We start from the raw sequence: 143,556 nt of genomic DNA on the forward strand, positions 1-143,556 counted from the left end.
GGGGTGAAAGATGGCAGATGGAGTTTAATGCTGATAAGTGTGAGATGCTACATCTTGGCAGGACAAATCAAAATAGGACGTACATGGTAAATGGTAGCGAATTGAGGAATGCAGTTGAACAGAGGGATCGAGGAATAACTTTGCATAGTTCCCTGAAGGTGGAATCTCATGTAGATAGGGTGGTAAATAAAGCTTTTGGTGTGCTGGCTTTTATAAATCTGAGCATTGATTATAGAAGTTGGGATGTAATGTTAAAGTAGTACAAGGCATTAGTGAGGCCATTTCTGGAGTTTGGTGTCCAATTTTGGTTGCCAAATTATAGGAAGGATGTCAACAAAATAAAGAGAGTACAGAGGAGATTTACTAGAATGTTGCCTGGGTTTCAGCAACTAAGTTACAGAGAAAGGTTGAACAAGTTAGGTCTTTATTCTTTGGAGCGCAGAAGGTTAAAGGGGAACTTGATAGAGGTCTTTAAAATGATGAGAGGGATAGACAGAGTTGACGTGGATAAGTTTTTTCCATTGAGAGTAGGGAAGCTTCAAACAAGGGGACATGATGTGAGAATTAAGAGACAGAAGTTTAGGGGTAACATGAGGGGGAACTTCTTTACTCAGAGAGTGGTAGCTGTGTGGAATGAGCTTCCAGTGGAAGTGGTGGAGGCAGGTTCGATTTTATAATTTAAAAATAAATTGGATAGGTATATGGATGGGAAAGGAATGGAGGGTTATGGTCTGAGTGCAGGTAGATGGGACATGGGGAGAATAAGTGTTCGGCACGGACTAGAAGGGCCGAATGGCCTGTTTCCGCGCTGTAATTATTATATGGCTAATGGGCTTGGTAAATGTAAAAATTGTCCCTAGTGTGTGTGGGATAGTGTTAGTGTGCGGGGATCGCTGGTCGGCGCGGACCCGGTGGGCCGAAGGGCCTGTTTCCACGCTGTATCTCTAAACTAAGCTGAACTAAACAACACAGATTACAATCAAGCCGTCCACAATGTACAGATACAGGATAAAACGAATAACATTTTTTAGTGCAAGATAAAGTCTAGTTAAGTGCAATTAAAGATGGACCCAGGTCTCTAAAGAAGTAGATGGGAGGTCAGGACCGCTCTCTAGTTGGTGAGAGGACGGTTCAGTTGCCTGATAACAGCCGGGAAGAAACTGTCCCTGAATCTGGAGGTGTGCGTTTTCACACTTCTGTACCTCTTGCCTGAGGGGAGAGGGGAGAAGAGGGAGTGACCGGGGGTGAGACTGGTCCTTGATGTTGCTGCTGTCCTTGCCGAGGCAGCGTGAGGTGTAGATGGAGTCGATGGAAGGGAGGTTGGTTCGTGTGTGTGATGGTCTGGGCTGCTGGCCTTGCCGAGGCAGCGTGACGTGTAGATGGAGTCGATGGAAGGGAGGTTGGTTCATGTGCGTGACGGTCTGGGCTGCCTCCACTATTCTGCAATTTCTTGCGATCGTGGAAAGAGCTGTTCCCAAAACCGTGCTGTGATGAATCCCGGATAAAATGCTTTCCACGGGGCATGCGTAGAAGTTGGGGAGAGTTGTTGGGGACATGCTGAAACTCCTAAGCCTTCTCAGGAAGTAGAGGCGTTGGTTTGCTTTCTTGGTCGTTGCTTCGATGTGGCTGATCTGGGACAAGTTGCTGGTGATATTAACTTGTAAGAGGACACTCGATGCCAGGGCAACTAGGACTCATGCAGCCTGGACAACTGGACAATGAACTCGGACTCATGCAACATGGACAACTGGACAATGAACTCGGACTCATGCAACATGGACAACTGGACAAATCGTCAGTGCGTTCCCTGAAGCAGATACGTTGAAGAAGGGGAGGAGCCCCCCCTTGAACGTCCAATCGCTGAAGGAGTGGAGGTGAGATCCAGTGCTGTCATCACAGAACAGGACCTTGCCCTCGCCGTAGTCAAGGTATACGCCGATCATCTGGATCTTCTCCTGGGTGGCTGGGTGGATGGAGATCCGCTTGGAATTGGCGTCGTTGACCCTGATCACCTTCTGGTGGCACCCGATGGACCAGACCCCTCCCTCGGGTCTCAGCGTGGTCCTGGCCCTCTTCTCCGCATCGTTGGAGGCAACTCCCAGGTCCCATTCAGAGTTGCTGCCCACCTCCACCACCCAGTAGCACCGGCCAGAGGTGATCACTTCCTCATCTCTGAGAGGTGGCTTCCCCATCACTGAGAGGACGGGCTCCGAAACCCCTCTGTCTACAGAAGTGATCGTCCGCCCCTTAACACAGCGCACTGTGACCAGGTCAGGTGATACCTGGAGCATCGGGTGGGCAGTGTTGGGGTCCAGGGTCACAGCAACTGAAAGAGTCAACAGAGGTGGCGTTCAGGTTAAGGACATAGAAACAGAGACAGTAGGTGCAGGAGGAGGCTGGGACTATCACAACATTTCCAAGTCATTAGACAGGTACATGGATAGGACATGTTTAGATGGATCTGGGCCAAACACGGGCAGGTACTACTCAGTGTATGTGGGGCATGTGAGCAGGTGGGACTAGTGTAGAGGGAGTGCAGCGTAGGTTCACCAGGTTAATTCCCGGGATGGCGGGACTGTCATATGCTGATAGAATGGAGCGGCTGGGCTTGTACACTCTGGAGTTTAAAAGAATGAGAGGCAATCTTATTGAAACATACAAGATTATTCAGGGTTTGGACATGCGAGAGGCAGGAAACATATTCCCGATATTGGGGGAGTCCAGAACCAGGGGCCACAGTTTAAGAATAAGGAGTAAGCCATTTAGAACGGAGACCAGGAAACACTTTTTCACCCAGAGAGTTGTGAGTCTGTGGAATTCTCTGCCTCAGAGGGTGGCGGAGGCCGGTTCTCTGGATACTTTCAAGAGAGAGCTAGATAGGGCTCTTAAAGATAGTGGAGTCATGGGATATGGGGAGAAGGCAGGAACGGGGTACTGATTGTGGATGATCAGCCGTGATCACACTGAATGGCGGTGCTGGTTTGAAGGGCTGAATGGCCTACTCCTGCACCTATTGTCTATTGACATGTGGGACAGTGTGGGCAGGTAGCACTTAGTGGATGTGGGGCATGTGGGTCAGTGTGGACAGGTGGGACTAGTGTAGAATGGACATGTGGGTCAGCATGGGCGTTGGACCGAAGGGCCTGTTTCTGTGCTGTCTGACTATGAAAGTCACTAAAACAGTTGAGCAGAAACTCGGTGAGCAGAAGATCTTACCAGCCGCGTTTCTGATTCTGTCCATGACTGAAAATGCAAGGAAGAAGGGTTCATGTTAATGAATTCAATGTGATTACAATCTGTAAACACCTGTAGGCAGGTATGCCGTGTCTTTGACCATGAGGTCTAACAGCACGAATCCTGAAACTTACCAGCTGTGGGGAGAATCCGAATCCTTCCTGAAACACAAGAGACTAATTATTAGAGGATTGTCACAAAAAGCTGGAGTAACTCAGCGGGTCAGACAGCATCTGTGGAGAACGTGGATAGATGACGTTTCACAGAGTGCTGGAGTAACTCAGCGGGTCAGGCAGCATCTGTGGAGAACATGGATAGGTGATGTTTCACAGAGTGCTGGAGTATCTCAGCGGGTCAGGCAGCATCTGTGGAGAACATGGATAGGTGACGTTTCACATAGTGCTGGAGTAACTCAGTGGGTCAGGCAGCATCTGTGGAGAACGTGGATAGGTGACGTTTCACAGAGTGCTGGAGTATCTCAGCGGGTCAGCCCTTGATGGTAAGTCCGCAGTGGGAGCGATCCCAGGCAAGGGATCCGCTCCGATGTTAAGTCCGCGCCCCGCGGTGGGGCTCACGACAGCCCGAGGAGGCTTCCAGTTCCAGCGACGGTAGGCCGCAGAGCTCGGAGAATGTGATCCGAACATTGATCACATCTCGGGGAAATAGAAAATGGTTGTGTAAAGTCAAAACATAATTCCCCCAAGTTTGTATAGTTTGGAATGTATTTGTAGTTTGGAGAGTTTAATAGCCTGATGGATGTATGGTCGATGCAGTGTTCAGGCTCCTGTACCTTCTTCCCGAGGTTAGCAGCGAGATGAGAGCGTGGCCAGGGTGGTGTGGGTCTCTGATGATGCCGGCTGCCTTTATGAGACAGCGCCTCCTGTAGATCCCTCAGATTCCCATTGAATCTTTCCCCCTTCACCTTGAAGCTATGTCCTCTGGTCCTCGATTCCCCAACTCTGGGCAAGAGACTCTGCGCGTCTACCTGATCTATTCCTCTCATGCTTTTATACACCTCTATAAGATCAATACACCTCTAGAAGATCAGATGCCCACACAGATTTTGTCGGGGGAGGGAAAGGGGAAAGAGAGATGACTGGAAATTTGAGCACACATTTCTGTCATCATCTCCCACCCCTCCCCAGTCACCCTGCTCCTTTCCCCTCTTCAACCCGCTCACCTCCCATCTCCAAGACCCCCATTTCCCTGTTATCCACCCCCCCCCCATCAAGCCCCACCCCCCACCCATCTCTCCCTCCCTCCGGCTTTACATTTCACTCCTCCTCTTCTCTCCTCATCTGACATCATTTTGTCTCATTTTCACCTCTAGTCATTGTCACTTATTCCACCTACTGATCACCCCCTCACCTGTATCCACCCATCACTTAAGATCGACACAAATTGCTGGAGTAACTCAGCGGTCGAGACCCTTCCTTCTCTCCACGGATGCTGTCTGTCCCGCTGAGTTACTCCAGCTTTTTGTGTCTATCTTCGGTTTAAACCAGCATCTGCAGTTCCTTCTTCCACCAATCATTTGACAGACATTTGACAGCTGGGCTGGGGCAGAGAGGGCCGAGCGGCCCCTCTCTCTGTCCCTGTCAGCAGCCGCAGCTGTCCCGCTGCCTTGCAGTCAGAGGGCCACATCCTTCACCGTGTCCCGGTCACGTCTCCACTACGGGTGCCGGCTCCAGGCTTGTGGGGAAACCTCACCGAATCAAACGGCCCGCTGGGCTGGGGCAGAGAGAGGGAAGCGTCGGTGCAGGCGAGGGGTGGGTGGGGAGTGGGAAGTGTAAGGGAGGAAGGAAGACGGGAAGCCGGAGCCCTGGGAAAGTGAGAGGGGAGAGGGGCGGAGAGAGGGGCGGGGGAAGCGGGGAGAGGGGACGGGGCGGAGCGGATGAGTCAGGGGTGGAGGAGAGGTGAGAGGGGCGGGAGAAGCGAGGAGTGGGGAGAGGAGCGGGAGAAGCGGGGAGAGGGGCGGGAGAAGCGGGGAGAGGGGCGGGAGAAGCGGGGAGAGGGGACGGGGCGGAGCGGATGAGTCAGGGGTGGAGGAGATGTGTCAGTGGGGGAAGGGGAGAGAGAGAGGGATAGGAGGTGAGAAAGAGAGGAGATGGCACAAAGCTGGGTGGCAGTGTGAACTGTGAGGAGGATGCTACGAGGATGAAGGGTGACTTGGACAGGTTGGGGGAGTGGACAGACACATGGCAGAAGCAGTTTTATGTCTTACTGGCCCCTCCCTCATGTGAGATTAGTTGGGAGCGGCCAGGACACTGAACACTCAACACTTGCAGCCAAATAACATTCAATCCCCGAGACGGCAGCGCGCGCAGTGGAAAACACTTTGAACCAGGAAGTGGAGGACTCAACAGAGAGGGGCGGACTTAACATGGCTGCGAAAGACAGGTTTGAGAGTTTAACCGAGGAGGCAGTTTGTCCCATCTGCCTGGATTTCTTCACCGATCCGGTGTCACTGGAGTGTGGGCACAACTTCTGCCGCTCCTGTATCACACAGAGTTGGGACAGGGAAGGGAGAAACTGCTGCCCGGAATGTAGAGAGGAATTTACAGACCGCACCCTCAGAGTTAGTTGGGCCTTGGTTAGACTGTCTGAGAAAGCTCGAACACTGAGCCTGAATCAGACAGAGAAGGAAAGTAAACTTCAGTGCGAGAAACATCAGGAAGAACTGAAGCTGTTTTGTGAAACGGACAAGAAGCTGATCTGTTTCGTTTGTGCAGCTGGGCGGGAACACAAGTCTCACAGCTTCATGCCGATAGATGAAGCTGTTGAAATCTACAAGGTAAAAGCAAACCGATTCTGATCACATCATTGTGTCATGTCGTGTTCATTTTCTGACATTTTTAATCTCTGATCTGAATCCCAACCCCAGGTTCAGGTGAAATCTATTTTCGAATCTCTCACAGAAAAGGAATCAGACATCCAGGAAAAGGAGCAGCAACAGAAACGGAGCATTTCTGGAGTTCAGGTTTGTATTGCCGATGTAATGTTCTTGTGTGGATTTCATCCCTGTGATGTGTGCAACAATTTGGCACCACTACATAGGAATGTTACAACATTTTGAAATTTAAAAAATCAAGCCTTTAATTTTATACCATCAGATAAAGCATAAAAAGAACTTTCATTTGACACCTAATTCACTTTCATAGCTTCAGTATTAAAAAAGGTTATGGTCATTTTCATACTCGGAAATTAGTATCTTGTTCCCTATTGCTTTTCCATTGATTTAACACAAAAGCTGTGATCGAGGACAGTCAGTTAACATAAAAGCCCATAACTTTCTTAAAAATTAAGATAACTGAATGAAATTTTCAGTTATTATAGATTGAAGTATTTTGAAACAAATGATACATCTTACTTGGATGGCCTGATATTAAAGTATATAATTAGTTAATTACCTAATTAAGTAGCTAAATACAAAATTAACCGTTGTGACGGAAATAGTAATAAACACCCAGACTGCCTTGAAAATTCAGAAATGTGATATTCTCAAGCTCAGAACTTTAATATTATTGTAACATTAAAACAAATAGTCAATACCCCCCCCCAATAATTCATATTCATCAGTATCATCAAATCAATTACATTCATCTAAATTCAATTACTAGATCTAAACATCTATCTATAAATAATTGTTTAAATAGCCAAAGTATCCAAATAACAAACTGATCCCATTCACACATGAATTCACAATATAACATGATTTTTAAATCTCACTTTGTCATGAAATTCTATGCCAAACGGAAGGAATTGAATCTTTAATTCCCATAAATTTTCCTATGTTGGATATAACACTGCAGCAGACGTTTTGCACAGACATTTGTTCCAAATCCAGAAACATCCACTCTCAAAATAATCAAAATCATTATTTTTTGCTCAATTGTGTCATAAGAACATCTACATTTTCTATATTTAGTGTTATTGTCTATCCACGATCAATATTTTCATACTAAATATCTCACTAAAACTTTACTGTGGAAGTTTTCAGTTATTTAGTATGAACATATTGATCATGGATAGATTATAACACTAAATATAGATGATTTAGACATGACTCTTATGACATGATTGTGAAAAAAAATAATGAATTTGATTATCTTGAGAGTAGCAGTTTCTGGATTGTGACCGATTGGCATGTGGTCGCTGCCGTGATTTAAGCCCCGATTGGCATGTGGTCGCTGCTGTGATTTAAGCCATGATTGGCAGGCAAGGCACGGCCAATATTGCATCGGGGCCTAAATGAAAATCAGATATTTCGCATCATCTGATTACAATGAAACCACACCAAAAAGCAAGTTAAGATGGGAAATAGACGACATACCTTTTGTTTTGTACCGCACTTGCGATCCGTGATGTTGAAGGTGTTGAAGGCGAAGTCACATTAATTTCAATCCAATGATGCATTCGCCAAGCAACCTTTTTTTAAATAAAGGGAGCGGGATTGTAGATCGATATTTCTTCATCAGCTTGAAGACCAAGCAAATTCCTCTCCGATAACCAAAAAAAACTGGATTATCATCTCGCCCCCCCCCCCCCCACCCCCCCCCCCCCCCCCCCCAAACAGCCTCCGGAATCGCACGCCCAGGCAGTGGGCAGATCTACTGCGCCACTGATGGTAGGGTTTTGTAACAACACTACACTATTGAGCTCAGTGGTCGAGGATCAGAACACTTGGGAGAGGTTGAGCAGCCAAGGACTTTACTCCCTGGAGCGCAGCAGTCTGAAGAATGATCTGTGGCAGGTGTATAATATCATGAAACGGAATGATATGTTGGATGGTCAGTCTCTTACCCTTAGTAGGGGGGTCGAGAATGTGAGTGTATAGGTTTTAGATGAGGGAAAAGATTTACAACGAACATGAAGGACAACTTTGGTAGTTCATGGAACGAGCTGCCAGATGAGGTAGTTGAGTCAGAAACCGTAACAACATTTAAAAGATATTCAAATAAAGTCGTGGAGAGAAAAGTTTTAGAACTATCTGGGCCAAATGCGAACAAGTGGAAATAGCGCAGATGGGGCATCTTGGTGGGTATCTAACACCCCTTGCTGTATGACTCTATGAAGTCTGTCATTCTAAGTGGTGCTGCTGTCTGCTAGTTCTGGGGACCTTGTTCTGTCCACTGAGGGTTAATGGACACATGAAATGGAATAGGTTGCAGAGAATTGTACCGGGGAAATGGGAATGATGTGAGTGTACGTTACATTCACCAAATATTTCAGAAATATGAAGACGAGCCCTTGAATTGCCACGGTGATGAAAGGAGTGGATTATATACAAGTAAATTGAATTAATGTAGATACGTACAGAGCCCAGAATGGACATGTTGGGCCGAATGGCATATTTCTACACTCCAGAACTCGACATTGATTAGCCAAATGTCACCTTCCATGTCATGAGGAAACACAGCAGAGTGACATAATATATTGATTCTCATCTTTCATCTGACAGGAAAAGTCACACAACCTTCAGTCACATGTCACATCCCAGTTTGCTGAACTGCACCAGATTCTCACTGAGAAAGAGCAGCGCTTACTCGGAGATATCCGGGAAGAAACGGCGAAGATTGTAAAAACAATGGAGAAAAATCTTCAAGAAATTCAAGAGAATTTAAATTCAATTCAGGAGGAACTCTCAAAGTTACAGGAACAGATAGACCACAAGGAAGGCGTGATGTTTCTGAAGGTGAGGGGTTACACTACAGTTTGGAGAAGTGAACGTGCACAGTCACAAAGTGGTGGGTTAAATTTCGGAAATAAATGCATAATTTACCAGTAATTCAGAACGGTGTCAAAGTTCCATCTGTTCCATCTACTCACATATCCAACAACAATTCCCCAAATTCCAGGAATCCTCATGTATTTGTCCCACTTCAACTTAAATTTATCTGCAATATTGTCTACAGGCTGTCTGCTGAGTTCCACGTTCTCTTTCCTGCAGCATTTGTGGAATTTATTAAAGGCCATCATACATTTCAGGTTTTAATTTTCTTCTCCCCAGAGGTAGTGATAATATTTCCAACCCCCACCCATTCAAATCCGCCGCTGATCCTAAAATATTCCATCCTATAATCTCTGACATCTTCTCCAGATAACACCCCACGACCTGCCCGGTCTTACTCATAAGTTGCATACTCGCAGTTATTTTCATCGACATTCCTAATGCTTACCCCGTTTTTGATGTCTCTACGACAATATCCACTTTCTGTCTGTTTGACAGCGGCAAAGAGTTGGGAAATGGGAATTATCAGAGGGTTTTTCTGTAGCAATTTGGTGAAATGCCCGCCGTCGGGATCATGACGATCCATCTCAGTCTATTGAGATTTGTGTTTTATTTATTTCAGGAGGAAGCTGGTCGCAAGAGCAGGTAGGACATGTTTTTGACTGAAACAATGTTTGTTTTTATAGTACAGCTCAAAAAAACAGCTCATGCTCAGTTACTAACCAGCTGTTAAATATTTGCAGGGTTAGTGATGAAACCAAAACAATGTTGGTGGTAGATGGCGCGTTGCCCATTGAAAAGTTTGATCGCACCTTTTTCTACAACATGGCATTGAGAGAAACATCTGATATCATCAACCGAGGTAAAACTAATATCTTTTCCATTGTTCTTTTTAAGACATCTTTCTGCAATACTCTTCACCTCTGCCTATCCTCAGCTCCACGTCCCCGTCCCTGTCCCTTTTCATCTGTGCATTAATTGCCTCATACTGTGTTTTGTATTGAATTCTGGCTTTACTTTGTGTACTAGTCATGTCTCTACTATTTATTGCATTCCCCTTACATGTTTTTCCTCTACATGCTCAATTTTTGTAAGGTGTCCTTGAGACTCTTGAAAGGCGCCCATAAATAAAATTTATTATTATTATTATTATTATATGTGATTAATGTTAAAGACTAACTCGCTATAATTTAGAAGATTGAGGCGGGATCTTATAGAAACATAAAATTCTTAAGGGGTTGGACAGGCTAGATGCAGGAAGATTGTTCCCGATGTTGGGGAAGTCCAGAACAAGGGGTCACAGTTTAAGGATAATGGGGGAATCTTTTAGGACCGAGATGAGGAAAACATTTTTCACACAGAGAGTGGTGAATCTCTGGAATTCTATGCCACAGAAGGTAGTTGAGGCCAGTTCATTGGCTATATTTAAGAGGGAGTTCGATGTGGCCCTTGTGGCTAAAGGGATCAGGGAGTATGGAGAGAAGGCAGGTACAGGATAAAGAGTTGGATGATCAGCCATGATCATATTGAATGGCAGTGCAGGCTCGAAAGGCCGAATGGCCTATTCCTGCACCTATTTTCTATGTTTTTAATGGACTCTGGGGGAAGCACCACAGAGACAGAGCGAAGTTTGTTTGCACTTGAACAAATCCTTGTTCCTGGGTGGGAGACTAAAATGCTGGAGAAACTCAGCCAGTGAGGATGAAGAAGGGTCTCAACCCGAAACGTTGCCTATTCCTTCGCTCCATAGATGCTGCCTCACCCGCTGAGTTTCTCCAGCATTTTTGTCTACCTTCGATTTTCAGCATCTGCAGTTCCTTCTTAAACACTTGTTCCTGGGTGAATGAGTTTGCTGTGCTGGGTGAAATTGCGTAGACTAGGCCTGTGTACTCGAGAGTTCAGGTGTATTAGAGGATATCTCAGTGAAACACAAAGTCCTTACAGGGCTCCATGGGCTGGATGCAGGGAGGTTGTTTCCCCTGCACTGGTGGCTGTGGATAATCAGTCATTCAGTGCTCTTGGAGCCAGAGAGCCATGGTTGTACATTATACAGTCAGGCCCTTCGGCCCATCACATGCTTGTCCACCTTTTTTCCCAGCCGCACAAATCCCATTTGCCCACATTAGAACCGTATTATTCCACACGTCGTTTGCTAATGCCTCTTAGAAGTAATGATTCCATTCCACTCCTATTCCGTGTAATCACCGCAACTCCGCCCCATATCACCACATCATCTTTAACCACCTCTAATCACCACTCGCTTCCGTCTCCTAATCTTCCAATCTGTCCCGCCCTCGTCGTCTACTGGCAGGATATTTGAATACCCGCCATATTTCTCCATCCCCACTCGCAATCTCTCGTTCATCCTCACTTTCTGCATTCGTTTTCCCCGTCCGCACACACCGCCCCCTCCCGTTCCCGATAACCCGTGGAATTCCCCCTCTCCTGCCCGGTTGACAAACTCCCGGAAAGATGTCTGTTGTCCATCTGATGTTGTTGTGGATTAATCCTCGGACAAGGTTTCAGTTGTCCGCCCGCCTGTGCCCGAGTCTCCCCCCGACCCCCGGGGACTCTCTGATTCTCTGCTTCTCCCCCCAGTCTCGGTCACCCTGGATGTGGAAACAGCGCATGCGGAGCTCGAGGTGTCTGAGGATCGGAAGAGGGTGAGATGGACCGGGATCGACAGGTGTCTCCCTGACACCGGGAAGAGGTTTACAGTCTGGGAGTGTGTGCTGGGATCGGAGGGATTCACATCAGGGAGACATTACTGGGAGGTGGAGGTGGCGGGTGGTCGGGACTGGAGTCTGGGAGTCGCCGCAGAGTCTGTGGAGAGGAACGGAGATGACGACCTGACCCCGGAGTTTGGAGTCTGGAGCATCGGGCGGTGGGGGGGTGACGCGTTTGATGCAGATACAGACCCTCCATCCCGTCTCCCCGCCCGTCCCATCCCCGGGAGGGTGGGAGTTTATCTCAGTTACGAGTCCGGGACAGTTTCATTTTACCACGCGGACACCAAGTCCCATCTCCACACCTTCACTGGGAATAAATTCACGGAGAAACTTTATCCTTTCTTTGGGCCTTGGGATGAAGACCAGTGGCTGAGAATCTGCTCCAGTTCCGCTCCGGGTGTGTAAAAGGGTCGGGTCCCGGGACCGGCGTCAGGAGCGGGGCTCAGGGGCTGTGGGGCAGAAACCCGGTAGACAACAGGTCGGCGCTGAACGAACGGCTCCCATTTAATCCCCAAATTCCGCGTCGTGAAAACCCCAGTGAGCGCGGAAATAAAACCAGAGGGAATGTACAGTAAATGTGGGAAGAGTGAAATAAACAGCAACTGAAATCAGAGTCTGTCTCTCGATCCGTTCATTTTAACGCGTTAACCGCGTCCGGCAACGGAACAGAAATTACTTTTGTGAAAATATAAAGCTTGAAACAATCTCCCTTCCCGCGGGTTCAGCAGCAGCCGCGGGCGGCGGGTCCTGAGCTCCGGGCTCCCCGGGTCCTAAAGTCCGGCGACTTCGTGTTTTGGACCCTAATGATTGCCGAATCTAGCCCCTTCCCACCCCACCGGGTACCCTCGCCCTCTCCCGCCCCCACCTCTCCCTCCCCCCCTCCCTCTTCCCCCCCTCCTCTTCCCCCCCCCAATCCAGGACGCTCGCCCCTCTCCTCCCCCCCCCCCCCCTCCGACGCAGGGCGGCGATGGCCTGGCCCGGGAGGACAAAAAGGGAAATTTACTCGTGGAGCTGTTGGATCCCTGAGGGGAAAAACGCCAGTCAAGTAAAGACGGGAGGGGTCGGGGAAAGTGGGGGCTCTGTTTTATCCGCTACCACAGTACCCGCTAAATAGCCCGGCTGCATGGAACGTGTTAAGATAAATTCTCGCGGCGGGCCATAGTTTGGTGACCACTGGTTCAGTCCAAAGAGCTAGATCTAACTCTCCTTCAGAACCTTCTGAATTTGTAGTCGGCAGGGCAGTACTCTGCATATCGCCAACTTGGATGTGTTGTGCATACTAACGTGCTATTAGTGCCCCCTTAAAACTGTCTAGTGAAGTTGATTTGACTATATTGTTGTTTAGTTTATTCCATTCCCTTAAGGTTCTTACAAAGAATGAGTTTTTATAAATATCTGTCCTGGCGAATGGGGTTTCTATTTACAGATCATTTATTTTTCTTGTTCCCCTTTATGTTGAGTATGTTATGTATCTATCTGCAGTTATTCCCACCATCCCCTGTTGAATCTTGTACAACATGGCTAGTCTGTTCCTTGCCCTTCTTGTTTCCAGCGTTTCCTGCTCCAGGTCAGACAGCACCTGGTGACACTGCTACCTCTATTGTAGTTTCCAATGCAAGAGCGTGCTGCTTTCCTCTGTACCCCTTCTAGTTTGTTGATATGACCAGTTTTGTGTGGGTCCCACCAGGTGTGTGAAGCATATTCCAGTAACGGTCTAACCAATGTTGTAGATGCTGTGGTTTTCACTTCCTTTGGGCAGAACCAGAGGTTTTGTTTAAGGAATCCTAGTGTCCGGTTGGCTTTAGTGGCCGTGTTGTCCATGTGTTCCCCCCACGAAAGCTTGCCATCAAGTTGAACTCCAAGGTACGGTTGTGAACTTGTACAATGAAGTATTTGTCGACTGAAGATGTAGTCTCAAGTAAGTGGTTTCTTCTTGTTTGAAATGACCATAATTGAGCATTTGGTTGGATTGAAGCTCATCTTCCATGTGTGTTGCCATAATTCCAAGGACTTAAGGTCTTCATGTAAGGAGTTGATATCCTCTACATCAGTGACAGGTGTATATACAAGACAATCATCTGTGAAGAGTCTTGTTTTACAATGTATATGTTCAGGTAGATCATTAATGTACATCAGGAACAACAGTGGCCCGCGGACCGTGCCTTGCGGTAGTCCTGACAGTACTTGTTCTTCTAAAGAAATGTTTCCTTCACAGGCCCCCCTCTGCGTCCGGTTTGTGGGAAATTCCCTAATCCTGTTATGTAGACTATTTCTGATGCCATAGTAATCCAGTTTTGCTGGGAGGTTTTCATGAGGAACTATATCGAACTCTTTCGAAAAATCCAGGATTGCCAAATGTATAGATTTCCCCTTATCTAATGCTCTTGTGATGACATCAATAGTGACAATAGGTTGTGTTTCTGTTGAACCTTTTGCTCTGAAGCCATATTGTGAGTCCACCAATATCCCATTCTTTTTTAAATGGTCCATGATGTGAGAGTGTATGATGTGTTCCATGACCTTACATGTAACACTGGTCAGTGAAACTGGTCTGTAATTCTCAGGCGCAGCCTTATTGCCCTTAAATATTGCACAGGTGTTTGCTTCCTTCCACTGTTGTGGTAGTGTCCCACAATCTATTGAGGACTGGAATAAATCAGTGAGTATGGGAGCTATTTTTGATGCGAACGTCTTTAGAAACCAACTGATCTGGGCCCGCTGCTTTGTTTGGCATTAGGTTCTGTAGTTGTGTTAGTACTCCTGCTTCATGGATCACTAGTTCAGGGATATCCTCTATGTTACTGGTTCCCATCGATGGAATGTATGATGTGTTTTCCCTCGTAAATACACTGGTGAATTGAGCATGAAGTGCTTCGGCCTTCCCTTTCCCGTCACTTACAACTGTGTTGTTCACCATGAGGTCTGCAACTCCCTTCTCTCCGTTACCCAAACGTTTCATATAAGACCAAATTGCTTGACGTTTTCTTTCATTGCTGTGGTAAGGTTGTTTGACACAAAGTCTTGTTCAGCTTTATTCAGAGCTTTCCTTAATTCCCTCCGGCAATTCACAAAGGAATCCCAATCTTCTCTGTCTTGTGTCCTCTTTGCTTCATAGTTTGTATGCCCTGTTTCTTACATCTGAGTCTGTGGTGATTGTCTGGTGAACCAGGGGAGGGTATTTGGTTTGGCTGCTGGTTTTTTGGAATATGTCTCTCCATTATCTGCCTTATTTCGGTTTCAACCGTGTCCCACTTCTCCTGAATAGAAGCATTCCCCATTGGGAGATAATGGTCCCGTAAAGCATCCAGGTCTGCATTGATCAGTTGTTTAAGAAGGAACTGCAGATGCCGAAAAATCAAAGGTAGACAAAAATGCTGGAGAAACTCAGCGGGTGAGGCTGCATCTATGGAGCGAAGGAAATAGGCAACGTTTCGAGCTGAAACCTGTCCTCCTTCGCTCCATAGATGCTGCCTCACCCACTGAGTATCTCCAGCATTTTTGTGTACCTTTGATCAGTTCCTCGTTTGCTTTCCTTCTAGGTTGTCGTTTCCACTACATGGGGGGCACCGTAATATTTTCTGTGTTCAGGGCCGAGAGGCCTTAAGCCGGCCCTGGCAGTTCATTCATCTCCCCCCCCCCCACCCCCCCCCCCCCCCCCCCCCCCCCCGGGGAATAAAGCGAAGCGGGGACGCAGCGCTGTTGGCGCTAGCAACGTGGTGCGGACCCAATAGGGCGGACCGTGTACAGGAAACTACAGGGCGGACCGTGTAGGGAGAACCAAGAGCGATGGGGGCAGCGTATCTCCCCCAGGTCCGCACTCGATCTCCACTCTGCCGGGTCCGCGTTTGAGCTCCACTCTGCCGGGTCCGCGCTAGGGAGGAAAGGACAGCGATCTTCTTCACCCAGAGAGTTGTGAATCTGTGCAATTCTCTGCCACAGAAGGCAGTGGAGGCCAATTCACTGGATGCTTTCAAGAAAGAGTTAGATAGAGTTAAAGATAGCGGAGTCAGGGGAAATGGGGAGAAGGCAGGAATGGGGTACTGATTGGGGATGATCAGCCATGATCACATTGAATTACGGTGCTGGTTCGAAGGGCCGAATGGCCTCCTCCTGCAGCTATGTTTCTATGTCTCCTTGCCAGTCCACCTTTGTTCCCCGTCGTTTTATTTTATATTATACAATTACTTTTATTCAAAAAATAAAATTAAACATACAGAGTATTAACACAAACAAAGTCTGCCTATGTACAAACAAATGATCAACTAATTAATATAACGCCAACTTTATCAACAATACACTCAACCTCCCGCGGTGACCAGCGTTCACGTACGGTCTCCAGAGTCCCCGTGGACACCGCGTGTGTGTTCTCTCTCCAGGGACACGCAGGCACGGACGTAGGCCCAGACAAGGGGCAGGCAGCCGACCCCGGTGTGGCCAAAGACTGCCCGCTGCCTGGACCCGCGAATGACCATCTTGACCAGGCCCAGGAGCAGACGGACAGAGATATCCACCCCCCTCCCGCGACCCTCCCCCCTCTGTACCGAATGCCAAATATCAGGAGTATGGGGCTAAAATGTAGCCAATACTTAGCAGCCCCTTCAGATAGTCGAACAGGGGCTGCAACCTCTCACACTGCACGTAGACGTGGAACACGGTCTCTTGCTAGCCGCAGAAGTGGGAGCCTCCCACAGCCGACCTCGAGGGTGCGGTGGGCCAGACCCCCGTTCCCTCACCTCCTCTCCTGGTCCCCCTCCTGTTTTTGTTCAGTTTACAAATTGAACACGAACGCAGTTGTCGGAATCTCATTGGCACTTTTATTGTCACAGGTGTGAAATGCTACACATTGAAATTATATTTTTGATTACAAACAGTCCAGTAGAGTATTACCGTACCCCAGGTCAGCAAGTGTACATAAACAGTCTACTGATCCTGTAAACAAGAGGGGCCATTGTACAAAATCCACCCTCTAGTCATAGAGTGATAGATACAGTGTGGAAACAGGCCCTTCGGCCCAACTTGCCCACACCGGCCAACAATGTCCCATCTACACTAGTCCCACCTGCCTGCATTTGGTCCATATCCCTCTAAACCTGTCCTAGCCACGTACCTGTCCAACAGTTTCCTAAACGTTGCAATAGTATCGGCCTCATCTACCTCCTCTGGCAACTCGTTCCATACACCCACCACCCTTTGCATGAAGACGTTACCTGCTCCGATTCCTATTAAATCTTTCCCCCCTAACCTTATTAGACAATAGACAATATGTGCAGGAGGAGGCCATTCGGCCCTTGCAGCCAGCATCGCCATTCACTGTGATCATGGCTGATCATCCTCAATCAGTACCCCGTTCCTCCCTTCTCCCCATATCCCCTGACTCCAGTATATTTAAGAGCCCTATCTAGCTCTCTCTTGATTCCACAGATACACAACTCTCAATGTGAAAAAAGGGTTTCCTCATCTCTGTTCTAAATGGCCTATCCCTTATTCTTAAACCGTGGCCCCCTGGCTTCTGGACTCCCCCAACATCGGGAACATGTTTCCTGCCTCTAGCAGGTCCAAACCCTTAATAATCTCATATGTTTCAATAAGAATCCCTCTCATCCTTCTAAACTCCAGAGTGTACAAGCCCAGCCACTCCGTTCTCTCAGCATATGACAGTCCCGCCATCCTGGGAATTAACCGTGTAAACCTACGCTGCACTCCCTCAATAGCAAGAATGTCCTTCGTCAAATTTGGAGACCAGAACTGCATACAATACTTCAGGTGTGGTCTCACTAGGGCCCTGTACAACTGCAGGAGGACCTCTTTGCTCCTGTCCTCAACTCCTCTTGTTGTGAAGGCCAACATGCCATTCGATTTCTTCACTACCTGCTGTACCTGCATGCTTACTTTCAGAGGCTAGTCTTATGAGCCGAGCCTGTCCAGGATTTTTGCATTCCTAACTGGTGCCCAGGATTCATTGATCCCACCCAGTCTCTTCCCACCCAGATCTTCCGTTTCCTCCCACTCCAAAGACGTGCAGGTTTGTAGGTTAATTAGGAACAGTCAACATGGATTTGTGCCTGGAATGTCATGTTTGACTAATCTTCTTGAATTTTTTGAAGCGGTTACTCGGGAAATTGATGAGGGTAAAGCGGTGGATGTTGTCTATATAGACTTCAGTAAGGCCTTTAACAAGGTTCCACATGGAAGGTTGGTTAAGAAGGTTCAATTGTTGGGTATTAATGGTGGAGTAGCAAGATGGATTCAACAGTGGCTGAATGGGAGATGCCAGAGAGTAATGGTGGATAACTGTTTGTCAGGTTGGGGCCGGTGACTAGTGGAGTGCCACAGGGATCTGTGTTGGGTCCACTGTTTGTCATATCCATCAATGATCTGGATGATGGTGTGGTAAATTGGATTAGTAAGTATGCAGATGATACTAAGATAGGTGGTGTTGTGGATAATTAAGTAGATTTCCAAAGTCTACAGAGAGATTTAGGCCATTTGGAAGAGTGGGCTGAAAGATGGCAGATGGAGTATAATGTTGATAAGTGTGAGGTGCTACATCTTGGCAGGCCAAATCAAAATAGGACGTACATGGTAAATGGTACCGAATTGAGGAATGCAGTTGAACAGAGGGATCGAGGAATAACTGTGCATAGTTCCCTGAAGGTGGAATCGCATGTAAATAGGGTGGTAAAGAAAGCTTCTGGTGTGCTGGCCTTTATAAATCAGAGCATTAAGTATGGAAGTTGGGATGTAATGTTTGTTACGTCAGAATCACGGCCTACGTGAGTCGTACCGATGTACCGTAAATCCTAGTTATCCACTTGACTCCGTGGTTAAGTTAAACAAACACTGCTTTATTTTCAAACATGTCCAAAACTTACATACACGGTCAGGGATGTTCAATCACGGTAAAACAAAGTCCAACACTCTTACTCTGACCGTGGCACCATTTTGTTAAAATTGTACAAGGCATTAGTGAGGCCAATTCTGGAGTATGGTGTACAATTTTGGTCGCCAAATTATAGGCAAGACGTCAACAAAATAGAGAGAGTACAGAGGCGATTTACTAGAATGTTGCCTGGGTTTCAGCACCTAAGTTATAGAGAAAGGTTGAACAAGATAGGTCTTTATTCTTTGGAGCGCAGAAGGTTAAGGGGGGACTTGATAGAGGTCTTTAAAATGATGAGAGGGATAAACAGAGTTGATGTGGATAAGTTTTTCCATTGAGAGTAGGGAAGTTTCAAACAAGAGGACATGATTTGAGAATTAAGGGACAGAAGTTTAGGGGTAACATGAGGGGGAACTTCTTTACTCAGAGAGTGGTAGCTGTGTGGAATGAGCTTCCAGTGGGAGTGGTGGAGGCAGGTTCGATTTTATCATTTAAAAATAAATTGGATAGTTATATGGACGGGAAAGGAATGGAGGGTTATGGTCTGAGCGCAGGTAGATGGGACTAGGTGAGAATAAGTGTTCGGCACGGACTAGAAGGGCCGAATGGCCTGTTTCCGTGCTGTAATTGTTAGATGGTTAATTGGCTTGGTAAATGTAAAAATTGTCCCTAGTGTGTGTGGGATAGTGTTAGTGTGCGGGGATCGCTGGTCGGCGCGGACCCGGTGGGCCGAAGGGCCTGTTTCCACGCTGTATCTCTAAACTAAGCTGAACTAAACAACACAGATTACAATCAAGCCGTCCACAATGTACAGATACAGGATAAAAGGAATAACATTTTTTAGTGCAAGATAAAGTCTAGTTAAGTGCAATTAAAGATGGACCCAGGTCTCTAAAGAAGTAGATGGGAGGTCAGGACCGCTCTCTAGTTGGTGAGAGGACGGTTCAGGTGTCTGATAACAGCCGGGAAGAAACTGTCCCTGAATCTGGAGGTGTGCGTTTCCACACTTCTGTACCTCTTGCCTGATGGGAGAGGGGAGAAGAGGGAGTGACCGGGGGTGAGACTGGTCCTTGATGATGCTGCTGGCCTTGCCGAGGCAGCGTGAGGTGTAGATGGAGTCGATGGAAGGGAGGTTGGTTCGTGTGCGTGACGGTCTGGGCTGCCTCCACAACTCAGCAATTTCTTGCGATCGTGGACAGAGCTGTTCCCAAAACCGTGCTGTGATGAATCCCGGGTAAAATGCTTTCCACGGGTCATGCGTAGAAGTTGGGGAGTGTTGTTGGGGACATGCTGAACCTCCTAAGCCTTCTCGGGAAGTAGGGAGGGTAGACATAAATGCTGGAGAAACTCAGCGGGTGAGGCAGCATCTATGGAGCGAAGGAAATATGCAACGTTTCGGGTCAAAACCCTTCTTCAGGAAGTAGAGGCGTTGGTTTGCTTTCTTGGTCGTTGCTTCGATGTAGCTGGTCTGGGACAAGTTGCTGGTGATATTAACTTGTAAGAGGACCCTCTTTGCCAGGGCAACTAGGACTCATGCAACATGGACAACTGGACAATGAACTCGGACTCATGCCACATGGACAACTGGACAATGAACTCGGATTCATGCAACATGGACAACTGGACAAATCGTCAGTGCGTTCCCTGAAGCAGATACGTTGAAGAAGGGGAGGAGCCCACCCTTGAACGTCCAATCGCTGAAGGAGTGGAGGTGAGAGCCAGTGCTGTCATCACAGAACAGGACCTTGCCCTCGTCATAGTCAACATATACGCCGATCATCTGGATCTTCTCCTGGGTGGCTGGGTGGATGGAGATCCGCTTGGAATTGGCGTCGTTGACCCTGAACACCTTCTGGTGGCACCTGATGGACCAGACCCCTCCCTCGGGTCTCAGCGTGGTCCTGGACCTCTTCTCTGCATCGTTGGAGGCAACTCCCAGGTCCCATTCAGAGTTGCTTCCCACCTCCACCACCCAGTAGCACCGGCCAGAGGTGATCCCTTCCTCATCTCTGAGAGGTGGCTTCCCCATCACTGAGAGGACGGGCTCCGAAACCGCTCTGTCTACAAAAGTGATCGCCCGCCCCTTAACACAGCGCACCGTGACCAGGTCAGGTGATACCTGGAGCATCGGGTGGGCAGTGTTGGGGTCCAGGGTCACAGCAACTGAAAGAGTCAACAGAGGTGGCGTTCAGGTTAAGGACATAGAAACAGTGACAGTAGGTGCAGGAGGAGGCTGGGACTATCACAACATTTCCAAGTCATTAGACAGGTACATGATTAGGACAAGTTTAGATGGATCTGGGCCAAACACGGGCAGGTACTACTCAGTGTATGTGGGGCATGTGGGCAGGTGGGACTAGTGTAGAGGGAGTGCAGCGTAGGTTCACCAGGTTAATTCCCGTGATGGCGGGACTGTCATATGCTGATAGAATCGAGCGGCTGGGCTTGTACACTCTGGAGTTTAAAAGGATGAGAGGCAATCTTATTGAAACATACCAGATTATTCAGGGTTTGGACATGCGAGAGGCAGGAAACATATTCCCGATGTTGGGGGAGTCCAGAACCAGGGGCCACAGTTTAAGAATAAGGAGTAAGCCATTTAGAACGGAGACTAGGAAACAATTTTTCACCCAGAGAGTTGTGAGTCTGTGGAATTCTCTGCCTCAGAGGGTGGTGGTGGCCGGTTCTCTGGATACTTTCAACAGAGAGCTAGATAGGGCTCTTAAAGATAGTGGAGTCATGGGATATGGGGAGAAGGCAGCAACGGGGTACTAATTGTGGATGATCAGCCGTGATCACATTGAATGGCGGTGCTGGTTTGAAGGTCTGAATGGCCTACTCCTGCACCTATTGTCTATTGACATGTGGGACAGTGTGGGCAGGTAGTACTTAGTGGAGGTGGGGCATGTGGATCAGTGTGGGCAGGTGGGACTAGCGTAGAATGGACATGTGGGTCAGCATGGGCAAGTTGGACCGAAGGGCCTGTTTCTGTGCAGTCTGAGTCTATAAAAGTCACTAAAACAGTTGAGCAGAAACTCGGTGAGCAGAAGATCTTACCAGCCGCGTTTCTGATTCTGTCCATGCCTGAAAATGCAAGGAAGAAGGGTTCATGTTAATGAATTCAATGTGATTACAATCTGTAAACACCTGTAGGCAGGTATGCCGTGTCTTTGACCATGAGGTCTAACAGCACGAATCCTGAAATTTACCAGCTGTGGGGAGAATCCGAATCCTTCCTGAAACACAAGAGACCAATTATTAGAGGATTTACACAAAAAGCTGGGTCAGTCAGCATCTGTGGAGAACATGGATAGGTGATGTTTTACAGAGTGCTGGAGTAACTCAGCGGGTCAGGCAGCATCTGTGGAGAACATGGATAGGTGATGTTTTACAGAGTGCTGGAGTAACTCAGCGGGTCAGGCAGCATCTGTGGAAAACATGGATAGGTAATGTTTTACAAAGTGCTGGAGTAACTCAACGGGTCAGGCAGCATCTCTGGAGAGAAGGAATGGGTAAAGTTTCGGGTCGAGACCATTCTTCAGACCGGTTAGGGATAAGGGAAACGAGAGATATAGACGGTGATGTGGAGAGATAAAGAACAATGGATGAAAGATATGCAAAATGTGACGATGATAAAGGAAACAGGCCATTGTTAGCTGGTTGCTGGGTGATAACAAGAAGCTGATGCGACTTGGGTGGGGGAGGGGATGGAGAGAGAGGGAATGCCGGGTCTATCTGAAGTGAGAGAAATCAATGTTCATACCACTGGGCTGTAAACTACCCAAGTGAATTATGAGCTGGGTTAGAGGGTCACACACACACACTCGCGCCCACACACACACACACACACACACAGACACACACACACACACACACACACACACACACACACACACAGACACACACACACACACACACACGCACACACACACACACACACACAGACACACACACACACACACACACACACACAGACACACACACACACACACACACACACAGACACACACACACACACACAGACACACACACACACACAGACACACACACACACATACACACAGACACACACAGACACACACACACACACACACACGGGAGGAGAGAGGGAGAGGGACAGAGAGAGACAAACCATTGATCAGCATCTTACCCAGATCATCATGCAATGTATCTGTAGCAAAACATAGAGACAGAGGTTACTCAGCACCCCTCCCACCCCTCCCTTCCCTCTCTCCCCTCCCCTCCCTCCCCTCCCCCCCTCACCTCGCCCATCCCCCCCTCACCCCTCCCCCCCTCCCCCCTCCCCTCCAACCCGGGACCAGGGACGGGGTACGGACTCACGGAGCGGGAGAGCCGGCTGCGACAAGGCTCCCCGGCAGCTCGGTACGGTTGGACATCGAGCGGATACGGCGAGGCCAATCCTATCTCGACTGACCGAATGGTCACCTCCTGCACCTGTTGTCTATAAGTGTGAACCCTCAGCGAGGGGGGGGGGGGGGGGGTGGGGTGCTTCTCAGGAAACACAATGTTCCCGATGTTGGGGGAGTCCAGAGCCAGGGGCCACACAGTTTAAGAATAAGGGGTAAGTCATTTAGAACAGAGACGAGGCAACACTTATTCTCACAGAGAGTTGTGAGTCTGTGGAATTCTCTGCCTCAGAGGGCGGTGGAGGCCGGTTCTCTGGATGCTTTCAAGAGAGAGCTAGATAGGGCTCTTAAAGATAGCGGGGTCAGGGGATATGGGGAGAAGGCAGGAACGGGGTACTGATTGGGGATGATCACATTGAATGGCGGTGCTGGCTGGAAGGGCCCGAATGGCCTACTCCTGCGCCTATTGTCTATAACCTAGTAACCTGGGACGGAGAAATCATGGGGAGCCCTGGTTAGCATGGAGGAGTTGGGCCGAAGGGCCTGTTTCCGTGGAAGGGAAGGATCACGTCTCGAGAGCTTCAGGGATAAACTCTGCGCTCTCTTCACAACAGAAAACAGAGGCCCCTTTACCCCCAAATTCGTGGAATCATTCAGTGCCCCCCCTCCACCCCACACCCACTCCCCCACAAGCCTTACCCAGTTCCTTCTTCAGAGCCTCTGAAAAAGATAGAAAGTAAAATTAATCGTGGCGCAGCGGTAGAGTTGCTGCCTCACAGCGCCGGAGACCCGGGTTCGATCCCGACTACGGGCACTGCCTGTACGGAGTTTACACGCTCTCCCCGTGATCTGCGTTGGTTTTCTCCGAGATCTTTGGTTTCCTCCCACACTCCAAAGACGTGCAGGTTTGTAGGTTAATTGGCTTGGTGTAAATGTAAATTGTCCCTAGTGTGTGTAGGATAGTGTTACTGTACGGGGATCGCTGGTCGGCGCGGACTCGATGGGCCGAAGGGCCTGTTTCCGTGCTGTATCTCTAAATGAAAACATGATTACAATCGAGCCATTTACAATGTACAGAAGCTTGACAATGGAATAATGTTTAGTGCAATAGACAATAGGTGCAGGAGTAGGCCATTCGGCCCCTCGAGAACTATATTCTGCACTCTGTATCTTCCCCTTTGCTCTACTTTGCTTCCCCTTTGCTCTACTACTCGAGTTTGACTTAATTATACTCATGGAGACACAAGGAACTGCAGATGCCAGTCTACGAAGGAAATACACAGAGTGCTGGAGTAACTCAAGGAGTCAGGCAGCACCTGTGGAGAACATGGATAGGTGACGTTTCACAGAGTGCTGGAGTAACTCAGCGGGTCAGGCAGCATCTGTGGAGAACATGGATAGGTGACGTTTCACAGAGTGCTGGAGTAACTTAGCGGGTCAGGCAGCATCTGTGGAGAACGTGGATAGGTGACGTTTCACAGAGTGCTGGAGTAACTCAGCGGGTCAGGCAGCATCTGTGGAGAACATGGATAGGTGACGTTTCAGGTCAGGACCATTCTTCAGCATTAAATGTTGGTCTGATACCACACACAGGGTCCCGAAGAACAAATTAAAATCAACCCAAAGTTACTCACCTTGCTTCATCTGCAGACGCTGGTATTCTATATCATGGGGGGAGGAGAGGAGAGAGACAGAGAGAGAGTCACCATCACTGAGATCCCCAAACACCGACATTCCCAGATTCCCAGAGCTCCTGCGATCCACCCTTCCCGTTCCAGCATTCCGATTCTCTGGAACACTGGGGCGGCACGGTGGCGCAGCGGTAGAGTTGCTGCCTTACAGCGCCAGAGACCCGGGTTCCATCCAGACTACGGGTGCTGTCTGTACGGAGTTTGCACGTTCTCCCCGTGACCTGCGTGGGTTTTCTCCGAAAGCTTCGGTTTCCTCCCACACTCCAGAGACGTGCAGGTTTGTAGGTTAATTGGCCTTGGTGAATGTAAACATTGTCCCTAATGTGTGTAGGATAGTGTTAGTGTGCGGGGATCGCTGGTCGGCGCGGACCCGGTGGGCTGAAGGGCCTGATTCCGCGCTGTATCTCTAAATTTAGCTAAACTGGCAGAAGCCTTTCACTGTACCTCGGTACACGTGACAATAATCTATACTAAGCCAAGCCAAGCTGAACTTGGCTGCGGGTCAGGCAGCAGCCGAGGAGGTCGACTGACCGACCCAGTTTAGGGTCGGGACCTTGCCTAGCTTTGGGGGGTCGTGGCCAGGATGGGACCCTCCGCACTACAGGGGAGTGTGTGGGGGCAGAGGGTGGATGGGGCAAGGAGAGAGAGAGACGAGGGAGGGGGCGGGGGAGGTGGGTGAGAGAGGGGGGAGTTGGAAGGGGCGAGTGAGGGGGGGAAGCAGGGGGACGGACTCGGGCCCTTCCCCTGACCCACCAGGAGGAGGCGATGATGAGAGGAGGCGTTGCCAAACTTACCGCTGCTTGTCGGCCGCTTCTCCAGAACTGCCGGAGGAAAGGGATAGCATCGCCGTCAGCGGGGCCGAGTGGCCATGCACATCAAACGCCCGAACCCTCACCCCCCCCCCCCCCCCCCCCCCCTCTCCCCCAGAACAATGACCCACCATCTTCTCCCCCATTCCCCCTTCCACACAGGGCCGGTGCTAGGAATTGCGGGGCCCAATTAGAAAACTGATGGCGGGGCCCCTACTCTCAGGGCCGGCCTTAGGATGTGCGGGGCCCAATTGGGAACAACTTTGGTGGGCCCCAGGTTCCCAGCCAAGGTGTGTCAGCCCAGTTATTTAGTATATATTATGAAATTGTACACTAGGTGCTATGGATTATACACTGTGTGAATCTCTCCTGCTCCCACCCGTTTGACTGTCAGTAGCTCCGCTGGCTTCCAACATTTACCGTAGCTGCTAATTACCTTTAAACTCCATTATGTGATTGGACACAATGCCCTTAGAGACAGCGGCTGATTGGACGGGAAGAGACCTATTGGTTGATTGGACGGGAATTTTAAAGCAAGCTGGTTGGTGATTGGATGCAACCCCCTTAGAGACAGCGATTGGTTGGCTGCCAAATAAAATACAATACAATTCAATTTATTGTCAAATATGTAACAAAAATCGCTGGTCGGTGCGAACTCAGTAGACTATCTGGTTGTATCTCCAAACTAAACAGTATAACATGCAGGTACATTCATTTAAAATTCAGTGATTATTTCACATGATTTCTTACTGTGTAAAGCTCAATATCTGACCAATTTCTGTTTAACACGTTTGGTCTGCCGTGAGCATTTTTCTCTCCCAAAATAGTTCACATCTAGCAAACCGATCAACGAACCAGACAGCAGTTGGACGCAGTCATAGAAACATAGACAATAAGTGCAGGAGTATGCCATTCGGCCCTTTGAGCTTGCACAGCCATTCAATATGATCATGGCTGATCATCCAACTCAGTGTCCTGAACCTGCTTTCTCTCCATACCCCCTGATTCCTTTAGCCACAAGGGCCACATCTAACTCCCTCTTAAATATAGCCAACGAACTGGCCTCAACTACATTCTGTGCCAGAGAATTCCAGAGATTCACCACTCTCTGTGTAAAAAATGTTTTTCTCATCTCAGTCCTGAAAGATTTCCCCTTTATCCTTAAACTGTGACCCCTTGTTCTGGACTTCCCCAACATCGGGAACAATCTTCCTGCATCTAGCCTGTCCAACTCCTTAAGAATTTTGTGCGTTTCTATAAGATCCCTCCTCAATCTTCTAAATTTTAGCGAGTGCAAGCCGAGACTATCCAGTCTTTCTTCATATGAAAGTCCTGACATCCCAGGAATCAGTCTGGTGAACCTTCTCTGTACTCCCTCTATGGCAAGAATGTCTTTCCTCAGATTAGGAGCCCAAAACTGTACGCAATGCTCCTGGTGTGGTCTCACCAAGACCCTGTACAACTGCAGTAGAACCTCCCTGCTCCTATACTCAAATCATTTTGCTATGCCTGCTGCACCTGCGTGCCTACTTTCAATGACTGGTGTACCATGACACCCAGGTCTCGTTGCATCTCCCCTTTTCCTAATCGGCCACCACTCAGATAAAAGTCTACTTTCCTGTTTTTGCCACCAAAGTGGGTAACCTCACATTTATCCACATTATACTGCATCTGCCATGCATTTGCCCACTCACCCAGCCTATACAAGTCACCTTGTAGCCTCCTAGTTTAAACAGTTTAGAGATGTTTAGAGGGCTTCAGATGGGTTTAGAAGTGTTGTAGAGGGAAATAGGGGGGAATAGAGGGGGGTTAGAGGTGTTCAGAGGGTCCCAGAGGGGTTTAGAGACGTTATAAGCCCCCGTGAGAAATTGTATTTCTCTGAAATTGAAGATAGACATAAAGCTGGAGTAACTCAGCAGGACAGGCAGCGCAGCGACTCTGGAGAGAAGACCCTTCTTCAGACTGAATTGAACTCGCGTCGGTGAGAGTACTTGTGATTGTCTGAAGAAGGGTCTAGACCAGAAACGCAACCCTGTCCCCAGAGCCGCTGCCCGTCCCGCTGAGCCACCTTCAACTTCAGAGCCAAACAAAAAACACAGAGTGCTGGAGGAACTCAGCGGGCAAGGCGGCTGCCTCACCCGCTAGGTTTCTCCAGCATTTTTGTCTACCGCAAAACGTCAATGATTCCGGGAATGCCGAGGCGACAGTGTGATAGAGAGGGAGTGGGAGAGCTAGAGAGAGACGAGATGGGGAGCGGGAGAGAGCGCGAGAGAGAAGGAGGGAGGGAGCAAAACACAGAGAGACACAACGTGGGTCGGTAGGTGAATGACTAACCTGTACACCAGGAAGAAGCCACTTCTCGCGGTCCGGGGCCCTCACTCATGATGGTGAGTTTAATGAAATTCTCAATGTGTCATCGATCTATATTCCTCAGTAAATGTAATTGTTTTTAAACAAGTATTATTGACGCCGCGTGAATTTTATTCAAAGGAACACGGCGTCATTAATATTCATTCAAAACACAATAACATTTACTGAGGAATGTGGATGGATGCAGATTGATATAACAACTTGTTAACAACTTCATGTTAAGACGTGCTAACAGTACTAGTTAACAAATCGTTTGTGTCTGATGGCCGTGCAGCGGTTGTTATATATGGTCGTTTAAAAAAATAATCCGGATGGTGAATTAAAAAAAACATCTTTATTTAGCAAAGAGAATTCGTATTTCCGTACGAAATACGGAACATTAGTGCGGGGCCCCCATTAGGCGCGGGGCCCAATTGGGGGCAATCGGTCAAATCGTCTTAAGGCCGGCCCTGGAGCTGGATCTGGAGCAGCGGCAGCGGCGGCTGGCCTCGGAGCAGGGACAGCGGCGACCAGAACTCGGAGCTGGGGCACGTTCCGGCGGCAGCGGCCACTCGACCCGACCACGGCCTCGGCGCAGAGATCGCTGGTTGGTTAAAATTGTTGGATACATTTTTAGGGGCGCAAAAAAATTGTTAGATAAAAAAAATTATAAAATGGCAAACAAATTTACATTTTATTACAATAATTCAGGGGAAGGCTGCTAAAGAGGTGCAGCGTGCCTTTAGAACAATTTGTTTTGCCATTTTATAAAAAATCTTTATCCAACTATTTTTTTGCACCCCTAAAAATTTAGCGCCCGGGGCAACCGCCCCTCTGCCCCCCCCCCCCCCCCCCCCCCCCCCCACCCACCACGCTACGCCACTGGCAGCATCTATGTGGAGCGAAGGAAATAGGCAACGTTTCGGGTCGAGACACTTCTTCAGACCCGAAACGTCGCCTATTTCCTTCGCTCCACATACACGATGCTGCTGCACCCGCTGAGTTTCTCCAGCACTTTTGTCTTTACCTTCGATTTTCCAGCATCTGCAGTTCTTCTTAAACCTTTATCTTGCAAAGCAGCAGTTATACAGTGCAAAATGAGAAGGCGTTTCCCAGGGAATCACACATAAAACTTAAACATTTCATACATACATAAAAACAATCCAGTCGCTGATTAAAACAGTAGGAATAGTTTTTTAAAAAGTGCAGGTAAAAAACACTCCGTGTCCGGGGCTCGGGGCTGGGGTCTGTGCTCGGGGCTGGGGTTTGTGCTCGGGTCTAGGCTGGGCTGGGGACTGTGCTCGGGGCTGGGGTCTCTGCTCGGGTCTAGGCTGGGCTGGGGTCTGTGCTCGGGGTTGGGGTCTGTGCTCTGGGCTGGGCTGGGATCTGTGCTCGGGGCTGGGGCCTGTGCTCGGGGGCTGGGGTCTGCGCTCGGGGCTGAGGTCTGTGCTCGGGGCTGGGGTCTGTGCTCGGGGCTGGGCTGGGGTCTGTGCTCGGGGCTGGGGTCTGTGCTCGGGGCTGGGGTCTGCGCTCGGGGCTGGGGTCTGCGCTCGGGGCTGGGGTCTGTGCTCGGGGCTGGGGTCTGTGCTCGGGGCTGGGGTCTGTGCTCGGGGCTGGGGTCTGCGCTCGGGGCTGGGGTCTGTGCTCGGGGCTGGGGTCTGTGCTCGGGGCTGAGGTCTGTGCTGGGGCAGCGGTCTGCGTTCGGGGCTGGGGTCTGTGCTCGGGGCTGGGTGCGCTCGGGGCTGGGGTCTGGGCTCGGGTCTGCGCTCGGGGCTCCAGAGAGATGATGCCTGTCCCACCTGCGCGATTTTTCGGTGTTCGGTGTAAACCAGCATCTGCAGTCTGAAGAAGGGTTTCGGCCTGAAACGTCACCTATTTCCTTCGCTCCACAGCGATGATGCTGCTGCACCCGCTGAGTTTCTCCAGCATTTTTACCCACCTTCGATTTTCCAGCACCTGCAGTGCTTCCCGGGGCTCGGCTCGGCTCGGCTCGGCGCTCGGGGCTCGGGGCTCCACTCGGGTCCCGGGTCTGCGCCTGCGCTCGGGGCTCGGCTCGGCCGGCCGCCTTACACATGCGCACTGCCACGGCAGCCGGTTGGCGCTGGGCCACTTTCTCCCTCCCTTTGCACTGTGGGAGATCTGGCCGCCATTGCTGTCCGATTCAAATTCAGATTCAGATTCAACTTTAATTGTCATTGTGTCAGTGTACAGTACAGAGACAACGAAATGCAGTTAGCATCTCCCTGGAAGAGCGACATAGAATATGATTTCAATAAATAAATTTCTCCAGCACTTTTGTCTTTACCTTCGATTTTCCAGCATCTGCAGTTCTTCTTAAACCTTTATCTTGCAAAGCAGCAGTTGTACAGTGCAAAATGAGAAGGCGTTTCCCAGGGAATCACACATAAAACTTAAACATTTCATACATACATAAAAACAATCCAGTCGCTGATAAAAACAGTAGGAATAGTTTTTTAAAAAGTGCAGGTAAAAAACACTCCGTGTCCGGGGCTCGGGGCTGGGGTCTGTGCTCGGGGCTGGGGTCTGCGCTCGGGTCTGGGGTCTGTGCTCGGGTCTAGGCTGGGCTGGGGTCTGTGCTCGGGGGCTCGGGGCTGGGGTCTGTGCTCGGGTCTAGGCTGGGCTGGGGTCTGTGCTCGGGGCTGGGGTCTGTGCTCGGGTCTAGGCTGGGCTGGGGTCTGTGCTCGGGGTTGGGGTCTGTGCTCTTGGCTGGGCTGGGGTCTGTGCTCGGGGCTGGGCTGGGGTCTGTGCTCGGGGGCTCGGGGCTGGGGTCTGTGCTCGGGGGCTCGGGGCTGGGGTCTGTGCTCGGGGCTGGGGTCTGCATCGGGGCTGGGGTCTGTGCTCGGGGCTGGGCTGGGGTCTGCGCTCGGGGCTGGGGTCTGGGCTCGGGGCTGGGGTCTGCTCGGGGCTGGGGTCTGCGCTCGGGGCTGGGGTCTGTGCTCGGGGCTGGGGTCTGTGCTCGGGGCTGGGGTCTGTCCTCGGGGCTGGGGTCTGTGCTCGGGGCAGGGATCTGTGCTCGGGGCTGGGGTCTGTGCTCGGGGCTGGGGTCTGCGCTCGGGGCTGGGGTCTGTGCTCGGGGCTGGGGTCTGTGCTCGGGGCTGGGGTCTGTGCTCGGGGCTGGGGTCTGTGCTCGGGGCTGGGGTCTGCGCTCGGGGCTGGGGTCTGTGCTCGGGGCTGGGGTCTGTGCTCGGGGCTGGGGTCTGCGCTCGGGGCTGGGGTCTGTGCTCGGGGCTGGGGTCTGTGCTCGGGGCTGGGATCTGGGCTCGGGGCTGGGGTCTGGGCTCGGGTCTGCGCTCGGGGCTCCAGAGAGATGATGCCTGTCCCACCTGCGCGATTTTTCGGTGTTCGGTGTAAACCAGCATCTGCAGTCTGAAGAAGGGTTTCGGCCTGAAACGTCACCTATTTCCTTCGCTCCACAGCGATGATGCTGCTGCACCCGCTGAGTTTCTCCAGCATTTTTACCCACCTTCGATTTTCCAGCACCTGCAGTGCTTCCCGGGGCTCGGCTCGGCTCGGCGCTCGGGGCTCGGGGCTCCACTCGGGTCCCGGGTCTGCGCCTGCGCTCGGGGCTCGGCCGGCCGCCTTACACATGCGCACTGCCACGGCAGCCGGTTGGCGCTGGGCCACTTTCTCCCTCCCTTTGCACTGTGGGAGATCTGGCCGCCATTGCTGTCCGATTCAAATTCAGATTCAGATTCAACTTTAATTGTCATTGTGTCAGTGTACAGTACAGAGACAACGAAATGCAGTTAGCATCTCCCTGGAAGAGCGACATAGAATATAATTTCAATAAATAAATTTATTTACATGCATACAGTCAGTGCTTTTCCTGTGGGAGGAGTGTCCTGGGAGGGGGAGGGTGGGTGATCGGCAGTCACCGAGGTACATTGTTGAGTAGTCTGTCCGGTGGCTGCCTCACCATGACCGCTGAAAACCAACGCTGAGTCACTCTCTGGAGTAACTCTTGCTTCTTGGTTTCCTGGTCCTCCAAAAATATTCAAAATGGAATTTAAACTGGTGGACCCACCACCACCAAACTCTGAAAAATAACAGCCTATTGCATTGTATCTGTTTATTTATTGTGTATATATATATGGTCGATGGTATATAGACACACTGAACTTTTAAGTCCTGGTCTGCATAACTCAGCGGACAGGCAGCATCCCTGGAGAGAAGTAAATGGAGCACCTTTCAGTCGAGATCTTAATCAGTCTGAAATGTCACCCGTAATGTCACCCATTCATTCTCACCAGAGATGCTGTCTGTCCCGCTGAGTTACTTCAGCATTTTTGTGTATCTTCGGTTTAAACCAGCATCTGTAGTTCCTTCCTACACAGCGCGGCATTAATGTTGCTTGAATGTTGCGTGGCAGTGCGCATGTGCACGGCTGCACTTGCACGCAATGTTGTGCTGAATTTTCCACTCATCTTTTGCATCTCTCTTTTTTTTAACACAGGCAGAGAAAACTTCAGTGTGATAAAGATCTGATCGACATAATTGAAACCTGGGACATGGTAAAGCAAAACTTGTTTTGGCTAATTTTAAACAAACATGCTCTTAAAATTGCAAAGTGATCCGAGACGTTGTACGGTGTACGCCAGGAATGGAACAAGAAAATATACCTTATGGATAGGTTACTAAACCCATATTTGTTATTTTATTTGGAAAAAAAGATTTGTAAATGACTTTAAATCTCATGCAGAAATAAAAGTTATAATCAAACATCCAGGCTTTAATTCTTAACTAAAGCAGAAATGCATTTTTAAGATTCTAATTAAAAATGAGCCAAAGTTCAATTTAAACATTGCTGTTCTGTTCCACGACTCTTCCGTGCTGGTTCCATGTAGTTCTCAATTCTCTGATCTTTGTCCTTGTCTATTGTAACGGTTCAAATCAATAGATATGAGCTCCTTATTAAGTAGCTTCTAAGTTATTAGTGATATGAAACTGATTTCTAGTATGTGTGTATCCTTAGCAAGCATACCTTTAATTTTCCATCTTTGATGAGCCTCAAAGGTGACCTGAGCAGGTATTCTTGCAGTGCTTTTAGGGTTTTTTTTGACCCAGAGTTAATAAATATATTTCCACGACAGACCAATGCTGGTGCCAATCCCGTGCCGGAAAATATCAAAACTCTCCGCGGAACATGCTGATAACAATGGTAATGTGTTTTTTTTAATTGCATGTACCATCTCAGCAGTGTTAAATATCTCAGCACTTGCTATTTAAGACTTATTAACGACAAGTTGGGTTCCCATATCGTTCCCTTTTGGGCATCTTGAAAAGGGAAATGAGCTGTTGGACCTGCCTTTACTTGTGACAGTAATTTCAGCGGAGAGGGTAGACTGGAGGGGGAGGATATTCAGCTGCAGCAGATTGTGGAATAAACTATTATAGATACTAGGGCTCTTAAGTGATTTCTGTCTGCAGAATTTATCCATAAAACACTTCTGTTAAAAGAGTAAAAGCTTGAAAGATTATGTTGCACTGTGCCATTTAACTTTTGTTGTTGTTGCCTTCTAAAGCCCCTTACCAGTTCAGCGCCAAGCGGGGAGCAAAATTTGATCTCCAAGCCAGCTTGCGTCGACCTCTCCCTATAAGCCACATACAGGTTGGTATGCATTGCTTCAGGTGATCCTTTGGATAGATTATCTTGAGGTCAGAGAGTATGCGTATTGCTAAAGTGGGTCTTTATTTAGGATTCTAGAATCCCGCATAGGGCACCACATACTCAAAATCAATTCAATGTCATTACCAAATTATTCACTTAATTTAGTTAAAGCTATAATGGAATCTGCATTGAAACAACATTTCTAAGGTATTTGAATCTATTTACCTTTTTCCAGTAATCATCGTTACTTTTGGTGGGGGGGTGGATGGGTTTGATTTTGTGGGTTGGCATCATCCCGGAGGGGACCGAGGGCCAGCAGAGCCTTTTGAAGAGCAGTGACGGTTGCCTTTGTAAGGGTCGTCTGCAGACTTCCTGTAGTAATGGGAGTACCTTCTTGTGATTCCTTAAGTGGAGAAGGATTTTGGTGCCACCTCTCTCCAAACATCTCCTCCCTGTTCTTAATTTGATTCATTTCTCGTCTAATGAATGTAGAACCACTTTTTGTGGGATTTGGCACTTTTGAAATTTGTGAGAGAACCTGTTTAAACCATCAGGGTTATGAATGGGACCCCATCTAGGTCGGTTTACCTGAAATTTATTTTATGGGAGGTTGTACAGTTCTGCTTACAACTTGCAGGAAAAGTGCATCTGGCCGTTAATGTTCAATTGGAACCTTTGGCATTTGGAAAGGATTGAATAGCACTGATCACTGAGGTCAATGTGGTCATGGTCGTACAGTATGGAAACTCCCTTTGGCCCAACATGCCCGCACTAAATAAAATGTGCTACCTGCCTGCGTATGCCATGTGCCTGTCTAAATGTTTCTTGAACGTCGCGATAGTATCTGCAAATGATTTGGAAACGTGTTGGGTATTGCTTTACCATGGTTATTTGGGCAGGTTGGCCTCAAATTGAGGTTGCCTCAAATTGTTTGGCAACGTTCCTGAATTCCACTTGTTAGTAGATTCATTTAAATTTATAGGCTCGTGTTGACACATTTACCAATGATAAGTTTATCTTGATCTGAACACTTATAATTATGAGCATCAAGTCTCCTTAAAACCTTTTTGTTTCTGTTAAGGACGTATTAAAAATCATATGACAGTAATCTGTTAGTACCTGGTATTCATAATTAATGTGTTTAATTTTGACTATAGCTGCATTTGAAAACCTTCACATTGACTAATTATGCCTCCTTATTAAAGTACTCATTTTGCTTTATAGGAAAGTTAAAACCTTGGGGAGAGGTAAAGGAGGTAGTGGTGGCTCGCAAGCTGGCCAGTGGGAGGCTCCCCGTGCAGGGCTTTAAGCTGCCGAAAATCCAAACCAGGTAAGATTTCCAAATCAGTAGCATTTGACTTGAGGGCATGAATGAACCTTCTGCCCTTGTACTTTACGGTGATGCTATTGAAGCTTCAGTGAGTTGCTGTTGTCAATCTTGGGATGGACGTCTGGCTGTGACTCTGATACTTTGTGGCTGAGCCCTGCTCCACTTGACGTTTGTCAGCCTGTGTAGGTCGTCACAAGACCAACACACACACCACCACCAAGGCCACATTGTATCACAGGTGATCGTCAAAAGCCTTTGATGTTTCTTCTGGCTTCATACCATCCCAACTACGAAATGTCACTGGTCTCTCAAATTCACAAAGTTTAAAACAAAAATTTCAGTAGGAATCAAAAATCTGGGTGGTGCTGGAGCACTGAACAGTGGAGTGCAGGGACTCTGCAGAAGGACTGGGACAGGTGGGAGAGTTGGCAGAGAAGTGGCAGATGGATTATAGTGTAGCAAAGTGTGGAGTCATGCATTTTGGTAGGCAGAATAAAGGCGTAGACTATTTTCATAATGGGGAGAGAATCCAGAAATTGGAGGTGCAAAGGAACTCTGGAATGCTGGTGCAGGATTCCCAAAGAGTTAACTTGCAAGTTGAATCAGGAGAAATGAAGGCGAATGCATTGCTAGCATTTATTTCATGAGGGCTAGGATACAAAAACATGGTTTAATGACACTTCCTTGTTCACTTTCTTCTAACCCAGAGGTTCTGAAACAAATCTTTTCTGTTTTATGGCTGAACTGAATTATTACTTTTGCTAGAGTATAGATATGTTGTGAATTGTGCTTATTCTTGCATTAGTGTCAGCTGATGTGGAAAAGCCTGGCTGATGTATTCAGACATCTTTATTGCTGCGTGGTTTTACACTCTGTTCTGTTGCAGGGAAGATCGGCGGCTAAAGTTTACACTGAGAAGAAACATAAAGAAGAATCTAGTTTTGGGAGCAAGGCGGGGCCTGTCCTATTAAATTTTAAAATATTTATTGTTTCAAGATGTGTCGTTTTAAAATAGATTTGTTGTTTTTTTAGAGTTTATGTATTTCATTTTTTATTTATATATGTTGCCATTTTGTATATTTATTTGTAACTTAATAATATCAAAATACGTGCTTTTAATTAATCTTTGTCTTCGTATTAATGTGAACAATTTAAATTGATTTTATTAAAATAAAACGTGCCTTTTATGTATTTGTATCTATTCAATAAAGAAAGATTTAATTTAAAAATATGTTCCTATAATTTAAAAGGATATTGGGATGAGGATAGGTGATTGTGATATTTGTTATACTGATTGTATTGGGAAGGGTGATTATCGGGTGATGGGTTGTATATATGACTAAGATACTGTATAGTATTTGCGGGGTTTTTCTTTTCTTTTTCTTTTTTTCTTTTTTGTATGGCTTTGTAAATATTTGATTAGTGTTCAAATGTAAATAATTTGGTGTACATATAGTGGCTGGTGTATGTATGGTGTACATATAGCTGCTAAATGTGTATAAGATAATTACAAGCAGTTGAATAAGGGATGGGAATTAATAAGCTTTGGCTGCTTCCTGCTCCTTTTCGGGGACATATGATTTCATTTATTTATAGATATTGTTTGTGACACTTTATATGTGTTTTTTGTTTTGTTTTTTGTATGCTGTTTCATACTTGCTTTTTGTTCTTTTATTCTGTCTGAAATAAATAATTAAATAAATAAATGAATGCTCAATAATCTTTAGCTGTTACTGTAGCACTTTATTTACTGTAGTCAGCAAAATAGAGAGAGTACAGAGGAGATTTACTAGAATGTTGCCTGGGTTTCAGCAACTAAGTTACAGAGAAAGGTTGAACAAGTTAGGGCTTTATTCTTTGGAGCGCAGAAGGTTAAGGGGGGACTTGATAGAGGTCTTTAAAATGATGAGAGGGATAGACAGAGTTGACGTGGATAGGCTTTTCCCACTGAGAGTAGGGAAGATTCAAACAAGGGGACATGACTTGAGAATTAAGGGACAGAAGTTTAGGGGTAACATGAGGGGGAACTTCTTTACTCAGAGAGTGGTGGCTGTGTGGAATGAGCTTCCAGTGAAGGTGGTGGAGGCAGGTTCGTTTTTATCATTTAAAAATAGATTGGATAGTTATATGGACGGGAAAGGAATGGAGGGTTATGGTCTGAGCGCAGGTATATGGGACTAGGGGAAAATACATGTTCGGCACGGACTAGAAGGGTCGAGATGGCCTGTTTCCGTGCTGTAATTGTTATATTATATGGTTATATGGTTATGTGCTGGCGCCCCCCCCCCCCCTGTTACTGTAGCACCTTATGTCCTGGGGTCCCCCCCCCCCCCGTTACTGTAGCACTTTATGTCCTGGAGTCCCCCGCCCCACCCTGCAGGTGATCCCGACCCTACTGTTACTGTAGCATTTGGCGCCAGCGACCCTATAAAGATGATGGGCTGGCGGGAGCTGGGCTCGGGTCTGGGGTCTGGGTTCGGGTCTGGGCTCAGGGCTGGGCTCTGGGGGTTCGGGTCTGGGGTCTCGGCTCTGGGGGTTCGGGTCTGGGGTCTGTGCTCGGGTCTGGGGTCTGTGCTCGGGTCGGGTCTGCGCTCGGGGCTCCAGAGAGATGCCGCCTGTCCCACATGCGCGATTTTTCGGTGTTCGCTGTAAACCAGCATCTGCAGTCTGAAGAAGGGTTTCGGCCTGAAACGTCACCTATTTCCTTCGCTCCACATCGATGATGCTGCTGCACCCGCTTAGTTTCTCCAGCATTTTTACCCACCTTCGATTTTCCAGCACCTGCAGTTGTTCCCGAGGCTCGGCTCGGCGCTCGGGGCTCGGGGCTCGGGGTTCCACTCGGGTCTCGGGTCTGCGCCTGCGCGCAGGGCTCGGAACGGCCGGCCGCCTTACACATGCGCACTGCCACGGCAACCGGTCGGCGCTGGGCCACTTTCTCGCTCCCTTTGCATTGTGGGAGATCTGGCCGCCATTGCTGTCCCATTCAAATTCATTCAGATTCAACTTTAATTGTCATTGTGTCAGTGTACAGTACAGTGACAACGAAATGCAGTTAGCATCTCCCTGGAAGAGCGACATAGAATATGATTTCAATAAATAAAACTATTTACATGCATATAGTCATAGTGTTTTTCCTGTGGGAGGAGTGTCTTGGGAGGGGGGGGGGGGGTCGCGAGTCCCGGCCCCCCTCCTCCACTGACATCCCCCACCTCAAGATGCTGCCCTCTGCCATGCTAAAGGACGCACCCCCTACTGAAGCTGTCCACATCCCCTGCATGAGGACACCCCACCCTCTTCTCATCAGTTCACGACAACCCCCGCCTGAAGCTGCCCTTGGCTGCACGACATTTACCACCCATAGGGCAGTGTCTTGAGGAGAGGGATGAGTCTGTGTATGTGTGTGTGATTGAGTCTGTGTGTGTGAGTGAGTCCGTGTGGGTGTGTGTGTGTGTGTGTGTATGAATCTATGTGTGTGTGTGGGTCTTTGTGTGAATGTGTGTGTCATTGAGTTTGTGTGTGCGTGAATGAGTCTGTATGTGTGTGTGAATATGTGTATGAGAATGTGTGTGCGTGTGAATATGTGTGTGTGTGTGAATATGTGTATGTGTGTGTGTGAATATGTGCGTGTGTATATGTGTGTGTATATGTGTGTGTGTACGTGTGTGTGTCTGAATATGTGTGTGAGTGAATGTATGTGAATATATGTGTGAGTGTGTGTGCATATGTGTGTGAATGCGTGTGAATATATATCATAGAATCATAGAAAGTAGGTGCGAGAGTAGACCACCAGGTCCGTCGAGCCCGCACCGCCACTCGCTCATGGCTGAACACTAAACAGACACCCTTACCCACAAACAGTAGACACAAGACACAGAACACAAGACACTACCCTCCCCTTTATACCTCTATCTCCCCTCTCCACCCCAAGAACCGCGTGATCTCCTGGGGGAGGCAAAAAAACGGATAAAAACCCAGGTCCAATTCGGGAAAAAAATCCGGGAAATTCCTCTCCGACCCCAATCCAGGCGATCGACACTTGTCCAGGAGATCACTCAGGTCTTACTATACTAACCATACCTAGGTCCATATCCCTGCCCTCTCCCCGTAGCCCCTTATCCCCTTGGCAGCTAAAAAACCATCTATTTTAGATTTAAATATATTTAATGTTTCTGCTTCCACTGCTCCCTGGGGCAGTGAATTCCATAAATTAACCACCCTCTGGGTGAAGAAGTTCTTCCTCATCTCAGTTTTAAAAGAGCCCCCCCTTATTCTGCAACTATGTCCCCTAGTTCTAGTTTCCCCGATCATTGGGAACATCCTCGGTGCATCCACCCGATCAAGGCCCCTCACGATCTTATACGTTTCAATGAGATCGCCTCTCATTCTTCTAAACTCCAAAGAGTAGAGTTCCAGCCTACTTAACCTTTCCTCATATGTCAATCCCCTCATTGCAGGAATTAATCTTGTAAACCTTCGCTGCACTGCCTCCAGGGCTAGTACATCCTTTCTTAAGTATGGACCCCAGAACTGTACACAGTATTCCAAATGTGGTCTCACTAATACTGTGTACAGCTGCAGCAAGACCTCCGTGTTTTTATACTCAATCCCCCTAGCAATAAAGGCCAAAACTCCATTGGCCTTCCTGATTGCTTGCTGCACCTGCGTACTAACTTTTAGTGATTCATGTACTACTACCCCTAGATCCCTTTGCGTTGCATTACAACGCAGCTCCTCCTCATTTAGAAAATAACTTGCCCTATCATTTTTTTTTCCCAAAGTGAATGACTTCACATTTATTAGTATTAAATTTCATCTGCCAAGTTGTTGCCCACTCACCTAACTTATCTATATCCTTTTGCAGACTCTTCCTATCCTCCTCATCCCCTACTTTTCCTCCCATTTTTGTATCGTCCGCAAATTTTGATATATTACACTTGGTTCCCTCCTCCAAATCATTTATATAAATTGTGAACAACTGGGGTCCCAGCACCGACCCTTGCGGAACCCCGCTAGTTACCGGTTGCCATCCCGAGTATGAACCATTTATCCCCACTCTCTGCTTCCTATTTGTTAGCCAATCCTCTACCCATGCTAATATATTACCCCCAATCCCATAATTTTTTATTTTTAGCAATAGTCTCTTATGTGGCACCTTGTCAAAAGCCTTTTGGAAGTCCAAGTATACCACATCCACCGGTTCCCCTTTATCCACCCGGGTTGTTACTTCCTCAAAGAATTCGAGCAGATTCGTTAAACAGGACTTCCCCTTCACAAAACCATGCTGGTTCTGTCCGATGAAGTCATGTTTATCCAAGTGCCCCGTTAGTGTTTCTTTAATAATTGTCTCTGACATTTTACCCACCACCGATGTTAGACTAACCGGTCTATAGTTACCCGCCTTCTGTTTACTTCCTTTTTTAAATATAGGTGTTACATTGGCCATTTTCCAATCCACTGGGACCGTTCCTGTCTCCAGGGAGTTTTGGAAAATTATCACCAATGCATCCACAATCCCCACCGCTATCTCCCTCAAGACCCTTGGATGTAATCCATCAGGCCCAGGGGATTTATCCTCCTTCAGTCTCATTAATTTCCCTAATACCACCTCCTTGGTGATCTTAATAGTATTTAGCTCCTCCATTCCTACCGCCCCCTGTTTATCCAGCGTTGGAATATATTTTGTGTCTTCTATGGTGAAGACTGATACAAAATACTCATTTAATGCCTTTGCCATTTCCATGTTCCCCACCAACAACTCTCCAGTCTCACCCTCCAATGGACCAACGTTCACCTTAGCCACCCTTTTTCTTTTTATATAGCTATAAAAACTCTTACTATTAGTTTTTATGTTGTTCGCTAAATTCCTTTCATAGTCTATTTTCCCCGTCTTAATTAATCTCTTAGTTATTTTTTGCTGACCTTTAAATGCTTCCCAATCCTCTACCCTCCCACTATCTCTGGCTACCTTATATGCCCTTGCCTTCAGCCGAATACTATCCTTTATAGTTTTACTGAGCCATGGCTGACTGTTCTTACCCTTACCCCTTTTTTTCTTCATAGGAATAAATTTTTCTTGAAGGTTATACAGTAGATCCTTAAACGTACACCACTGCTCATGTACCGTCTTATTCTTGAGTCTGCTATCCCAGTCAACTTTGATCAGCTCAGTCCTCATACCTTCATAATCCCCCTTATTTAGACTAAGCACCCTAGCCTGAGTTTCAACCTGCTCCCCTTCTATTTGAATATGGAATTCGACCATATTGTGGTCACTTGTTCCCAACGAGTCCCTAACTATGACATTTTTAATTAATCCTACTTCATTACACAGGACCAGATCCAAGATTGCCTCCCCCCTTGTCGGTTCTGTGACATACTGTTCTAGGAACCCGTCTCTAATACATTCTATAAACTCTTCCTCTAGTCTACCCTACCCAGTTTGGTTTGCCCAATTAATATGGAAATTGAAGTCCCCCATGATTACAGCAGTTCCCTTTTTACATGCGTCAACTATTTGCAGATTTATGTTCTGACTAACAGCGTCACAACTATTTGGAGGTCTATAAATTACACCCACTAGTGTTTTTTTCCCCTTGTTATTCTCTATCTGTACCCAAGCTGTTTCACTATCCTGATCCTTCAACGCAATATCCTTCCTCTCTATTGCCGTTATTCCCTCCCTTATTAAAAGGGCCACCCCTCCTCCCTTTCTTTCCTGTCTATCTTTTCTAATTGTCGATATATGTGTGTGTGTGTGAAATAATATAGTATTTCGTAGTTCAGAGCTTATTTGTTAAGTTTAATAGCATGTTTAAGTTTAAGTTTAAGTTTAAGTTTAAGTTTAATAGCATGATGGCTGTCAGGAAGAAGCTGTTCCTCAATGTAGATGTTACCGTTTTCAGTTTACAAAAGTCGGACATGACTCCAGAAGTCGGGCATCAGTCAGTCCACAAGCTGTGAGAGTCAGTCCAAAGTCCATGAGTTAATCCCAAGGCAGTGAGCGAGTCCACAGGTCATGAGTAAATCGCTCACTGCCCCCTCTCCTCCCCTGACAGCCCCCACCTCAAAAAATTGTTTTGCACAAAATCTTCAGTGTGCATTAACAACTGAAATTGTCTTTCGGCTGCTTTTTCAACATCATGTCAGGAAATGTTAGAGGTCAAGGTGATGTGGCTATTGCTGTAGTATCCTCCAGGATAGCAGTTACATTTCTGCCTGGTGGAAGAACTACACATTCTCGATTCAAGATACCCATCCAAGTGGCCGAGGATACATTGTGCAACATCGAGAAGAACTCTAAGACGGCACATTTTACGAGGCAAGTGAAAGTCATTGTTTGGGACGAATGTCCAATGATTAGGAGAGAATGCTTTGAAGTTGTGGACAGAACTCTTCCAGATGTCTTCAGCAACACCAAGCATTTTGGTGCCCCCCTGCCAGTACAGGCCTCAGTGACTGAGCTGCCAGCCCTCAGTGACTCAGCTGCCAGCCCTCAGTGACTGAGCTGCCAGCCCAAAAATCCATTCCGCCCACAAACTCCATACTAGCCCTCTGGAAACCAGTACCTTTGGCCCAACATACTAGCTCAACAGAAATATGAAGGGAAATGTCAAAGGTTTACTGAAGGATGGAACATCGCCCAAGATTGTTGTCATTAATAGCGTGCTTCGTTGAATGATGACTTCTGAGATATTCTCAGATTTTCCTTCTTAAAATTTGACCGCTGACTTTCTCTATATTAAAATTGTCTCTTTTTATCAACAGGAAATAGTCATCAAGAGGCAGTGAGCAGCAGAACACAACAAGACACAACGTCTCATACCCTCAAAGTTACCTTTCTTTAAGTTCAGAACCATTGTTTCTGAATTAACAATGTCACTCTCCATCCTAATGAAGAACTCAACCATATTATGGTCACTCTTGCCCATTCAGAGTTGCTGCCCATCTCCACCACCCAGTAGCACCGGCCAGAGGTGATCCCTTCCTCATCTCTGAGAGGTGGCTTCCCCATCACTGAGAGGACGGGCTCCGAAACCCCTCCGTCTACAGAAGTGATCGCCCGCCCCTTAACACAGCGCACCGTGACCAGGTCAGGTGATACCTGGAGCATCGGGTGGGCAGTGTTGGGGTCCAGGGTCACAGCAACTGAAAGAGTCAACAGAGGTGGCGTTCAGGTTAAGGACATAGAAACAGTGACAGTAGGTGCAGGAGGAGGCTGGGACTATCACAACATTTCCAAGTCATTAGACAGGTACATGATTAGGACAAGTTTAGATGGATCTGGGCCAAACACGGGCAGGTACTACTTAGTGTAGGTGGGGCATGTGGGCAGGTGGGACTAGTGTAGAAGGAGTTCAGCGTAGGTTCATCAGGTTAATTCCCGGGATGGCGGGACTGTCATATGCTGATAGAATGGAGCGGCTGGGCTTGTACACTCTGGAGTTTAGAAGGATGAGAGGGTTTCTTATTGAAACATACAAGATTAATCAGGGTTTGGACATGCGAGAGGCAGGAAACATATTCCCGATGTTGGGGGACTCCAGAACCAGGGGCCACACAGTTTAAGAATAAGGGGTAGGCCATTTAGAACGGAGACGATGAAACACTTTTTCACCCAGAGAGTTGTGAGTCTGTGGAATTCTTTGCCTCAGAGAGAGGCCGGTTCTCTGGATGCTTTCAAGAGAGCGCTAGATAGCGGAGTCAGGGTATATGGGGAGAAGGCAGGAACGGGGTACTGATTGGGGATGATCAGCCACATTGAATGGCGGTGCTGGTTCGAAGGGCTGAATGGCCTACACCTGCACCTGTTGTCTATTGACATGTGGGTCAGTGTGGGCAGGTAGTACTTAGTGGAGGTGGGGCATGTGGGTCAGTGTGGGCAGGTGGGACTAGCGTAGAATGGATATGTGGGTCAGCATGGGCAAGTTGGACCGAAGGGCCTGTTTCTGTGCTGTCTGACTATGAAAGTCACTAAAACAGTTGAGCAGAAACTCGGTGAGCAGAAGATCTTACCAGCCGCGTTTCTGATTCTGCCCATGCCTGAAAATGCAAGGAAGAAGGGTTCATGTTAATGAATTCAATGTGATTACAATCTGTAAACACCTGTAGGCAGGTATGCCGTGTCTTTGACCATGAGGTCTAACAGCACGAATTCTGAAACTTACCAGCTGTGGGGAGAATCCGAATCCTTCCTGAAACACAAGAGACTAATTATTAGAGGATTGTCACAAAAAGCTGGAGTAACTCAGCGGGTCAGGCAGCATCTGTGGAGAACGTGGATAGGTGACGTTTCACAGAGTGCTGGAGTATCTCAGCGGGTCAGGCAGCATCTGTGGAGAACATGGATAGGTGACGTTTCACAGAGTGCTGGAGTATCTCAGCGGGTCAGGCAGCATCTGTGGAGAACATGGATAGGTGACGTTTCACAGAGTGCTGGAGTATCTCAGCGGGTCAGGCAGCATCTGTGGAGAACATGGATAGGTGACGTTTCACAGAGTGCTGGAGTATCTCAGCGGGTCAGGCAGCATCTGTGGAGAACGTGGATAGGTAACGTTTCACAGAGTGCTGGAGTAACTCAGCGGGTCAGGCAGCATCTGCGGAGAACGTGGATAGGTTACGTTTCACAGACTGCTGGAGTATCTCAGCGGGTCAGCCCTTGATGGTAAGCCCGCAGTGGGAGCGATCCCAGGCAAGGGATCCGCTCCGATGTTAAGTCCGCGCCCCGCGGTGGGGCTCACGACAGCCCGAGGAGGCTTCCAGCTCCAGCGACGGTAGGCCGCAGAGCCCGGAGAATGTGATCCGAAAATTGATCACATCTCGGGGAAATAGAAAATGGTTGTGTAAAGTCAAAACATAATTCCTCCAAGTTTGTATAGTTTGGAATGTATTTGTAGTTTGGAGAGTTTAATAGCCTGATGGATGTATGGTCGATGCAGTTTTCAGGCTCCTGTACCTTCTTCCCGATGTTAGCAGCAAGATGAGAGCGTGGCCAGGGTGGTGTGGGTCTCTGATGATGCCGGCTGCCTTTATGAGACAGCGCCTCCTGTAGATCCCTCAGATACCTATTGAATCTTTTCCCCTTCACCTTGAACCTATGTCCTCTGGTCCTCGATTCCCCTACTCTGGGCAAGAGACTCTGTGCGTCTACCTGATCTATTCCTCTCATGCTTTTATACACCTCTATAAGATCAATACACCTCTAGAAGATCAGATGCCCACACAGATTTTGTCGGGGGAGGGAAAGGGGAAAGTGAGGGAGGGGAGGGGTGGGGAGATGACTGGAAATTTGAGCACACATTTCTGTCATCATCTCCCACCCCTCCCCAGTCACCCTGCTCCTTTCCCCTCTTCAACCCGCTCACCTCCCATCTCCAAGACCCACATTTCACTGTTATCCACCCCCCCCCCCCCATCACGCCCCATCCCCCCACCCATCTCTCCCTCCCTCCGGCTTTACATTTCACTCCTCCTCTTCTCACCTCATCTGACATCATTTTGTCTCATTTTCACCTCTAGTCATTGTCACTTATTCCACCCACTGATCACCCCCTCACCTGTATCCACCCATCACTTAAAATCGACACAAATAGCTGGAGTAACTCAGCGGTCGAGACCCTTCCTTCTCTCCACAGATGCTTCCTGTCCCGCTGAGTTACTCCAGCTTTTTGTGTCTATCTTCGGTTTAAACCAGCATCTGCAGTTCCTTCCTCCACCAATCACTTGACATGCTTCACCTTCCACCCTCCCCCCCACCCCCACCCCACACACACGCACCTCTCTGTTCCAGCTTTCTCTCACTCCCCCATCAGTCTGAAGGGTCGCCTGTCCATTCCCTCCACAGATGCTGCCCGACCCGCTGAGTTCCTCATTTTACTGACAATTGTCCATTCCCGACTCAGCGGACAGCAGCAACGCGCGGGCCGAGCGGCCTCTCTCTCTGTCCCTGTCAGCAGCCGCAGCTGTCCCGCTGCCTTGCAGTCAGAGGGCCGCATCCTTCACCGTGTCCCGGTCACGTCTCCACTACGGGCGCCGGCTCCAGGCTTGTGGGGAAACCTCACCGAATCAAACGGCCCGCTGGGCTGGGGCAGAGAGAGGGAAGCGTCGGTGTAGGCGAGGGGTGGGTGGGGAGTGGGAAGTGTAAGGGAGGAAGGAAGACGGGAAGCCGGAGCCCTGGGAAAGTGAGAGGGGAGAGGGGACGGGGAGAGGGGACGGGGAGAGGGGCTGGAGAAGCGCGGAGAGGGGCGGGGAGGAGAGGGACAGGGAGAGGGGAGAGGGGACGGGAGAAGCGGGGAGAGGGGACGGGGAGAGGGGGCGGGGAGTGTGGGGGGAGAAGCGGGGAGAGGAGATGGACGGGAGAAGCGGCGAGAGGGGGGAAGGGAGAAGCGGGTAGAGGTGAGAGGGGCGGGGAGAAGCGAGGAGTGGGGAGGAGAGAGGGGCGGGGAGAAGCGGGGAGAGGGGCGGGAGAAGCGGGGAGAGGGGACGGGGTGGAGCGGATGAGTCAGGGGTGGAGGAGATGTGTCAGTGGGGGAAGGGGAGAGAGAGAGGGATAGGAGGTGAGAAAGAGAGGAGATGGCACAAAGCTGGGTGGCAGTGTGAACTGTAAGGAGGATGCTACGAGGATGAAGGGTGACTTGGACAGGTTGGGGGAGTGGACAGACACATGGCAGATGCAGTTTAATGTCTAACTGACTCCTCCCTCATGTGAGATTAGTTGGGAGCGGCCAGGACACTGAACACTCAACACTTGCAGCCAAATAACATTCATTCCCAGAGACGGCAGCGCGCGCAGTGGAAAACACTTTGAACCAGGAAGTGGAGATAAAATGGCTGCGAAAGACCAGGTCGAGAGTTGGACCGAGGAGGCAGTTTGTCCCATCTGCCTGGATTTCTTCACCGATCCGGTGTCACTGGAGTGCGGGCACAACTTCTGCCGACCCTGTATCACACAGAGTTGGGACAGGGAGGCGAGAAACTCCTGCCCGGAATGTAGAGAGGAATTTACAGACCGCACCCTCAGGGTTAGTCGGGCCTTGGCGAGACTGTCTGAGAAAGCTCGAACACTGAGCCTGAATCGGACAGAGAAGGAAAGTAAACTTCAGTGCGAGAAACATCAAGAAGAGCTGAAGCTGTTTTGTGAAACAGACAAGAAGCTGATCTGTTTGGTTTGTGCAGCTGGGCGGGAACACAAGTCTCACAGCTTCATGCCGGTAGATGAAGCTATTGAAATCTACAAGGTAAAAGCAAACCGATTCTGATCACATCATTGTATCATGTCGTGTTCATTTTCTGACATTTTAATTCTCTGATCTGAATCCCAACCCCAGGGTCAGGTGAAATCTACCTTCGAATCTCTCACAGGAAAGGAATCAGACATCCAGAAAAAAGTGCAGAAACAGAAACGGCGCATTTCTGGAGTTCAGGTTTGTACTGCCGATGTAATGTTCTTGTGTAGATTTCATCCCTGTGATGTGTGCAATAATTTGGCACCACTACATAGGAATGTTTCAACATTTGAGATTTAAAAAATCAAGCCTGTAAGTTATCCCATCAGATAAAGAATAAAAATAACTTTCATTTGACACCTAATTCACTTTCATATCTTCAGTATTAAAAAGAGTTATGGTCATTTTCATACTCGGAAATTAGCATATTTGTGTTATTGCTTTTCCATTGACTTAACACAAAAGCTGTGATCGAGGACAGTCAGTTTACATAAAAGCCCATAACTTTCTTAAAAATTAAGAGAACTGAATGAAATTTTCAGTTATTATAGATTGAAGTATTCTGAAACAAATGATACATCTTACTTGGATGGCCTGATATTAAAGTATATAATTAGTTAAATACCTAATTAAGTAGCTAAATACAAAATTACCCGTTGTGACGGAAATAGTAATAAACACCCAGACTGCCTTGAAAATTCAAAAATGTGAATATTCTCAAGATCAGAACTTTAATATTATTGTTACATTAAAACAAATAGTCAATACCCCCCCCCCCCCCCAAATAATTCATATTCATCAGTGTCATCAAATCAATTACATTCATCTAAATTCAATTACTAGATCTAAACATCTATCTATAAATAATTGTTTAAATAGCCAAAGTATCCAAATAACAAAGAGACTTGGGAGTTCTGGTGCAGGATTTCCAAAAAGTTAATTTATAAATTGAATTGGTAGTAAGAAAGGCAAACGCAATGCTAGCATTTACTTCAGGACTAGAATACAAAAACAGAGATGTATTGCTGAGACTCTATAAGATGCTGACCAGGCCACATTTGGTGTATTGTGAGCAATTTTGGGCCCCATATCCGAGGAAGGATGTATTGACACTGGAGAGGGTCCAGAGGAGTTTTACGAGAATAATCCCAAGAATGAGTGGGTTAATATATAATGAGCGTTTGTTGGCACTGTGCCTCTTCGCTGGAGTTTAGAAGGATGAGGGGACACTTCATTAAAACTTATTGAATAGTGAAAGGCCTGGATAGAGTGGCTGTGGAGAGGATGTTTCCACAAGTGGGAGAGTCTCAGACTGGAGGTCATAGCTTCAGAATTAAAGGACGTTCCTTTAGGAAGGAGATGAGGAAGAATTTATTTAGTCAGAGGGTGGTGTATCTGTGGAATACATTGCCACAGAAGTTCATGGAAGTCAAGTCAATAGATACTTTTAAGGCAGAGATAGATACTTGATTAGTATGGGTGTCAGGTGTTATCAGGAGAATGGGGTTAGAAGGGAGAGATAGATCAGTCATGATTGAATGGCGGAGTAGACTTGATGGGCTGAATGGCCCAATTCTGCTCCTATCACTTATGAACTTATGAACAAACTGAACCCATTCACACAAGAATTCACAATATAACATGATTTTTAAATCTCTCTTTGTCATGAAATTCTATGCCAAACGGATGGAATTGAATGTTTAATTCCCATAAATTTTCCTATGTTGGATATAACACTGCAGCAGACGTTTTGCACAGACAATTGTTCCAAATCCAGAAACATCCACTCTCAAGTTAATCAAAATCATTATTTTTTGCTCAATTATGTCATAAGAACATCTACATTTTCTATATTTAGTGTTATTGTCTATCCACGATCAATATTTTCATACTAAATATCTCACTAAAACTTTACTGTGGAAGTTTTCAGTTATTTAGTATGAAAATATTGATCACGGATAGATTATAACACTAAATGTAGAGATTTAGACATGACTCTTATGACATGATTGTGGAAAAAAATAATGAATTTGATTATCTTGAGAGTTGCAGTTTCTGGATTGTGATCGATTGGCATGTGGTCGCTGCCATGATTTAAGCCCCGATTGGCATGTGGTCGCTGCCGTGATTTAAGCCCCGATTGCCAGGCAAGGCACGGCCAATATCACATCGGGGCCTAAATGAAAATCAGATATTTCGCATCATCTGATTACAATGAAACCACACCAAAAAGCAAGGTAAGATAGGAAATAGACGACATACCTTTTGTTTTGTCCCGCACTTGCGATCCGTGATGTTGAAGGTGTTGAAGGCATTAGAAGTCACGTTTAACTTCAATCCAATGATGCATTTGCCCAGCAACCTTTTAAAAAAAAAAGTGAGCGGGATTGCAGATCGATTTTTCTTCATCACCTTGAAGTCCAAGCAAATTCCTCTCCGATAACCAATATAAACGCGGATTATCATCCCCCCCCCCCCCCCCCCCCCCTCCCCTCCCAACAGCCTCCTGAATCGCACGCCCAGGCAGTGGGCAGATCTGGAGCGCTGCTGATGGTAGGGTTTTGTAACAACACTACACTATAGAGCTCAGTAGTCGAGGACCAGAACACTTGGGAGAGGTTGAGCAGCCAAGGACTTTACTCCCTGGAGAGCAGCAGTCTGAAGAATGGTCTGTGGCAGGTGTATAATATCATGAAACGGAATGATACGTTGGATGGTCAGTCTTTTACCCTTAGTAGGGGGGTCGAGAATGTGAGGGTATAGGTTTTAGATGAGAGGGAGAAGATTTAAAACAAACATGAAGGACAACTTTGGTAGTGAGTTCATGGAACGAGCTGCCAGATGAGGTAGTTGAGTCTGAAACCGTAACAACATTTAAAAGATATTCAAATAAAGTCGTGGAGGGAAAAGTTTTAGAACTATCTGGGCCAAATGCGGACAAGTGGAAATAACGCAGATGGGACGTCTTGGTGGGTATCTAACACCCCTTGCTGTATGACTCTATGAAGTCTGTCATTCTAAGTGGTGCTGCTGTCTGCTAGTTCTGGTGACCTGGTTCTGTCCACTGAGGGTTAATGGACACATGAAATGGAATAGGTTGCAGGGAATTGTACCGGGGAAATGGAAATGATGTGAGTGTACGTTACTTTCACCAAATATTTCAGAATTATCAAGACAAGCTCTTGCATTGCCATGGTGATGAAAGGAGCGGATTATATACAAGTAAATTGAATTAATGTAGATACGTACAGAGCCCAGCATGGACATGTTGGGCCGAAGGCATATTTCTGCACTCCAGAAACTCGACATTGATTAGCCAAATGTCACCTTCCATGTCGTGAGGAAACACAGCAGAGTGACATAATATATTGATTCTCATCTTTCATCTGACAGAAACAGTCACACAATCTTCAGTCACAGGTCACATCCCAGTTTGCTGAACTGCACCAGATTCTCACTGTGAAAGAGCAGCGCTTACTCGGAGATATCCGGGAAGAAGAGGCGAAGATTGTAAAAACAATGGAGAAAAATCTTCACGAGATTCAAGAGAATTTAAATTCCATTCAGGAGGAACTCTCAAAGTTACAGGAACAGATAGACCACAAGGACGGCGTGATGTTTCTGAAGGTGAGGGGGTTACACTACAGTTTGGTGAAGTGACAGTGCACAGTCACAAAGTGGTGGGTTAAATTTCGGAAATAAATGCATCATTTACCAGTAATTCAGAACGGTGTCAAAGTTCCATCTGTTCCATCTACTCACACATCCGACAACAATGCCCCAAATTCCAGGAATCCTCATGTATTTGTCCCACTTCAACTTAAATTTATCTGCAATGTTGTCTTCAGGCCGTCCGCTGAGTTCCACGTTCTGTTTACTGCAGCACTTGTGGAATTTATTAAAGGCCATCATACATTTCAGCTTTGATTTTTGGTGTCCCAACAGGTAGTGATAATATTTCCAACCCCCACCCATTTAAATCCGCCGCTGATCCTAAAATATTCCATCCTATAATCTCTGACAGCTCCAGATAACACCCCACGACCTGCCCGGTCTTACTCATAAATTGCATACTCGCAGTTATTTTCATCGACATTCCTAATGCTTTCCCCCATGTTCGATGTCTCTAGGACAATATCCACTTTCTGTCTGTGTGACAGCGGCAAAGAGTTGGGAAATGGGAATTATCAGAGGGTTTTTCTGTAGCAATTTGGTGAAATACCTGCTGTCGGGATCATGACGATCCATCTCAGTCTATTGAGATTTGTGTTTTATTTATTTCAGGAGGAAGCTGGTCGCAAGAACAGGTAGGATATGCTTTTGACTGAAACAATGTTTGTTTTTATAGTACAGCTCAAAAACAGCTCATGCTTAGTTACTAACCAGCTGTTAAATATTGGCAGGGTTAGTGATGAAACCAAAACAATGTTGGTGGTAGATGGCGCGTTGCCCATTGAAAAGTTTGATCGCACCTTTTTCTACAACATGGCATTGAGAGAAACATCTGATATCATCAACCGAGGTAAAACTAATATCTTTTCCATTGTTCTTTTTAAGACACCTTTCTGCAATACTTATATGTGATTAATGTTAAAAACTAACTCGCTAGAATTTAGAAGATTGAGGGGGGATCTTATAGAAACATAAAATTCTTAAGGGGTTGGACAGGCTGGATGCAGGAAGATTGTTCCCAATTTTGGGGAAGTCCAGAACAAGGGGTCACAGTTTAAGGATAATGGGGAATCTTTTAGGACCGAGATGAGGAAAACATTTTTCACACAGAGAGTGGTGAATCTCTGGAATTCTATGCCACAGAAGGTAGTTGAGGCCAGTTCATTGGCTATATTTAAGAGGGAGTTCGATGTGGCCCTTGTGGCTAAAGGGATCAGGGGGTATGGAGAGAAGGCACGTACACGGTACTGAGTTGTATGATCAGCCATGATCATATTGAATGGCAGTGCAGGCTCGAAGGGCCGAATGGCCTACTCCTCACCTATTTACTATGTTTTTAATGGACTCCGGGAGAAGCACCACAGAGACAGAGCGAAGTTTGTTTGCACTTGAACAAATCCTTGTTCCTGGGTGGGAGACTAAAATGCTGGAGAAACTCAGCCGGTGAGGATGAAGAAGGGTCTGAACCCGAAACGTCGCCTATTCCATCGCTCCATAGATGCAGCCTCACCCGCTGAGTTTCTCCAGCATTTTTGTCTACCTTCGATTTTCAGCATCTGCAGTTCCTTCTTAAACACTTGTTCCTGGGTGAATGAGTTTGCTATGCTGGGTGAAATTGCGTAGACTAGGCCTGCGTACTTGAGAGTTCAGGTGTATTGGAGGAGATCTCAGTGAAACACAAAGTCCTTACAGGGCTCCATGGGCTGGATGCAGGGAGGTTGTTTCCCCTGCACTGGTGGCTGTGGATAATCAGTCACTCAGTGCTCTTGGAGCCAGAGAGCCATGGTTGTACATTATACAGTCAGGCCCTTCGGCCCATCACATGCTTGTCCATCTTTTTCCCCAGCCGCACAAATCCCATTTGCCCACATTAGAACCGTATTATTCCACACGTCGTTTGCTAATGCCTCTTAGATGTAATGATTCCATTCCACTCCTATTCAGTGTGATCACGGCAACTCCGCCCCATATCACCACATCATCTTTAACCACCTCTAATCACCACTCGCTTCCGTCTCCTCATCTTCCAATCTGTCCCGCCCTCGTCGTCTACTGGCAGGATATTTGAATACCCGCCATATTTCTCCATCCCCACTCGCAATCTCTCGTTCATCCTCACTTTCTGCATTCGTTTTCCCCGTCCGCACACACCGCCCCCTCCCGTTCCCGATAACCCGTGGAATTCCCCCTCTCCTGCCCGGTTGACAAACTCCCGGAAAGACGTCTGTTATCCATCCGATGTTGTTGTGGATTAATCCCCGGACAAGGTTTCAGTTGTCCGCCCGCCTGTGCCCGAGTCTCCCCCCGACCCCCGGGGACTCTCTGATTCTCTGCTTCTCCCCCCAGTCTCCGTCACCCTGGATGTGGAAACAGCGCATGCGCTGCTCGAGGTGTCTGAGGATCGGAAGAGGGTGAGACGGACCCGGACCGCGAGGAGTCTCCCTGACACCGGGAAGAGGTTTACAGGCTGGCCGTGTGTGTTGGGATCGGAGGGATTCACATCGGGGAGACATTACTGGGAGGTGGAGGTGGCGGGGAGTCGGGGATGGAGGCTGGGAGTCGCCGCAGAGTCTGTGGAGAGGAAGAGACTGGTCCCACTGACCCCGGAGACTGGAGTCTGGAGCATCTGGCGGCATGGTGACGGGTTTTATGCATTCACCTCCCCTCCATCCCGTCTCCCCGCCCGTCCCATCCCCGGGAGGGTGGGAGTTTATCTCAGTTACGAGTCCGGGACAGTTTCATTTTACGACGCGGACACCAAGTCCCATCTCCACACCTTCACTGGGAATAAATTCACGGAGAAACTTTATCCTTTCTTTGGGCCTTGGGATGAAGACCAGTGGCTGAGAATCTGCTCCGGTTCTGCTCCGGGTGTGTAAAAGGGAGGCCCCCTCCCCCTCCCTCTCCCCCATCTCCCTCCCCCACCCCGGGGGAATAAAGCGAAGCGGGGGCGCAGCGCTGTGGGTGCTAGCAACGTGGTGCGGACCCAATAGGGCGGACCGTGTACAGGAAATTACAGGGCGGACCGTGTAGGGAGAACCAAGAGCGATGGGGGCAGCGTATCTCCCCCAGGTCCGCGCTCGATCTCCACTCTGCCGGGTCCGCGTTTGAGCTCCACTCTGCCGGGTCCGCGCTAGGGAGGAAAGGACAGCGAACTTCTTCACCCAGAAAGTTGTGAATGTGGAATTCTCTGCCACACAAGGCAGTGGAGGCCAATTCACTGGATGCTTTCAAGAAAGAGTTAGATAGAGTTAAAGATAGCGGAGACAGGGGATATGGGGAGAAGGCAGGAACGAGGTACTGATTGGGGATGATCAGCCATGATCACATTGAAATACGGTGCTGGCTCTAAGGGCCGAATGGCCTCCTCCTGCAGCTATGTTTCTATGTCTCCTTGCCGGTCCACCTTTGTTCCCCGTCGTTTTATTTTATATTATACAATTACTTTTATTCAAAAAATAAAATTAAACATACAGAGTATTAACACAAACAAAGTCTGCCTATGTACAAACAAATGATCAACAAATTAATATAACGCCAACTTTATCAACAGTACACTCAACCTCCCGCGGTGACCAGCGTTCACGTATGGTCTCCAGGGTCCCCATGGACACCGCGTGTGTGTTCTCTCTCCAGGGACACGCAGGCACGGACGTAGGCCCAGACAAGGGGCAGGCAGCCGACCCCGGTGTGGCCATAGACTGCCCGCTGCCTGGACTCGGGAATGGCCATCTTGACCCGACCCAGGAGCAGACGGACAGGGAGATCCCCGACCCCCCACCCCCCTCCCCTCTCTGTACCGGATGCCCAAATATCAGGAGTGCGGGGCTAAAATGTAGCCAATACTTGAGGAGCAGACCCTTCAGATAGTCGAACGGGCTGCAACCTGTCACACTGCACGTAGACGTGGAACACGGTCTCTTCCTCGCCACAGAAGTGGGAGCCTCCCACAGCCGACCTCGAGGGTGCGGTGAGCCAGACCCCCGTTCCCTCACCTCCCCTCCTGGTCCCCCTCCTGTTTTTGTTCAGTTAACAAATTGAACACGCACGCAGTTGTCGGAATCTCATTGGCACTTTTATTGTCACAGGTGTGAAATGCTACACACTGAAATTATATTTTTGATTACAAACAGTCCAGCAGAGTATTACCGTACCCCAGGTCAGCAAGTGTACATAAACAGTTTACTAATCCTGTAAACAAGAGGGGCCATTGTACAAAATCCACACTCTAGTCATAGAGTGATAGATACAGTGTGGAAACAGGCCCTTTGGCCCAACTTGCCCACACCGGCCAACTACACTAGTCCCACCTGCCTGCATTTGGTCCATATCCCTCTAAACCTGTCCTATCCACGTTCCTGTCCAAATGTTTCCTAAACGTTGCAATAGTATCGGCCTCATCTACCTCCTCTGGCAACTCGTTCCATACACCCACCACCCTTTGCATGAAGACGTTACCCGCTCCGATTCCTATTAAATCTTTCCCCCCTCACCTTAAACCTATTAGACCATAGACAATGGGTGCAGGAGTAGGCCATTCGGCCCTTACAGCCAGCACCGCCATTCAATTTGATCATCCACAAACAGTACCCCGTTCCTGCCTTCTCCCCATGTCCCCTGACTCCACTAACTTTAAGAGCCCTATCTAGCTCTCTCTTGATTCCACAGATACACAACTCTCAGTGTGAAAAAAGGGTTTCCTCATCTCTGTTCTAAATGGCCTATCCCTTATTCTTAAACGGTGGCCCCCTGGTTCTGGACTCCCCCAACATCGGGAACATGTTTCCTGCCTCTAGCAGGTCCAAACCCTTAATAATCTTTTATGTTTCAATAATATAGCCTCTCATCCTTCTAAACTCCCAGCTACAAGCCCAGCCGCTCCATTCTCTCAGCATATGACAGTCCCCCATCCCGGGAATTAACCGTGTAAACCTACGCTGCACTCCCTCAATATTAAGAATGTCCTTCCTCAAATTTGGAGACCAAAACTGCACACAATACAGGTGTGGTCTCACTAGGGCCCTGTACAACTGCAGAAGGACCTCTTTGCTCCTATCCTCAACTCCTCTTGTTGTGAAGGCCAACATGCCATTCGCTTTCTTCAGTGCCTGCTGTACCTGCATGCTTACTTTCAGGAGGCTAGTCTTACGAGCCGAGCCTGTCCAGGATATTTGCAGTCCTAACTGGTGCCCAGGATTCATTGATCCCACCCAGTCTCTTCCCACCCAGATCTTCCGTTTCCTCCCACTCCAAAGACGTGCAGGTTTGTAGGTTAATTAGGAACAGTCAACATGGATTTGTGCCTGGAAGGTCATGTTTGACTAATCTTCTTGAATTTTTTGAAGAGGTTACTCGGGAAATTGATGAGGGTAAAGCGGTGGATGTTGTCTATATAGACTTCAGTAAGTCCTTTGACAAGGTTCCTCATGGAAGGTTGGTTAAGAAGGTTATTAATGGTGGAGTAGCAAGATGGATTCAACAGTGGCTGAATGGGAGATGCCAGAGAGTAATGGTGGATGGCTGTTTGTCAGGTTGGAGGCCGGTGACTAGTGAGATGCCACAGGGATCTGTGTTGGGTCCACTGTTGTTTGTCATATCCATCAATGATCGATTAGTAAGTATGCAGATGATACTAAGATAGGTGGTGTTGTGGATAATGAAGTAGATTTCCAAAGTCTACAGAGAGATTTAGGCCATTTGGAAGAGTGGGCTGAAAGATGGCGGATGGAGTTTAATGTTGATAAGTGTGAGGTGCTACATCTTGGCAGGACAAGTCAAAATAGGACGTACATGGTAAATGGTAGCGAATTGAGGAATGCAGTTGAACAGAGGGATCGAGGAATAACTTTGCATAGTTCCGTGAAGGTGGAATCTCATGTAGATAGGGTGGTAAAGAAAGCTTTTGCTGTGCTGGCTTTTATAAATCAGAGCATTGAGTATAGAAGTTGGGATGTAATGTTAAAATTGTACAAGGCATTAGTGAGGCCAATTCTGGAGTATGGTGTACAATTTTGGTTGCCAAATTATAGGAAAGATGTCAACAAAATAAAGAGAGTACAGAGGAGATTTACTAGAATGTTGCCTGGGTTTCAGCAACTAAGTTACAGAGATAGGTTGAACAAGTTAGGTCTTTATTCTTTGGAGCGCAGAAGGTTAAAGGGGGACTTGATAGAGGTCTTTAAAATGATGAGAGGGATAGACAGAGTTGACGTGGGTAAGTTTTTTCCATTGAGAGTAGGGAGGATTCAAACAAGAGGATATGATGTGAGAATTAAGAGACAGAAGTTTAGGGGTAACATGAGGGGGAACTTCTTTACTCAGAGAGTGGTAGCTGTGTGGAATGAGCTTCCAGTGGAAGTGGTGGAGGCAGGTTCGATTATATAATTTAAAAATAAATTGGATAGTTATATGGACGGGAAAGGAATGGAGGGTTATGGTCTGAGTGCAGGTAGATGGAACTAGGGGAGAATAAGTGTTCGGCACGGACTAGAAGGGCCGAATGGCCTGTTTCCGTGCTATAATTGTTATATGGCTAATGGTTTTGGTAAATGTAAAAATTGTCCCTAGTGTGTGTGGGATAGTGTTTGTGTGCGGGGATCGCTGGTCGGCGCGGACCCGGTGGGCCGAAGAGCCTGTTTCCACGCTGTATCTCTAAACTAAGCTGAACTAAACAACACAGATTACAATCAAGCCGTCCACAATGTACAGATACAGGATAAAAGGAATAACATTTTTTAGTGCAAGATAAAGTCTAGTTAATTGCAATTAAAGATGGACCCAGGTCTCTAAAGAAGTAGATGGGAGGTCAGGACCGCTCTCTAGTTGGTGAGAGGACGGTTCAGTTGCCTGATAACAGCTGGGAAGAAACTGTCCCTGAATCTGGAGGTGTGCGTTTTCACACTTCTGTACCTCTTGCTTGATGGGAGAGGGGAGCAGAGGGAGTGACCGGGGGTGAGACTGGTCCTTGATGATGCTGCTGGCCTTGCCGAGGCAGCGTGAGGTGTAGATGGAGTCGATGGAAGGGAGGTTGGTTCGTGTGCGTGACGGTCTGGGCTGCTGGCCTTGCCGAGGCAGCGTGAGGTGTAGATGGAGTCGATGGAAGGGAGGATGGTTCGTGTGTGTGATGGTCTGGGCTGCCTCCACAACTCAGCAATTTCTTGCGATCGTGGACAGAGCTGTTCCCAAAACCGTGCTGTGATGAATCCCGGATAAAATGCTTTCCACGGGGCATGCGTAGAAGTTGGGGAGAGTTGTTGGGGACATGCTGAACCTCCTTAGCCTTCTCATGCTGGAGAAACTCAGCGGGCGAGGCAGCATCTATGGAGCGAAGGGAATAGGCAACGTTTCGGGTCAAAACCCTTCTTCAGGAAGTAGAGGCGTTGGTTTGCTTTCTTGGTCGTTGCTTCGATGTGGCTGATCTGGGACAAGTTGCTGGTGATATTAACTTGTAAGAGGACACTCGATGCCAGGGCAACTAGGACTCATGCAGCCTGGACAACTGGACAATGAACTAGGACTCATGCAGCCTGGACAACTGGACAATGAACTCGGACTCATGCAACATGGACAACTGGACAATGAACTCGGACTCATGCAACATGGACAACTGGACAAATCGTCAGTGCGTTCCCTGAAGCAGATACGTTGAAGAAGGGGAGGAGCCCCCCCTTGAACGTCCAATCGCTGAAGGAGTGGAGGTGAGAGCCAGTGCTGTCATCACAGAACAGGACCTTGCCCTCGCCGTAGTCAACATATACGCCGATCATCTGGATCTTCTCCTGGGTGGCTGGGTGGATGGAGATCCGCTTGGAATTGGCGTCGTTGACCCTGAACACCTTCTGGTGGCACCCGATGGACCAGACCCCTCCCTCGGGTCTCAGTGTGGTCCTGGCCCTCTTCTCCGCATCGTTGGAGGCAACTCCCAGGTCCCATTCAGAGTTGCTGCCCACCTCCACCACCCAGTAGCACCGGCCAGAGGTGATCCCTTCCTCATCTCTGAGAGGTGGCTTCCCCATCACTGAGAGGACGGGCTCCGAAACCCCTCCGTCTACAGAAGTGATAGCCCGCCCCTTAACACAGCGCACCGTGACCAGGTCAGGTGATACCTGGAGCATCGGGTGGGCAGTGTTGGGGTCCAGGGTCACAGCAACTGAAAGAGTCAACAGAGGTGGCGTTCAGATTAAGGACATAGAAACAGAGACAGTAGGTGCAGAAGGAGGCTGGGACTATCACAACATTTCCAAGTCATTAGACAGGTACATGATTAGGACAAGTTTAGATGGATCTGGACCAAACACGGGCAGGTACTACTCAGTGTATGTGGGGCATGTGGGCAGGTGGGACTAGTGTAGAGGGAGTGCAGCGTAGGTTCACCAGGATAATTCCCGGGATGGCGGGACTGTCATATGCTGATAGAATGGAGCGGCTGGGCTTGTATACTCTGGAGTTTAGAAGGATGAGAGGCAATCTTATTGAAACATACAAGATTATTAAGGGTTTGGACATGTGAGAGGCAGGAAACATATTCCCGATGTTGGGGGAGTCCAGAACCAGGGGCCACACAGTTTAGGAATAAGGGGTTAGCCATTTAGAACGGAGACTGGGAAACACTTTTTCACCCAGAGAGTTGTGAGTCTGTGGAATTCTCTGCCTCAGAGGGTGGTAGAGGCCGGTTTTCTGGATACTTTCAAGAGAGAGGTAGATAGCGGAGTCAGGGGATATGGGGAGAAGGCAGGAACGGGGTACTGATTGGGGATGATCAGCCATGATCACATTGAATGGCGGTGCTGTTCGAAGGGCTGAATGGCCTACTCCTGCACCTATTGTCTATTGACATGTGGGTCAGTGTGGGCAGGTAGTACTTAGCGGAGGTGGGGCATGTGGATCAGTGTGGGCAGGTGGTACTAGCGTAGAATGGACATGTGGGTCAGCATGGGCAAGTTGGACCGAAGGGCCTGTTTCTGTGCTGTCTGACTCTATGAAAGTCACTAAAACAGTTGAGCAGAAACTCGGTGAGCAGAAGATCTTACCAGCCGCGTTTCTGATTCTGTCCATGCCTGAAAATGCAAGGAAGAAGGGTTCGTGTTAATGAATTCAATCTGATTACAATCTGTAAACACCTGTAGGCAGGTATGCCGTGTCTTTGACCATGAGGTCTAACAGCACGAATCCTGAAATTTACCAGCTGTGGGGAGAATCCGAATCCTTCCTGAAACACAAGAGACTAATTATTAGAGGGTTGTCACAAAAAGCTGGAGTAACTCAGCGGGTCAGGCAGCATCTGTGGAGAACATGGATAGGTGACGTTTCACAGAGTGCTGGAGTATCTCAGCGGGTCAGCCCTTGATGGTAAGTCCGCAGTGGGAGCGATCCCAGGCAAGGGATCCGCTCCGATGTTAAGTCCGCGCCCCGCGGTGGGGCTCACGACAGCCCGAAGAGGCTTCCAGCTCCAGCGACGGTAGGCCGCAGAGCCCGGAGAATATGATCCGAAAATTGATCACATCTCGGGGAAATAGAAAATGGTTGTGTAAAGTCAAAACATAATTCCCCCAAGTTTGTATAGTTTGGAGTGTATTTGTAGTTCGGAGAGTCTAATCGCCTGATGGATGTATGGTCGATGCAGTTTTCAGGCTCCTGTACCTTCTTCCCGATGTTAGCAGCGAGATGAGAGCGTGGCCAGGGCGGTGTGGGTCTCTGATGATGCCGGCTGCCTTTATGAGACGGCGCCTCCTGTAGATCCCTCAGATTCCCATTGAATCTTTTCCCCTTCACCTTGAATCTATGTCCTCTGGTCCTCGATTCCCCGTCCTCTGGGCAAGAGACTCTGTGCGTCTATCTGATCTATTCCTCTCATGCTTTTATACACCTCTATAAGATCAATACACCTCTAGAAGATCAGATGCCCACACAGATTTTGTCGGGGGAGGGAAAGGGGAAAGTGAGGGAGGGGTGGGGTGGGGAGATGACTGGAAATTTGAGCACACATTTCTGTCATCATCTCCCACCCCTCCCCAGTCACCCTGCTCCTTTCCCCTCTGCAACCCGCTCACCTCCCATCTCCAAGACCCACATTTCCCTGTTAGACACCCCCCCCCCATCACGCCCCATCCCCCCACCCATCTCTCCCTCCCTCCGGCTTTACATTTCACTCCTCCTCTTCTCTCCTCATCTGACATCATTTTGTCTCATTTTCACCTCTAGTCAATGTCACTTATTCCACCCACTGATCACCCCCTCACCTGTATCCACCCATCACTTAAGATCGACACAAATTGCTGGAGTAACTCAGCGGTCGAGATCCTTCCCTCTCTCCACAGATGCTGCCTGTCCCGCTGAGTTACTCCAGCTTTTTGTGTCTATCTTCGATTTAAACCAGCATCTGCAGTTCCTTCTTCCACCAATCACTTGACAGGTATCACCCCCCCCCCCCACACACACACACACACCTCTCTGTTCCAGCTTTCTCTCACTCCCCCATCAGTCTGAAGGTTCGCCTGTCCATTCCCTCCACAGATGCTGCCCGACCCGCTGAGTTCCTCATTTTACTGACAATTGTCCATTTCCGACTCAGCGGACAGCAGCAACGCGCGGGCCGAGCGGCCTCTCTCTCTGTCCCTGTCAGCAGCCGCAGCTGTCCCGCTGCCTTGCAGTCAGAGGGCCGCTTCCTTCACCGTGTCCCGGTCACGTCTACACTACGGGCGCCGGCTCCAGGCTTGTGGGGAAACCTCACCGAATCAAACGGCCCGCTGGGCTGGGGCAGAGAGAGGGAAGCGTCGGTGCAGGCGAGGGGTGGGTGGGGAGTGGGAAGTGTAAGGGAGGAAGGAAGACGGGAATCCGGAGCCCTGGGAAAGTGAGAGGGGAGAGGGGAGAGGGGGCGGAGAGAGGGGGCGGGAGAAGCGGGGAGAGGGGCGGGAGAAGCGGGGAGAGGGGACGGGGCGGAGCGGATGAGTCAGGGGTGGAGGAGATGTGCCAGTGCGGGAAGGGGAGAGAGAGAGGGATAGGAGGTGAGAAAGAGAGGAGATGGCACAAAGCTGGGTGACAGTGTGAACTGTGAGGAGGATGCTACGAGGATGAAGGGTGACTTGGACAGGTTGGGGGAGTGGACAGACACATGGCAGATGCAGTTTAATGTCTAACTGACTCCTCCCTCATGTGAGATTAGTTGGGAGCGGCCAGGACACTGAACACTCAACACTTGCAGCCAAATAACATTCAATCCCCGAGACGGCAGCGCGCGCAGTGGAAAACACTTTGAACCAGGAAGTGGAGGTAAAATGGCTGCGAAAGACAGGTTCGAGTGTTTAACCGAGGAGGTAGTTTGTCCCATCTGCCTGGATTTCTTCACCGATCCGGTGTCACTGGAGTGTGGGCACTACTTCTGCCGCTCCTGTATCACACAGAGTTGGGACAGAGAGCAGAGAAACTCCTGCCCGGAATGTAGAGAGGAATTTACAGACCGCACCCTCAGGGTTAGTTGGGCCTTGGTTAGACTGTCTGAGAAAGCTCGAACACTGAGCCTGATTCAGACAGATAAGGAAAGCAAACTTCAGTGCGAGAAACATCAGGAAGAACTGAAGCTGTTTTGTGAAACAGACAAGAAGCTGATCTGTTTGGTTTGTGCAGCTGGGCGGGAACACAAGTCTCACAGCTTCATGCCGGTAGATGAAGCTGTTGAAATCTACAAGGTAAAAGCAAACCGATTCTGATCACATCATTGTGTCATGTGTGTTCATTTTCTGACATTTTTATTCTCTGATCTGAATCCCAACCCCAGGTTCAGGTGAAATCTATTTTGGAATCTCTCACAGAAAAGGAATCAGACATCCAGGAAAAGGAGCAGCAACAGAAATGGAGCATTTCTGGAGTTCAGGTTTGTATTGCCGATGTAATGTTCTTGTGTGGATTTCATCCCTGTGATGTGTGCAACAATTTGGCACCACTACATAGGAATGTTACAACATTTTGAGATTTAAAAAATCAAGCCTTTAATTTTATACCATCAGATAAAGCATAAAAAGAACTTTCATTTGACACCTAATTCACTTTCAAATCTTCAGTATTAAAAAAGGTTATGGTCATTTTCATACTCGGAAATTAGTATCTTGTTCCCTATTGCTTTTCCATTGACTTAACACAAAAGCTGTGATCGAGGACAGTCAGTTAACATAAAAGCCCATAACTTTCTTAAAAATTAAGATAACTGAATGAAATTTTCAGTTATTATAGATTGAAGTATTTTGAAACAAATGATACATCTTACTTGGATGGCCTGATATTAAAGTATATAATTAGTTAATTACCTAATTAAGTAGCTAAATACAAAATTAACCGTTGTGACGGAAATAGTAATAAACACCCAGACTGCCTTGAAAATTCAGAAATGTGATATTCTCAAGCTCAGAACTTTAATATTATTGTAACATTAAAACAAATAGTCAATACCCCCCCCCCCCAATAATTCATATTCATCAGTATCATCAAATCAATTACATTCATCTAAATTCAATTACTAGATCTAAACATCTATCTATATATAATTGTTTAAATAGCCAAAGTATCCAAATAACAAACTGATCCCATTCACACATGAATTCACAATATAACATGATTTTTAAATCTCACTTTGTCATGAAATTCTATGCCAAACGGAAGGAATTGAATCTTTAATTCCCATAAATTTTCCTATGTTGGATATAACACTGCAGCAGACGTTTTGCACAGACATTTGTTCCAAATCCAGAAACATCCACTCTCAAGATAATCAAAATCATTATTTTTTGCTCAATTGTGTCATAAGAACATCTACATTTTCTATATTTAGTGTTATTGTCTATCCACGATCAATATTTTCATACTAAATATCTCACTAAAACTTTACTGTGGAAGTTTTCAGTTATTTAGTATGAACATATTGATCATGGATAGATTATAACACTAAATATAGATGATTTAGACATGACTCTTATGACATGATTGTGAAAAAAAATAATGAATTTGATTATCTTGAGAGTAGCAGTTTCTGGATTGTGACCGATTGGCATGTGGTTGCTGCCGTGATTTAAGCCCCGGTTGGCATGTGGTCGCTGCCGTGATTTAAGCCCCGATTGGCAGGCAAGGCACGGCCAATATTGCATCGGGGCCTAAATGAAAATCAGATATTTCGCATCATCTGATTACAATGAAACCACACCAAAAAGCAAGTTAAGATGGGAAATAGACGACATACCTTTTGTTTTGTACCGCACTTGCGATCCGTGATGTTGAAGGTGTTGAAGGCGAAGTCACATTAATTTCAATCCAATGATGCATTCGCCCAGCAACCTTTTTTTAAAAAAAGGGAGCGGGATTGTAGATCGATTTTTCTTCATCAGCTTGAAGTCCAAGCAAATTCCTCTCCGATAACCAAAAAAAACTGGATTATCAACCCCCCCCCCCCCCCCCCCTACCAGCCTCCGGAATCGCACGCCCAGGCAGTGGGCAGATCTACTGCGCCACTGATGGTAGGGTTTTGTAACAACACTGCACTATAGAGCTCAGTGGTCGAGGACCAGAACACTTGGGAGAGGTTGAGCAGCCAAGGACTTTACTCCCTGGAGCGCAGCAGTCTGAAGAATGGTCTGTGGCAGGTGTATAATATCATGAAACGGAATGATACGTTGGATGGTCCGTCTTTTACCCTTAGTAGGGGGGTCGAGAATGTGAGTGTATAGGTTTTAGATGAGGGAAAAGATTTAAAACGAACATGAAGGACAACTTTGGTAGTGGGTACATGGAACGAGCTGCCAGATGAGGTCGTTGAGTCAGAAACCGTAACAACATTTAAAAGATATTCAAATAAAGTCGTGGAGGGAAAAGTTTTAGAACTATCTGGGCCAAATGCGGACAAGTGGAAATAGCGCAGATGGGACGTCTTGGTGGGTATCTAACACCCCTTGCTGCATGACTCTATGAAGTCTGTCATTCTAAGTGGTGCTGCTGTCTGCTAGTTCTGGTGATCTGGTTCTGTCCACTGAGGGTTAATGGACACATGAAATGGAATAAGTTGCAGGGAATTGTACCGGGGAAATGGAAATGATGTGAGTGTACGTTACATTTACCAAATATTTCAGAAATATGAAGACGAGCTCTTGAATTGCCATGGTGATGAAAGGAGCGGATTATATACAAGTAAATTGAATTAATGTAGATACGTACAGAGCCCAGCATGGACATGTTGGGCCGAATGGCATATTTCTACACTCCAGAACTCGACATTGATTAGCCAAATGTCACCTTCCATGTCGTGAGGAAACACAGCAGAGTGGCATAATATATTGATTCTCATCTTTCATCTGACAGGAAGAGTCACACAACCTTCAGTCACAGGTCACATCCCAGTTTGCTGAACTGCACCAGATTCTCACTGAGAAAGAGCAGCGATTACTCGGAGATATCCGGGAAGAAGAGGCGAAGATTGTAAAAACAATGGAGAAAAATCTTCAAGAGATAAAAGAAAATTTAAATTCCATTCAGGAGGAACTCTCAAAGTTACAGGAACAGATAGACCACAAGGACAGCGTGATATTTCTGAAGGTGAGGGGGTTACACTACAGTTTGGAGAAGCGAACGTGCACAGTCACAAAGTGGTGGGTTAAATTTCGGAAATAAATGCATCATTTACCAGTAATTCAGAACGGTGTCAAAGTTCCATCTGTTCCATCTACTCACATATCCAACAACAATTCCCCAAATTCCAGGAATCCTCATGTATTTGTCCCACTTCAACTTAAATTTATCTGCAATATTGTCTTCAGGCCGTCCGCTGAGTTCCACGTTCTGTTTACTGCAGCACTTGTGGAATTTATTAAAGGCCATCATACATTTCAGCTTTGATTTTTGGTGTCCCAACAGGTAGTGATAATATTTCCAACCCCCACCCATTCAAATCCGCCGCTGATCCTAAAATATTCCATCCTATAATCTCTGACATCTCCAGATAACACCCCACGACCTGCCCGGTCTTACTCATAAGTTGCATACTCGCAGTTATTTTCATCAACATTCCTAATGCTTTCCCCCGTGATCGATGTCTCTAGGACAATATCCACTTTCTGTCTGTGTGACAGCGGCAAAGAGTTGGGAAATGGGAATTATCAGAGGGTTTTTCTGTAGCAATTTGGTGAAATACCCACCGTCGGGATCATGACGATCCATCTCAGTCTATTGAGATTTGTGTTTTATTTATTTCAGGAGGAAGCTGGTCGCAAGAGCAGGTGGGACATGTTTTTGACTGAAAGAATGTTTGTTTTTATAGTACAGCTCAAAAAAACAGCTCATGCTCAGTTACTAACCAGCTGTTAAATATTTGCAGGGTTAATAATGAAACCAAAACAATGTTGATGGTAGATGGCGCGTTGCCCATTGAAAAGTTTGATCGCACCATTTTCTACAACATGACATTGAGAGAAACATCTGATATCATCAACCGAGGTAAACCTAATATATTTTCCATTGTTCTTTTTAAGACATCTTTCTGCAATACTTATATGTGATTAATGTTAAAGACTAACTCGCTAGAATTTAGAAGCTTGAGGGGGGATCTTATAGAAACATAAAATTCTTAAGGGGTTGGACAGGCTAGATGCAGGAAGATTGTTCCCGATGTTGGGGAAGTCCAGAACAAGGGGTCATAGTTTAAGGATAATGGGGGAATCTTTTAGGACCGAGATGAGGAAAACATTTTTCACACAGAGAGTGGTGAATCTCTGGAATTCTATGCCACAGAAGGTAGTTGAGGCCAGTTCATTGGCTATATTTAAGAGGGAGTTCGATGTGGCCCTTGTGGCTAAAGGGATCAGGGGGTATGGAGAGAAGGCAGGTACAAGATACTGAGTTGGATGATCAGCCATGATCATATTGAATGGCAGTGCAGGCTCGAAGGGCCGAATGGCCTACTCCTGCACCTATTTTCTATGTTTTTAATGGACTCCGGGGGAAGCACCACAGAGACAGAGCGAAGTTTGTTTGCACTTGAACAAATCCTTGTTCCTGGGTGGGAGACTAAAATGCTGGAGAAACTCAGCCGGTGAGGATGAAGAAGGGTCTCAACCCGAAACGTCGCCTATTTCCTTCGCTCCATAGATGCTGCCTCACCCGCTGAGTTTCTCCAGCATTTTTGTCTACCTTCGATTTTCAGCATCTGCAGTTCCTTCTTAAACACTTGTTCCTGGGTGAATGAGTTTGCTGTGCTGGGTGAAATTGCGTAGACTAGGCCTGTGTACTCGAGAGTTCAGGTGTATTAGAGGAGATCTCAGTGAAACACAAAGTCCTTACAGGGCTCCATGGGCTGGATGCAGGGAGGTTGTTTCCCCTGCACTGGTGGCTGTGGATAATCAGTCATTCAGTGCTCTTGGAGCCAGAGAGCCATGGTTGTACATTATACAGTCAGGCCCTTCGGCCCATCACATGCTTGTCCACCTTTTTTCCCAGCCGCACATAGAAACATAGAAATTAGGTGCAGGAGTAGGCCATTCGGCCCTTCGAGCCTGCACCGCCATTCAATATGATCATGGCTGATCATCCAACTCAGTATCCTGTACCTGCCTTCTCCCCATACCCTCTGATCCCCTTAGCTACAAGGGCCACATCTAACTCCCTCTTAAATATAGCCAATGAACTGGCCTCGACTACCCTCTGTGGCACAAATCCCATTTGCCCACATTAGAACCGTATTATTCCACACGTCGTTTGCTAATGCCTCTTAGATGTAATGATTCCATTCCACTCCTATTCAGTGTGATCACGGCAACTCCGCCCCATATCACCACATCATCAAGGAGCATTCGTAATAAGGTGGATGAGTTGAATGTGCAGATAGCTATTAATGACTATGATATAGTTGGGATCACGGAGACATGGCTCCAGGGTGACCAAGGCTGGGAGCTGAACATCCAGGGATATTCAATATTCAGGAGGGATAGAGAGAAAGGAAAAGGAGGTGGGGTAGCGTTGCTGATTAGAGAGGAGATTAACGCAATGGAAAGGAAGGACATTAGTTTGCAGGATGTGGAATCGGTATGGGTAGAGCTGCGAAACACTAAGGGGCAGAAAACGCTGGTGGGTGTTGTGTACAGGCCACCTAACAGTAGTAGTGCAGTTGGAGATGGTATCAAACAGGAAATTAGAAATGCGTGCGACAAAGGCAAAACCGTTATAATGGGTGACTTCAATCTACATATAGATTGGGTGAATCAAACTGGCAGGGGTGCTGAGGAAGAGGATATTTTGGAATGTATGCGGGATAGTTATCTAAATCAACATGTAGAGGAACCAACGAGAGAGCAGGCTATTTTAGACTGGGTATTGAGTAATGAGGAAGGGTTAGTTAGCAGTCTTGTTGTACGTGCCCCCTTGGGCAAGAGTGACCATAATATGGTTGAGTTCTTCATTAGGATGGAGAGTGACATTGTTAATTCAGAAACAATGGTTCTGAACTTAAAGAAAGGTAACTTTGAGGGTATGAGACGTGAATTGGCCAAGATTGACTGGCAATTAATTCTAAAAGGGTTGACGGTGGATATGCAATGGAAGACATTTAAAGACTACATGGATGAACTACAAAAATTGTTCATCCCAGTTTGGCAAAAGAATAAATCAGGGAAGGTAGTGCATCCGTGGATAACAAGGGAAATCAGGGATAGTATCAAAGCGAAGGATGATGCGTACAAATTAGCCAGAAAAAGCAGCATACCGGAGGACTGGGAGAAATTCAGAGACCAGCAGAGGAGGACAAAGGGCTTAATTAGGAAAGGAAAAATAGATTATGAAAGAAAACTGGCAGGGAACATAAAAACTGACTGCAAAAGTTTTTATGGATATGTGAAAAGAAAGAGATTAGTTAAAACAAATGTAGGTCCCTTGCAGTCAAAAACGGGTGAGTTGATCATGGGGAACAAGGATATGGCGGACCAATTGAATAACTACTTTGGTTCCGTCTTCACTAAGGAAGACATAAATAATCTGCCGGAAATAGCAGGGGACCGCGGGTCAAAGGAGTTGGAGGAATTGAGTGAAATCCAGGTTAGCCGGGAAGTGGTGTTGGGTAAATTGAATGGATTAAAGGCCGATAAATCCCCAGGGCCAGATAGGCTGCATCCCAGAGTACTTAAGGAAGTAGCTCCAGAAATAGTGGATGCATTAGTAATAATCTTTCAAAACTCTTTAGATTCTGGAGTAGTTCCTGAGGATTGGCGGGTAGCAAACGTAACCCCACTTTTTAAGAAGGGAGGGAGAGAGAAAACGGGGAATTACAGACCAATTAGTCTAACATCGGTAGTGGGGAAACTGCTAGAGTCAGTTATTAAAGATGGGATAGCAGCACATTTGGAAAGTGGTGAAATCATTGGACAAAGTCAGCATGGATTTACAAAAGGTAAATCATGTCTGACGAATCTTATAGAATTTTTCGAGGATGTAACTAGTAGCGTGGATAGGGGAGAACCAGTGGATGTGGTGTATCTGGACTTCCAGAAGGCTTTCGACAAGGTCCCACATAAGAGATTAGTTTACAAACTTAAAGCACACGGCATTGGGGGTTCAGTATTGATGTGGATAGAGAACTGGCTGGCAAACAGGAAGCAAAGAGTAGGAGTAAACGGGTCCTTTTCACAATGGCAGGCAGTGACTAGTGGGGCACCGCAAGGCTCAGTGCTGGGACCCCAGCTATTTACAATATATATTAATGATCTGGATGAGGGAATTGAAGGCAATATCTCCAAGTTTGCGGATGACACTAAGCTGGGGGGCAGTGTTAGCTGTGAGGAGGATGCTAGGAGACTGCAAGGTGACTTGGATAGGCTGGGTGAGTGGGCAAATGTTTGGCAGATGCAGTATAATGTGGATAAATGTGAGGTTATCCATTTTGGTGGCAAAAAAAAGGAAAGCAGACTATTATCTAAATGGTGGCCGAATAGGAAAAGGGGAGATGCAGCGAGACCTGGGTGTCATGGTACACCAGTCATTGAAAGTGGGCATGCAGGTGCAGCAGGCAGTGAAGAAAGCGAATGGTATGTTAGCTTTCATAGCAAAAGGATTTGAGTATAGGAGCAGGGAGGTTCTACTGCAGTTGTACAGGGTCTTGGTGAGACCACACCTGGAGTATTGCGTACAGTTTTGGTCTCCAAATCTGAGGAAGGACATTGTTGCCATAGAGGGAGTGCAGAGAAGGTTCACCAGACTGATTCCTGGGATGTCAGGACTGTCTTATGAAGAAAGACTGGATAGACTTGGTTTATACTCTCTAGAATTTAGGAGATTGAGAGGGGATCTTATAGAAACTTACAAAATTCTTAAGGGGTTGGACAGGCTAGATGCAGGAAGATTGCTCCCGATGTTGGGGAAGTCCAGGACAAGGGGTCACAGCTTAAGGATAAGGGGGAAATCCTTTAAAACCGAGATGAGAAGAACTTTTTTCACACAGAGTGTGGTGAATCTCTGGAACTCCCTGCCACAGAGGGTAGTCGAGGCCAGTTCATTGGCTATATTTAAGAGGGAGTTAGATGTGGCCCTTGTGGCTAAGGGGATCAGAGGGTATGGAGAGAAGGCAGGTACGGGGTACTGAGTTGGATGATCAGCCATGATCATATTGAATGGCGGTGCAGGCTCGAAGGACCGAATGGCCTACTCCTGCACCTAATTTCTATGTTTCTATGTTCTAACCACCTCTAATCACCACTCGCTTCCGTCTCCTCATCTTCCAATCTGTTCCGTCCTCGTCGTCTACTGGCAAGATATTTGAATACCCGCCATATTTCTCCATCCCCACTCGCAATCTCTCGTTCATCCTCACTTTCTGCATTCGTTTTCCCCGTCCGCACGCACCGCCCCCTCCCGTTCCCAATAACCCGTGGAATTTCCCCTCTCCTGCCCGGTTGACAAACTCCCGGAAAGATGTCTGTTGTCCATCCGATGTTATTGTGGGTGAAACCCCGGGCAAGGTTTCAGTTGTCCGCCCGCCTGTGCCCGAGTCTCCCCCCGACCCCCGGGGACTCTCTGATTCTCTGCTTCTCCCCCCAGTCTCCGTCACCCTGGATGTGGAAACAGCGCATGCGTGGCTCGAGGTGTCTAAGGATCGGAAGAGGGTGAGACGGACCGGGACCGTGAGGCGTCTCCCTGACACCGGGAAGAGGTTTACAGGCTGGGGGTGTGTGCTGGGATCGGAAGGGTTCACATCGGGGAGACATTACTGGGAGGTGGAGGTGGCGGGGAGTGAGGACTGGAGTCTGGGAGTCGCCGCAGAGTCTGTGGACAGGGAGGGAGATGACGACCTGACCCCGGAGACTGGGTTCTGGAGCATCGAACGGCAGGGTGGCGGGTTTGATGCAAATACCGACCCTTCATCCCCTCTCCGCGCCCGTCCCATCCCCGGGAGGGTGGGAGTTTATCTCAGTTACGAGTCCGGGACAGTTTCATTTTACGACGCGGACACCAAGTCCCATCTCCACACCTTCACTGGGAATAAATTCACGGAGAAACTTTATCCTTTCTTTGGGCCTTGGGATGAAGACCAGTGGCTGAGAATCTGCTCCGGTTCTGCTCCGGGTGTGTAAAAGGGTCGGGTCCCGGGACCGGCGTCAGGAGCGGGGCCCTCGCCCTCTCCCCCCCTCCCTCTCTCCCCCCTCCTCCTTCCCCCCCCCCCCCCCCCCAATCCAGGACGCTCGCCCCTCTCCTCCCCCCCCCCCCCTCCGACGCAGGGCGGCGATGGCCTGGCCCGGGAGGACAAAAAGGGAAATTTACTCGTGGAGCTGTTGGATCCCTGAGGGGAAAAACGCCAGTCAAGTAAAGACGGGAGGGGTCGGGGAAAGTGGGGGCTCTGTTTTATCCGCTACCACAGTACCCGCTAAATAGCCCGGCTGCATGGAACGTGTTAAGATAAATTCTCGCGGCGGGCCATAGTTTGGTGACCACTGGTTCAGTCCAAAGAGCTAAATCTAACTCTCCTTCAGAACCTTCTGAATTTGTAGTCGGCAGTGCAGTACTCTGCATATCGCCAACTTGGATGTGTTGTGCATACTAACGAGCTATTAGTGCCCCCTTAAAACTGTCTAGTGAAGTTGATTTGACTATATTGTTGTCTAGTTTATTCCATTCCCTTAAGGTTCTTACAAAGAATGAGTTTTAATAAATATCTGTCCTGGCGAATGGGGTTTCTATTTACAGATCATTTATTTTTCTTGTTCCCCTTTATGTTGAGTATGTTATGTATCTATCTGCAGTTATTCCCACCATCCCCTGTTGAATCTTGTACAACACGGCTAGTCTGTTCCTTGCCCTTCTTGTTTCCAGCGTTTCCCGCTCCAGGTCGGATAGCACCTGGTGACACTGCTACCTCTATTGTAGTTCCCAATGCAAGAGCGTGCTGCTTTCCTCTGTACCCCTTCTAGTTTGTTGATATGACCAGTTTTGTGTGGGTCCCAGGTGTATGAAGCATATTCCAGTAAGGGTCTAACCAATGTTGTAGATGCTGTGGTTTTCACTTCCTTTGGGCAGAACCAGAGGTTTTGTTTAAGGAATCCTAGTAGGCTTTAGTGGCCGTGTTGTCCATGTGTTCCCTCCACGAAAGCTTGCCATCAAGATGAACTCCAAGGTATGGTTGTGAACTTGTACAATGAAGTATTTGTCGACTGAAGATGTAGTCTCAAGTAGGTTGTTTCTTCTTGTTTGAAATGACCATAATTGAGCATTTGGTTGGATTGAAGCTCATCTTCCATGTGTGTTGCCATAATTCCAAGGACTTAAGGTGTTCATGTAAGGAGTTGATATCCTCTACATCAGTGACAGGTGTATATACAAGACAATCATCTGTGAAGAGTCTTGTTTTACAATGTATATGTTCAGGTAGATCATTAATGTACATCAGGAACAACAGTGGCCCGCGGACCGTGCCTTGCGGTAGTCCTGACAGTACTTGTTCTTCTAAAGAAATGTTTCCTTCACAGGCCCCCCTCTGCGTCCAGTTTGTGGGAAATTCCCTAATCCTGTTATGTAGACTATTTCTGATGCCATAGTAATCCAGTTTTGCTGGGAGGTTTTCATGAGGAACTATATCGAACTCTTTCGAAAAATCCAGGATTGCCAAATGTATAGATTTCCCCTTATCTAATGCTCTTGTGATGACATCAATAGTGACAATATGTTTTTTTTACTGTTGAACCTTTTGCTCTGAAGCCATGTTGTGAGTCCACCAATATCCCATTCTTTTTTAAATGTTCCATGATGTGAATGTGTATGATGTGTTCCATGATCATACATGTAACACTGGTCAGTGAAACTGGTCTGTAATTCTCAGGCGCAGCCTTATTGCCCTTAAATATTGCACAGATGTTTGCTTCCTTCCACTGTTGTGGTAGTGTCCCACAATCTATTGAGGACTGGAATAAATCAGTGAGTATGGGAGCTATTTTTTATGCGAACGTCTTTAGAAACCAACTCATCTGGGCCCGCTGCTTTGTTTGGCATTAGGTTCTGTAGTTGTGTTAGTACTCCTGCTTCATGGATCTCTAGTTCAGGGATATCCTCTATGTTACTGGTTCCCATCGATGGAATGTATGATGTGTTTTCCCTCGTAAATACACTGGTGAATTGAGCATGAAGTGCTTCGGCCTTCCCTTTCCCGTCACTTACAACTGTGTTGTTCACCATGAGGTCTGCAACTCCCTTCTCTCCGTTACCCAAACGTTTCATATAAGACCAAAATTGCTTGACGTTTTCTTTCATTGCTGTGGTAAGGTTGTTTGACACAAAGTCTTGTTCAGCTTTATTAAGAGCTTTCCTTAATTCCCTCCGGCAATTCACAAAGGAATCCCAATCTTCTCTGTCTTGTGTCCTCTTTGCTTCATAGTTTGTATGCCCTGTTTCTTACATCTGAGTCTGTGGTGATTGTCTGGTGAACCAGGGGAGGTTGGTTTGGCTGCTGATTTTTTGGAAAATGTCTCTCCATTATCTATTTTGGTTTCAACCGTGTCCCACGTCTCCTGAATAGAAGCATTCCCCATTGGGAGATAATGGTCCCGTAAAGCATCCAGGTCTGCATTGATCAGTTGTTTAGGAAGGAACTGCAGATGCCGAAAAATCAAAGGTAGACAAAAATGCTGGAGAAACTCAGCGGGTGAGGCTGCATCTATGGAGCGAAGGAAATAGGCAACGTTTCGAGCTGAAACCTGTCCTCCTTCGATCCATAGATGCTGCCTCACCCACAGAGTTTTTCCAGCAGTTTTGTCTACCTGCATTGATCAGTTCCTCAAGAAGGAACTGCAGATGCTGGAAGTCCCCCCCCCCCCCCCCCCCCCCTATCAGTCTGAAGAAGGGTTTCGGCCCGAAACGTCGCCTATTTCCTTCGCTCCATAGATGCTGCTGCACCCGCTGAGTTTCTCCAGCATTTTTGTCTACCTTTGATCAGTTCCTCGTTTGCTTTCCTTCTAGGTTGGCGTTTCCACTATATGGGGGGCACCGTAATAGTTTCTGTGTTCAGGGCCGTGAGGCCTTAACCCGGCCCTGGCAGTTCATTCATCCCCCACCCCCACCCCCACCCCGGGGGTATAAAGCGAAGCGGGGACGCAGCGATGTGGGCGCTAGCAGCGTAGTGCGGACACAATAGGGCGGACCGTGTACAGGAAACTACAGGGCGGACCGTGTAGGGAGAACCAAGAGCGATGGGGGCAGCATATCTCCCCCAGGTCCGCGCTGGATCTCCACTCTGCCGGGACCGCGCTCGATCTCCACTCTGCCGGGTCCGCGCTAGGAAGGAAAGGACAGCGAACATCTTCACCCAGAAAGTTGTGAATCTGTGGAATTCTCTGCCACACAAGGCAGTGGAGGCCAATTCACTGGATGCTTTCAAGAAAGAGTTAGATAGAGTTAAAGATAGTGGAGTCAGGGGATATGGGGAGAAGGCAGGAACGGGGTACTGATTGGGGATGATCAGCCATGATCACATTGAATTACGGTGCTGGCTCGAAGGGCCGAATGGCCTCCTCCTGCAGTTATGTTTCTATGTCTCCTTGCCCGTCCACCTTTGTTCCCCGTCGTTTTATTTTATATTATACAATTACTTTTATTCAAAAATTAAAATTAAACATACAGAGTATTAACACAAACAAAGTCTGCCTATGTACAAACAAATGATCAACAAATTAATATAACGCCAACTTTATCAACAGTACATTCAACCTCCCGCGGTGACCAGCGTTCACGTACCGTCTCCAGGGTCCCCGTGGACACCACGTGTGTGTTCTCTCTCCAGGGACACGCAGGCACGGACGTAGGCCCAGCCAAGGGCAGGCAGCCGATCCCGGTGTGGCCATAGACTGGCCGCTGCCTGGACCCGCGAATGGCCATCTTGACCAGGCCCAGGAGCAGACGGACAGGGAGATCCCCTCCCCCCACCCCCCTCCCCCCTCCCCCCTCTGTACCGGATGCCCAAATATCAGGAGTGCGGGGCTAAAATGTAGCCAATACTTGAGGAGCAGCCCCTTCATAGTCGAACAGGGGCTGCAACCTGTCACATTGCACGTAGACGTGGAACACAGTCTCTTTCTCGCCACAGAAGTGGGAGCCTCCCACAGCCGACCTCGAGGGTGCGGTGGGCCAGACTCCCCATTCCCCCACCTCCCCTCCTGGTCCCCCTCCTGTTTTTGTTCAGTTTACAAATTGAACACGCACGCAGTCGTCGGAATCTCATTATTTATTTAGCGAATGCAAAGTCCTTTAGCCAAGCAGTTGCCTCTTGATCTGCTGTATGAAGGGTGACAAGTCCTCCTTTGAGTCTTTGTTGACGGCATGCTTCAATGATGTGTTGCATTGTTTGCTGCTCTCCACAAGCACACCATGGGGTTGGACTGCTGCCCCATTTGTGAAGGCTGGCCAAGTAGGGGCCATGTCCAGTCCTGAATCTATTCAGCGTCGTCCACTGCTTCCTTGGGAGATTGGTGCCAGGGACCGGTAGGGTGGGGTCTGACACCAGATGTTTATTTGGGACGTCCTTGGACTCCCATTCCCTTTTCCAAGCTGATTGGATGGTGAAATCAGCTGGTGGTGGGTTCTTCCAAATTGGTCGTCTAGATGGAAGTCGAGCAGTGGGTGGGTTGAAGATGTCCATGTGAATTGGCAGATGAGGGGAGTTTTTGGTCTTTTGGAGCATCCTTTGAGTGAGGACTACTCGCCGGATGTGTGGAGGGGCTATGTTGGATAGGACAGGGAGCCAGGGGAGTGGTGTTGAGCGGATTGTTCCTGTGATGATCCTCATTGTTGAGTTCAATTGGGTATCCACATGGTGTGTGTGGGATGACCTGGACCAAACAGGGGCACAATATTCGGCTGAAGAAAATGCAAGGGCTAGTGCTGAAATGCGCAGTGTGGGGGCTGCTGCCCCCCACTTTGAGCCAGCAAGCTTACTGAGGAGGTTGTTTCTGGACTTCACCTTAGCTGCTGTTCTTTTAAGATGTTCCTTGAAGGATAGGGTCCTGTCAAGGGTCACTCCGAGGTAGGTTGGAGTGGGGGCATACTTCAGTTTGGTCCTGCTCAGATAGATGTTTGGTTCTCTTGTGGCTTCTGCATTATGGAGGTGGAACACACTAGAGACCGTTTTTGCTGGGCTTGGTTTTAGGCGCCAGGTTTTGCAGTACTCGTCCAGTACCATTTAAATAATCGTAAGCTTGCATCTCAGTAAAATTGATTTCCAAACGCATTGAGAGTTTACGATTATTTAAATGGTAAATGGAGCTTCAGAAGCGTATTTATTTTGCATGTTAAAACCCACCCGAGATCCATGGGCGATTTTGCAATTTTACTGACGGGTTTCTAACTTTTAATACTTTTCATATAACAAATGAATAAAGATAAAAAGTCAATAATGCCACTTTTGATGAAATGCAGCGAGCAAACGCGATAATTCCCGATATTTTGGATCTTTAAATCTCCAAGAAAAAAGTCCGCTAGCACTTCCGCCTTTTTTACACCTTCAGCTCGCTCTTGTATTTACCTTAGTTTCTATCTTTTTTTTGGACTGTAAATTTAGGTAGCTGTTCCTCACGGTCACCCCGACTGGCTCCGTAAATTGCAGCTCAAAACCTGGCCGTTTTCGATGTTTTTAACGGGTGTGAAAGTGCGTGTTTTCCCATCCACTAACATGTACCGGAAGTGACGCTTGTCCCCCAGTTAAAATTTTCGGTCACGTGAGTGGGGATTTACGCTCCAGTGACCTTTCGTGAAATCACCCTATACTCCAGGTGTGGTCTCACCAAGACCCTGTACAACTGCAGTAGAACCTCCCTAATCCTATACTCAAATCCTTTTGCTATGAATGCTAACATACCATTTGCTTTCTTCACTGCCTGCTGCACCTGCGTGCCTACTTTCAATGACTGGTGTATCATGACACCCAGGTCTCGTTGCATATCCCCTTTTCCTAAACGGCCACCATTCTGGAGAGAAGGAAAGGGTTGAAAACGGGTCTCGACCCGAAACGTCGCCCATTCCCTTTCTCCAGAGATGCTGCCTGACCCGCTGAGTTACTCCAAAATGTTGTGTGTATCTTTGGTTTAAACCAGTTGAGTGTAGTTTATTGTCACATGTACCGAGGTACAGTGAAAAGCTTTTGTTGCGTGCTAACCAGTCAGTGGAAAGACAATACATGTTTACACTCGAGTCATTTACAGTGTACAGATACATGATAAGGGAATAATGTCAGTATCTGCAGTTCCTTCCTACACTTAAACAAGAGGGTGTGGGTTTAAGATGAGAGGGGCCAGGTTCAACAGGTATGTGAGGGGCAATGTTTTTATGTGGGTGGTGAAGCAGGCAGATACAATGACCATTGTTGTGTTGCAGGCCTCTACACTGTGGCGCTGTGCAGAGCAGGAACGGCAGCCACCACGGGCTCCATCACCACTGTGTGTCAGGTGGTGAGGTTTCCCCTCCGAAATGACAGCCAGGGGATGTTTGAGGTGGTGATGGGACGACTCCATCCCTATCGTGGAATCCTGGCCTGGAAGTCTAACAGCCCGGAGTCTCCACATTGGGTCAACCCGTCCTACAGGGACAGGGTCAGCTTCCAACGGGACGCATTCATTGAGCTGCGGGCCCTGGGGCCGGGTGACCAGGGGACGTACGAGATACAGACATTGGGAGAGAGCTGTACAACCTGGACAACTTTGAGCTGCATGTGGTTGGTGAGTAGCATCGTGGAGAGTTGTACAGAACCCAGTCTGGCCCTTCAGCCCACATTGTCCATGCTGACCCAGTGGGCATGGACAATGGCCCATATCCCTCTCAACCCTTCCATAGATCCACATATCCTCAATTCAGAATTTACACTCATGGGCCCACCCTGACTTTATCCATGAATATTCTAAAGTGAATAGAACAGTTGTCGCTGGTCCATAAGGGCTGATCAATGAAGACTGTAGCAGACTGTACCTTTACCTCCTGACCCCCTCTACTCAGCCTCCTTGCCCAAGGCTGTTGGGCCAAAGACTCGCACGCCCTCAACAGCTGCTATCAGGCAACTTTACGAGCATGTTGCCAGGACTAGAGGGTGTGAGCTGCAGGGAGAGGTTGAGTAGGCTGGGTCTCTATTCCATGGAGCGCAGGAGGATGAGGGGAGATCTTATAAAGGTGTACAAAATCATGAGAGGAATAGATCGGGTAGATGCACAGAGTCTCTTGCCCAGAGTAGGGGAATCGAGGACCAGAGGACATGGGTTCAAGGTGAAGGGGAAAAGATTGAATAGGAATCTGGGGTAATTTTTTCACACAGAGGGTGGTGGGTGTATGGAACAAGCTTCCAGAGGAGGTAGTTGAGGCTGGGACTATCCCATCGTTTAACAAACAGTTAGACAGGTACATGGATAGGACAGGTTTGGAGGGATATGGACCAAGCGCAGGCAAGTGGGACTAGTGTAGCTGGGACATGTTGGCTGGTGTGGGCAAGTTGGGCCGAAGGGCCTGTTTCCATACTGTATCACTCTATGACTAGTGTAGCTGGGACATGTTGGCTAGTGTGGGCAAGTTGGGCCGAAGGGCCTGTTTCCATACTGTATCACTCTATGACTAGTGTAGCTGGGACATGTTGGCTAGTATGGGAAAGTTGGGCCGAAGGGCCTGTTTCCACACTGTATCACTCTATGACTGTCCTCTCACCAACTAGAGAGCAGTCATGATCTCCCATCGGCCTCATTGGAGACACTGGGAATAATCTTTAATTGGATTTTATGCTGCACTAAATGATATTCCTTTAATGCAGTATCTGTACACTGTCGATGGCTTGATTGTAACCTGGGATTTTTTCAAGATGTAACTAGGAAAATGGACAAGGGAGAGCCAGTGGATGTAGTGTTTCAGAAAGCATTTGATAAGGTCCCATATAGGAGATTAGTGGGCAAAATTAGGACACCTGGTATTGGGGGTAAAGTGCTGACATGGATAGAAAATTGGTTGTCAGACAGGAAACAAAGAGTAGGGATTAACAGATCCCTTTCAGAATGGCAGGCAGTGACTAATGGGGTACCGCAAGGCTCGGTGCTGGGACCAGCAGTGACTAGTGGAGTACCGCAAGGCTCGGTGCTGGGGCCAGCAGTGACTAGTGGAGTACCGCAAGGCTCGGTGCTGGGACCAGCAGTGACTAGTGGGGTACCGCAAGGCTCGGTGCTGGGACCAGCAGTGACTAGTGGGGTACCGCAAGGCTCGGTGCTGGGACTGCAGCTATTTACAATATACATCAATGATTTAGATGAAGGGTTTCAAAGTAACATTAGCAAATTTGCAGATGACACAAAGATGGGTGGCAGTGTGAACTGTGAGGAGTATGCTATGAGAATGCAGGGTGACTTGGGCAGGTTGGGGGAGTGGGCAGATGCTTGGCAGATGGAGTTTAATGTGGATAAATGTGAGGTTAAGTTTTTTTGGCCTTCCATCACAGCAATGTGATGGATGTTTATGTAAATTATGTTGTGTCTTGGGTCTATTTGTTTGTAATGTATGGCTGCAGAAACGGCATTTCGTTTGGACCTCAAGGGGTCCAAATGACAATAAATTGAATTGTATTGTATGGTAGCAAAAACAGGAAGGCAGATTATTATCTAAATGGCGTCAAGTTGGGAAAAGGGGAAGTATAACGGGATCTGGGGGTCCTTGTTCATCAGGCTATGAAAGTAAGCATGCAGGTACAGCAGGCAGTGAAGAAAGCGAATGGCATGTTGGCCTTTATTATAAGAGGAGTCGAGTATAGGAGCAAAGAGGTCCTTCTGCAGTTGTACAGGGCCCTAGTGAGACCACACCTGGATTATTGTGTGCAGTTTTGGTCCCCTAATTTGAGGAAGGACATTCTTGCTATTGAGGGAGTACAGCGTAGGTTTACAAGGTTAATTCCTGGGATGGCGGGACTGTCATATGCTGAGAGAATGGAGCAGCTGGGCTTGTACACTCTGGAGTTTAGAAGGATGAGAGGAGATCACATTGAAACATAAGTTGTTAAGGGTTTGGACACACTAGAGGCAGGAATCATGTTCCCGATGTTGGGGGAGTCCAGAACCAGGGGCCACAGTTTAAGAATAAGGAGTAAGCCATATAGAACGGAGACGAGGAAACACTTTTTCTCACAGAGAGTTGTGAGTCTGTGGAATTCTCTGCCTCAGAGGGCGGTGGAGGCCAGTTCTCTGGATACTTTCAAGAGAGAGCTAGATAGGGCTCTTAAAGATAGCGGAGTCAGGGGATATGGGGAGAAGGCAGGAACAGGGTACTGATTGGGGATGATCAGCCATGATCACATTGAACGGCGGTGCTGGCTCGAAGGGCTGAATGGCCTACTCCTGCACCTATTGTCTATTCTTTCCGCTGACTGGATAGTACGCAACAAAATCTTTTCCGTGTGATAATAAACTAAACTAAACTCCGGGTCGCTCCCAGTAGGGCGCTCCGCTACGCCTTGCCTTTTTATTAGTTGCTCAATTATCCAACTTGGATCCTCCAGTCAACCCATGAGGTGGCTTTGCACTTCTTCCCACACTGACATTGACTGCACTGTGCTGCCTTACAGAGCCGATGTCCACACCGACCGTGGAGGTCAGCTGCAACTCGTCGCATCTCACGCTGAACTGCTCCACCGTCAGTGGCTGCCCCGTCACCTACCGGTGGGAGCGGCGATCGCAGGATCCCGGCGTGGGGAACGCCACCTTCCCCGGAGCTGTGCTGTACCTGCTGGACCCGGGGCAGCTCAACTACACCTACACCTGTGTCACAGAAGATTGTTGTAGTAGATACACAGTCAATGCAACCCTGCCCTGTGACATCCTGCCCGGAGGTGAGTGGGTCAGATGAGGGAGCGGGACTGAGACTGGCTCTGGTTTCAAGAGGTGTCTGACCATGACATTGGCACTCAAATACAACTGGACCATTTCACACACTTCCCTACCATTTCTAGACCTCACTATCTCCATCGCAGGTGATGGACATCTGACCGACATCCACTATAAACCCACTGACTCCCATGGCTATCTAGACTACACTTCTTCCCACCCTGCTTCCTGTAAGGACTCCATCCTCTACTCCCAATTCCTCCATCTGCTCCCAGGATGAGGTGTTCCACACCAGGGCATCGGAGATGTCCTCATTCTTCAGGGAACCGGGGTTCCCATCTTCTACTATAGATGAGGCTCTCACCAGGGTCTCTTCCATACCCCGTAACTCTGCTCTCTATCCCCATCCCCCCTCTCGCAACAAGGGTAGAGTCCCCCTAGTCCTCACCTTCCACCCCATCAGCCGTCACATACAACAAATAGTCCTCCGACATTTTCGCCACCTCCAACGTGATCCTACCACTGACCACATCTTCCCATCTCCTCCCCTGTCTGCTTTCCGCAAAGACCACTCCCTCCGTAACTCCTTGGTTAATTCGTCCCTTCCCTCCCGCACCACCCCCGCCCCGGGCACTTTCCCTTGCAACCGCAAGAGATGCTACACTTGTCGCTTTACCTCCCCCCTCGACTCCATTCAAGGACCCAAGCAGTTGTTCCAGGTGAGGCAGAGGTTCACCTGAATCTCCTCCAACCTCATCTACTGCATCCGCTGCTCTAGATGTCAGCTGCCCCACATCGGTGAGACCAAGCACAGGCTTGACGATCGCTTCGCCCAACACCTCCGCTCAGTCCGCAACAACCAACCTGATCTCCCGGTGGCTCAGCACTTCAACTCCCCCTCCCATTCCCAATCACAATCCGACCTTTCTGTCCTGGGCCTCCTCCACGGCCAGAGTGAGTCCCACCGCAAATTGGAGGAACAGCACCTCATATTTCGTTTGGGTAGTTTACACCCCAGCGGTATGAACATTGACCTCCAATTTCAGGTAGTCCTTGCTTTCTCCCTCCTTCCCAGCTCTGACTCAGCCCACTGTCTCCGCCTCTTCCTTTCTTCTTCCCGCCCCCACCCCCCTCCACCCTCACATCAGTCTTAAGAAGGGTCGCTGCCTGAAACATTGCCTATTTCCTTCACTCCATAGATGCTGCCTCACCCGCTGAGTTTCTCCAGCATTTTTGTCTACCTATGACATTGGCTTCTGTAAATGGTCCCTGGTGTGTAGGTTGGAGCTCATGTATGGGGTGGTCTTGGTGGCCAAATGGCCTGTCTTCATGCTGTATCTCTAGCTCCAAACCCTGGGTTCACCGCTGAGATGAGGTATGTATTTAGTCAGAGGGAGGTGAATCTGTAGAGTTCAGTGCCAAACACACGGTGGTGGAGGCCAAGTCATTGGGTACTTTTAAAGTGGAGATTGACAGATTCTTGATGTGGGTGTTGGGGGTTATGGGGAGAGGGCAGGAGAATGGGGTTAGGAGGGAGAGATGGATCAGCCATGATTGAATGGCAGAGTAGACTTGATGGGCTGAGTGGCCTAATTCTGCTCCTATCACTAATGACCTGTCTGACTTTATCTTGTGCAGAACCATGGAGTGGTTGGCAGATCGCTGTCGCTGTGCTTATTGGTGGCGTACTGATTCTTATTATCTTCGCTGTCCGGCTGCGTCTCCAGCATAGTGTATCCATGCAGAATGCCCTGTAATGTGCTGTAGAAACAGAAACATAGAAAAATCTGTAGTGTATAGTGTATCCATGCAGAATGCCCTGGACTGTCCCGTGAATTTCCCCACCGTCAAATCCTCAGCTCATAGTCATAGTGAGTTGGACTCCAACCCTGTGAAGAACCAGGAGAAAGCTTTCCTCCAGTCTAAGGGAATTGAAGAGGGCGACTACATAGGGTGACTACGCATGGGCATGTCACCCTATGCTTTGGGAAAACAAAACTGAATGGAAGACCTGAAGAGTCTTGAGTGCTGGACATCAGAGATATGGAGGAATTGGACAAATGCCGGTGAGAACAAAAGAACAAATTAAATTAAATTAAATTTCTTTATTTATATACAGGGTAACACATTTTTAGTCAACTTGCATTGACCCCAAAGTGCTTCACATAATTACATCCACACACACAGGCAAAGGTGGGTGAAGTGTCTTGCCCAAGGACACAACGACAGTATGCACTCCAAGCGGGATTCGAACGAGCTACCTTCCGGTTGCCAGCCGAACACTTAGCCCATTGTGCCATCTGTCGTCCCACACAAGATAATGGAAAAACGAGGGACTAAATAAATACATGGCAAGTTGTGGAAGAAGTCATTTATCTCAGATGTGAGATAATAATGAACCACCAACAACAACGTTGACAGAATATATTCAACTGGGTTTGAAAACTTTTCAACAGCCTGTGCTGTACTTGTCCATGTTCTATAAGGATCTTGTTGTAAACTTTGCCAAAGTTTATGTTTACAACATCTATCCAGATCCCCATTAACTATTGTTGCTCTTTGGGAAACTGTAATTTATACAATGTCTGACTATTGATGCAATGAATGTTTGTTACATGAGGAAAACATTTTTCACACAGAGAGTGGTGAATCTGTGGAATTCTCTGCCAGAGAAGGTAGTTGAGGCCATATTGGCTATATTTAAGAGGGAGTTAGATGTGGCCCTTGTGGCTAAAGGGATCAGGGGGGATGGAGAGAAGGCAGGTACAGGATACCGAGTTGGATGATCAGCCATGATCATATTGAATGGCGAATGGTGCAGGCTGGAAGGGCCGAATGGCCTACTCCTGCACCTATTTTCTATGTTTCTATGTTTACGCACGTTTTTTGTGCAGCTTGTGATGACATTATAACATGCACTTTATACATATTAAATCAGATTTGATTTAACACCTGCTGCCTGTCATGTAAGCCTCTGCCTGATGTAACGAAGACCACTGGTGTTGGTTCATTGTTGTATGTGTACAGAGATCCAGTGACAAACTCCAGTCTCTGTGTTATCCAGTGTTAACTAAGACAATACTGAACCAGATAGGGTTGAATTGTCGATAGACACAAAATGCTGGAGTTACTCAGTGGGACAGGCAGCATCTCTGGAGAGACGGAATGGGTGACGTTTCAGGTTGAGACAATTCTGGAGGTTGAATTGTATTTAGTTGACAAGTGTATTGGAGAGAGAGAGATAACTCCAGCCTAACGCCAGTGTGTTGCCCTGTTTTCTCCGTAACCTATATAAATTCTTAAGAGATCAGGCAGGCTAGATGCAGGAAACATGTTCCTGATGTTGGGGGAGTCTAGAACCAGGGGTCACACAGTTTAAGAATATATCAAGTCCTATCATATCTAATTTTCTCTTCCAACCTTCTAGTACTGATCAAGCCTTTCTGTTATGGAAGAGGAAGGGATTAGTAGCTTTTCATGATTTGTTTTTGGAGGGTTATTTGATGTCTTTCTAACGACTCTCCAATAAATATAATTTAACTAATTCACACTTTTTTAGATATTTACAATTTAGACATTTTTTGAAGGCTACTCTACCCTTTTTTCCGCTACCACATCAAACCGAAATCTTGGAAAAAAGTCTACATTTGAACCCTTATCAGAAAGGATTAATAACGACTATGAGTTGATTTTGAAATTACCAATAGATATATTTGATAAAATTAAGAATGACTGGGAACGAGGACTCCAAATTTGTCTACCTATAGAAAAATGGGAGAGGATTCTTCTATTAGTTAATACTTGCTCATGTGTGCAAGACATGCTCTGATACAATTCAAGGTGGTTCACAGAGCTCATATGTCATAAGATAGGTTAGCTCATGTTTATGGTGATATAAATCCTACCTGTGACAGATGTAACTCTGAAGTGGCCTCACTGACTAATTAATTCATTCACTCATTAATTGCTAGAAGATATAACGGTTGGAGAGGGGACAGTTTATATCGTATGAAAATGTTGAATAAAGCTTCTCCATGCCCTATCAATTTTAACCAAGGGTTCAACAATGTCACTCCTGATTTTTTCAAAATTTAAACATGATATCGTTTCAGAGTACCAATGGAGTGTGGTCGGAGAGTTAGAGTCTTTCCATTTAAATAAAATATATCTTCTGGCAATTAATGCGGTAAAAGCAATCAGCCGATGGGCGGAGCGGGACAAATGAGTAGAATCTAACATTGGAAGCCCAAAAATTGCAGTACAGTTCCACTGTATACACTGCCAAATAGTTATTTGTTCTTTTGCAAATCTCAACATTCATCCCTTGCACTACCACAGTGCGAACCATTGTGGGGGGATGATTTTTTATCTGTAATGTAATCCTGTTACTCTTTGTCCAAGATGGCTGTCGGAAGAGTGGGCGCTGGCACGGTTTAGCTGCCGCTGCTCTCTCTTCACATTGTGTTTTTGATTTTCTGTTTTTGGACTGAATTCTGTTTTTAGTTTGTGTTTCTGTGATGTCTTTATTATTTATTTTACTCTGATTATATGTTTATATTCCTGTTAATCTATGTAAAGTGTCCTTGGGATGTCTGAAAGGCGCCCAACAAATAAAATGTATTATTATTATTATTATTATAACCTGTACACCAGGAAGAAGCCCCTTCTCGCAGTCCGGGGCCCTCACTCATGATGGTGAGTTTAATGAAATTCTCAATGTGTCATCGATCTACATTCCTCAGTAAATGTAATTGTGTTTTAAACAAGTATTATTGACGCCGCGTGAATTTTATTCAAAGGAACAGGGCGTCATTAATACTCATTCAAAACACAATAACACTACTTGTTAACTACTTCATGTTAAGAAGTGCTAACAGTACGAGTTAACAAATCGCTTGTGTCTGATGGCCGTGCAGCGGTTGTTATACATGGTCGTTTAAAAAATAAATCCAGATGGCGAATTAAAAAAAAAATCATTATTTAACAAAGAGAATTCGTATTTCGTTACGAAATACGGAACATTAGTGCGGGGCCCCCATTAGGCGCGGGGCCCCCAATTGGGGGTAATCAGTCAAATCGGTTTAAGGCCGGCCCTGATACAGTGTGGAAACAGGCCCTTCGGCACCAACTCGCCTGCCCACACCGATCAACACGCCCCATCTACACTAGCACCACCTGCCCACGTTTGGCCCAGATCCCTCTAAACCTGTCCTAGCCAAGTTCAAGTTGGCGTTTATTGTCATTTAACCAACTAAGGTAATTTGAGTCACCAAATAGCCACACTAAAGTGAAAAGCGGCGTTACCATTTCACTCAATTTAACATGTACCTGTCTAAACCTCTTTTAGATGTGGTCTCAACTACTCCTCCCCCCGGCCCCCGACTCAACCCACCCCTCCCCACTCTCCTCTCCTCACCCTCTCCTCACCCTCTCCTCTCCCGCTCTACTCTCCACCCCCCTCTCCTCTGCTCTCTCATCTCCACCCCCCTCCTCTCTCCTCTCTCCTCACCCTCTCCTCTCCTCCATCTGTTGTTCACTGTTTCTAACCGCTGTTGTTCACTCAGTCCGACACCCCGCTCTTTGTCCCACAGCCTGGAGTTGGTGCACATTAAAGGGCGGGAGATTGCAGCCTTCACTTGATCCGCCCGGTTTTAACTAATGCAATCAACCGGGCGTGCACAATCAAATACGACTTTAGGCTGTGCACGCCATATACAAGAAGAAGAAGCGCAGACGTGACTGTGACCGGGACACCGCGAGGATGCGACTCTCTGACTGCAAGGCCGTGGGACAGCTGTGGCTGCTGGCAGGTACACAGAGAGGCCACTCGGCCCGCGCCTTGCTGCTGTCCGCGGGGTCGGGAGTGGACATTTATCAACACAAAACCGAGTGCTGGAGGAACTCAGCGGGTCGAGCAGCATCTTGGCGGCGATTGGACAAGAGAGACGTCGGTCAGCAGGCAGTGGGGGCGGGACATGATGCTTCCGTCCCTCCGTCCCCCTCTCTTCTCCCTCGCTCCTCCCTCTGGTCCCGTCCCTTGTTATGTCCCCCTCCTGCCTCTCTATTTCTCAGTCCCTTCTCTCCCCCGCTCACCTCTCCACTTTGTTCCTCTTGACATTCCAGTCATTACTTTCATCCCGAATCATGAGGCAAGTCATCAAATTTTAAACAGTAACCGGCAGCAGGGCCGACCTTAGGGGGTGCGGGGCCCAATTGGGAACAATTTTGGTGAACCCCAGATTCCCAGCCAAGGTGTGTCAGCCCAGTTATTTAGTATATATTATGAAATTGTACACTAGGGGCTATGGAATCTTGTTATAACTTGTTAACTACTTCATTAAAGAAGTGCTAACAGTACGATTTAACAAATCGTTTGTGTCTGATGGCCGTGCAGCGGTTGTTATACATGGTCGTTTTAAAAAAAAATCCGGATGGCGAATTAAAAAAATAAATCATTATTTAACAAAGAGAATTCGTATTTCCGTACAAATACGGAACATTAGTCAGTGCGGGGCCCCTATTGGACACAAGCAGCTAATCATGTGATTGGACAAAATGCCCTTGGATTTGATTGGCCGCCAAATAAAATTATCACCTATCCGGTTGTATCTCCAAACTAAACAGGGAGGGACGGGGCGACGGCTGGAGCTGGATTTGGGGGTGAGTGAGGGGTCGTGGACACTGACAGATCTGTCCCATTCCCACTCCCGTTCACCACACGATAACCAAGGAAACGGCCTCTCCGCCAACGCCCAGAGAGGCTGCGGTTCCCCCCCCTCCCGTCTCAGTCTGCAATTACACAGCGTGGATGCAGGCCCTTCGGCCCCAACTCGCCTGCCCACCCCGAACATCGCGCCCCATCTACTCTAGTCCCACCTGCGCACCCCGACCAACAAATAAAATTATCACCTATCCGGTTGTATCTCCGTCTCAGTTGAATGGATTAAAGGCCGATAAATCCCCAGGGCCAGATAGGCTGCATCCCAGAGTACTTAAGGAAGTAGCTCCAGAAATAGTGGATGCATTAGTAATAATCTTTCAAAACTCTTTAGATTCTGGAGTAGTTCCTGAGGATTGGCGGGTAGCAAACGTAACCCCACTTTTTAAGAAGGGAGGGAGAGAGAAAACGGGGAATTACAGACCAGTTAGTCTAACATCGGTAGTGGGGAAACTGCTAGAGTCAGTTATTAAAGATGGGATAGCAGCACATTTGGAAAGTGGTGAAATCATTGGACAAAGTCAGCATGGATTTACAAAAGGTAAATCATGTCTGACGAATCTTATAGAATTTTTCGAGGATGTAACTAGTAGCGTGGATAGGGGAGAACCAGTGGATGTGGTGTATCTGGACTTCCAGAAGGCTTTCGACAAGGTCCCACATAAGAGATTAGTATACAAACTTAAAGCACACGGCATTGGGGGTTCAGTATTAATGTGGATAGAGAACTGCCTGGCAAACAGGAAGCAAAGAGTAGGAGTAAACGGGTCCTTTTCACAATGGCAGGCAGTGACTAGTGGGGTACCGCAAGGCTCAGTGCTGGGACCCCAGCTATTTACAATATATATTAATGATCTGGATGAGGGAATTGAAGGCAATATCTCCTAGTTTGCGGATGACACTAAGCTGGGGGGCAGTGTTAGCTGTGAGGAGGATGCTAGGAGACTGCAATGTGACTTGGATAGGCTGGGTGAGTGGGCAAATGTTTGGCAGATGCAGTATAATGTGGTTAAATGTGAGGTTATCCATTTTGGTGGCAAAAACAGGAAAGCAGACTATTATCTAAATGGTGGCCGACTAGGAAAAGGGGAGATGCAGCGAGACCTGGGTGTCATGGTACACCAGCCATTGAAAGTAGGCATGCAGGTGCAGCAGGCAGTGAAGAAAGCGAATGGTATGTTAGCTTTCATAGCAAAAGGATTTGAGTATAGGAGCAGGGAGGTTCTACTGCAGTTGTACAGGGTCTTGGTGAGACCACACCTGGAGTATTGCGTACAGTTTTGGTCTCCAAATCTGAGGAAGGACATTATTGCCATAGAGGGAGTGCAGAGAAGGTTCACCAGACTGATTCCTGGGATGTCAGGACTGTCTTATGAAGAAAGACTGGATAGACTTGGTTTATACTCTCTAGAATTTAGGAGATTGAGAGGGGATCTTATAGAAACTTATAAAATTCTTAAGGGGTTGGACAGGCTAGATTCAGGAAGATGGCTCCCGATGTTGGGGAAGTCCAGGACAAGGGGTCACAGCTTAAGGATAAGGGGGAAATCCTTTAAAACCGAGATGAGAATAACTTTTTTCACACAGAGAGTGGTGAATCTCTGGAACTCTCTGCCACAGAGGGTAGTCGAGGCCAGTTCATTGGCTATATTTAAGAGGGAGTTAGATGTGGCCCTTGTGGCTAAGGGGATCAGAGGGTATGGAGAGAAGGCAGGTACGGGATACTGAGTTGGATGATCAGCCATGATCATATTGAATGGCGGTGCAGGCTCGAAGGGCCGAATGGCCTACTCCTGCACCTAATTTCTATGTTTCTATGTTTCTAACAAGCCCCATCTACTCTAGTCCCACCTGCTACCCCGACCATCGCGCCCCATCAACTCTAGTCCCACCTGCCCACCCCGACCAACACGCCCCATCTACTCTAGTCCCACCTGTCCGCGTTTGACCCAGATCCCTCTAAACCTGTCCTAGCCAAGTTCATTGTCACTTAAACCGACTAACTGGAATTTGAGTGAAAAGCGACGATCCCATTTCACTCAATTTAAAATGTACCTGTCTAAACCTATTTTAAATGTTGCGATAATCCCTCTCTCAACTATCCCCCACCCCACCTCAACTACCAGCCCATTTCTCAACCACCCCTTCCCCCCGTCAAACACCCCTCCTCCCGCGACATGGCCTCCCTCCGACCCGCGACCCCCCTTTCCCTCCGTCCCCCTCTCCTCCTCCTCTTTCCCCCTCGCTCCTCCCTCTGGTCCCGTCCCTTGTTATGTCCCCCTCCTGCCTCTCTATTTCTCAGTCCCCTCTCTCCCCCGCTCACCTCTCCACTTTGTTCCTCTTGACATTCCAGTCATTACTTTCATCCCGAATCATGAGGCAGGTCATCAAATTTTAAACAGCAACCGGCAGCAGGGCCGGCCTTAGGGGGTGCGGGGCCCAATTGGGAACAATTTTGGTGAACCCCAGATTCCCAGCCAAGGTGTGTCAGCCCAGTTATTTAGTATATATTATGAAATTGTACACTAGGGGCTATGGAATCTTGTTATAACTTGTTAACTACTTCATGTTAAGAAGTGCTAACAGTACGAGTTAACAAATCGTTTGTGTCTGATGGCCGTGCAGCGGTTGTTATACATGGTCGTTTAAAAAAAAAATCCGGATGGCGAATTAAAAAAAAAAATCATTATTTAACAAAGAGAATTCGTATTTCCGTACAAATACGAAACATTAGTCAGTGCGGGGCCCCTATTGGACACAAGCAGCTAATCATGTGATTGGACAAAATGCCCTTGGATTTGATTGGTCGCCAAATATAATTGGCGTTTGATTGGCCGCCAAATAAAATTATCACCTATCCGGTTGTATCTCCAAACTAAACAGGGAGGGACGGGGCGACGGCTGGAGCTGGACTTGGGGGTGAGTGAGGGGTCGTGGACACTGACAGATCTGTCCCATTTCCCTCCCAATCCCGTTCACCACACGATAACCAAGGAAACGGCCTCTCCGCCAACGCCCAGAGAGGCTGCGGTTCCCCCCCTCCCGTCTCAGTCTGCAATTACACAGCGTGGATGCAGGCCCTTCGGCCCCAACTCGCCTGCCCACCCCGACCATCACGCCCCATTTACACTAGTCCCACCTGCCCACCCCGACCATCGCGCCCCATCTACACTAGTCCCACCTGCCCACCCCGACCATCGCGCCCCATCTACACTAGTCCCACCTGTCCGCGTTTGACCCAGATCCCTCTAAACCTGTCCTAGCCAAGTTCAAGTTCATTGTCACTTAAACCGACTAACTGAAATTTGAGTGAAAAGCGACGATACCATTTCGCTCAATTTAACATGTACCTGTCTAAACCTATTTTAGATGTTGCGATAATCCCTCTCTCAACTATCCCCCTCAACTACCAGCCCCTTTCTCAACCACCCCTTCCCCCCCTCAAACACCCCTCCTCCCGCGACATGGCCTCCCTCCGACAGGGCTTTCTGTCTCTCCCTTCGGGGGATTGCGACTTTCTTGTCGTATCCCCCTTCTCTTCCCCTGTCTGAGCTGAGGCCTAATGGCGGAGCTGGCGGCCTCCAACCTTCGACCGACCTCGAGGGTCCGGAGGTAGAGCCAGCCAGGACACACCAACGCGAGGCTGACCGTCTTCGAGCTGTGGCGACGTCCCGGCAGCGGCACGACTCGGCGCTCCGGTGAGGGCGGACGGCGCGGTGCTGAGACACTCCCGTGCGGGCGGCACGGCTACCGGCTGGAAGGCGCTCCCGTGGGGGCAGCCCGGTGCGGGGCTGAGACGCTGCCGTGTGGGTGGCCTGGCTACCGGCTGGAAGGCGCTCCGGTGAGGACGGACCGGCTCCCCGGCTGGAAGGTGCTCCCGTGGGGGCGGACCGGCTCCCGGCTGGAAGGCGCTCCCGTGGGGGTAGCCCGGTGCGGGGCTGAGACGTTGCCGTGTGGGCGGCCCGGGGCGGAGACGGTGCTCCGGTGGCTGAGGCGGCGTTCTGGCGGCGGCGACCTGGATCCGGGGCTCGGCCGCGGGCCAGTGGATGACAATGTCGGGCGCTCGCATGTCACAGGCTGGTGCCTGTTTTCCGGAGCTCCCTTGGCAACAGCTGCGTCCGCTGGACTGGAGGGCGGCAGCTTCGACCACCCCCGGGCCGCGGAGCTTGAACCGCGGGACTGACTTACCATCGCCCGGTGGGGTATCGCCTCGACGCAGAGGGAGAAGAGGAGGGAAGAGACAGTAACTCTAAGACTTTTGCCTCCATCACAGTGAGGAGGTGTTTGGTGAACTCACTGTGGTGGATGTTAATTTGTGTTTATTGTGTGTTGTTATTATTACATGTATGGCTGCAGGCAACAACATTTCGTTCAGACCGAAAGGTCTGAATGACAAATAAAGGATTCAATTCAATTCGATTGATGGTAAGGAGGAGGTGTGGGAAGGGACATGGAAGTAGAGGACAAAGAGTTCTGCCCTGCAGTATTGTGGCCATCTGTCCCAATATGGTTACTGAACATCCCAAAAGTTGATCTGGAGATATGGGAGGCAAAAAGGAGGGGAAAAATTCGGACCTAAAAACAGAATACCATAACCATATGTATAATAGATACAGGGAACACCTCTTAATTTTCAGATGGATCAAAGGACCCAGTAGCTGAAACAACAGGGGCAGCTGTGGTAGTGCAAGGGATGAATGTTGAGATTTGCAAAAGAACAAATAACTATTTGGCAGTATATACAGTGGAACTATACGCTATTTTGATGGCAGTTCGGTTGATAGAACAGGTGCAACCATGCAAAATATTAATATGTAGCGACTCATTGTCTGCAATCCAGAGTATTGGGTCTGGTGCATCCCATAGGCGGCCTGACCTAGTGTATGAAATTCTACTACTATTAAGCCAAGTAACAAGGAAGGGCAGTGACGTGACTTTGTTGCGGGTCCCAGCACACATTGGTGTGCTAGGAAATGAAAAAGTGGATAAATTAGCAAAAGAGGCCGTTAAAAAAGAGAACATAGAGGTAAACTTACAATTATCCAAATCTGAAGGAAGACACATTGCGTGGAAGAAGATAAATCAGGAATGGCAACAATACTGGGAACAGGAGACAAAGGGGAGACACCTCTATTCGCTACAAAACAGAGTGGGCATTACAGCAAGAAGAGGGGGGAACAGGAGAGAACAGGTAGTATTAGCAAGATTGAGGATAGGACACACTCACCTGAACAGCACATTAAAAATGTTGGGAAAACACCCTACTGGGCTGTGTGAGGAATGCCATCAGCCGGAAACAGTTCAGCATGCCAGTTACATGTAGGAGATATGAGACAGAAAGAAGTTTTGATCAGAGAAATCAAGAAAATTGGAATGACAGATATATCAGAAAAGAACATTCTAGAGTATGGGGGGAAAGGAAAAGGAGTAAAGGTGTTGTTTAATTTCTTGAAGGCCTCTGGCCTTATAAAAATGATATAATGTAAAGACATGAGGACTGTGGAGTGAAGCCAGAAGGTGGCAGCAATGCAACTTTGTGGATGCCGGCTGCCGTAAAACTCCAAAGTAGAAGAAGAAGAAGAAGCGGAATTGATGGTAAGTCCGCAGTGGGAGCGATCCCAGGCAAGGGATCCGCTCCGATGTTAAGTCCGCGCCCCGCGGTGGGGCTCACGACAGCCCGAGGAGGCTTCCAGCTCCAGCGACGGTAGGCCGCAGAGCCCGGAGAATGTGATCCGAAAATTGATCACATCTCGGGGAAATAGAAAATGGTTGTGTAAAGTCAAAACATAATTCCCCCAAGTTTGTATAGTTTGGAGTGTATTTGGAGTTTGGAGAGTTTCATAGCCTGATGGATGTATGGTCGATGCAGTTTTCAGGCTCCTGTACCTTCTTCCCGATGTTAGCTGCGAGATGAGAGCGTGGCCATGGTGGTGTGGGTCTCTGATGATGCCGGCGGCCTTTATGAGACAGCGCCTCCTGTAGATCCCTCAGATTCCCATTGAATCTTTTCCCCTTCACCTTGAACCTATGTCCTCTGGTCCTCGATTCCCCTACTCTGGGCAAGAGACTCTGTGCGTCTACCTGATCTATTCCTCTCATGCTTTTATACACCTCTATAAGATCAATACAACTCTAGAAGATCAGATGCCCACACAGATTTTGTCGGGGGAGGGAAAGGGGAAAGTGAGGGAGGGGTGGGGTGGGTAGATGACTGGAAATTTGAGCACACATTTCTGTCATCATCTCCCACCCGTCCCCAGTCACCCTGCTCCTTTCCCCTCTTCAACCCGCTCACCTCCCATCTCCAAGACCTCCATTTCCCTGTTATCCACCCCACCTCCATCACGCCCCAACCCCCCATCACGCCCCATCCCCCCACCCATCTCTCCCTCCCTCCGGCTTTACATTTCACTCCTCCTCTCCTCATCTGACATCATTTTGTCTCATTTTGACCTCTAGTCATTGTCACTTATTCCACGCACTGATCACCCACTCACCTGTATCCACCCATCACTTAAGATCGACACAAATTGCTGGAGTAACTCAGTGGTCGAGACCATTCCTTCTCTCCACAGATGCTGCCTGTCCCGCTGAGTTACTCCAGCTTTTTGTGTCTATCTTCGGTTTAAACCAGCATCTGCAGTTCCTTCTTCCACCAATCACTTGACAGGTATCACCCCCCCTCCCCCCACCCCCGCCCACACCCCACACACACACACACACACACCTCTCTGTTCCAGCTTTCTCTCACTCCCCCATCAGTCAGAAGGGTCGCCTGTCCATTCCATCCACAGATGCTGCCCGACCCGCTGAGTTCCTCATTTTACTGACAATTGTCCATTCCCGACTCAGTGGACAGCAGCAACGCGCGGGCCGAACGGCCTCTCTCTCTGTCCCTGTCAGCAGCCGCAGCTGTCCCGCTGCCTTGCAGTCAGAGGGCCGCATCCTTCACCGTGTCCCGGTCACGTCTACACTACGGGCGCCGGCTCCAGGCTTGTGGGGAAACCTCACCGAATCAAACGGCCCGCTGGGCTGGGGCAGAGAGAGGGAAGCGTCGGTGCAGGCGAGGGGTGGGTGGGGAGTGGGAAGTGTAAGGGAGGAAGGAAGACGGGAAGCCGGAGCCCTGGGAAAGTGAGAGGGGAGAGGGGCGGGAGAAGCGGGGAGAGGGGGCGGGGAGAGGGGCTGGCAGTGGGGCGGGAGAAGCGGGGAGAGGGGCGGGAGTTGCCGGGAGAGGGGCGGGGAGAAGCGGGGTGGGGAGGAGAGGGACAGGGAGAGGGGAGATGTGACGGGGAGAGGGGGCGGGGAGAGGGGCGGGAGAAGCGGGGAGAGGGGCTGGGAGTGGGGCGGGAGAAGCGAGGAGAGGTGAGAGGGGCGGGGAGAAGCGGAGAGTGGGGCGGGGAGAGGGGCGGGAGAAGCGGGAGAGGGGCGGAGCGGATGAGTCAGGGGTGGAGGAGATGTGTCAGTGGGGGAAGGGGAGAGAGAGAGGGATAGGAGGTGAGAAAGAGAGGAGATGGCACAAAGCTGGGTGGCAGTGTGAACTGTGAGGAGGATGCTACGAGGATGAAGGGTGACTTGGACAGGTTGGGGGAGTGGACAGACACATGGCAGATGCAGTTTAATGTCTAACTGACTCCTCCCTCGTGTGTGATTAGTTGGGAGCGGCCAGGACACTGAACACTCAACACTTGCAGCCAAATAACATTCAAACCCCGAGACGGCAGCGCGCGCAGTGGAAAACACTTTGAACCAGGAAGTGGAGGACTCAACAGAGAGGGGCGGACTTAACATGGCTGCGAAAGACAGGTTCGAGAGCTTAACCGAGGAGGTAGTTTGTCCCATCTGCCTGGATTTCTTCACCGATCCGGTGTCACTGGAGTGCGGGCACTACTTCTGCCGCTCCTGTATCACACAGAGTTGGGACAGAGAGCAGAGAAACTCCTGCCCGGAATGTAGAGAGGAATTTACAGACCGCCCCCTCAGGGTTAGTTGGGCCTTGGTTAGACTGGCTGAGAAAGCTCGAACACTGAGCCTGAATCAGACAGAGAAGGAAAGTAAACTTCAGTGCGAGAAACATCAGGAAGAACTGAAGCTGTTTTGTGAATCGGACAAGAAGCTGATCTGTTTGGTTTGTGCAGCTGGGCGCGAACACAAGTCTCACAGCTTCATGCCGGTAGATGAAGCTATTGAAATCTACAAGGTAAAAGCAAACCGATTCTGATCACATCATTGTGTCATGTCGTGTTCATTTTCTGACATGTTTATTCTCTGATCTGAATCCCAACCCCAGGGTCAGGTGAAATCTACCTTCGAATCTCTCACAGAAAAGGAATCAGACATCCAGGAAGAGGAGCAGCAACAGAAAGAGAACATTTCTGGAGTTCAGGTTTGTACTGCCGATTTAATGTTCTTGTGTAGATTTCATCCCTGTGATGTGTGCAATAATTTGGCACCACTACATAGGAATGTTACAACATTTTGAGATTTAAAAAATCAAGCCTTTATTTTATTCCATCAGATAAAGCATAAAAAGAACTTTCATTTGACACCTAATTCACTTTCATAGCTTCAGTATTAAAAAAAGTTATGGTCATTTTCATACTCGGAAATTAGCATTATTGTGTTATTGCTTTTCCATTGACTTAACACAAAAGCTGTGGTCGAGGACAGTCAGTTAACATAAATGCCCATAACTTTCTTAAAAATTAAGATAACTGAATGAAATTTTCAGTTATTATCGATTGAAGTATACTGAAACAAATGATACATCTTACTTGGATGGCCTGAATATTAAAGTATATAATTAGTTAATTACCTAATTAAGTAGCTAAATACAAAATTAATCATTGTGACGGAAATAGTAATAAACACCCAGACTGCCTTGAAAATTCAAAAATGTGAATATTCTCAAGATCAGAACTATAATATTATTGTAACGTTAAAACAAATAGTCAACCCCCCCCCCCCCAAATAATTCATATTCATCAGTGTCATCAAATCAATTAAATTCATCTAAATTCAATTACTAGATCTAAACATCTATCTAAAAATAATTGTTTAAATAGCCAAAGTATCCAATTAACAAACTGATCCCATTCACACAAGAATTCACAATATAACATGATTTTTAAATCTCTATTTGTCATGAAATTCTATGCCAAACGGAAGGAATTGAATGTTTAATTCACATAAATTTTCCTATGTTGGATGTAACACTGCAGCAGACAAGGGACATTTTGCACAGACATTTGTTCCAAATCCAGAAACATCCACTCTCAAGATAATCAAAATAATTATTTTTTGCTCAATTATGTCATAAGAACATCTACATTTTCTATATTTAGTGTTATTGTCTATCCACGATCAATATTTTCATACTAAATATCTCACTAAATCTTTACTGTGGAAGTTATTTAGTATGAAAATATTGATCACGGATGGCGGTGCAGGCTCGAAGGGCTGAATGGCCTACTCCTGCACCTAATTTCTATGTTTCTAATTTCTATTATAACACTAAATATAGATGATTTAGACATGACTCTTATGACATGATTGTGAAAAAAAATAATGAATTTGATTATCTTGAGAGTAGCAGTTTCTGGATTGTGACCGATTGGCATGTGGTCGCTGCCGTGATTTAAGCCCCGATTGGCAGGCAAGGCACGGCCAATATCGCATCGGGGCCTAAATGAAAATCAGATATTTCGCATCATCTGATTACAATGAAACCACACCAAAAAGCAAATTAAGATGGGAAATAGACGACATACCTTTTGTTTTGTCCCGCACTTGCGATCCGTGATTTTGAAGGCATTAGAAGTCACGTTTAACTTCAATCCAATGATGCATTCGCCCAGCAACCTTTTTTTTAAAAAGTGAGCGGGATTGCAGATCGATTTTTCTTCATCAGCTTGAAGTCCAAGCAAATTCCTCTCCGATAACCAATACAAACCTGGATTATCATCCCGCCCCCCCACCCCCCCCCCTCCCAACAGCCTCCGGAATCACACGCCCAGGCAGTGGGCAGATCTACAGCGCTACTGATGGTAGGGTTTTGTAAAAACACTACACTATAGAGCTCAGTGGTCGAGGGCCAGAACACTTGGGAGAGGTTGAGCAGCCAAGGACTTTACTCCCTGGAGAGCAGCAGTCTGAAGAATGGTCTGTGGCAGGTGTTTAATATCATGAAACGGAATGATACGTTGGATGGTCAGTCTTTTACCCTTAGTAGGGGGGTCGAGAATGTGAGGGTATAGGTTTTAGATGAGAGGGAAAAGATTTAAATCGAACATGAAGGACAACTTTGGTAGTGGGTACATGGAACGAGCTGCCAGATGAGGTAGTTGAGTCAGAAACCGTAACAACATTTAAAAGATATTCAAACAAACTCGTGGAGAGAAAGGTTTTAGCACTATCTGGGCCAAATACGGACAAGTGGAAATAGCGCAGATGGGGCGTCTTGGTGGGACTCTATGAAGTCTGTCATTCTAAGTGGTGCTGCTGTCTGCTAGTTCTGGTGACCTGGTTCTGTCCACTGAGGGTTAATGGACACATGAAATGGAATAAGTTGCAGAGAATTGTACCGGGGAAATGGGAATGATGTGAGTGTACGTTACATTCACCAAATATTTTAGAAATATGAAGACGAGCTCTTGAATTGCCACGGTGATGAAAGGAGCGGATTATATACAAGTAAATTGAATTAATGTAGATACGTACAGAGCCCAGCATGGACATGTTGGGCCGAAAGGCATATTTCTGCACTCCAGAACTCGACATTGATTAGCCAAATGTCACCTTCCATGTCATAAGGAAACACAGCAGAGTGACATAATATATTGATTCTCATCTTTCATCTGACAGGAAGAGTCACACATTCTTCAGTCACATGTCACATCCCAGTTTGCTGAACTGCACCAGATTCTCACTGAGAAAGAGCAGCGCTTACTCGGAGATATCCGGGAAGAAGAGGCGAAGATTGTAAAAACAATGGAGAAAAATCTTCAAGAAATTCAAGATAATTTAAATTCCATTCAGGCGGAACTCTCAAAGTTACAGGAACAGATAGACCACAAGGATGGCGTGATGTTTCTGAAGGTGAGGGGGTTACACTACAGTTTGGTGAAGTGAAAGTGCACAGTCACAATCATTTACCAGTAATTCAGAACGGTGTCAAAGTTCCATCTTTTCCATCTACCCACATATCCGACAACAATACCCCAAATTCCAGGAATCCTCATGTATTTATCCCACTTCAACTTAAATTTATCTGCAATATTGTCTTCCGGCCATCCGCTGAGTTCCACATTCTTTTTACTGCAGCACTTGTGGAATTTATTAAAGGCCATCATACATTTCAGGTTTTAATTTTCTTCTCCCCACAGGTAGCGATAATATTTCCAACCTCCACCCATTTAAATCCGCCGCTGATCCTAAAATATTCCATCCTATAATCTCTGACATCTTCTCCAGATAAAATCCCACGACCTGCCCGGTCTTACTCATAAGTTGCATACTCGCAGTTATTTTCATCGACATTCCTAATGCTTTCCCCCGTGTTCGATGTCTCTACGACAATATCCACTTTCTGTCTGTGTGACAGCGGCAAAGGGTTCGGAAATGGGAATTATCAGAGGGTTTTTCTGTAGCAATTTGGTGAAATACCCACCGTCGGGATCATGACGATCCATCTCAGTCTATTGAGATTTGTGTTTTATTTATTTCAGGAGGAAGCTGGTCGCAAGAGCAGGTAGGACATGCTTTTGACTGAAAGAATGTTTGTTTTTATAGTACAGCTAAAAAAACAGCTCATGCTCAGTTACTAACCAGCTGTTAAATATTTGCAGGGTTAGTGATGAAACCAAAACAATGTTGGTGGTAGATGGCGCGTTGCCCATTGAAAAGTTTGATCGCACCTTTTTCTACAACATGGCATTGAGAGAAACATCTGATATCATCAACCGAGGTAAAACTAATATATTTTCCATTGTTCTTTTTAAGACATCTTTCTGCAATATTATATGTGATTAATGTTAAAGACTAACTCGCTAGAATTTAGAAGATTGAGGGGGGATCTTATAGAAACATAAAATTCTTAAGGGGTTGGACAGGCTAGATGCAGGATGATTGTTCCCGATGTTGGGGAAGTCCAGAACAAGGGGTCACAGTTTAAGGATAAGGGGGAAACCTTTTAGGACCGAGTTGAGGAAAACATTTTTCACACAGAGAGTGGTGAATCTCTGGAATTCTCTGCCACAGAAGGTAGTTGAGGCCAGTTCATTGGCTGTATTTAAGAGGGAGTCAAGTTCAAGTTCAAGTGAGTTTATTGTCATGTGTCCCTGTATAGGACAATGAAATTCTTGCTTTGCTTAAGCACACAGAAAGATGTGGCGCTTGTGGCTAAAGGGATCAGGGGGTATGGAGAGAGGGCAGGGACAGGATACTGAGTTGGATGATCAGCCATGATCATATTGAATGGCAGTGCAGGCTCGAAGGGCCGAATGGCCTACTCCTGCACCTATTTTCTATGTTTTTAATGGACTCTGGGGGAAGCACCACAGAGACAGAGCGAAGTTTGTTTGCACTTGAACAAATCCTTGTTCCTGGGTGGGAGACTAAAATGCTGGAGAAACTCAGCCGGTGAGGATGAAGAAGGGTCTCAACCCGAAACGTCGCCTATTGCTTCGCTCCATAGATGCTGCCTCACCCGCTGAGTTTCTCCAGCATTTATGTCTACCTTCGATTTTCAGCATCTGCAGTTCCTTCTTAAACACTTATTCCTGGGTGAATGAGTTTGCTGTGCTGGGTGAAATTGCGTAGTCTAGGCCTGTGTACTAGAGAGTTCAGGTGTATTAGAGGAGATCTCAGTGAAACACAAAGTCCTTACAGGGCTCCATGGGCTGGATGCAGGGAGGTTGTTTCCCCTGCACTGGTGGCTGTGGATAATCAGTCATTCAGTGCTCTTGGAGCCAGAGAGCCATGGTTGTACATTATACAGTCAGGCCCTTCGGCCCATCACATGCTTGTCCACCTTTTTTTCCCAGCCGCACAAATCCCATTTGCCCACATTAGAACCGTATTATTCCACACGTCGTTTGCTAATGTCTAATGTCTTAGATGTAATGATTCCATTCCACTCCTATTCAGTGTGATCACGGCAACTCCGCCCCATATCACCACATCATCTTTAACCACCTCTAATCACCACTCGCTTCCGTCTCCTCATCTTCCAATCTGTCCCGCCCTCGTCGTCTACTGGCAAGATATTTGAATACCCGCCATATTTCTCCATCCCCACTCGCAATCTCTCGTTCATCCTCACTTCATGCATTCGTTTTCCCCGTCCGCACACACCGCCCCCTCCCGTTCCCGATAACCCGTGGAATTCCCCCTCCCCTGCCCGGTTCAGATACCTTGGGACAGATGTCTGTTATCCATCCGATGTTGTTGTGGATTAATCCCCGGGCAAGGTTCCAGTTGTCCACCCGCCTGTGCCCGAGTCTCCCCCCGACCCCCGGGGACTCTCTGATTCTCAGCTTCTCCCCCCAGTCTCCGTCACCCTGGATGTGGAAACAGCGCATCCAGAGCTCGAGGTGTCTGAGGATCGGAAGAGGGTGAGATGGACCGAGACCGAGAGGAGTCTCCCTGACACCGGGAAGAGATTTACATACTGGGAGTGTGTGTTGGGATCGGAGGGATTCACATCGGGGAGACATTACTGGGAGGTGGAGGTGGCGGGGAGTGAGGACTCGAGTCTGGGAGTCGCCGCAGAGTCTGTGGAGAGGAAGGGAGATGACGACCTGACCCCGGAGACTGGAGTCTGGAGCATCTGGCGGCATGGTGACGAGTTTGATACAGATACCGACCCTCGATCCCCTCTCCCCGCCCGTCCCATCCCCGGGAGGGTGGGAGTTTATCTCAGTTACGAGTCCGGGACAGTTTCATTTTATGACGCGGAAACCAAGTCCCATCTCCACACCTTCACTGGGAATAAATTCACGGAGAAACTTTATCCTCTCTTCTGTCCTTGCCTTGTAAACCAGTGGCTGAGAATCTGCTCCGGTTCCGCTCCGGGTGTGTAATAGGGTCGGGTCCCGGGACCGGCGTCAGGATCGGGGCTCATGGGCTGTGGGGCAGAAACCCGGTGGACAACAGGTCGGCGCTGAACGAACGGCTCCCATTTAATCCCCAAATTCCGCGTCGTGAAACAAACCCCAGTGAGCGCGGAAATAAAACCAGGGGGAATGTAAATATGGGAAGAGTGAAATAAACAGCAACTGAAATCAGAGCTGTCTGTCTGTCTGTCTGTCGATCCGTTCATTTTAACGCGTTAACCGCGTCCGGCAACGGAACAGAAATTCCTATTGTGAAAATATTAAGATTGAAACAATCTCCCTTCCCGCGGGTTCAGCCGCGCCGGGTACCCACGGCCTCTCCCTCTCCCTCTCCCCCACCCCCCCCCCCCCCTCCACCTCCTCTCTCACCCCTACTCCTCCTCCCCCCCCCCCCCCCCACCTCCTCCTCCCCCCCTCCCCAATCCAGGACGCTCAGCCCCTCTCCTCCCCCCCTTGTACAACATGGCTAGTCTGTTCCTTGCCTCACTCTGCCGGGTCCGCGCTCGATCTCCACTCTGCCGGGTCCGCGCTAGATCTCCACTCTGCCGGGTCCGCGCTAGGGAGGAAAGGACAGCGAACTTCTTCACCCAAAAAGTTGTGAATGTGGAATTCTCTGCCACACAAGGCAGTGGATGCCAATCCCCGACCCCCCCCTCCCTCCCTCCCCCCTCTGTACCGGATGCCCAAATAAAATGTAGCCAATACTTGAGGAGCAGCCCCTTCAGATAGTCGAACAGGGGCTGCAACCTGTCACACTGCACGTAGACGTGGAACACGGTCTCTTCCTCGCCACAGAAGTGGGAGCCTCCCACAGCAGACCTCGAGGGTGCGGTGGGCCAGACCCCCGTTCCCTCACCTCCCCTCCTGGCCCCCTCCTGTTTTTGTTCAGTTTACAAATTTAACACGAATGCAGTCGTCGGAATCTCATTGGCACTTTTATTGTCACAGGTGTGAAATGCTACACATGGAAATTATATATTTGATTACAAACAGTCCAGCAGAGTATTACCGTACCCCAGGTCAGCAAGTGTACATAAACAGTCTACTGATCCTGTAAACAAGAGGGGCCATTGTACAAAATCCACACTCTAGTCATAGAGTGATAGATACAGTGTGGAAACAGGCCCTTCGGCCCAACTTGCCCACACCGGCCAACATGTCCCATCTACACTAGTCCCACCTGCCTGCATTTGGTCCATATCCCTCTAAACCTGTCCTATCCACGTACCTGTCCAAATGTTTCCGAAACGTTGCAATAGTATCGGCCTCATCTACCTCCTCTGGCAACTCGTTCCATACACCCACCACCCTTTGCATGAAGACGTTACCCGCTCCGATTCCTATTAAATCTTTCCCCCCTCACCTTAAACCTATTAGACTGTAGACAATGGGTGCAGGAGGAGGCCATTCGGCCCTTACAGCCAGCACCGCCATTCAATGTGATCATCCACAATCAGTACCCCGTTCCTGCCTTCTCCCCATATCCCCTGACTCCACTAACTTTAAGAGCCCTATCTTGCTCTCTCTTGATTCCACAGATACACAACTCTCAGTGTGAAAAAAGGGTTTCCTCATCTCTGTTCTGAATGGCCCATCCCTTATTCTTAAACGGTGGCCCCCTGGTTCTGGACTTCCCCAACATCGGGAACATGTTTCCTGCCTCTAGCAGGTCCAAACCCTTAATAATCTTTTATGTTTCAATAATATAGCCTCTCATCCTTCTAAACTCCTGAGTGTACATGCCCAGCCGCTCCATTCTCTCAGCATATGACAGTCCCGCAATCCCGGGAATTAACCGTGTAAACCTACGCTGCACTCCCTCAATATTAAGAATGTCCTTCCTCAAATTTGGAGACCAAAACTGCACACAATACTCCAGGTGTGGTCTCACTAGGGCCCGCTACAACTGCAGAAGGACCTCTTTGCTCCTATCCTCAACTCCTCTTGTTGTGAAGGCCAACATGCCATTCGCTTTCTTCACTGCCTGCTGTACCTGCATGCTTACTTTCAGGAGGCTAGTCTTATGAACCGAGCCTGTCCAGGATATTTGCAGTCCTAACTGGTGCCCAGGATTCATTGATCCCACCCAGTCACTTCCCACCCAGATCTTCCGTTTCCTCCCACTCCAAAGACATGCAGGTTTGTAGGTTAATTAGGAACAGTCAACATGGATTTGTGCCTGGAAGGTCATGTTTGACTAATCTTCTTAAATTTTTTGAAGAGGTTACTCGGGAAATTGATGAGGGTAAAGCGGTGGATGTTGTCTATATAGACTTCAGTAAGTCCTTTGACAAGGTTCCACATGGAAGGTTGGTTAAGAAGGTTCAATTGTTGGGTATTAATGGTGGAGTAGCAAGATGGATTCAACAGTGGCTGAATGGGAGATGCCAGAGAGTAATGGTGGATAACTGTTTGTCAGGTTGGAGGCCGGTGACTAGTGGTGTGCCACAGGGATCTGTGTTGGGTCCACTGTTGTTTGTCATATCCATCAATGATCGATTAGTAAGTATACAGATGATACTAAGATAGGTGGTGTTGTGGATAATGAAGTAGATTTCCAAAGTCTACAGAGAGATTTAGGCCATTTGGAAGAGTGGGCTGAAAGATGGCAGATGGAGTTTAATGCTGATAAGTGTGAGGTGCTACATCTTGGCAGGACAAATCAAAATAGGACGTACAAGGTAAATGGTAGCGAATTGAGGAATGCAGTTGAACAGAGGGATCGAGGAATAACTTTGCATAGTTCCCTGAAGGTGGAATCTCATGTAGATAGGGTGGTAAATAAAGCTTTTGGTGTGCTGGCTTTTATAAATCTGAGCATTGAGTATAGAAGTTGGGATGTAATGTTAAAATTGTACAAGGCATTAGTGAGGCCATTTCTGGAGTATGGTGTCCAATTTTGGTTGCCAAATTATAGGAAGGATGTCAACAAAATAAAGAGAGTACAGAGGAGATTTACTAGAATGTTGCCTGGGTTTCAGCAACTAAGTTACAGAGAAAGGTTGAACAAGTTAGGTCTTTATTCTTTGGAGCGCAGAAGGTTAAAGGGAGACTTGATAGAGGTCTTTAAAATGATGAGAGGGATAGACAGAGTTGACATGGATAAGTTTTTTCCATTGAGAGTAGGGAAGATTCAAACAAGGGGACATGATGTAAGAATTAAGAGACCGAAGTTTAGGGGTAACATGAGGGGGAACTTCTTTACTCGGGGAGTGGTAGCTGTGTGGAATGAGCTTCCAGTGGAAGTGGTGGAGGCAGGTTCGATTTTATAATTTAAAAATAAATTTGATAGGTATATGGATGGGAAAGGAATGGAGGGTTGTGGTCTGAGTGCAGGTAGATGGGACATGGGGAGAATAAGTGTTCGGCACGGACTAGAAGGGCCGAATGGCCTGTTTCCGTGCTGTAATTGTTATATGGCTAATGGGCTTGGTAAATGTAAAAATTGTCCCTAGTGTGTGTGGGATAGTGTTAGTGTGCGGGGATCGCTGGTCGGCGCGGACCCGGTGGGCCGAAGGGCCTGTTTCCACGCTGTATCTCTAAACTAAGCTGAACTAAACAACACAGATTACAATCAAGCCGTCCACAGTGTACAGATACAGGATAAAAGGAATAACATTTTTTAGTACAAGACAAAGTCTAGTTAAGTGCAATTAAACATGGACCCAGGTCTCTAAAGAAGTAGATGGGAGGTCAGGACCGCTCTCTAGTTGGTGAGAGGACGGTTCAGTTGCCTGATAACAGCCGGGAAGAAACTGTCCCTGAATCTGGAGGTGTGCGTTTTCACACTTCTGTACCTCTTGCCTGATGGGAGAGGGGAGAAGAGGGAGTGACCGGGGGGTGGGACTGGTCCTTGATGTTGCTGCTGGCCTTGCCGAGGCAGCGTGAGGTGTAGATGGAGTTGATGGAAGGGAGGTTGGTTCGTGTGCGTGACGGTCTGGGCTGCCTCCACAACTCTGCAATTTCTTGCGATCGTGGACAGAGCTGTTCCCAAAACCGTGCTGTGATGCATCCCGGATAAAATGCTTTCCATGGGGCATGCGTAGAAGTTGGGGAGAGTTGTTGGGGACATGCTGAACCTCCTAAGTCTTCTCAGGAAGTAGGGAGGGTAGACAAAAATGCTGGAGAAACTCAGCGGGTGAGGCAGCATCTATGGAGCGAAGGAAATAGGCAACGTTTCGGGTCAAAACCCTTCTTCAGGAAGTAGAGGCGTTGGTTTGCTTTCTTGGTCGTTGCTTCGATGTGGCTGGTCGGGGACAAGTTGCTGGTGATATTAACTTGTAAGAGGACACTCGATGCCAGGGCAACTAGGACTCATGCAGCCTGGACAACTGGACAATGAACTCGGACTCATGCAACATGGACAACTGGACAAATCGTCAGTGCGTTCCCTGAAGCAGATACGTTGAAGAAGGGGAGGAGCCCCCCCTTGAACGTCCAATCGCTGAAGGAGTGGAGGTGAGAGCCAGTGCTGTCATCACAGAACAGGACCTTGCCCTCGCCGTAGTCAACATATACGCCGATCATCTGGATCTTCTCCTGGGTGGCTGGGTGGATGGAGATCCGCTTGGAATTGGCGTCGTTGACCCTGAACACCTTCTGGTGGCACCCGATGGACCAGACCCCTCCCTCGGGTCTCAGTGTGGTCCTGGCCCTCTTCGCCGCATCGTTGGAGGCAACTCCCAGGTCCCATTCAGAGTTGCTGCCCACCTCCACTACCCAGTAGCACCGGCCAGAGGTGATCCCTTCCTCATCTCTGAGAGGTGGCTTCCCCATCACTGAGAGGATGGGCTCCGAAACCCCTCTGTCTACAGAAGTGATCGCCCGCCCCTTAACACAGCGCACTGTGACCAGGTCAGGTGATACCTGGAGCATCGGGTGGGCAGTGTTGGGGTCCAGGGTCACAGCAACTGAAAGAGTCAACAGAGGTGGCGTTCAGGTTAAGGACATAGAAACAGTGACAGTAGGTGCAGGAGGAGGCTGGGACTATCACAACATTTCCAAGTCATTAGACAGGTACATGATTAGGACAAGTTTAGATGGATCTGGGCCAAACACGGGCAGGTACTACTCAGTGTATGTGGGGCATGTGGGCAGGTGGGACTAGTGTAGAGGGAGTGCAGCGTAGGTTCACTAGGTTAATTCCCGGGATGGCGGGACTGTCATATGCTGATAGAATGGAGCGGCTGGGCTTGTACACTCTGGAGTTTAAAAGGATGAGAGGCAATCTTATTGAATCCCCTTTGCTCTACGTTGGACTTGAGTTTGACTAAATTATACTCATGGAGACACAAGGAACTGCAGATGCCAGTTTACCAAGGAAATACACAGAGTGCTGGAGTAACTCAGCGGGTCAGGCAGCATCTGTGGAGAACATGGATAGGTGACGTTTCACAGAGTGCTGGAGTAACTCAGCGGGTCAGGCAGCATCTGTGGAGAACATGGATAGGTGACGTTTCACAGAGTGCTGGAGTAACTCAGCGGGTCAGGCAGCATCTGTGGAGAACATGGATAGGTGACGTTTCACAGAGTGCTGGAGTAACTCAATGAGTCAGGCAACATCTGTGGAGAACATGGATAGGTGACGTTTCACTCAGTGCTGGAGTAACTCAGCGGGTCAGGCAGCATCTGTGGAGAACATGGATAGGTGACGTTTCAGGTCAGGACCATTCTTCAGCATTAAATGTTGGTCTGATACCACACACAGGGTCCCGAAGAACAAATTAAAATCAACGCGAAGTTACTCACCTTGCATCATCTGCAGACGCTGGTATTCTATATCATGGGGGGAGGAGAGGAGAGAGACAGAGAGAGAGAGTCACCATCACTGAGATCCCCAAACACCGACATTCCCAGATTCCCAGAGTTCCTGCGATCCACCCTTCCCGTTCCAGCATTCCGATTCTCTGGAACACTGGGGCGGCACGGTGGCGCAGCGGTAGAGTTGCTGCCTTACAGCGCCAGAGACCCGGGTTCCATCCAGACTACGGGTGCTGTCTGTACGGAGTTTGCACGTTCTCCCCGTGACCTGCGTGGGTTTTCTCCGAAAACTTCGGTTTCCTCCCACACTCCAGAGACGAGCAGGTTTGTAGGTTAATTGGCCTTGGTGTAAATGTAAACATTGTCCCTAATGTGTGTAGGATAGTGTTAGTGTGCGGGGATCGCAGGTCGGCGCGGACCCGGTGGGCTGAAGGGCCTGATTCCGTGCTGTATCTCTAAACTTAGCTAAACTAGCAGAAGCATTTCACTGTACCTCGGTACACGTGACAATAATCTATACTAAGCCAAGCCAAGCTGAACTAGGCTGCGGGTCAGGCAGCAGCCGAGGAGGTCGACTGACCGACCCAGTTTCGGGTCAGGACCTTGCCTAGCTTTGGGGGGTCGTGGCCAGGATGGGACCCTCCGCACTACAGGGGAGTGTGTGGGGGCAGAGGGTGGATGGGGCAAGGAGAGAGAGAGAGAGACGAGGGAGGGGGGGGGGGGAGGTGGGTGAGGGAGGGGGGAGTTGGAAGGGGCGAGTGAGGGGGGGAAGCAGGGGGACGGACTCGGGCCCTTCCCCTGACCCACCAGGAGGAGGCGATGATGAGAGGAGGCGTTGCCAAACTTACCGCTGCTTGTCGGCCGCTTCTCCAGATCTGCCGGAGGAAAGGGATAGCATCGCCGTCAGCAGGGCCGAGTGGCCATGCACATCAAACGCTCGAACCCTCAACCCCCCCTCTCCGCCAGAACAATGACCCACCATCTTCTCCCCCATCCCCCCTTCCACATCTCTATCTCTCTGCTCATCCCTGCTTCGACCATTGACTTTCTTCACTGCCTACTGTACCTGCATGCTTACTTTCAGTGACCGGTGTACAAGGACCCCCCAGACCCTGTTGTATTTCCCCTTTTCCCAACTTGACACCATTCAGGTAATAATCTGCCTTCCTGTTTTTGCCACCAAAGTGGATACAAGACCAGTCGCTCCATTCGTTGAGGATATGACAGTCCCGCCATCCCGGGAATTAACCTGGTGAACCTACGCTGGGTTCCCTCAATAGCAAGAATGTCCTTCCTCAAATTAGGGGACCAAAACTGCACACAATACTCCAGGTACTGCATGCGTCAGGGTACTGCCGGGTCCGCAGGTATGTCCCTGCAGGTCAGTGCTGGAGAGGGTCCCGTGGGTACCTACCTCGTATGTGGCGCTGCAGCCAGCGGTTCAGGAGCCCCAGTCCAACAAGCGATGCCGCAACGGCCAGGAAAATGACCACAAATCCGCCCATCCACTTGGACGTCCGAGGGAAGAACTCATCTGCAGGAGGCAGAAGCGAGTCAAAGGTCAGGAGTCAGGAAATCCCCTGGGGTCACGCATCCCCCCCCACCCTTGCCCTCCCCTCATCCCTTCCCCCCCACCCCAGTACCCCCCCTTCCCCCGCACCCCATCCATTGACTTGGCCACCTCTGCTGTCCGTGGCAATGAATTCAACAGATTCACCGTCCTCAGTCTGAAGAGATTCCTCGTCATCTCCTTCCTAAAGACACTTCCTTTAATTCAGAGGCTGTGACCCTCTAGTCCTAGACTCTCCCACCAGTGGAAACATCCTCTTCACATCCACTCCCTCTTCTTCCCTCTCCCATCAGGCAAAATTTACAGAAGTGTGAAAACGCACACCTCCAGATTCAGATACCGTTTCTTCCCAGCTGTTATCAGGCAACTGAATCATCCTACCACAACCAGAGAGCAGGTCCTGACCTCCCATCTAACTCATTGGTGACCCTCGAGCTATCTTTGATCAGACGTTACTGGCTTTACCTTGCACTAAAACATTATACCCTTATCATGTATCTGTTCACTGTAAATGGCTCAATTGTAATCACGTATTGTCTTTCTGCTGAGTGGTTAGCATGCAACAAAAGATTATCAATGTACCTCGGTACACAATAGGCAATAGGTGCAGGAGTAGGCCATTCAGCCCTTCGAGCCAGCACCACCATTTACTGTGATCATGGCTGATCATCCCCAATCAGACCCTGTTCCTGCCTTCTCCCCATATCCCCTGACTCCACTATCTTTAAGAGCCCTATCTAACTATCTCTTGAAAGTATCCAGAGAACCGGCCTCCACCGCCCTCAGAGGCAGAGAATTCCACAGACTCACAATTCTCTGTGAGAAAAAATGTTTCCTCACCTCCGTTCTAAATGGCTTACTCCTTATTCTTAAACTGTGTCCCCTGGTTCTCGACTCCTCCAACATCGGGAACATGTTTCCTGTCTCTAGTGTGTCCAAACTGAAGAAGGGTTTTGGCCCGAAACGTTGCCTATTTCCTTCGCTCCATAGATGCTTCTGCACCCGCTGAGTTTCTCCAGCACTTTTGTCTACCTTCGATTTTCCAGCATCTGTAGTTCCTTCTTAAACCCTTAATAATCTTATATGTTTCAATAAGATCCCCTCTCATCCTTCTAAACTCTAGAGTGTACAAGCCTAGCTGCTCCATTCTCTCAGCATATGACAGTCCAGCCATCCCGGGAATTAACCTGGTGAACCTACGCTGCACTCCCTCAATAGCAGGAATGTCTTTCCTCAAATTTGGAGACCAAAACTGCACACAATACTCCAGGTGTGGTCTCACTAGGGCTATGTACAACTGCAGAATGACCTCTTTGCTCCTATACTCAACTCCTCTTGTTATAAAGGCCAACTTGCCATTCGCTTTCTTCACTGCCTGCTGTACCTGCATGCTTACTTTCATAGACTGATGAACAAGGACCCCCAGAACCCGTTGTACTTCCCCTTTTCCCAACTTGACGCCATTTAGATAGTAATCTGCCTTCCTGTTTTTTATACCAAAGTGGATAACCTCACATTTATCCGCATAAAACTTAATCTGCCATGCATCTGCCCACTCGCCCAACCAGTCCAAGTCACCCTGCATTCTCATAGCATCCTCCTCACAGTTCACACTGACACCCAGCTTTGTGTCATCTGCAAATTTGCTAATGTTACTTTGAATCCCTTCATCCAAATCATCAATAATCTTCCTTCCTGTTTTTGATACCTAAGTGGATAACCTCACATTGATCCCCATGTCCGACCGTGAGCTCTGACCTGGGACGTGGAAGTCGGTGGAGACACTCTGCTTGGCGTCCGCTCCGGTTATCAGGCACTGGTAATCGCTGCCACTGTGGGTCGTCACCTCCACGATGCTCTTCACGCTGAAGAAACTCTTGGCGTTCTGCTCGCTCGTGGTTACGGGCTGCCGGGACACCTCCCCGCCGTGGCGCAGCCTCCACACCACCGTGGGCTGCGGGTACCAGCGCTGAGAGTCGCACACCAGCCGCACCCCATCCTCCGTGTACTCCAGCAGGTTGACGGAGGGGAGCTCGCCCAGACCTGTGGAGACAGCACCCATGGGTGGCCTGGGTCAGGCAGCAGGGGGGGGGAGGGGGGAGAAGGGCGCGGAGAGGGGAATTCCTATGGGTGCCCTGGGTCAGGCTGGGAGGGGGTACCAACCTCCCATTGGCCAGTTGGAGAGAAAAAACAGCACCCAAGGGTGGCAATAGGAAGGTTGCACGGCAGTCGGGTCTGTTTTAAAATCGCCCATGGTTCTCAAGTGGGTTTTACACAAAATGAAAACGCCTCTGAAGCAAACTTTTACAGCCAGATTTATCACTTCTGTGACTTTTTAGATACCAAAGGAATCAAGAAAAAACACAAATAATGCCTTACTGTTGATGAAATGCAGTGAGCAAAGGCGATAATTCCCAATATTTTCAATCTCAATATCTGCACGGCCAATGTTCAGCTCTCGCTTCTCTTTACCTTCATTTAACTTCACGTTTGGAATTCTAAAGTTGGGTACGTGTCTCTCGCGGTTTTCAACAGGTAGGAAAGTACGCGTTTCGTGTATTAACAACATATACCGGAAGCTGCGATGTCCTCCAGATGGATTGAGCGGCTCCGTGCGTCAAGCCCTATGGCCCAGTGACCTTACGTACAACCCCCCTATAGACAATAGGTGCAGGAGGAGGCCATTCAGCCCTTTGAGCCAGCACCGCCATTCAATGTGATCATGGCTGATCATCCCCAATCAGCACCCAGTTCCTGCTTTTTCCCCATATCTCTTGACTCCTTTAGCCCTAAGAGCTAAATCTAACTCTCTCTGGAAAACATCCAGTGAATTGGCCTCCACCGCCTTCTGCGGCAGAGAATTCCACAGATTCACAACTCTGCAGGTGAAAAAGTTTTTCCCACATCTCAGTCCTAAATGGCCGACCCCTTATTCTTAAACTGTGTGGCCCCTGGTTCCAGACTCCCCCTACATTGAGAACATGTTTCCTGCCTCTAGCGTGTCCAAACCCTTAATAATCTTATGTTTCAATAAGATACCCTCTCATCCTTCTAAACTCCAGAGTGTACAAGCCCAGCTGCTCCATTCTCTCAGCATATGACAGTCCCGCCATCCCGTACAAGTGATAGATGTGGCCCGCCATCCGCTCACCCCTTCATCCTCGTAGCATCCTCCTCGCAGTTCACACTGCCACCCAGCTTTGTGCCATCTCCTCTCTTTCTCACCTCCTATCCCTCTCTCTCTCCCCTTCCCCACTGACACATCTCCTCCACCCCTGACTCATCCGCTCCGCCCCGTCCCCTCTCCCCGTTTCTCCCGCCCCTGTCCCCGCCTCTCTCCCCGCTTCTCCCGTCCCCTCTCCCCGCCCCTCTCCCCTCTCACTTTCCCAGGGCTCCGGCTTCCCGTCTTCCTTCCTCCCTTACACTTTCCACTCCCCACCCACCCCTCGCCTGCACCGACGCTTCCCTCTCTCTGCCCCAGCCCAGCGGGCCGTTTGATTCGGTGAGGTTTCCCCACAAGCCTGGACCCGGCGCCCGTAGTGTAGACGTGACCGGGACACGGTGAAGGATGCGGCCCTCTGACTGCAAGGCAGCGGGACAGCTGCGGCTGCTGACAGGGACAGAGAGAGAGGCCGCTCGGCCCGCGCGTTGCTGCTGTCCGCTGAGTCGGGAATGGACAATTGTCAGTAAAATGAGGAACTCAGCGGGTCGGGCAGCATGTGTGGAGGGAATGGATAGGCGACCCTTCAGACTGATGGGGGAGTGAGAGAAAGCTGGAACAGAGAGGTGTGTGTGTGTGGGGTGGGGGTGGGGGTGGGGGTGGGGGTGGTGGTGGTGATGCCTGTCAAATGATTGGTGGAAGAAGGAACTGCAGATGCTGGTTTAAACCGAAGTTAGACACAAAAAGCTGCAGTAACTCAGCGGGTCAGGCAGCATCTGTGGAGAGAAGGAATGGGTCGAAGTAGGGTCTCGACCGCTGAGTTACTCCAGCATTTTGTGTCGATCTTAAGTGATGGGTGGATACAGGTGAGGGGGTGATCAGTGGGTGGAATAAGTGGCAATGACTAGAGGTGAAAATGAGACAAAATTATGTCAGATGAGGAGAGAAGAGGTGGAGTGAAATGTAAAGCCGGAGGGAGGGAGAGATGGGTGGGGGGATGGGGCGTGATGGGGAGAATGGGGGTGGATAACAGGGAAATGGGGGTCTTGGAGATGGGAGGTGAGCAGGTTGAAGAGGGGAAAGGAGCAGGGTGACTGGGGAGGGGTGGGAGATGATGACAGAAATGTGTGCTCAAATTTCCAGTCATCTCCCCACCCCCACCCCTCCCTCACTTTCCCCTTTCCCTCCCCCGACAAAATCTGTGTGGGCATCTGATCTTCTAGAGGTGTATTGATCTTATAGAGGTGTATAAAAGCATGAGAGGAATAGATCAGGTAGACGCACAGAATCTCTTGCCCAGAGTAGGGGAATCGAGGACCAGAGGACATAGGTTCAAGGTGAAGGGGAAAAGATTTAATGGGAATCTGAGGGATCTACAGGAGGCGCTGTCTCATAAAGGCAGCCGGCATCATCACAGACCCACACCACCCTGGCCACGCTCTCATCTCGCTGCTAACATCGGGAAGAAGGTACAGGAGCCTGAACACTGCATCGATCATACATCGATCAGGCTATGAAACTCTCCAAACTCCAAATACACTCCAAACGATAGAAACTTGCGGGAATTATGTTTTGACTTTACACAACCATTTTCTATTTCCCCGAGATGTGATCAATTTTCGGATCACATTCTCCGGGCTCTGCGGCCTACCGTCGCTGGAGCTGGAAGCCTCCTCGGGCTGTCGTGAGCCCCACCGCGGGGCGCGGACTTAACATCGGAGCGGATCCCTTGCCTGGGATCGCTCCCACTGCGCACTTACCATCAAGGGCTGACCCGCTGAGTTACTCCAGCACTCTGTGAAACGTCACCTATCCATGTTCTCCACAGATGCTGCCTGACCCAGCGTTTTGTGTCAATCCTCTAATAATTGGTCTCTTGTGTTTAAGGAAGGATTTGGATTCTCCCCACAGCTGGTAAGTTTCAGGATACGTGCTGTTAGACCTCATGGTCAAAGACACGGCATACCTGCCTACAGGTGTTTACACATTGTAATCACATTGAATTCATTAACATGAACCCTTCTTCCTTGCACTTTCAGGCATGGACAGAATCAGAAACGCGGCTGGTAAGATCTTCTCCTCACCGAGTTTCTGCTCAACTGTTTTAGTGACTTTTATAGAGTCAGACAGCACAGAAACAGGCCCTTCGGTCCAACTTGCCCATGCTGACCCACATGTCCATTCTACGCTAGTCCCACCTGCCCACAATAATCCACATGCCCCACCTCCACTAAGTACTACCTGCCCACAGTGATCCACATGCCCCACCTCCACTAAGTACTACCTGCCCACACTGTCCCACATGTCAATAGACAATAGGTGCAGGAGTAGGCCATTCAGCCCTTCAAACCAGCACCGCCATTCAATGTGATCACGGCTGATCATCCACAATTAGTACCCCACCCCGTTGCTGCCTTGTCCCCACATCCCATGACTCCACTATATTTAAGAGCCCTATCTAGCTCTCTGTTGAAAGTATCCAGAGAACCAGCCTCCACCACCCTCTGAGGCAGAGAATTCCACAGACTCACAACTCTCTGGGTGAAAAAGTGTTTCTTAGTCTCCGTTCTAAATGGCTTACTCCTTATTCTTAAACTGTGGCCCCTGGTTCTGGACTCCCCCTACATCGGGAATATGTTTCCTGCCTCTCGCATGTCCAAACCCTGAATAATCTTGTATGTTTCAATAATATTGCCTCTCATCCTTTTAAACTCCAGAGTGTACAAGCCCAGCCGCTCCATTCTATCAGCATATGACAGTCCCGCCATCCCGGGAATTAACCTGGTGAACCTACGCTGCATTCCCTCTACACTAGTCCCACCTGCCCACATGCCCCACCTACACTGAGTAGTACCTGCCCGTGTTTGGCCCAGATCCATCTAAACTTGTCCTATCCATGTACCTGTCTAATGACTTGGAAATGTTGTGGTAGTCCCAGCCTCCTCCTGCACCTACTGTCTCTGTTTCTATATCCTTAACCTGAACGCCACCTCTGTTGACTCTTTCAGTTGCTGTGACCCTGGACCCCAACACTGCCCACCCGATGCTCCAGGTATCACCTGACCTGGTCACAGTGCGCTGTGTTAAGGGGCGGGCGATCACTTCTGTAGACAGAGGGGTTTCGGAGCCCATCCTCTCAGTGATGGGGAAGCCACCTCTCAGAGATGATCGGCGTATACCTTGACTACGGCGAGGGAAAGGTCCTGTTCTGTGATGACAGCACCGGCTCTCACCTCCACTCCTTCAGCGATTGGACGTTCAAGGGGGGGCTCCTCCCCTTCTTCAACGTATCTGCTTCAGGGAACGCACTGACGATTTGTCCAGTTGTCCATGTTGCATGAGTCCGAGTTCATTGTCCAGTTGTCCATGTTGCATGAGTCCGAGTTCATTGTCCAGTTGTCCATGTTGCATGAGTCCGAGTTCATTGTCCAGTTGTCCAGGCTGCATGAGTCCGAGTTCATTGTCCAGTTGTCCAGGCTGCATGAGTCCTAGTTGCCCTGGCATCGAGTGTCCTCTTACAAGTTAATATCACCAGCAACTTGTCCCAGATCAGCCACATCGAAGCAACGACCAAGAAAGCAAACCAACGCCTCTACTTCCTGAAGAAGGGGTTTGACCCGAAACGTTGCCTATTTCCTTCGCTCCATAGATGCTGCCTCGCCCGCTGAGTTTCTCCAGCATTTTTGTCTACCCTCCCTACTTCCTGAGAAGGCTTAGGAGGTTCAGCATGTCCCCAACAACTCTCCCCAAATTCTACGCATGCCCCGTGGAAAGCATTTTATCCGGGATTCATCACAGCACGGTTTTGGGAACAGCTCTGTCCACGATCGCAAGAAATTGCTGAGTTGTGGAGGCAGCCCAGACCGTCACGCACACGAACCAACCTCCCTTCCATCGACTCCATCTACACCTCACGCTGCCTCGGCAAGGCCAGCAGCATCATCAAGGACCAGTCTCACCCCCGGTCACTCCCTCTTCTCCCCTCTCCCATCAGGCAAGAGGTACAGAAGTGTGAAAACGCACACCTCCAGATTCAGGGACAGTTTCTTCCCGGCTGTTATCAGGCAACTGAACCGTCCTCTCACCAACTAGAGAGCGGTCCTGACCTCCCATCTACTTCTTTAGAGACCTGGGTCCATCTTTAATTGCACTTAACTAGACTTTATCTTGCACTAAAAAATGTTATTCCTTTTATCCTGTGTCTGTACATTGTGGACGGCTTGATTGTAAACTATGTTGTTTAGTTCAGCTTAGTTTAGAGATACAGCGTGGAAACAGGCCCTTCGGCCCACCGGGTCCGCGCCGACCAGCGATCCCCGCACACTAACACTATCCCACACACACTAGGGACAATTTTTACATTTACCAAGCCAATTAACCATCTAACAATTACAGCACGGAAACAGGCCATTCGGCCCTTCTAGTCCGTGCCGAACACTTATTCTCACCTAGTCCCATCTACCTGCACTCAGACCATAACCCTCCATTCCTTTCCCGTCCATATAATTATCCAATTTATTTTTAAATGATAAAATCGAACCTGCCTCCACCACTCCCACTGGAAGCTCATTCCACACAGCTACCACTCTCTGAGTAAAGAAGTTCCCCCTCATGTTACCCCTAAACTTCTGTCCCTTAATTCTCAAATCATGTCCTCTTGTTTGAAACTTCCCTACTCTCAATGGAAAAACTTATCCACATCAACTCTGTCTATCCCTCTCATCATTTTAAAGACCTCTATCAAGTCCCCCCTTAAACTTCTGCACTCCAAAGAATAAAGACCTATCTTGTTCAACCTTTCTCTGTAACTTAGGTGCTGAAACCCAGGCAACATTCTAGTAAATCGCCTCTGTACTCTCTCTATTTTGTTGACATCTTGCCTATAATTTGGCGACCAAAATTGTACACCATACTCCAGAATTGGCCTCACTAATGCCTTGTACAATTTTAACAAAATGGTGCCACAGTCAGAGTAAGAGTGTTGGACTTTGTTTTACCGTGATTGAACATCCCTGACCGTGTATGTAAGTTTTGGACATGTTTGAAAATAAAGCAGTGTTTGTTTAACTTAACCACGGAGTCAAGTGGATAACTAGGATTTACGGTACATCGGTACGACTCACGTAGGCCGTGATTCTGACGTAACAAACATTACATCCCAACTTCCATACTTAATGCTCTGATTTATAAAGGCCAGCACACCAAAAGCTTTCTTTACCACCCTATTTACATGCGATTCCACCTTCAGGGAACTATGCACAGTTATTCCTCGATCCCTCTGTTCAACTGCATTCCTCAATTCGGTACCATTTACCATGTACGTCCTATTTTGATTTGTCCTGCCAAGATGTAGCACCTCACACTTATCAACATTATACTCCATCTGCCATCTTTCAGCCCACTCTTCCAAATGGCCTAAATCTCTCTGTAGACTTTGGAAATCTACTTAATTATCCACAACACCACCTATCTTAGTATCATCTGCATACTTACTAATCCAATTTACCACACCATCATCCAGATCATTGATGGATATGACAAACAGTGGACCCAACACAGATCCCTGTGGCACTCCACTAGTCACCGGCCTCCAACCTGACAAACAGTTATCCACCATTACTCTCTGGCATCTCCCATTCAGCCACTGTTGAATCCATCTTGCTACTCCACCATTAATACCCAACAATTGAACCTTCTTAACCAACCTTCCATGTGGAACCTTGTTAAAGGCCTTACTGAAGTCTATATAGACAACATCCACCGCTTTACCCTCATGAATTCCCGAGTAACCTCTTCAAAAAATTCAAGAAGATTAGTCAAACATGACATTCCAGGCACAAATCCATGTTGACTGTTCCTAATTAACCTACAAACCTGCACGTCTTTGGAGTGGGAGGAAACGGAAGATCTGGGTGGGAAGAGACTGGGTGGGATCAATGAATCCTGGGCACCAGTTAGGAATGCAAAAATCCTGGACAGGCTCGGCTCATAAGACTAGCCTCTGAAAGTAAGCATGCAGGTACAGCAGGTAGTGAAGAAATCGAATGGCATGTTGGCCTTCACAACAAGAGGAGTTGAGGACAGGAGCAAAGAGGTCCTTCTGCAGTTGTACAGGGCCCTAGTGAGACCACACCTGAAGTATTGTATGCAGTTCTGGTCTCCAAATTTGAGGAAGGACATTCTTGCTATTGAGGGAGTGCAGCGTAGGTTTACACGGTTAATTCCCAGGATGGCGGGACTGTCATATGCTGAGAGAATGGAGTGGCTGGGCTTGTACACTCTGGAGTTTAGAAGGATGAGAGGGAATCTTATTGAAACATATGAGATTATTAAGGGTTTGGACCTGCTAGAGGCAGGAAACATGTTCCCGATGTTGGGGAAGTCCAGAAGCCAGGGGGCCACGGTTTAAGAATAAGGGATAGGCCATTTAGAACAGAGATGAGGAAACCCTTTTTTCACATTGAGAGTTGTGTATCTGTGGAATCAAGAGAGAGCTAGATAGGGCTCTTAAATATAGTGGAGTCAGGGGATATGGGGAGAAGGGAGGAACGGGGTACTGATTGAGGATGATCAGCCAAGATCACAGTGAATGGCGATGCTGGCTGCAAGGGCCGAATGGCCTCCTCCTGCACATATTGTCTATTGTCTAATAAGGTTAGGGGGGAAAGATTTAATAGGAATCGGAGCAGGTAACGTCTTCATGCAAAGGGTGGTGGGTGTATGGAACGAGTTGCCAGAGGAGGTAGATGAGGCCGATACTATTGCAACGTTTAGGAAACTGTTGGACAGGTACGTGGATAGGACAGGTTTAGAGGGATATGGACCAAATGCAGGCAGGTGGGACTAGTGTAGATGAGACATTGTTGGCCGGTGTGGGCAAGTTGGGCCGAAGGGCCTGTTTCCACACTGTATCTATCACTCTATGACTAGAGGGTGGATTTTGTACAATGGCCCCTCTTGTTTACAGGATCAGTAGACTGTTTATGTACACTTGCTGACCTGGGGTACGGTAATACTCTACTGGACTGTTTGTAATCAAAAATATAATTTCAATGTGTAGCATTTCACACCTGTGACAATAAAAGTGCCAATGAGATTCCGACAACTGCGTTCGTGTTCAATTTGTAAACTGAACAAAAACAGGAGGGGGACCAGGAGAGGAGGTGAGGGAACGGGGGTCTGGCCCACCGCACCCTCGAGGTCGGCTGTGGGAGGCTCCCACTTCTGCGGCGAGGAAGAGACCGTGTTCCACGTCTACGTGCAGTGTGAGAGGTTGCAGCCCCTGTTCGACTATGTGAAGGGGCTGCTCCTCAAGTATTGGCTACATTTTAGCCCCACACTCCTGATATTTGGGCATCCGGTACAGAGAGGGGAGGGTCGCGGGAGGGGGGGGGGGGGATATCTCTGTCCGTCTGCTCCTGGGCCTGGTCAAGATGGTCATTCGCGGGTCCAGACAGCGGGCAGTCTTTGGCCACACCGGGGTCGGCTGCCTGCCCCTTGTCTGGGCCCACGTCCGTGCCGGCGTGTCCCTGGAGAGGGAACACACACGCGGTGTCCACGGGGACCCTGGAGACCGTACGTGAACGCTCGTCACCGCGGGAGGTTGAGTGTATTGTTGATAAAGTTGGCGTTATATTAATTTGTTGATCATTTGTTTGTACATAGGCAGACTTTGTTTGTGTTAATACTCTGTATGTTTAATTTTATTTTTTGAATAAAAGTAATTGTATAATATAAAATAAAACGACGGGGAACAAAGGTGGACTGGCAAGGAGACATAGAAACATAGCTGCAGGAGGAGGCCATTCGGCCCTTCGAACCAGCACCGTAATTCAATGTGACCATGGCTGATCATCCCAATCAGTACCCCGTTCCTGCCTTCTCCCCATATCCCCTGACTCCGCTATCTTTAACTCTATCTAACTCTTTCTTGAAAGCATCCAGTGAATTGGCCTCCACTGCCTTCTGTGGCAGAGAATTCCACAGATTCACAACTTTCTGGGTGAAGAAGTTCGCTGTCCTTTCCTCCCTAGCGCGGACCCGGCAGAGTGGAGCTCAAACGCGGACCCGGCAGAGTGGAGATCGAGCGCGGACCCGGCAGAGTGGAGATCGAGCGCGGACCTGAGGGAGATACGCTGCCCCCATCGCTCTTCGTTCTCCCTACACGGTCCTCCCTGGAGTTTCCTGTACACGGTCCGCCCTATTGGGTCCGCACCACGTTGCTAGCGCCCACAGTGCTGCGTCCCCGCTTCGCTTTATTCCCCGGGGGGGGGGGGGGGGGGGGGGGGGGGGGCGAGATGAATGAACTGCCAGGGACGGGTTAAGACCTCTCGGCCCTGAACACAGAAAATATTACGGTGCCCCCCATATAGTGGAAACGACAACCTAGAAGGAAAGCAAACGAGGAACTGATCAAAGGTACACAAAAATACTGGAGAAACTCAGCGGGTGCAGCAGCATCTATGGAGCGAAGGAAATAGGCGACGTTTCGGGCCGAAACCCTTCTTCAGACTGATAGGGGGGGGGGGGGGGGGGACTTCCAGCATCTGCAGTTCCTTCTTGAGGAACTGATCAATGCAGGTAGACAAAACTGCTGGAAAAACTCTGTGGGTGAGGCAGCATCTATGGATCGAAGGAGGACAGGTTTCAGCTCGAAACGTTGCCTATTTCCTTCGCTCCATAGATGCAGCCTCACCCGCTGAGTTTCTCCAGCATTTTTGTCTACCTTTGATTTTTCGGCATCTGCAGTTCCTTCTTAAACAACTGATCAATGCAGACCTGGATGCTTTACGGGACCATTATCTCCCAATGGGGAATGCTTCTATTCAGGAGACGTGGGACACGGTTGAAACCAAAATAGATAATGGAGAGACATTTTCCAAAAAATCAGCAGCCAAACCAACCTCCCCTGGTTCACCAGACAATCACCACACTCAGATGTAAGAAACAGGGCATACAAACTATGAAGCAAAGAGGACACAAGACAGAGAAGATTGGGATTCCTTTGTGAATTGCCGGAGGGAATTAAGGAAAGCTCTGAATAAAGCTGAACAAGACTTTGTGTCAAACAACCTTACCACAGCAATGAAAGAAAACGTCAAGCAATTTTGGTCTTATATGAAACGTTTGGGTAACGGAGAGAAGGGAGTTGCGGACCATGTGGTGAACAACACAGTTGTAAGTGACGGGAAAGGGAAGGCCGGAGCACTTACAATACAATACAATACAATTCAATTTATTGTCATTTGGACCCCGTGAGGTCCAAACGAAATGCCGTTTCTGCAGCCATACATTACAACAAATAGACCCAAGACACAACATATTTTACATAATACAATACAATACAATTCAATTTATTGTCATTTGGACCCCGTGAGGTCCAAACGAAATGCCGTTTCTGCAGCCATACATTACAACAAATAGACCCAAGACACAACATATTTTACATAAACATCCATCACATTGCTGTGATGGAAGGCCAAAAAAACTTCTCTCTCCACTGCACTCTCCCCCCCCATGTCAGAGTCAAAGTCAAAGCCCCCGGCGGGCGATGGCGAATTGTCCCGTGGCCATTAAACCACGCCGGGTAATGCAAGTTCGCGCACCGGGTCTTGGTGTTAGAGCCCCCGGCGTGCGCTCGCAGCCCGCAGCCATTCCAAGCCGCGCGGGGCGGTGCTGTAAGGCCCCGCTCCAGGAGCTCTTCAACCCCGCAACTCGGGCGGGAGAAGTCGCCGTTGCGGAAGCCCCGAAAAGCGGTCTCCCCCCAGGGACCCGCGGGCTCCCGGTGCCGTCCGCCAAACCCGCAGTTGCAGCCACCGAATCTCCGGGGGTCGGGCCGCAGCAGCGTCCACCACAGCTCCACCCGCTCTGGACTCGGCCAGCTCCGCGACGGTGAGGTGAGTTCGGCACTGGAGTCCCCGGTTTACCTGTTGGAGGCCGCTCCTCGTTGCAGCCCCAACGACAACGGAGACCCGACAAAGAAAAGGTCGGGTCTCCCGTGCAGGGAGAGATTTAAAAGTTTCCCCCTCCCCCCCACACCACCCCCACCCCCCCACACACATGCCCCAACAAAAATAACAAAAATAACAAAAACTACATTAAAACATAGACATAAAATAATAAAAACGCAGACGGACTGCAGAGGCCGCTGCTGGCGAGAGCCGCGCCGCCTACCGACTTCATGCTCAATTCACCAGTGTATTTACGAGGGAAAACACATCATACATTCCATCGATGGGAACCAGTAACATAGAGGATATCCCTGAACTAGTGATCCATGAAGCAGGAGTACTAACACAACTACAGAACCTAATGCCAAACAAAGCAGCGGGCCCAGATCAGTTGGTTTCTAAAGACGTTCGCATAAAAAATAGCTCCCATACTCACTGATTTATTCCAGTCCTCAATAGATTGTGGGACACTACCACAACAGTGGAAGGAAGCAAACATCTGTGCAATATTTAAGGGCAATAAGGCTGCGCCTGAGAATTACAGACCAGTTTCACTGACCAGTGTTACATGTATGATCATGGAACACATCATACACATTCACATCATGGAACATTTAAAAAAGAATGGGATATTGGTGGACTCACAACATGGCTTCAGAGCAAAAGGTTCAACAGTAAAAAAAACATATTGTCACTATTGATGTCATCACAAGAGCATTAGATAAGGGGAAATCTATACATTTGGCAATCCTGGATTTTTCGAAAGAGTTCGATATAGTTCCTCATGAAAACCTCCCAGCAAAACTGGATTACTATGGCATCAGAAATAGTCTACATAACAGGATTAGGGAATTTCCCACAAACTGGACGCAGAGGGGGGCCTGTGAAGGAAACATTTCTTTAGAAGAACAAGTACTGTCAGGACTACCGCAAGGCACGGTCCGCGGGCCACTGTTGTTCCTGATGTACATTAATGATCTACCTGAACATATACATTGTAAAACAAGACTCTTCACAGATGATTGTCTTGTATATACACCTGTCACTGATGTAGAGGATTTCAACTCCTTACATGAACACCTTATGTCCTTGGAATTATAGCAACACACATGGAAGATGAGCTTCAATCCAACCAAATGCTCAATTATGGTCATTTCAAACAAGAAAAAACAACCTACTTGAGACTACATCTTCAGTCGACAAATACTTCATTGTACAAGTTCACAACCATACCTTGGAGTTCATCTTGATGGCAAGCTTTCGTGGAGGGAACACATGGACAACACGGCCACTAAAGCCAACCGGACACTAGGATTCCTTAGACAAAACCTCTGGTTCTGCCCAAAGGAAGTGAAAACCACAGCATCTACAACATTGGTTAGACCCTTACTGGAATATGCTTCATACACCTGGGACCCACACAAAACTGGTCATATCAACAAACTAGAAGGGGTACAGAGGAAAGCAGCACGCTCTTGCATTGGGAACTACAATAGAGGTAGCAGTGTCACCAGGTGCTATCCGACCTGGAGCGGGAAACGCTGGAAACAAGAAGGGCAAGGAACAGACTAGCCGTGTTGTACAAGATTCAACAGGGGATGGTGGGAATAACTGCAGATAGATACATAACATACTCAACATAAAGGGGAACAAGAAAAATAAATGATCTGTAAATAGAAACCCCATTCGCCAGGACAGATATTTATTAAAACTCATTCTTTGTAAGAACCTTAAGGGAATGGAATAAACTAGACAACAATATAGTCAAATCAACTTCACTAGACAGTTTTAAGGGGGCACTAATAGCTCGTTAGTATGCACAACACATCCAAGTTGGCGATATGCAGAGTACTGCACTGCCGACTACAAATTCAGAAGGTTCTGAAGGAGAGTTAGATTTAGCTCTTTGGACTGAACCAGTGGTCACCAAACTATGGCCCGCCGCGAGAATTTATCTTAACACGTTCCATGCAGCCGGGCTATTTAGCGGGTACTGTGGTAGCGGATAAAACAGAGCCCCCACTTTCCCCGACCCCTCCCGTCTTTACTTGACTGGCGTTTTTCCCCTCAGGGATCCAACAGCTCCACGAGTAAATTTCCCTTTTTGTCCTCCCGGGCCAGGCCATCGCCGCCCTGCGTCGGAGGGGGGGGGGGGGGGGGGGAGGAGAGGGGCGAGCGTCCTGGATTGGGGGGGGAGGGGGGGGGGGGGCGGGAGAGGGCGAGGGCCCCGCTCCTGACGCCGGTCCCGGGACCCGACCCTTTTACACACCCGGAGCAGACCCGGAGCAGATTCTCAGCCACTGGTCTTCATCCCAAGGCCCAAAGAAAGGATAAAGTTTCTCCGTGAATTTATTCCCAGTGAAGGTGTGGAGATGGGACTTGGTGTCCGCGTCGTAAAATGAAACTGTCCCGGACTCGTAACTGAGATAAACTCCCACCCTTCCGGGGATGGGACGGGCGGGGAGACGGGATAGAGGGGAGGTGAGTGCAACAAACACGTTACCCAGCCGCCTGATGTTCCAGACTCCAGTCTCCGGGGTCAGGTCGTCATTTCCCTTCCTCTCCACAGACTCTGCGGCGACTCCCAGACTCCAGACCCGACTCCCCGCCACCTCCACCTCCCAGTAATGTCTCCCCGATGTGAATCCCTCCGATCCCAGCACACACGCATACACTGTAAACCTCTTCCCGGTGTCAGGGAGACTCCTCTCGGTCTCGGTCCGTCTCACCCTCTTCCGATCCTCAGACACCTCGAGCCGCGCATGCGCTGTTTCCACATCCAGGGTGACGGAGACTGGGGGGAGAAGCAGAGAATCAGAGAGTCCCCGGGGAGTCGGGGGGAGACTCGGGCACAGGCGGGCGGACAACTGAAACCTTGCCCGGGGTTTCACCCACAACAACATCGGATGGACATGTTTCCGGGAGCTTGTTAACCGGGCAGGAGAGGGGGAATTCCACGGGTTATCGGGAACGGGAGGGGGTGGTGTGTGCGGACGGGGAAAACGAATGCAGAAAGTGAGGATGAACGAGAGATTGCGAGTGGGGATGGAGAAATATGGCGGGTATTCAAATATCTTGCCAGTAGACGACGAGGACGGAACAGATTGGAAGATGAGGAGACGGAAGCGAGTGGTGATTAGAGGTGGTTAGAACATAGAAACATAGAAATTAGGTGCAGGAGTAGAGGCCATTCGCCCCTTCGAGCCTGCACCGCCATTCAATATGATCATGGCTGATCATCCAACTCAGTATCCCGTACCTGCCTTCTCTCCATACCCTCTGATCCCCTTAGCCACAAGGCCCACATCTAACTCCCTCTTAAATATAGCCAATGAACTGGCCTCGACGACCCTCTGTGGCAGGGAGTTCCAGAGATTCACCACTCTCTGTGTGAAAAAAGTTCTTCTCATCTCGGTTTTAAAGGATTTCCCCCTTATCCTTAAGCTGTGACCCCTTGTCCTGGACTTCCCCAACATCGGGAGCAATCTTCCTGCATCTAGCCTGTCCAACCCCTTAAGAATTTTGTAAGTTTCTATAAGATCCCCTCTCAATCTCCTAAATTCTAGAGAGTATAAACCAAGTCTATCCAGTCTTTCTTCATAAGACAGTCCTGACATCCCAGGAATCAGTCTGGTGAACCTTCTCTGCACTCCCTCTATGGCAACAATGTCCTTCCTCAGATTTGGAGACCAAAACTGTACGCAATACTCCAGGTGTGGTCTCACCGAGACCCTGTACAACTGCAGTAGAACCTCCCTGCTCCTATACTCAAATCCTTTTGCTATGAAAGCTAACATACCATTCGCTTTCTTCACTGCCTGCTGCACCTGCATGCCCACTTTCAATGACTGGTGTACCATGACACCCAGGTCTCGCTGCATCTCCCCTTTTCCTAGTCGGCCACCATTTAGATAATAGTCTGCTTTCCTGTTTTTGCCACCAAAATGGATAACCTCACATTTATCCACATTATACTGCATCTGCCAAACATTTGCCCACTCACCCAGCCTATCCAAGTCACCTTGCAGTCTCCTAGCATCCTCCTCACAGCTAACACTGCCCCCCAGCTTAGTGTCATCCGCAAACTTGGAGATATTGCCTTCAATTCCCTCATCCAGATCATTAATATATATTGTAAATAGCTGGGGTCCCAGCACTGAGCCTTGCGGTGCCCCACTAGTCACTGCCTGCCATTGTGAAAAGGACCCGTTTACTCCTACTCTTTGCTTCCTGTTTGCCAGCCAGTTCTCTATCCACATCAATACTGAACCCCCAATGCCGTGTGCTTTAAGTTTGTAAACTAATCTCTTATGTGGGACCTTGTCGAAAGCCTTCTGGAAGTCCAGATACACCACATCCACTGGTTCTCCCCTATCCACGCTACTAGTTACATCCTCGAAAAATTCTATAAGATTCGTCAGACATGATTTACCTTTTGTAAATCCATGCTGACTTTGTCCAATGATTTCACCACTTTCCAAATGTGCTGCTATCCCATCTTTAATAACTGACTCTAGCAGTTTCCCCACTACCGATGTTAGACTAATTGGTCTGTAATTCCCCGTTTTCTCTCTCCCTCCCTTCTTAAAAAGTGGGGTTACGTTTGCTACCCGCCAATCCTCAGGAACTACTCCAGAATCTAAAGAGTTTTGAAAGATTATTACTAATGCATCCACTATTTCTGGAGCTACTTCCTTAAGTACTCTGGGATGCAGCCTATCTGGCCCTGGGGATTTATCGGCCTTTAATCCATTCAATTTACCCAACACCACTTCCCGGCTAACCTGGATTTCACTCAATTCCTCCAACTCCTTTGACCCGCGGTCCCCTGCTATTTCCGGCAGATTATTTATGTCTTCCTTAGTGAAGACGGAACCAAAGTAGTTATTCAATTGGTCCGCCATATCCTTGTTCCCCATGATCAACTCACCCGTTTTTGACTGCAAGGGACCTACATTTGTTTTAACTAATCTCTTTCTTTTCACATATCCATAAAAACAGTTTTTATGCTCCCTGCCAGTTTTCTTTCATAATCTATTTTTCCTTTCCTAATTAAGCCCTTTGTCCTCCTCTGCTGGTCTCTGAATTTCTCCCAGTCCTCCGGTATGCTGCTTTTTCTGGCTAATTTGTACGCATCATCCTTCGCTTTGATACTATCCCTGATTTCCCTTGTTATCCACGGATGCACTACCTTCCCTGATTTATTCTTTTGCCAAACTGGGATGAACAATTTTTGTAGTTCATCCATGCAGTCTTTAAATGTCTTCCATTGCATATCCACCGTCAACCCTTTTAGAATTAATTGCCAGTCAATCTTGGCCAATTCACGTCTCATACCCTCAAAGTTACCTTTCTTTAAGTTCAGAACCATTGTTTCTGAATTAACAATGTCACTCTCCATCCTAATGAAGAACTCAACCATATTATGGTCACTCTTGCCCAAGGGGGCACGTACAACAAGACTGCTAACTAACCCTTCCTCATTACTCAATACCCAGTCTAAAATAGCCTGCTCTCTCGTTGGTTCCTCTACATGTTGATTTAGATAACTATCCCGCATACATTCCAAAAAATCCTCTTCCTCAGCACCCCTGCCAGTTTGATTCACCCAATCTATATGTAGATTGAAGTCACCCATTATAACGGTTTTGCCTTTGTCGCACGCATTTCTAATTTCCTGTTTGATACCATCTCCAACTGCACTACTACTGTTAGGTGGCCTGTACACAACACCCACCAGCGTTTTCTGCCCCTTAGTGTTTCGCAGCTCTACCCATACCGATTCCACATCCTGCAAACTAATGTCCTTCCTTTCCATTGCGTTAATCTCCTCTCTAATCAGCAACGCTACCCCACCTCCTTTTCCTTTCTCTCTATCCCTCCTGAATATTGAATATCCCTGGATGTTCAGCTCCCAGCCTTGGTCACCCTGGAGCCATGTCTCCGTGATCCCAACTATATCATAGTCATTAATAGCTATCTGCACATTCAACTCATCCACCTTATTACGAATGCTCCTTGATGATGTGGTGATATGGGGCGGAGTTGCCGTGATCACACTGAATAGGAGTGGAATGGAATCATTACATCTAAGAGGCATTAGCAAACGACGTGTGGAATAATACGGTTCTAATGTGGGCAAATGGGATTTGTGCCACAGAGGGTAGTCGAGGCCAGTTCATTGGCTATATTTAAGAGGGAGTTAGATGTGGCCCTTGTAGCTAAGGGGATCAGAGGGTATGGGGAGAAGGCAGGTACAGGATACTGAGTTGGATGATCAGCCATGATCATATTGAATGGCGGTGCAGGCTCGAAGGGCCGAATGGCCTACTCCTGCACCTAATTTCTATGTTTTTATGTGCGGCTGGGAAAAAAGGTGGACAAGCATGTGATGGGCCGAAGGGCCTGACTGTATAATGTACAACCATGGCTCTCTGGCTCCAAGAGCACTGAATGACTGATTATCCACAGCCACCAGTGCAGGGGAAACAACCTCCCTGCATCCAGCCCATGGAGCCCTGTAAGGACTTTGTGTTTCACTGAGATCTCCTCTAATACACCTGAACTCTCGAGTACACAGGCCTAGTCTACGCAATTTCACCCAGCACAGCAAACTCATTCACCCAGGAACAAGTGTTTAAGAAGGAACTGCAGATGCTGAAAATCGAAGGTAGACAAAAATGCTGGAGAAACTCAGCGGGTGAGGCAGCATCTATGGAGCGAAGGAAATAGGCGACGTTTCGGGTTGAGACCCTTCTTCATCCTCACCGGCTGAGTTTCTCCAGCATTTTAGCCTCCCACCCAGGAACAAGGATTTGTTCAAGTGCAAACAAACTTCGCTCTGTCTCTGTGGTGCTTCCCCCGGAGTCCATTAAAAACATAGAAAATAGGTGCAGGAGTAGGCCATTCGGCCCTTCGAGCCTGCACTGCCATTCAATATGATCATGGCTGATCATCCAACTCAGTATCTTGTACCTGCCTTCTCTCCATACCCCCTGATCCCTTTAGCCACAAGGGCCACATCGAACTCCCTCTTAAATATAGCCAATGAACTGGCCTCAACTACCTTCTGTGGCATAGAATTCCAGAGATTCACCACTCTCTGTGTGAAAAATGTTTTCCTCATCTCGGTCCTAAAAGATTCCCCCATTATCCTTAAACTATGACCCCTTGTTCTGGACTTCCCCAACATCGGGAACAATCTTCCTGCATCTAGCCTGTCCAACCCCTTAAGAATTTTATGTTTCTATAAGATCCCCCCTCAAGCTTCTAAATTCTAGCGAGTTAGTCTTTAACATTAATCACATATAAGTATTGCAGAAAGATGTCTTAAAAAGAACAATGGAAAATATATTAGGTTTACCTCGGTTGATGATATCAGATGTTTCTCTCAATGCCATGTTGTAGAAAAAGGTGCGATCAAACTTTTCAATGGGCAACGCGCCATCTACCACCAACATTGTTTTGGTTTCATCATTAACCCTGCAAATATTTAACAGCTGGTTAGTAACTGAGCATGAGCTGTTTTTTTGAGCTGTGCTATAAAAACAAACATTCTTTCAGTCAAAAACATGTCCCACCTGCTCTTGCGACCAGCTTCCTCCTGAAATAAATAAAACACAAATCTCAATAGACTGAGATGGATCGTCATGATCCCGACGGTGGGTATTTCACCAAATTGCTACAGAAAAACCCTCTGATAATTCCCATTTCCCAACTCTTTGCCGCTGTCACACAGACAGAAAGTGGATATTGTCCTAGAGACATCGAACATGGGGGAAAGCATTAGGAATGTTGATGAAAATAACTGCGAGTATGCAACTTATGAGTAAGACCGGGCAGGTCGTGGGGTGTTATCTGGAGATGTCAGAGATTATAGGATGGAATATTTTAGGATCAGCAGCGGATTTGAATGGGTGGGGGTTGGAAATATTATCACTACCTGTTGGGACACCAAAAATCAAAGCTGAAATGTATGATGGCCTTTAATAAATTCCACAAGTGCTGCAGGAAAGAGAACGTGGAACCCGGCGGACGGCATTTGAGGCATTATTGTCAAATATGTGAGTAGATGGAACAGATGGAACTTTGACACCGTTCTGAATTACTGGTAAATGATGCATTTATTTCCGAAATTTAACCCACCACTTTGTGACTGTGCACTGTCACTTCACCAAACTGTAGTGTAACCCTCACCTTCAGAAACATCACGCCGTCCTTGTGGTCTATCTGTTCCTGTAACTTTGAGAGTTCCTCCTGAATGGAATTTAAATCCTCTTGAATCTCTTGAAGATTTTTCTCCATTGTTTTTACAATCTTCGCCTCTTCTTCCCGGATATCTCCGAGTAAGCGCTGCTCTTTCACAGTGAGAATCTGGTGCAATTCAGCAAACTGGGATGTGACCTGTGACTGAAGGTTGTGTGACTCTTCCTGTCAGATGAAAGATGAGAATCAATATATTATGTCACTCTGCTGTGTTTCCTCATGACATGGAAGGTGACATTTGGCTAATCAATGTCGAATTCTGGAGTACAGAAATATGCCCTTCGGCCCAACATGTCCATGCTGGGCTCTGTACGTATCTACATTAATTCAATTTACTTGTATTTAATCCGCTCCTTTCATCACCATGGCAATTCAAGAGCTCGTCTTGTTAATTCTGAAATATTTGGTGAATGTAACGTACACTCACATCATTCCCATTTCCCCGGTACAATTCTCTGCAACTTATTCCATTTCATGTGTCCATTAACCCTCAGTGGACAGAACCAGGACACCAGAACTAGCAGACAGCAGCACCACTTAGAATGACAGACTTCATAGAGTCATACAGCAAGGGGTGTTAGATACCCACCAAGACGTCCCAACTGCGCTATTTCCACTTGTCCGCATTTGGCCCAGATAGTTCTAAAACTTTTCTCTCCACGAGTTTGTTTGAATATCTTTTAAATGTTGTTATGGTTTCTGACTCAACTACCTCATCTGGCAGCTCGTTCCATGAACCCACTACCAAAGTTGTCCTTCATGTTCGTTTTAAATCTTTTCCCTCTCATCTAAAACCTATACCCTCACATTCTCGACCCCCCTACTAAGGGTAAAAGACTGACCATCCAACGTATCATTCCGTTTCATGATATTAAACACCTGCCACAGACCATTCTTCAGACTGCTGCTCTCCAGGGAGTAAAGTCCTTGGCTGCTCAACCTCTCCCAAGTGTTCTGGTCCTCGACCACTGAGCTCAATAGTGTAGTGTTGTTACAAAACCCTACCATCAGTAGCGCAGTAGATCTGCCCACTGCCTGGGCGTGCGATTCAGGAGGCTGTTGGGAGAGGGGGGGGGGAATGATAATCCAGGTTTGTATTGGTTATCGGAGAGGAATTTGCTTGGACTTCAAGCTGATGAAGAAAAATCGATCTGCAATCCCGCTCCCTTTTTTTTTATAAAAAAGGTTGCTGGGCGAATGCATCATTGGATTGAAGTTAAACGTGACTTCTAATGCCTTCAACACCTTCAACATCACGGATCGCAAGTGCGGGACAAAACAAAAGGTATGTCGTCTATTTCCCATCTTATCTTGCTTTTGGTGTCATTGTAATCAGATGATGCGAAATATCTGATTTTCATTTAGGTCCCGATGCGATATTGGCCGTGCCTTGCCTTGCCTGCCTATCGGGGCTTAAATCACGGCAGCGACCACATGCCAATCGGTCACAATCCAGAAACTGCTACTCTCAAGATAATCAAATGTATTATTTGTTTACACAATCATGTCATAAGAGTCATGCTTAAATCATCTATATTTTGTGTTATTTTTTATCCGTGATCATACTAAATAACTGAAAACTTCCACAGTAAAGTTTAGTGAGATATTTAGTATGAAAATATTGATCATGGATAGACAATAACACTAAATATAGAAAATGTAGATGTTCTTATGACATATTTGAGCAAAAAATAATAATTTTGATTATCTTGAGAGTGGATGTTTCTGCATTTGGAACAAATGTCTGTGCAAAACGTCCCTTGTCTGCTGCAGTGTTATATCCAACATAGGAAAATTTATGGGAATTAAACATTCAATTCCTTCCATTTGGCATAGAATTTCACGACTGAGATTTAAAAATCATGTTATATTGTGAATTCTTGTGTGAATGGGATCAGTTTGTTATTTGGTTACTTTGGCTATTTAAACAATTATTTATAGATAGATGTTTAGATCTAGTAATTGAATTTAGATGAATGTAATTGATTTGATGTCACTGATAAATATGAATTATTTGGGGAGTGGGGGGGTATTGACTATTTGTTTTAATGTTACAATAATATTAAAGTTCTGATCTTGAGAATACTCATATTTTTGAATTTTCAAGGCAGTCTGGGTGTTTACTACAATACCGTCACAACGGGTAATTTTGTATTTAGCTACTTAATTAGGTAATTAACTAATTATATACTTTAATATCAGGCCATCCAAGTACGATGTATCATTTGTTTCAGAATACTCCCATCTATAATAACTAAAAATTCCATTCAGTTCTCTTAATTTTTAAGAAAGTTATGGGCTTTAATGTAAACTGACTGTCCTCGATCACAGCTTTTGTGTTAAGTCAATGGAAAAGCAATAACACAAAGATGCTAATTTCCGAGTATGAAAATGACCATAACTCTCTTTAATACTGAAGATATGAAAGTGAATTAGGTGTCAAATGAAAGTTATTTTTATTCTTTATCTGATGGGATAACTTACAGGCTTGATTTTTTAAATCTCAAATGTTGAAACATTCCTATGTAGTGGTGCCAAATTATTGCACACATCACAGGGATGAAATCCACACAAGAACATTACATCGGCAGTACAAACCTGAACTCCAGAAATGCGCCGTTTCTGTTTCTGCACTTTTTTCTGGATGTCTGATTCCTTTCCTGTGAGAGATTCGAAGGTAGATTTCACCTGACCCTGGGGTTGGGATTCAGATCAGAGAATTAAAATGTCAGAAAATGAACACGACATGATACAATGATGTGATCAGAATCGGTTTGCTTTTACCTTGTAGATTTCAACAGCTTCATCTATCCGCATGAAGCTGTGAGACGTGTGTTCCCGCCCAGCTGCACAAACCAAACAGATCAGCTTCTTGTCTGTTTCACAAAACAGCTTCAGTTCTTCCTGATGTTTCTCGCACTGAAGTTTACTTTCCTTCTCTGTCCGATTCAGGCTCAGTGTTCGAGCTTTCTCAGACAGTCTCGCCAAGGCCCGACTAACCCTGAGGGTGCGGTCTGTAAATTCCTCTCTACATTCCGGGCAGGAGTTTCTCTGCTCTCTGTCCCAACTCTGTGTGATACAGGGGCGGCAGAAGTAGTGCCCGCACTCCAGTGACACCGGATCGGTGAAGAAATCCAGGCAGATGGGACAAACTGCCTCCTCGGTTAAGCTCTCGAACCTGTCTTTCGCAGCCATTTTATCTCCACTTCCTGGTTCAAAGTGTTTTCCACTGCGCGCGCTGCCGTCTCTGGGAATGAATGTAATTTGGCTGCAAATGTTGAGTGTTCAGTGTCCTGGCCGCTCCCAACTAATCACACGAGGGAGGAGTCAGTTAGACATTAAACTGCATATGCCATGTGTCTGTCCACTCCCCCAACCTGTCCAAGTCACCCTTCATCCTCGTAGCATCCTCCTCACAGTTCACACTCCCACCCAGCTTTGTGCCATCTCCTCTCTTTCTCACCTCCTATCCCTCTCTCTCTCCCCTTCCCCCACTGACACCTCTCCTCCATCCCTGACTCATCCGCTCCGCCCCTTCCCCTCTCCCCGCTTCTCCCGCCCCTCTCCCCGCTTCTCCCGCCCCCTCTCTCCCCGCCTCTCTCAACTCTCCCCGCTTCTCCCGCCCCACTCCCGTCCCCTCTCCCCGTCCCCTCTCCCCCACCCCTCTCCCCGCTTCTCCCGTCCCCTCTCACCGTCCCCTCTCCCCCACCCCTCTCCCCGCTTCTCCCGCCCCTCTCCCCGCCCCCTCTCCCCTCTCACTTTCCCAGGGCTCCGGCTTCCCGTCTTCCTTCCTCCCTCACACTTCCCACTCCCCACCCACCCCTCGCCTGTACCGACGCTTCCCTCTCTCTGCCCCAGCCCAGCGGGCCGTTTGATTCGGTGAGGTTTCCCCACAAGCCTGGAGCCGGCGCCCGTAGTGGAGACGTGACCGGGACACGGTGAAGGATGCGGCCCTCTGACTGCAAGGCAGCGGGACAGCTGCGGCTGCTGACAGGGACAGAGAGAGAGGCCGCTCGGCCCGCGCGTTGCTGCTGTCCGCTGAGTCGGGAATGGACAATTGTCAGTAAAATGAGGAACTCAGCGGGTCGGGCAGCATCTGTGGAGGGAATGGACAGGCGACCCTTCAGACTGATGGGGGAGTGAGAGAAAGCTGGAACAGAGAGGTGTGTGTGGGGTGGGGGTGGGGGGGAGGGTGGAAGGTGAAGCATGTCAAGTGATTGGTGGAGGAAGGAACTGCAGATGCTGGTTTAAACCGAAGATAGACACAAAAAGCTGGAGTAACTCAGCGGGACAGGAAGCATCTGTGGAGAGAAGGAAGGGTCTCGACCGCTGAGTTACTCCAGCTATTTGTGTCGATTTTAAGTGATGGGTGGATACAGGTGAGGGGGTGATCAGTGGGTGGAATAAGTGACAATGACTAGAGGTGAAAATGAGACAAAATGATGTCAGATGAGGTGAGAAGAGGAGGAGTGAAATGTAAAGCCGGAGGGAGGGAGAGATGGGTGGGGGGATGGGGCGTGATGGGGGGGGGGGGGGGGGGGGGGGGCTAACAGGGAAATGTGGGTCTTGGAGATGGGAGGTGAGCGGGTTGAAGAGGGGAAAGGAGCAGGGTGACTGGGGAGGGGTGGGAGATGATGACAGAAATGTGTGCTCAAATTTCCAGTCATCTCTCTTTCCCCTTTCCCTCCCCCGACAAAATCTGTGTGGGCATCTGATCTTCTAGAGGTGTATTGATCTTATAGAGGTGTATAAAAGCATGAGAGGAATAGATCAGGTAGACGCACAGAGTCTCTTGCCCAGAGTAGGGGAATCGAGGACCAGAGGACATAGGTTGAAGGTGAAGGGGAAACGATTCAATGGGAATCTGAGGGATCTACAGGAGGCGCTGTCTCATAAAGGCAGCCGGCATCATCAGAGACCCACACCACCCTGACCACGCTCTCATCTCGCTGCTAACATCGGGAAGAAGGTACAGGAGCCTGAAAACTGCATCGACCATACATCCATCAGGGTATTAAACTCTCCAAACTACAAATACACTCCAAACTATACAAACTTGGGGGAATTATGTTTTGACTTTACACAACCATTTTCTATTTCCCCGAGATGTGATCAATTTTCGGATCACATTCTCCGGGCTCTGCGGCCTACCGTCGCTGGAGCTGGAAGCCTCCTCGGGCTGTCGTGAGCCCCACCGCCGGGCGCGGACTGAACATCGGAGCGGGTCCCTTGCCTGGGATCGCTCCCACTGCGGACTTACCATCAAGGGCTGACCCGCTGAGATACTCCAGCACTCTGTGAAACGTCACCTATCCACGTTCTCCACAGATGCTGCCTGACCCGCTGAGTTACTCCAGCTTTTTGTGACAATCCTCTAATAATTAGTCTCTTGTGTTTCAGGAAGGATTCGGATTCTCCCCACAGCTGGTAAGTTTCAGGATTCGTGCTGTTAGACCTCATGGTCAAAGACACGGCATACCTGCCTACAGGTGTTTACAGATTGTAATCACATTGAATTCATTAACATGAACCCTTCTTCCTTGCATTTTCAGGCATGGGCAGAATCAGAAACGCGGCTGGTAAGATCTTCTGCTCACCGAGTTTCTGCTCAACTGTTTTAGTGACTTTCATAGTCAGACAGCACAGAAACAGGCCCTTCTGTCCAACTTGCCCATGCTGACCCATTTATCCATTCTACGCTAGTCCCACCTGCCCACACTGACCCACATGCCCCACCTCCACTAAGTACTACCTGCCCACACTGACCCACATGTCAATAGACAACAGGTGCAGGTGTAGGCCATTCAGCCCTTCGAACCAGCACCGCCATTCAATGTGGCTGATCATCCCCAATCAGTACCCCGTTCCTGCCTTCTCCCCATATACCCTGACTCCGCTATCTAGCGCTCTCTTGAAAGCATCCAGAGAACCGGCCTCTCTCTGAGGCAAATAATTCCACAGACTCACAACTCTCTGCGTGAAAAAGTGTTTCATCGTCTCCGTTCTAAATGTCCTACCCCTTATTCTTAAACTGTGTGGCCCCTGGTTCTGGAGTCCCCCAACATCGGGAATATGTTTCCTGCCTCTCGCATGTCCAAACCCTGATTAATCTTGTATGTTTCAATAAGAATCCCTCTCATCCTTCTAAACCCCAGAGTGTACAAGCCCAGCCGCTCCATTCTATCAGCATATGACAGTCCCGCCATCCCGGGAATTAACCTGATGAACCTACGCTGAACTCCTTCTACACTAGTCCCACCTGCCCACATGCCCCACTAAGTAGTACCTGCCCGTGTTTGGCCCAGATCCATCTAAACTTGTCCTAATCATGTACCTGTCTAATGACTTGGAAATGTTGTGATAGTCCCAGCCTCCTCCTGCACCTACTGTCTTTGTTTCTATGTCCTTAACCTGAACGCCACCTCTGTTGACTCTTTCAGTTGCTGTGACCCTGGACCCCAACACTGCCCACCCGATGCTCCAGGTATCACCTGACCTGGTCACGGTGCGCTGTGTTAAGGGGCGGGCGATCACTTCTGTAGACGGAGGGGTTTCGGAGCCCGTCCTCTCAGTGATGGGGAAGCCACCTCTCAGAGATGAGGAAGGGATCACCTCTGGCCGGTGCTACTGGGTGGTGGAGATGGGCAGCAACTCTGAATGGGCAAGAGTGACCATAATATGGTTGAGTTCTTCATTAGGATGGAGAGTGACATTGTTAATTCAGAAACAATGGTTCTGAACTTAAAGAAAGGTAACTTTGAGGGTATGAGACGTTGTGTCTTGTTGTGTTCTGCTGCTCACTGCCTCTTGATGACTATTTCCTGTTGATAAAAAGAGACAATTTTAATATAGAGAAAGTCAGCGGTCAAATTTTAAGAAGTAAAATCTGAGAATATCTCAGAAGTCATCATTCAACGAAGCACGCTATTAATGACAACAATCTTGGGCGATGTTCCATCCTTCAGTAAACCTTTGACATTTCCCTTCATATTTCCGTTGAGCTAGTATGTTGGGCCAAAGGTACTGGTTTCCAGAAGGCTAGTATGGAGTTTGTGGGCGGAATGGATTTTTGGGCTGGCAGCTCAGTCACTGAGGGCTGGCAGCTGAGTCACTGGGGGCTGGCAGCTCAGTCACTGAGGCCTGTACTGGCAGGGGGGGCACCAAAATGCTTGGTGTTGCTGAAGACATCTGGAAGAGTTCTGTCCACAACTTCAAAGCATTCTCTCCTAATCATTGGACATTCGTCCCAAACAATGACTTTCACTTGCCTCGTAAAATGTGCCGTCTTAGAGTTCTTCTCGATGTTGCACAATGTATCCTCGGCCACTTGGATGGGTATCTTGAATCGAGAATGTGTAGTTCTTCCACCAGGCAGAAATGTAGCTGCTATCCTGGAGGATACTACAGCAATAGCCACATCACCTTGACCTCTAACATTTCCTGACATGATGTTGAAAAAGCAGCCGAAAGACAATTTCAGTTGTTAATGCACACTGAAGATTTTGTGCAAAACAATTTTTTGAGGTGGGGGCTGTCAGGGGAGGAGAGGGGGCAGTGAGCGATTTACTCATGATCTGTGGACTCACTCACTGCCTTGGGATTAACTCATGGACTTTGGACTGACTCTCACAGCTTGTGGACTGACTGATGCCCGACTTCTGGAGTCATGTCCGACTTTTGTAAACTGAAAACGGTAACATCTACATTGAGGAACAGCTTCTTCCTGACAGCCATCATGCTATTAAACTTAACAAATAAGCACTGAACTACGAAATACTATATTATTTCACACACACACACATATATATTCACACGCATTCACACACATATGCACACACACTCACACATATATTCACACACATTCACTCACACACATATTCAGACACACACACGTACACACACACATATACACACACATATACACACCCACATATTCACACACACACATACACATATTCACACACACACACATATTCACACGCACACACATTCTCATACACATATTCACACACACATACAGACTCATTCACGCACACACAAACTCAATGACACACACATTCACACAAAGACCCACACACACATAGATTCATACACACACACACACACACACACACACACACACACACACACACACACACACACACACCCACACGGACTCACTGACACACTCACACACACAGACTCAATCACACACACATACACAGACTCATCCCTCTCCTCAAGACACTGCCCTATGGGTGGTAAATGTCGTGCAGCCAAGACAGCTTCAGGCGGGGGTTGTCGTGAACTGATGAGAAGGGGGTGGGGTGTCCTCATGCAGGGGATGTGGACAGCTTCAGTAGGGGGTGCGTCCTATAGCATGGCAGAGGGCAGCATCTTGAGGTGGGGGATGTCAGTGGAGGAGGGGGGCAGTGACTCGGGACTCGGGACCCCCCCCCCCCTCCCAAGACACTCCTCCCACAGGAAAAACACTATGACTGTATGCATGTAAATAGATTTATTTATTGAAATCATATTCTATGTCGCTCTTCCAGGGAGATGCAAACTGCATTTCGTTGTCTCTGTACTGTACACTGACACAATGACAATTAAAGTTGAATCTGAATCTGAATTTGAATGGCACAGCAATGGCGGCCAGATCTCCCACAATGCAAAGGGAGCGAGAAAGTGGCCCAGCGCCGACCGGTTGCCGTGGCAGTGCGCATGTGTAAGGCGGCCGGCCGAGCCGAGCCCCGAGCGCATGCGCAGACCCGAGACCCGAGTGGAGCCCCGAGCCCCGAGTGCAGAGCCCCGAGCCGAGCCGAGCCGAGCCCCGGGAAGCACTGCAGGTGCTGGTAAATCGAATGTGGGTAAAAATGCTGGAGAAACTCAGCGGGTGCAGCAGCATCATCGATGTGGAGCGAAGGAAATAGGTGACGTTTCAGGCCGAACCCCTTCTTCAGACTGCAGATGCTGGTTTACACCGAACACCGAAAAATCGCGCATGTGGGACAGGCGGCATCTCTCTGGAGCCCCGAGTGCAGACCCGACCCGAGCGCAGACCCCAGACCAGAGCACAGACCCAAGACCCGAACCCCCAGCGCCGAGACCCGAGCCCAGACCCCAGACCAGAGCCCAGCCCTGAGCCCAGACCCCAGCCCAGATCCCAGACCCCAGCCCCGAGCCCAGACCCCAGCCCAGATCCCAGCCCCGAACCCAGACCCCAGACCCGAGCCCAGATCCCAGCCCCGAACCCAGACCCCAGACCCGAGCCCAGCTCCCGCCAGCCCATCATCTTTATGGGGTCGCTGGCGCAAAATGCTACAGTAACAGTAGGGTCGGGATCACCTGCAGGGGGGGGGGGGGGACTCCAGGACATAAGGTGCTACAGTAACAGGGGGGGGGGGGGGACCCCAGGACATAAGGTGCTACAGTAACAGGGGGGGGGGGGGCTCCAGCACATAACCATATAATATAACAATTACAGCACGGAAACAGGCCATCTCGACCCTTCTAGTCCGTGCCGAACACGTATTCTCCCCTAGTCCCATATACCTGCGCTCAGACCATAACCCTCCATTCCTTTCCCGTCCAGATAACTATCCAATTTATTTTTAAAAGATAAAAACGAACCTGCCTCCACCACCTTCACTGGAAGCTCATTCCACACAGCCACCACTCTCTGAGTAAAGAAGTTCCCCCTCATGTTACCCCTAAACTTCTGTTCCTTAATTCTCAAGTCATGTCCCCTTGTTTGAACCTTCCCTACTCTCAGTGGGAAAAGCTTATCCACGTCAACTCTGTCTATCCCTCTCATCATTTTAAAGACCTCTATCAAGTCCCCCCTTAACCTTCTGCGCTCCAAAGAATAAAGCCCTAACTTGTTCAACCTTTCTCTGTAACTTAGTTGCTGAAACCCAGGCAACATTCTAGTAAATCTCCTCTGTACTCTCTCTATTTTGTTGACTACAGTAAATAAAGTGCTACAGTAACAGCTAAAGATTATTGAGCATTTATTTATTTATTTATTTATTTCAGACAGAATAAAAAAACAAAAAAGCAAGTATGAAACAGCATACAAAAAAACAAAACAAAAAACACATATAAAGTGTCACAAACAATATCTATAAATAAATGAAATCATATGTGTCCGAAAAGGAGCAGGAAGCAGCCAAAGCTTATTAATTCCCATCCCTTATTCAACTGCTTGTAATTATCTTATACACATTTAGCAGCTATATGTACACCATATGTACACCAGCCACTATATGTACACCAAATTATTTACATTTGAACACTAATCAAGTATTTACAAAGCCATACAAAAAAGAAAAAAAGAAAAAGAAAAGAAAAGAAAAAACCCGCAAATACTATACAGTATCTTAGTCATATATACAACCCATCACCCGATAATCACCCTTCCCAATACAATCAGTATAACAAATATCACAATCACCTATCCTCATCCCAATATCCTTTTAAAGTATAGGAACATATTTTTAAATTAAATCTTTCTTTATTGAATAGATACAAATACATAAAAAGCACGTTTTATTTTAATAAAATCAATTTAAATTGTTCACATTAATACGAAGACAAAGATTAATTAAATGCACGTATTTTGATATTATTAAGTTACAAATAAATATACAAAAAGGCAAAATATATAAATAAAAAATGAAATACATAAACTAAAAAAAACAACAAATCTATTTAAAAACGACACATATTGAAACAATAAATATTTTAAAATTTAATAGGACAGGCCCCGCCTTGCTCCCAAAACTAGATTCTTCTTTATGTTTCTTCTCAGTGTAAACTTTTGCCGCCGAGCTTCCCTGCAACAGAACAGAGTGTAAAACCATGCAGCAATAAAGATGTCTGAATACATCAGCCAGGCTTTTCCACATCAGCTGACACTAATGCAAGAATAAGCACAATTCACAACATATCTATACTCTAGCAAAAGTAATCATTCAGTTCAGCCATAAAACAGAAAAGATTTGTTTCAGAACCTCTGGGTTAGAAGAAAGTGAACAAGGAAGTGTCATTAAACCATGTTTTTGTATTCTAGCCCTCATGAAATAAATGCTAGCAATGCATTCGCCTTCATTTCTACTGATTCAACTTGCAAGTTAACTCTTTGGGAATCCTGCACCAGCATTCCAGAGTTCCTTTGCACCTCCAATTTCTGGATTCTCTCCCCATTATGAAAATAGTCTACGCCTTTATTCTGCCTACCAAAATGCATGACTCCACACTTTGCTACACTATAATCCATCTGCCACTTCTCTGCCAACTCTCCCACCTGTCCCAGTCCTTCTGCAGAGTCCCTGCACTCCACTGTTCAATGCTCCAGCACCACCCAGATTTTTGATTCCTACTGAAATTGTTGTTTTAAACTTTGTGAATTTGAGAGACCAGTGACATTTCGTAGTTGGGATGGTATGAAGCCAGAAGAAACATCAAAGGCTTTTGACGATCACCTGTGATACTATGTGGCCTTGGTGGTGGTGTGTGTGTTGGTCTTGTGACGACCTACACAGGCTGACAAACGTCAAGTGGAGCAGGGCTCAGCCACAAAGTATCAGAGTCACAGCCAGACGTCCATCCCAAGATTGACAACAGCAACTCACTGAAGCTTCAATAGCATCACCGTAAAGTACAAGGGCAGAAGGTTCATTCATGCCCTCAAGTCAAATGCTACTGATTTGGAAATCTTACCTGGTTTGGATTTTCGGCAGCTTAAAGCCCTGCACGGGGAGCCTCCCACTGGCCAGCTTGCGAGCCACCACTACCTCCTTTACCTCTCCCCAAGGTTTTAACTTTCCTATAAAGCAAAATGAGTACTTTAATAAGGAGGCATAATTAGTCAATGTGAAGGTTTTCAAATGCAGCTATAGTCAAAATTAAACACATTAATTATGAATACCAGGTACTAACAGATTACTGTCATATGATTTTTAATACGTCCTTAACAGAAACAAAAAGGTTTTAAGGAGACTTGATGCTCATAATTATAAGTGTTCAGATCAAGATAAACTTATCATTGGTCAATGTGTCAACACGAGCCTATAAATTTAAATGAATCTACTAACAAGTGGAATTCAGGAACGTTGCCAAACAATTTGTGGCAACCTCAATTTGAGGCCAACCTGCCCAAATAACCATGATAAAGCAATACCCAACACGTTTCCAAATCATTTGCAGATACTATCGCGACGTTCAAGAAACATTTAGACAGGCACATGGCATACGCAGGCAGGTAGCACATTTTATTTAGTGCGGGCATGTTGGGCCAAAGGGAGTTTCCATACTGTACGACCATGACCACATTGACCTCAGTGATCAGTGCTATTCAATCCTTTCCAAATGCCAAATGTTCCAATTGAACATTAACGGCCAGATTCACTTTTCCTGCAAGTTGTAAGCAGAACTGTACAACCTCCCATAAAATAAATTTCAGGTAAACCGACCTAGATGGGGTCCCATTCATAACCCTGATGGTTTAAACAGGTTCTCTCACAAATTTCAAAAGTGCCAAATCCCACAAAAAGTGGTTCTACATTCATTAGACGAGAAATGAATCAAATTAAGAACAGGGAGGAGATGTTTGGAGAGAGGTGGCACCAAAATCCGTCTCCACTTAAGGAATCACACGAAGGCACTCCCATTACTACAGGGAGTCTGCAGACGACCCTTACAAAGGCAACCGTCACTGCTCTTCAAAAGGCTCTGCTGGCCCTCGGTCCCCTCCGGGATGATGCCAACCAACAAAATCAAACCCACCCACCCCCCCCACCAAAAGTAACGATAATTATTGGAAAAAGGTAAATAGATTCAAATACCTTAGAAATTTTGTTTCAATGCAGATTCCATTATAGCTTTAACTAAATTAAGTGAATAATTTAGAAAGTGGTAATGACATTGAATTGATTTTGAGTATGTGGTGCCCTATGCGGGATTCAAGAATCCTAAATAAAGACCCACTTTAGCAATACGCATACTCTCTGACCTCAAGATAATCTATCCAAAGGGTCACCTGAAGCAATGCATACCAACCTGTATGTGGCTT

At 47.9% G+C, this 143,556-nt stretch overlaps 6 protein-coding genes and 1 long non-coding RNA gene across 9 annotated transcripts in view; 3 read left to right on the top strand and 4 right to left on the bottom strand.

Moving 5' to 3' along the window:
• Positions 1-1,541: 1,541 nt before the first annotated feature.
• LOC116990092 (butyrophilin subfamily 1 member A1-like) lies at positions 1,542-111,191 on the bottom strand. 3 transcript variants are annotated; one of them, XM_033047625.1, is made up of 11 exons: positions 110,886-111,191; positions 108,972-109,091; positions 108,406-108,432; positions 24,576-24,602; positions 23,641-23,661; positions 22,725-22,745; positions 21,784-21,810; positions 21,632-21,658; positions 20,097-20,737; positions 18,536-18,537; positions 1,691-1,783 (listed from the first exon to the last, which is right to left on the bottom strand). In XM_033047625.1, the coding sequence occupies exons 1-9, from the start codon at positions 111,187-111,189 to the stop codon at positions 20,178-20,180; spliced, it is 1,134 nt and encodes a 377-aa protein (XP_032903516.1). In that variant the 5' UTR covers positions 111,190-111,191; the 3' UTR covers positions 1,691-1,783; positions 18,536-18,537; positions 20,097-20,177. The 3 variants fall into 3 exon arrangements, with proteins under 3 accessions (XP_032903517.1, XP_032903515.1, XP_032903516.1); XM_033047626.1 differs by lacking the exon at positions 18,536-18,537 and having other exon boundaries at positions 1,542-1,759; positions 20,099-20,737; XM_033047624.1 differs by lacking the exon at positions 18,536-18,537 and having other exon boundaries at positions 1,686-1,783; positions 20,123-20,737.
• On the bottom strand, positions 1,741-3,412 carry LOC116990095 (butyrophilin subfamily 3 member A1-like). Its single transcript, XM_033047628.1, has 3 exons — positions 3,369-3,412; positions 3,217-3,243; positions 1,741-2,326 (listed from the first exon to the last, which is right to left on the bottom strand). Exons 2-3 carry the CDS (start codon positions 3,239-3,241, stop codon positions 1,767-1,769), a joined length of 585 nt encoding a protein of 194 aa, XP_032903519.1. The 5' UTR covers positions 3,242-3,243; positions 3,369-3,412; the 3' UTR covers positions 1,741-1,766.
• Positions 5,470-13,389, top strand: LOC116989901 (nuclear factor 7, brain-like). Its single transcript, XM_033047457.1, has 6 exons — positions 5,470-6,028; positions 6,119-6,214; positions 8,696-8,929; positions 9,588-9,610; positions 9,709-9,890; positions 13,382-13,389. The coding sequence occupies exons 1-6, from the start codon at positions 5,618-5,620 to the stop codon at positions 13,387-13,389; spliced, it is 954 nt and encodes a 317-aa protein (XP_032903348.1). The 5' UTR covers positions 5,470-5,617.
• On the bottom strand, positions 58,049-106,794 carry LOC116990096 (butyrophilin subfamily 3 member A1-like). The gene is made up of 2 exons (XM_033047629.1): positions 106,129-106,794; positions 58,049-58,248 (listed from the first exon to the last, which is right to left on the bottom strand). The coding sequence occupies exon 1, from the start codon at positions 106,670-106,672 to the stop codon at positions 106,148-106,150; it is 525 nt and encodes a 174-aa protein (XP_032903520.1). The 5' UTR covers positions 106,673-106,794; the 3' UTR covers positions 58,049-58,248; positions 106,129-106,147.
• Positions 111,192-114,175: 2,984 nt separating the features above from the next.
• On the top strand, positions 114,176-115,448 carry LOC116990098. The gene is made up of 3 exons (XR_004416412.1): positions 114,176-114,201; positions 114,327-114,353; positions 115,296-115,448. It is a non-coding gene; the product is annotated as an uncharacterized LOC116990098 (long non-coding RNA).
• A 9,134-nt stretch (positions 115,449-124,582) lies between these two features.
• LOC116990093 (E3 ubiquitin-protein ligase TRIM39-like) lies at positions 124,583-130,461 on the bottom strand (the record flags this gene model as incomplete). The annotated part of the gene is made up of 4 exons (XM_033047627.1): positions 130,434-130,461; positions 129,818-129,840; positions 129,601-129,719; positions 124,583-125,031 (listed from the first exon to the last, which is right to left on the bottom strand). Coding segments are annotated over exons 1-4 (603 nt in total), but the record flags the coding sequence as incomplete, so codon positions are not given.
• A 5,409-nt stretch (positions 130,462-135,870) lies between these two features.
• LOC116989902 (E3 ubiquitin-protein ligase TRIM11-like) overlaps positions 135,871-143,556 on the top strand; it is an 18,304-nt gene continuing 10,618 nt past the window's right edge. The window contains exons 1-2 of the mRNA XM_033047458.1: positions 135,871-136,081; positions 136,943-137,136. Coding sequence (XP_032903349.1) covers positions 136,057-136,081; positions 136,943-137,136 — 219 coding nt within the window. The 5' untranslated portion in view covers positions 135,871-136,056. The remainder of the gene's footprint in view (positions 136,082-136,942; positions 137,137-143,556) is intronic.

Source organism: Amblyraja radiata, chromosome 30 (assembly GCF_010909765.2).
Source record: "Amblyraja radiata isolate CabotCenter1 chromosome 30, sAmbRad1.1.pri, whole genome shotgun sequence".
Lineage (NCBI taxonomy): Eukaryota > Metazoa > Chordata > Chondrichthyes > Rajiformes > Rajidae > Amblyraja > Amblyraja radiata.

Bases quoted from the DNA above. Each gene is read 5' to 3' on its own strand.
- LOC116990092 (XM_033047626.1), bottom strand. From the start codon at position 111,189: ATGGGTGCTGTCTCCACAGGTCTGGGCGAGCTCCCCTCCGTCAACCTG. The intron at 23,662-24,575 runs GTGAGTAACTTT...TATCTTTTTCAG, and splicing joins GCGTCTGCAGATGAAGCAAG to AGGCTCTGAAGAAGGAACTG. The intron at 21,811-22,724 runs GTAAGATGCTGA...CTTGTGTTTCAG, and splicing joins TACATTGCATGATGATCTGG to GAAGGATTCGGATTCTCCCC.
- LOC116989901 (XM_033047457.1), top strand. From the start codon at position 5,618: ATGGCTGCGAAAGACAGGTTTGAGAGTTTAACCGAGGAGGCAGTTTGT. The intron at 6,215-8,695 runs GTTTGTATTGCC...TTCATCTGACAG, and splicing joins GGAGCATTTCTGGAGTTCAG to GAAAAGTCACACAACCTTCA. The intron at 8,930-9,587 runs GTGAGGGGTTAC...TATTTATTTCAG, and splicing joins AAGGCGTGATGTTTCTGAAG to GAGGAAGCTGGTCGCAAGAG.
- LOC116990095 (XM_033047628.1), bottom strand. From the start codon at position 3,241: ATGGACAGAATCAGAAACGCGGCTG. The intron at 2,327-3,216 runs GTAAGATCTTCT...TGACTCTTTCAG, and splicing joins CAGAATCAGAAACGCGGCTG to TTGCTGTGACCCTGGACCCC.
- LOC116990096 (XM_033047629.1), bottom strand. From the start codon at position 106,672: ATGCTCCAGGTATCACCTGACCTGGTCACAGTGCGCTGTGTTAAGGGG.